This window comes from Dunckerocampus dactyliophorus, chromosome 18 (assembly GCF_027744805.1).
Source record: "Dunckerocampus dactyliophorus isolate RoL2022-P2 chromosome 18, RoL_Ddac_1.1, whole genome shotgun sequence".
Classification (NCBI taxonomy): domain Eukaryota; kingdom Metazoa; phylum Chordata; class Actinopteri; order Syngnathiformes; family Syngnathidae; genus Dunckerocampus; species Dunckerocampus dactyliophorus.
In genome coordinates this window covers 7282713-7387947 of record NC_072836.1, presented here as the reverse complement: position 1 = coordinate 7387947, position 105235 = coordinate 7282713, and the positions used below count along the sequence as shown (strand labels likewise).

Below are 105235 nucleotides of genomic sequence, written 5' to 3'. Positions count from 1 at the left end.
GATATACTATTTTTCACCATTTTTAAAAATTATTCTGTGGTTCCACAATAATGTGCAATAATCTAGCCGCGCTACTGTGGCACACGCAGTTTTGTGTGTCTGTAGCTTTTTGTCCACGCCTCGCTCCTAGAGTTTGTGTCCCCAAGAAGCACTACGTGCATTTTTTACATATACTGTACACTGTAACAACGTAATAGGTGCCCTATACTGTATAATAGACAACAAAGCAACGCTAGCATGAGAGCTACAGTGCTAACATTGCAGTCACATTGTAACAGTAACACCATGCTAGCTTAGCCTATTCACTGATGGAAAAACGGTGTTTACAGCCTCCACTTCTGTAGCAGACTGGTGGATAGTTGGCAGGCCTTAGTTTAAGATGTGTAGCGAAACCTTTTTTTTAAAAAAAAAACAACATTTTTATATACAGTAACTGTCCTTTGAGAAGTGGGCACATCTAGAGCTAGCTATGGGCGTGTTAAAGGTTGTATCAAGGTCGTGAGGAATGACTGATATTTGGCAGAGCTCCAGGGTTTGTTTTAAGACGTGTAGCGAAGCATGATTTTTTTTTTTTTTTTCCCTTGCGATGTCCTGAAAAGCTGCAACTTAAAAAAAAACAAAAACGTTTGAGTGCCTCTTATTTGAAAAGTGGCTCAAACAAGTGAGGGGAGATCGGTTTTTTTTGTTTGTTTGTTTGTTTTTTTTCTACATATGGTGTTCATAAACAGGCTCTAGGGCAACGGTGTCCAAAGTGTGGCTCTGGGGGCCATTTGTGGCCTGCGTCACATTCTAAAACTACAGCTAAACAAGAAAATAGGAAAAGCAGCAGTCATTTTCCAAGAATAAAGCTGAAAATATGAGGAAAGCAAAGACGCAATATGAAAAAAAGAAGAAAAAAAAAAGAAAATAGTAATATGAGGGGAAAAAAATATATTATTAAATTAAAACAATGAATTTAAATTCAAAACAAAATGTATTGAAATTAAAGCTGTCATATTAAAAAAGAAGACATCATTACAAGTGGTTATATTATGAGAAACAAAAGAAAATAAAGTTGCAATTTTTGGGAAATTAGTTGCAAAAAAGTAAATATGAGAAAAAAGTAAAAATATTATGGGAATCAAGTCATAACATTACATGGAAAGGAAAATGTAGATGTTGATATATTTGGAAAATAAACAGAAATGGAAAAACATGCAAAAAAAAGGAGAAAAGTTTAGAGTAATACACAAAGCTGAGGTACAGGCTGTATGTAACTTCTTAGCCTATCTCCATCCATCCATCCATCCATCCATCCATCCATCTATTTTCAATGCAGCTTATCCTCATTAGGGTCGCGGGGGTATGCTGGAGCCTATCCCAGCTGATTTCGGGTGTGAGGTGGGGTACACCCTGAACTGCTCGCCACATGGGTTTGTAAAATGTAAAATATCAAAGTGGCCCATCCATTCTTTAATTTATCAGGCCCTTGATGGAAATAGTTTGGACACCCCTGCTGTAGGGACACACATTACTGTTATAGGGCATCATCATTAAAAAAAGTGGGCCTTTAATACATTTTTATTCTTCCTGTAATATTTGGTCTTTGGTCAAGCTTGTTGTCAGTCTAGTCAGGAGACACCCGATGGACGGCGTGCCAGACGCATTTCATATTCCCGCCCACGCAGTCACCCTGCGACACTGGCTGCTGAATGCTGCCGCCACTCACCAATATAGTGAGGAAGCACTCCCTAGAAACCCAACAATGTTATCGCAAACAAAGCAAAAGTTGTTACTTTGTGCCTGCCGGATGTCATTTCTCTCTCTCGCGCGCTCCCATCTTCTATGCGCTGAATGGCAACGAGCGAAATGGAGTCCTGATGATTTACTGCGCCTTTTAGTGCCTAAAAATGCTAAAAATGTATGCAAGTGGCGTATGTGAGCAAGGCTGTTTATAGCAGGATTAGTCAGAGGGAAACAGCCCACTTCCCCTCAGTGACAAACACTCGATTAAACTGCACAGCACGGAGGGAAGCTACCAGTCTCTGCCTCACATCGCATTTGGACTGTCCTCATGATACATCTGATACACCAGGAGTTCCAATCATATAGCGTTAATTCGCAAACATAAGTCACCTCAAGGAAGGGGTTGTCTGAAAAGGTTACCACAAAAACAGTTGGAATTTTCAACCAATATACCCACATAACACGAGTGGGCATTGTTGTCTAAATAGCCGGCAACACCCGATGCCCATTTTCTTCAGGAAAAAACGTAGGAAATAGAAATGATCAGTTCCAGGGTCAAACTGTGACCACCATGAAGCTTCTATTAACTGTACAGGAAATGTTTTAAGTCATTTTGTTTCACTTTTGCCTGTAGTCAAGCGCATTATGATCTGAGGCTGCATGAGTGCTGCCGGCAGGGGGCGCTGTGGTTGTAGATTGGTCAGAAATATCAAAGTGCTTCCTGTATTTGTCGTCATTTCAGTTTGGAGACTGAACAACCGTCCCTTTTTGGGTATAGAAACGTATAACAGAGCCAAAACTCAGGTTGGGGTGGCCATCTGTCTCGACCGGCCAAATAGAAATTGAAGGGTGTGCAATATGAGAAAAATGCAGGAGTGATTTTTATTTTATTTCTTTTTTGTTTTTACTGGTTAAAAATGTCAAACCACTTAAGGCTTATATTAATTTTTATTTTGTTAATAGTGCAAATTTATTACAATTTTACTTGCGCTACATCACAAACGCATGCTGCCAATCTACACAGCTGCAACGTCATTAGCATTACAGTCGACTCTTCCTCGCTCGTTACCCTGGCTGGCGAGGCACACTCGCAATCGCATGAATTCATTGACTTTTCTTTTGACTTGCCTTTATTACATGCATGAATGTATTGTGGAGTAAGCGAGCACGAGCACGAGCGCACCATGTTTTTGATTTGATGGATTATTTTGTCTTTCAATTCAAGTCCCCCAATAAGTGTCTTTCCAGGACCTCCCATAAAGAACAGCAGAAAAACCATCCATCCATCCATCCATCCATTTTCTATGCCGCTTCTCCTCATTAGGGTCACGGGGGGATGCTGGAACCTATCCCAGCTGACTTCGGGCGCCAGGTGGGGTACACCCTGGACTGATTGCCAGCCAATCACAGGGCACATATAGACAAACAGCCATTCACACTCACATTCATACCTATGGACAGTTTAGAGTCACCAATTAACCTAACATGCATGTTTTTGGAATGTGGGAGGAAACCGGAGTACCCGGAGAAAACCCACACACGCACGGGGGAGAACATGCAAACTCCCGGGGTCTTCTAGGTCTTCCCGATCTCCTGACTGTGACTGTGTGGCCAACATGCTAACCACTAGCCCTCAGTCTCCTGTTGGATAAAACGTCTCCTTACCATAGAAGTCAACAAAGCAGGAGACCCTCTTTCTCCTCCATTCATAGAAACCTCAAACAAGTCTCAGTGTCTTTCCTGAGGCTGTCGTTTCCAGCTCCAGCGTGTAAACACAAAGAGAAGCCAAATCCTTTCACTATGCAATAATCATAAGAAAAACAATATAAGAAAAATATTCTCCTCCAGGTACTTCTTGTCCTCCCCCCCACTTTTCCCTTATAACAGCGTCCTCAATATTAATAGTCTCCACTTGCACTCCTTCCTCTTATTTCCTTGGCTGCCACTTGTCTGGCACACCATCAGCATGCAATTACCTCATATTGTCAAAACACTCTGTGTGTGTGTGTGTGTGCGTGTGCATGTGCGTATGCTTGATATTTTTGGGTGGCTGCCGATGGAATTGAAAGTTGTAGATGTTTATTTTTTTTTCTTCTCTCTCGCAAATTCACGTGTACTTGCTGTCAAAGTACACGAGATGGAGAAGGGATGCAGATTTTCATGCAACGCTTTTATTCCCAAATGATGTCCAAATACTTTTGAGTCCCTGCCAATGGAGGGAAACTCTCAAGGCAGGGGTGTCCACGAGAGCGTGGACAACCAGCCCCCGAGACCAAGGGGAGGCCACACCTCACAAGGTCTGATGGGCACCGGGGTACACACACTGGCGGGCCCAGAGCCGCCCCAGCCAACAGGAAGGAAGCCCACCCACGACCGGGAGTGCCAGCCCCCCACCCCCAGGGAGCAGGGCCACTCCACACACAGCCCCCGACAAGGGACCACTCAGCCCAAGGCTGGAGGAGATACCACCCCGCCGCTCCAACGAGGCCCGGGCGACAGAGGTGGAACACCCAGCCCCTGCCCTCATTAAAAATGAATAATTAAAAATAAATAAATAAAAGCAGGCACACACACCAACACCATGGGTGCTCCCCCGACATCTGGAAGCCGTTTCCAACACCATATAAGCATCTCCATCTCACAATCGCGTCTCCAGTCCGACACGTCCTCGTCCACTACAGCGAGGGGCTTTCAAGGACACTCTGAACATCACAACAACGTCTGCGTGTATGTCTGGTCTAATTAAACAGAAAGACAAAGAAAACCAGTAAGCGGATATTCTTATCACGGACGCACAATTTTAAGTATGCTCAGAAATCCTAGAAAATACATTTATGAAATAACGTGGCGTCTTTGAACACAACCCACCATGGCTCAATGTGTGATTCAAACCTTCTACTATTAAGGAGACTGGTGCCAGGCAAATGCATTTTCAGACGTGTGCTGTCTTTTAGCTTGATTGAACATTTCAGTACATTAATAATATAATTAATACATGCAAATATTTATAAATCCCGTCCTGTCATTTGTCTTTCTCTTCATAAAATGCAGCGCAAAGGGGCATATTTCACACATAATTGCAAATGGTGATTAATTTATTTGAAGTGATTCATTTGATGACAAAATTGTAATTATTTGACAGCCCTAATATATAAATAAATATATATACATGCAACTTTTATAGGCTTAGAAAATGGATGGATGGATGGATATTATATATATATAATTTATTTAGCCTTTTTACAGAATTAAAAAAATATGCATAAACGTCAAAGTAGCCCCTGCCAGGGTGAGGTTGGGGGGGTGGTACGGATAAAAATTCTGGGTTGACGGGGCTGTTAGTGTCTATTCATGTTTGAACAATGCAGTGCTTTGTACAGATAGTATTGTCAATAGTATTTTCATTTGGGGTGGGAGTGAATTCAGAAAATAATTGAGAACCACAGATTTGTGCTAAGCTATCTGAGCTAAACATGAATTTATTTGTGTAACATCGAATAATATATCATTAATAATGAATTAATTTTACTTTTTACAATATATAAACAAGCTGGTGGCCAAAGACGGACCCCCAGGCCGGACTTTGAGCACCCCTGTCTTGAATTACAGCTGAAACACTATTTTTAATTTCAAATCCTTTGTGGTGAAATACTGTATGAGACAAACCGTATGTCCAAATACTTGTGTGCTTTATGTGTCTCATATACCGTAGAACGTCCCACTGTGGACTGAGATGGTGTCCTGTAACAGTGAATAATTTGCAGAGAGAAGGGCAGAGAAAAGAAATAAAAAAAACTGTGGTCACTCAGATGCTGACCCTCCCATCTCCGGTTTCTGGTTTTAGCCTCACGACGCCATTAGCAGGAAGTTTCTGGAAGCTCTGAAATCAAGTTACGGCGTCATCAGAGGTCCCCGAAGTGAAACCCTGCCTCGCCCCGTGAATGCTGCATGACATGCGTATTCCCTCCTCGGGACTCAGTGGTCATCAGACTAGAAGAAGAAGACAGCGGAAGCTCCAAAGTCAAACAGTTATTTTCCAGAACACTCCTCAACCTCCAATTTGTTTGCATTTCATCGCAAACAATGAAAATAGAATTAAACAAACCATGACCATCATAAAACCTTGAACTGTACAGTGGTACCACGCTTTTTGTTATTCATTCTTTCCAGAAGGTCAGACAAAAACCGAAATGTACAAAAACTGAAGCAATTTTTGTTGTAGGAAATAATATACATCCTATTAATCCATTCCAGACACCCAAAAATATTACCAAAAATTACATTTTATAGAATGAATGGAAGTGTGAATGGTTGTTTGTCTGTATGTACCCTGCGATTGGCTGGCGACCAGTCCAGGGTGTACCCCGCCTGTCGCCCGAAGTCAGCTGGGTTAGGCTCCAGCATATCCCCGCGACCCTAATGAGGAGAAGCGGCATAGAAAATGGATGGATGGATGGATAACACCATGAACTATTTGCCCACAAGTTTTACATTTGGAACTGAGTTAACTATGTGTGTGCACATGTGTGCGCGTGTGCTTGCGCATGCGTTAAAATTTCCCAACAATTTCCCAACAATGCGTAACCGCTACACTCCTCCACGCTCTCTCGCTTCCTCCTTCTTGTCATGTGTGATTTTTCCATTCACTTGTTCTGTGCCTTACCAAATGCACTCCTGCCACCTTGTGGCTCGTTTTTATGGCTTAAAATTGCTCTGAAGTGAAATGCATCAGTGGCGAGTTGCGTCATCACCTCTTTTTGCCTCTCGCGCAGAAAAACGTATAAAAGACGTATAAATACGTTATTGTTTATAAAAATTTATAAATACGTCTTTGGTATTGAATGAGGTAATAATGATTTGGAGTGCATGAGAAAGTGGAAAGGAAAACCTAGTGCTCTGTGAACACATGGTCAAGTATATTGAACACCACAGCAGAAACAAAACGGAATGTATTAGCGGTCAGGAGAAAACTGCTGAGCCAGCAATAATAGCGCTGATGAGTTCATTGTAAACAACAGTAGGGCAAGTGTAACACACCCGGGACTTATGGGGGACTGCGATTAATTGAAAAGAGGCGTTCACTGGAGCATTTATTGTACCTCGGAAAGAGATCCAGATGTGTAAAATCTCAGGAATGCTCTCGTCAACACTTGTCCCTCATGTGCACGAGCCCGCCACCAGACTAGCGTGAAGCGTTAATATTTCATGGCTCTCCTCTGGCACACAGCAGATCCATCCATTCCCGACATTCCCAGCATTCCCTCCCCCACTTCTGGCTGGCGTGGTTCCATCATCTGGCTTTCACTTGAACTTGTCAAATCATCCACTTTAAGCTAATTGCGGCGTATTGGAGTCCGCGCCCTTCTTTCTTTAAAACCAAGCTGACACGGATGCATTATTCATGACATCCACAGAAGGTCAGCTGAACTTGCTCAGGACAGCCATGACTCACATGATTGAGAATCCCCTGCACAGATATTATTTATAAAACATTCAGCGGACCACAAACACGGAGGCCTCTTGACATTTCAATTATTCCCCCCAATGTGAGCGCATAAGGCCGGGAAAGCCACGGGATGCTGATAAATCTTCACTCGCTGAAGAGGAACGTTCTTGATGAAGCCTTTCATGACTGGCACAGTCACCTACCATTACCTCTGACAAAATAAAGATTCTATTACCTCCCCTGCGCCTGCTGATCATGTCAACATTTGAACACAAAAGCATGTTTCCCTTCCTTGACGGTCAAGGTTGTTTCAGCAGTCCGAAAGGAAAAAGTCTGCTTTTGTTTCTCTGCCTACCTACAGGCACTCTGAAGAATATTCATTTGGCAGCAAAGACGGACGGGACTTTGGTTTTGCTGTTTTTGTTTCTATTCACCTTTCAAGGACCAAACCTTTTCAACTGAGGGCCACATACTGAAAAATCAAAAGATGCGGGGTCCGCGTTTAAATTTTCTCAACCAACCCATGTAAACCAACCATGATATGCTGAGATGCTGTCTCTGATATTTAAAGGAAAAAACTGCCAGCATCTCAGTTTTGTGTTATTGGTGACAAGCATCATATTTAGTAGGACCAAACTTTTTCTCCTTCCGTTACGCTTTTTAGCTCGTTTTTACATTTTTGTAAAAAATGTAGGTTTGGATTTTTTTTTTTTTCCTCCCTTAATAATAAAAAGTTTCATTTAAAAACTGCATTTTGTGTTCAGTTGTGTTGTCATTGACTAATATTTACGTTTGTTTGATGATCTGAAGGGCCGCACGGTGGTCATGTTGGCCAACACAGTAACAGTCTGGAGATCGGGAAGACCTGGGTTCGATTCTCCCTTGGGCATTTCTGTGTGGAGTTTGCATGTTCTCCCCGTGTGTGTGTGGGTTTTCTCCGGGTACTCCGGTTTCCTCCCACATTCCAAAAACATGCATGTTAGCTTAATTGGCGACTCTAAATTGTCCATAGGTATGAATGTGAGTGTGAATGGTTGTTTGTCTATATGTGCCCTGCGATTGGCTGGCGACCAGTCCAGGGTGTACCCCGTCTGTCGCCCGGGATAGGTGGGATAGGCTCCAGCATGCCCCCGCGACCCTTAAGAGGAGAAGCGGTATAGAAAGTAGATGGATGATGATCTGAAACAGCCATTGATCTGGTCCATTCAATAATTAAAATTATAAATATAATCTGCAATAACTGTTTAGTGTATATATTTGACTTGATAATAATTATTTTAGATTAATGTTCACAATTAATTCATAATGGTCAATGGAATAAATAAAGTTACATTACTTTTTCTAATTATTTCTATTAAAAATCCTTAATTAAATTAAATATTTTAATAAAATTTGTATCATTAACTTAAAATAAAATGAAAACATACATTTAACTCTATGTACTATTACCAGTTTGAAACATCTTAGTCTTGGTGAAAATTCCCTTATATATGCACCATAATTTGTCTTTCCTCCACTAATGAAGCAGTTTTTATTTCCTTCCGATTGCCATCAAAAGAGAAACGGCAGCAGCAGTGTTGTATTGATGCTGCTGCTGGCAATTGGACATGAGCGCAAAATAAAAATAATGATTTAATTTCAACTAAGAGATGGAATGAAAGGGGGTACAATCCCTCAGAGTGTCAGTGGTTAGCTAACGCCATTAATTACAGTGTGGAGGCTGTAATGGACGTCATTACACACGCTGGAACACTCGATTGCTGCTTTTTCGTTTAGTTTTAGGGGTAAACATATTTGTTTATGCTTTTTTACATATTTTTTTTTAAAGAATTTCATCTCCCCACTTGCTTTCTTTCAGGTCACGTCCTTTCATTCCCTTCTGTTTTAATTTGTCCAAAGCAGCGGAAGCACAACAGGAGGACTTGGGCCGTGTGTTGAACTCTTAAAAGGCACCACTGCTCCCTGAATGCATCGTCTGTACTGCTGGCACACTTGAAGGTGGGTGGTCGACGCGCCTCTTTTGGGCGCCGCTTAATTAGTTTGACGGATCTTTGGGGGACTGAGATTTGCTCCACCAATTACACCTGGGGCGTTTTTATTTTTCCCGAAAAGAACGGGATGCTAATTGGAGCGAGGCTGTTATTTCCGAAATTTAAGAAGTCATTGTATAAAACAACTCAATAATGATCTGGAGTGCATGAGAAAGTGGACAGGAAATCATATCTCTCTTTGACCACATGGTCGTTTATGAACAAGTATATTTGCACAACACAGCAGCAAGTGTAACACTCATGAGTTTCACACCAACAGCTGACATTTTAAAGCGCATGCGGACGTCGATAAAGCTGCTAGATGCTGACCACACATGATACTTCAACTGCAGCTACTGCCATCTTGTGGAGTTAATAAAAAAACATCAGCGGGTTGCCTACAGCCACAGTTGTTGAGGCCTGCAAGACCTCGGTGGTTATTTGCTTTTGTAGAGGATGCACAAAAGCACAAAAGGTTAATTGAATAGAGGCGATAACTGCCGCATTTACGGTTCACCAAAGTACTGGCACACGCCCAGGGCCGCCCCTCCCTACATGTAGCACACGCGCTGCAGGGCCCCATGATCTAAGGGGGCGGATGCATCGCTGCTGTGAGACATGGAGCACCACGTCAGCCCGAGGCAGTAGAGAAAAAATACAGGAGACGTGTGACACCGAGCTCGTTGCCGTAGTGATTGACAGCACTTAGCCGAATAACAGCTATAATAATAATACATATACATACACAATGATAGAATGGCACAATTCACCCAATCACCTGTCATTTCCTGTTGGTGTAATGGCACAGCTGCTGCTTTCAAAGGCAGAGGATGTGATTCCAATCCCAGGCTCTGCCAGTTTTTTTTATTTGTTATTTGGCACCAAAAATAATTTATTAAACAATTTGTTTTCCATGTATTTGTACTACTCCAAAATATGCATCTAACTAAATTCAGGTTCAACTCAAATAGTATAAAAATAGCTTTTAATGGGTCAGCTCTTGATTGGCACGCTCCAAAACCACTTCCCAACTGTCCCACTGTTTAAGTATCCCTAAAGTGTCCACCTTTTGACAAGCTAACTAAACCTAACAACGTCTAGACGGCAGCTGCACCTTCACACCTGGGATCAATAATGAATCCGATTTACATAACAACCACCACAAGCCTGACGTGGAATATTTGATGCCAAATCACTTTAAGTGTGGCACAGAGACAGAAGCCCAGGGGCAAACGGGGGGCCAGTAAAAATCCTGCTTGAGCGGGCAAACAGTGAAATAGTGTGTGCAATGTGCAGAATGTGGAGCTTAAATAAGTGAAAGTCGTTGCCTGAGACGGCACCGACGTGAACTCCGGCCTGATTCGTTGACACTGAGCACATTGATTTAGAGATGCTGCAAGGTGTGCTTTCATGTAGCGTGAATGGACAACTGTTCATTTGATCCACTATCGTTATCGTGCAATTGTCAAACTTTCAACTCCACACCACAACAAAAATGATAATTATCATCGTAAACAGAAGCAAGGCACTTATTGATTTTGATAGCTGATACAAGATGAAGGATGAGGCTGCTCATGAGGGCAAAAGACGGGCAAAGGGTGAATCAATAATATACATACATTATTTGTTGTCACTGATCCACATTTTAACATTCTTAACTGCCTTCCAAGTGTAAAAGGAAGTGAACCACTGTACGAATATGATGAAACTATTATAGTCACCCTTGATGAAGCATGTAAGGAAGTGGAGATGCGGGCATCGACTTCATGCAGCACGTTCTATAAACGTTCTTAACTGTCATTCAAGTGTAAAAAGAAGTTAGCGGCTGTAAAATGTAAAAAAATGTTTTTTTTAAATGACTAAACATCATCATCTTTGATGTAGCATGTAAAAAAGTGGAGATGCGGGCGGCAACCTCATGCATCGTGCTATTTAACCGTAATCGTACACAATTATGTAAAATCAAATATTCCAATCGCTGTCTGTAGCGTGTAAGGACGAGGATATGCGGACCTCAACGTCATGGATCACCTTATTGAAACGTCCTAAACGGTCATACAAGTGTAAAAAGAAGTTAACCACTATATTAAAACAATGAAACAAAAAAACATTACGATTACCCTTTGATGTAGCGTGTAAGGAAGTGGAGTTGCGGGCATGATTTAAATGCTGTTAACTGTCATACAAGTGTAAAAAGAAGTTAATGGTGTAATCCTACTCTGCCAGGGAGGAGAGTCTCTTCACCTAAAGACAGCCAACCTTGCGTTGTGTCACTTGAGCCGTGTTGTACTGAGCAGCCAGGACAGCGAGGCATATTTGTAGTTTCAATTCCTGTTGTACGGTTATGAGCACATTTCTCCTATTTGTCACGACTGGTGCCCTTCTTTTGTGTGGCGGCACGACACAAAAAGCAAAACCGCCAGATGGGAGAAGTGATGACAGTTGTTTGCAGCCGCAACGGCCTCGCTTTGTGGCATCATTTGACCATTTGTTTTCTGTGAAGGAAATGCACTGAGAGGGAATAAAACATAAAAAAAAATTAAGAAGTAAATCGACAGTGGATGAGCTGGCAAATCACGGAGGAGAACAAGCAAGCAACCAACCACCATGAAGGCCAGCACACACAGAGAGAGAGAGAGAGAGAGAGAGAGAGAGAGAGAGAGAGAGAGAGGAGGATAAGGAGGAAACCAGCTCCAGCAGTGAGCCGTGAGGATGAGGAGGACATAATGGAGGAGCCACACTGAAGAAGAAGAAGAACCCCCTTTTTGCGTGTGAGGATGCTCCCAACCTGCGAGGAGAGGGAATCTGGGTGGTCAGGAAGACATCTACCAGGAATGTGGCGCTTGGCTGGACACGTCCAATCCTGATGGACTGAGGAGGGACACCCGTAAAAAGTGCATTCATCTCCGTGTCTTCATGGAGGGACCTGGGGAGACTTGTTCGCGGCGCCAGGACGCACGACCATCCGGGGGCTGCAATCACGGCGCCTGTCTGCAATAAGTGAAAGAAAAAGAAGCAATAAACCAATCCGTTCTCCTTCAAGCGACACAATGAAAGAAGACGAGGCGTCAAAGTTCAGGAGAAGCGGCGCCTCCTCCTCGTCGAAATCCTGGACTGCTGAGAACCGAGAACTGCTAGATTAAAAACAAATTGGGATATTTTTTTCGATGCCATATCATGAGCACTGTGATTATGTTCCATGTTATTTAGTCATGGACTTTTTGGGCACGAGACGTCTTGTTTTATGTTTGACACAAGAGCCATATTAGTCCTGCGTTAACTTAAAAAAAAGAGGCTGATTAGTTGTTCTTTTTTTGCACTATGATGGAAGCGCCACCATGCTCCAAGAAGAGCCTGTCCCTCTCCCTGCCGGTCCCCCGCGAAGGACAAGCCACCCTCAAGCCTCCGCAGCACCTCTGGAGGCAACCCCGGACTCCCATCAAGATCAAGCACCGGGGCTACTCCGACACCGACCGGCACCACCACCGGCACATGGAGCGCTCGGACGCCGTGGACACGAGCGACCGGCCCGGGCTGAAGAAGTCGCGGATGTCCTGGCCGTCCTCCTTCCACGGGACCACGCACACGTCCATCGGGAACTGTGTCGGCAATAGACGGTGAGAGAAAGGGCAGAGGAAGAGGGGTGTGCCCGCAAACAGCCCACAAGGCGTATGCGTAAACTGGTAGATGGAGGGAGGGGGAGGAGAGACTGTTTGTTTGAGGCGTGCGTAAAGAACGCAACATTTTGCGCATGGAGGCGGTGTCTTTATTCTATAGTTGGGGGGTGCAGATGCATCATTTTGCATAGACAGTGTCAGGAGTTGCAGCAAAAAAACCCCAACAAACGTTAACAGTATTTTCTTAAGTGATAACTAAGTGCTGCAATGGCACCAAACGTCCACTAGGTTGCAAGAGGCTGCAAGCGGGCCAACAGTCTAATGGAATGTAGCATTCCCCAAAACTGTTACAGATTTGCAAAATCCGACTCGGAAAATAGCAACAAGACCTTCAAAAAAAATGTTTTGTGGGTGTCACATCTTATCACATTGTTATCAGAGTGAATTGTGGGGTATTGAACTTGGAGTGAATTGTTTTGCATTGCATTTGGAGTGACTCGTATTGTATTAGAGTGAATTGTACCGAATTATAAATGTGGGGAAATTTCTCAAATCCAATTTGGAAAAAACTGCAATGGAATCCTATTCCGAGTTTGACATTCTAAGTGCTGTATGTATCAGATGTACAAGATATTGAATCATATTGTATCACATTGTAAAGGGCGTCAATTGTCTTGCATGGAGTGAATCGCAGCATAATTGGAGTGAATCGTACTGTATCGTAATTTAAGTGAGCGGTATTGTATTATATGGCATTGTTATTGGAATGGCTTGTATTGTATAATGTCTTACTTGGAGTGAATCGTGCTGTATCGTAAGCGGAGTGAATCGTATTCTATCTAAGTGGCATCAATCAATTTCCCATTTAATTAGAGTGAATCACATCGCACCTTGATAGGAGTGAATCATATTGTATCGTCTCGTACTTGGAGTGAATTATATTGCATTGTACTAGGAGTGGACCGCATTGTATCGTAATAAGAGTGAATCGTATTTTACTGTATCGTATCATATCATAACGGGAGTGAATTGTATTGCATGGTAATTGGAATGAATTGCATTGTATTTGCATTAGAATTATCAGAATGTGGCAGAAAACGGCAGGTATTACCACCAAAATACAGCAAATATGGACACCTTCTCTGCGTATTTTCACATTACTACCAGAAGAACACCAAAAAATTGATCTGACCTGTACCTGCTGTCATCGGGTTGGGTGAAAGACTCAAGCGTGTGGGCCAATTTCCGTTGACCCAAGCTAGTGGCCATGTTTTTTGTTGACATTTCCATTTGAGTGAAGCTTAATGCCCCTCTATGGAAAAAAAAACATGGCCGACCACCACACTGAGCTGTTTCTTTTGTCGACAAACTAGCTTTTACATGAGCAGATAGTTTGATGCAGTGAAGCACTAATATCCATGCAGAACATGTTGTGTAAATGGTGGTAGGTCATGTAATTGTATGTGACTGCTACATTTCAGTGAACTTCTGGTGGTCGCGTATTTCTAGGAGTCCTGAAATGTCCGACTGTCTGGAATGCAGCGTGACTTGAATTGCTTTGCTTGGCCTCCGACCCCAGACCAATCTGGCCCCGGGTACGGTAAACGCATGTGACAAAGTTACGAGGTGCAGCCGGAGCTGGACTGTCACACAGAAGGTTTGGGCAGGGCATCAAACCTGTCACACGGTGGCTGCTCCCACATGGGATGTGACAGGCAAAAAAAAAAAAGAAAAAGTTCTGCATTAGAGGGAATAAAAGAGTGCCCATTGGAGCCAAACGCCGCTGCAGAAACTATACTATGATCCCCAAACACACACAAATCAAATTACACCATGTGTGTTAATCATGTCCATTAGATTAAAGGCACTTCATCAAGTGTGAGTCATACGGAACAATGCGGTTTTTGATACGATTACTTCAGGCTCACACAACAGCGGCTCCATTTATTGTCTTAATGAGATCCTATGAATGTGAGCGACAGCTGCTTGTTTTTGGCCTGGTAAATAGCACAAGCAGATGCAAACCCATAAAAAATGTCAATAGGGGTGGTACCCTCAAAGGTTCTGCTTTTATACTCTTGACTTTTACACTTTTTGGTCATGGAAAAGGTATAAATATTACATTAGAGCCCAGTAGTTAGCCGTGTGGGATACATTAGTCCATAATGTACATTCAGGGACACAAATAAATCCGCATACGGTAGATTAATGGCACTAGGAGGAGTTTTACAGTAGTTGTGTGATTAGTCTTCTAAATTGTGTGTTGTACCTTCATGCGTTTATGGTCACATGAGATGCTTTTGCAGGTTGTCAGGTGCATGCCAGAGCAACAGGTGGCGCTATAACCCCTGACTGCAAGGCAATCAAGCATGTCAATTTGGAGTGTATCGTATCACATTGTAAACTGAGTGAATTGTATTGCATTGTAATTGGAGGTGGCTTGGGCATCTGGTCAGGATGCCTCCCGGGCGTGTCCCTGGGGAGGTGTTCAGGGCACGTCCGACCGGTAGGAGGCCTCGGGGAAGACCCAGGACACGTTGGAGAGACTTGTCTCTCAAATGGCTTGGGAACGCCTCAGGATCCGCCAGGAGGAGCTGGACGAAGTGGCCGGGGCGAGGGGCTGTCCTGCTTAGGCTGCTATTGGATGATATATTACCTGCAGTGAACCATAATACATTCCACTTTGAGTGAATGCTATCATTATTAGAAGGAACCATATCGCATTACATAGTTGACACACGTCTCCGACATAACAGCGATAATGACTTAATTTTCAAACGCTTTGAGACCCGTTTTCAGGCTGTAAAACCCTTTTTCAGTTTCAGTTGAAAACCATGCAGCTCCTTATTTACTGCCATAAAAATAGCCACTGTCTCAGTTTATGTACTGCCAGAGTGCTCCCTCCCCTGCCTGAAGAGTGATTATTAGCCCCGTAACAACTCCCTAAGAGGGGGCCGGGGGCGTCCCTGTAGGGTCCTGCTTCCTTCCCTCCTGTCCTTGTTTGTTGTTGTCATTTCCCTCCCGATGCCACGGCCGGCGCTGCTGGCAGGCCCTCGGGACAAGAGTGGGATTGAAGGAAAGGACGATTTGTGTCGAAGTCCGCGGGACACGCTCGGAGGCGGTCTAATCTCCAGTCCAGCAGGACGATGACTGCCTGTCCTTCTCCTTATGTAGGCGGCAAACCGTGAGAGGGCAGAGAAAGAGAGAGAGTAATAATTTGATTCCTACAAGCGCACTAAAGCGGTTCTGTTTGTGTGTTTGTGTGGGTGTTTGTGCTACACAAGCGCTGTAGGAATGGAGGATGGGAGATGTGTGTGTGTGTGTTTATATGAGTGGGCTGCTCACAGGTTAGCGTCTGACCCGCAGCTCGTATGCACCGCAACGGGCCTTGTTTTATCTCTCTCTTTTCCATATCGGTGGGAGGCCGGAGGGATTTCCGTCGCATTTGCGTGCTATTCATTCTTTTTTTTCCACATACCAGAATGAGAGCCTCACTCTGCCTCTTCGCTTACGTCCAGATAACGCTCAGAGCCGCATGCCTCATCGCCACGCTTTAGTGGGAGCTTTGTGCATCCGGTTAGCTCCAGGCTAGCTGGATGGCGCGCAGCCTATGGAGAGTGGATCCGTGCGCGTCTGCTCCGATGGCATTCAGCCTACAGGGAACACGGTGTCATGTTTGAGATATGGTGGCAGACAGGCGGGAGGAGGGGATATGACAGTTCCAGCTCTGATTCCGGGAACAGGTTCCTTTGGGCGCCAACACGTCTGTGAAGAGGCGTTTTTATATGAAAAAAATTGACCGCTTAGGTAGGATACATAGCAGGAAAACTACAGTTCTTTTGGCGATTAAGCAAACCAGATAATTGTAAGGATGCACAGGGGCTATTTTGATATTTTTATATACTGCATATATTATTTAATTTTGTAAAAACATTAAAAAAACACTATTTATGTATACTGTATATTTAAAGACTTTTTTGTGTTATTATTAGTTATTAGCATCCACATTCAGCTCACTCAAATTTGACCATTTTGCTGTTTATTTTAGTCTGTACTTATTTACACAATGTCCCGCAGGCCAATAAAAAATGAATCCCTGGCCACAAATGGCCCCTGGACCTCACTTTTGACACCCCACCCCTGATGTAAAACAACTCATTCACACGTTGTAATATGCATGCCAGGCCAGTAGTTGGCAATGTTCCTGTGTCAAAATATATCTACACGTTGAGGTCCACCATTGTTTATGTCAACTAATTCTTAACATGTAATGTCCTCCATTTTTCCCCCCAAACATGACAGTAGCGGTGTTGTTTTTCAAAACTTCCACGCTTTAGTTTTCTGTCAAAACCTTCCACAGGTATACCTACCTGTACATCAGACTTTATCGGGTGCAGTCATTTTTGCCTTTACCCCCAATAATAAAAAATGGGCACTGACCGTGATAAATGAATTTCCACAAAATAGGATTCCGTATTTATAAATGGAATATGTTTGTAGTTAGAGCATAGAACACCTGTTTACGACCCTCTAAATATTATTTTGAACATTATTAGAGCCTTCTAAAGCGCTCCGGCGTGAAAAGAAATAACTTTTGTGGATCTGGTGGAGCATCGCAAACTCGACTCCAATGCAAAATTGGCCATTCGGGATGCAAGGGGTGAGGATTCGAATGCAAACCTGATGAAGTGAAAGTAATTGCTCTTAATTTCGACTTGGGCGGACGACCTGTTTGTCACGAGAAGTGCAAAGACAGTTCAATTGCGTGCTGCAAGTCGGTCAAGACCTCATTTGGAAGTTCACAGGATCAATCAGCTCCTGAAATTGCTGGGTATGAAGCAAGAGAGTTGCCACTTCTGATGAATACGTGGCAAAAGCTGCCGAGGTAAACAAGAATGTTTATTTTTGGGGTTAATTGTTGAAACGACTCCTCGCCTTTGACTCTTGTCTGTGTCAAACAAAATGGCAGCCTGAGTGCCCTCTTTCTCCCACTCTAGGGTACTCATCTTTCTCCTCTTCCCGCCCGCGGCGTCTTTTCTTCGACATTTTTGTCAGCACTTTAGTCAGAGTATGCTAATACAAGCGCATCATTCATCGGATCCCGTGACCGAGGCGCCGCGAGAACTTCCAAAGGAAGAACATGAATGACGACAGGCGAACGAATCTTCCCGCACTTCTGTTGCCATGGTTACCTGTTTTGTGCTCTCAGAGGAGATCTCATTTAGCCCCCCCCAAAAAAGAGAGTGCCTCGGAGGCGCTTGACGGGGTGGGAGACTTAGCGGGACCATTCGTCAAGGTGCGCTGGAGGTGCTTTGTGCGCTTCGTGCATTCTTACAAGTGAGGCTGCTCCCTTCCTCGCCTCACTGGCCAGCTGCCACAATCATTGAGATGAGGGTTACTCTGATCAGAGTTTTATGATGCTGATTCCAATACCGAACATCCATGAGTGAGATCGGCCGATATCAGTACTGATCACATGGATCAACTGGGATCAACAGGGATGTCCAATATTGGCTTTTTTGCTGGTAACTGATATGCCGATAATGTCCAACTCTCAATTTCCTATTCCGTTATCTACCGATACCGATATGGCTAACATCACATATCTCCTGTCATGGAATTAACACATTGTAGTGACCTGCATATTGTTTTAGACATTTTAGGCATTTCCTTTGGAGAATGATAAAGTATCTATTTAACCAGGTATCTATCTATCTACCAAGTGTCCTTCCGTTTCCGGGCCATGAGGGTGCTGTAGCCACCTAGCTATTGCAAAAGAGTTGTTGCTTGTTGTTGAGTTGAGTGGAGAGTCAACTGATTGATGCCACCTACCTTGACTCCTGTCTCGTTGTGAATTGCATCTCCACATTTGATGACCCTCGACGTGGGTAAAAATGTCGACTGACGACATGCCGCTACATGCGAATGAGTTAGCTAACATCGGTGCTATCTGCAGAACACCCACGCCTGTGGTTTGAACATACGACTGTGGGGAATAATATGGTGGGCCGATATTGTCAGACATCCCTAGTAATTATTAAAAAAATAAAATTTTGGGTGTATTATCTCTTTTTTTTGCCTTTATTTGTGTGAACATTTTTTGGAGTCTTCTTCTTCTTCTTTTCCCACAGCTCCTTACGGTGTCGGAGGGGTGCCACTCTTGCAATGGTCCACCAATTTCTTCCACTCTTGTCGGTTGTGTGCCAATTGCTGTGTCTCAGCAAACGTCATCCCGGTCCATTCTTCGATGTTGTTTATCCATCTCTTCCTTGGCCGACCTCTCTTTCCTCTTTCTTCGTCCTCTTTTCTTCGATATTTTCCTACCAACTATTTACTTTTTTAAAATACTTTATGCTTTTTTGTGGTCATTTGTCATTATATAAAGGTATAAAGTGTGAATTCAACCGTTATAATAAAAAACTACTGAGAGTTGTATTCTACGACTCGTCGCTGCAGCTAATTAGCACAAGCGTAGCATTTTTCTTTGGTGATTTATATGTTAATCGACGCTGAGGAGCAAAAGTCTCACCGAGAGCGCATTCAGGGAAACACCCTGACAAATTCCACTCATTTGTGCACTGCAACCATCTGTTGAAGCCGCCGGAGCGCACCCTCGCTCTCTCTCTCGTGTGAATTCCTGCCTGAGCCGCGCTAATTAGCTTCTGGAGGCTGGCGGCGGCGGCGGCGTACCGCGACGGAGCTCAAGCGCATCCCAGAGACCTCAGGTGCAGCTCGTCTGAGATCTATTAGCACCGACGCCAAGCAGGTTGTTTGCTTGACAGGGGGAGGCGTGAAGGAAGCTGGAGGTCAAGGTCCTTTTTTTTTATTTTTTGTTGTCGTCTGCTCTCGGCTCATTGAGTGGCCTCTCGCCTCCTCCTCGACTACCACGCATGAACACTTGGAGCTCAGCTGGTGGCCTTCATGGACGCTCTTGCATCTGTAAATCTTCTAAAAGGCATCCTCCACTCTCTGCATTATGCAGGAAGGAGGCAGTGCTCCACTACATAGCACTCTTTTTGTATTTTATTTTTAATACAGAGCTGACGGTATAATGGTACACGCTGCTGCCGCCCCATCACTCACCCATTGGAGATGTCCAGCGCTGGTCCAAAGCTTAGATAGAAGGGAGGGTTGCATATATATAAGTCGCACTGGACTAATAAGTCGCATTTTGTGGGGGAAATTTATTTTATGAAATCAAAGACCAAAAACAGACATACAACAGACAACAACAGGCTAAATAGGTGTCTGTTAACGTAACATATTAACAGTTAATCAAATAGCTATAGCCTAAACAACATAGCATAACTAGTTTACTTGCAGCTTGTAATCTGCGGAATATGATTTTCTTTTTGGGGGCATTTGTGTTCCGTCTTTCTCAGTTGCCTTTATAAGTTGATTACATTGTGCATTTTCAGTGGTACAGGAGTGATAGGAGTAGCAGATACTGGCACACAAGCCAAGAGCGCCCCCCTCGCGGTTGTCAGTGTGAAAAAAACATACAGTATATAAGTCGCTCCGGAGTACAAGCTGGAGCCGGTGATGAGAGGTGAGATGCTTCTTTTCATCTGTAGTACTTCTACAGTTGATCTAACTTACCTAAGATTTGTCAGATCAAAACACGATCGCTGCATAAGACCACAAAATCTGATATTAGCGTGCACTTCAGAAATTCACTATGTCCTGTATTAACCATCGTATATTTACCGCATCATTGTGAAAGCCACAGGGTTCAAGGCATGTGAAAAAAGGACCGGCTTATAGTGCGGAATTTACTGTATTTTTTGCATTTAGTGCTTTATTGCTGCATTTTCATTTTCATTTAGGTATAAGATGCGACCTACACCAAAACGCTCGTACGGGGCTCGTACAACTTGTAGTTGACAGTGAACCAACAGCGCCTCTGCTGGTCGTAGCCGAGTAGTGCACTCCATTTCAAGATGATCGATCTTCATTGGCAATCAATGGAATGGCAAATGCTAATGTTTTCATTAGCCAGTGGGACCAATTGAAGTCTGCCCGGCAACAAGTGGCCATAGAATGTGTAGGAATGAGAATTCAATCTCCATCGATGCATTTGCTCGATAGTTTTCATTTTCACATTTCAACAGTGAAGGCTACTCAATGACTATTAGTCCTGCTGTAGATTTACTGATTGCGCTTTGTAATGTAATGTAATGTGTCACCAAAGACATTGAATTGATTTGACAAAAGCAGATGATTCTTTGATGTTTGATTGCATGGCTATTATTCAGATTAAGTGGAGCCATTTTCTTACTGAGAGCTGCCATTATTGTCAGAATGCTTGAGGTGTAATGTAGGTCAAAAATAATCACGTTGTTTGGCTGTTGTGTCTTTTCCAAATGTCAGAGAGGTGCGACTGGGCGACAGTCCCAGCGAAAGGGAACAATGGCATCAAAAATTCACAGGCGAAAGCCACCTGTTCCTTCTTGCTTGCGACCCAAGTGTCGTGTTTGCTTTAGCTAATAACACTACCAAACTGTATTACTCCTCACATCCATTACGCTCTTACTCTGTAATGCGACAGAAAAATCTATTGTGCCCGTGGCGGGACTCATGCAGCCAATAACACGACTTGACTGGCTGCTTTTTTTGTCCAGAAGAAAAAGATTCTGTCTGTGATGGCTTCTCTCTTTGTGACCCGCACTTCATTTCAGTGTAAATGACTTGTATTGATTACATCTCTCCTCGCCGTTGGCGTTCCATTGTGCGTCTTGCTTGTTTGCCGGGATTCACCCCGCGGAAGCTTTGTTCTCCGCTCGCAGCGGCATCCCTATCATAAATCCATCAGCCGCCTCAAACTCACACGTCGGGGGTTTTTGTCTCGGAAGTCACTTCTCCAGAACGCCCCCTCGTTGAGCCGCCATGAAAGAAAGGATGAACAAGCAAGCAAAGAGATGATTATTGATTATTTAAAGGCAGACCTTGGCGATTTTGAGAAACTTCTTTCTTTGTGTCGGCAGTCAGCCTCCCTTCAGACAATATAATGTACATTCTCGGACATTCCATACTCACCGGAACATTTATTCTGGAGCATATTTTATGGCGTTTTCTGCTCTCTCGTTTGTAGAATCGAAAGATCTGCCTGGTAACATAACTAAATCTTAGCACAGTGGCATCAAACCTGCTTTCACCGCGGACCACATGAATGTGTAATCGCCTCATGATATTAGAACACATTTGATTATCATCGTTTTCATTCTGTATTGTTTTACCAACAAAGTCACGGTGCTAAGCAGCTTAACAACTTGTATGATTCAGTTTACATTGCGGTTTGACAACCAAAAAATAAGAAACTCCAATAGCATGCAGTAAAATGACCTAACAAATTCATTTAGCAAGATTAAGTATCTATTTGATTTTTTTTATTCATTGAAATATTTTTTTAAACTCAATATAATATAAATATATTTTAAAAGTAAATAATAATAATAAACTTTAAATATACAGTATATAAAAATGAATAAAAAAAATATACTAAAAATAATCAAATAAAATAATTAAAAAATATGTGCCTTTTTGACGGGCATTATTTATGGGCTTTTGTGGGCCGGGCCTTGAAATTGACACCTGTGATGAAAAACAAAGACGAAAATATATTTTTTAAAGTCCACAAAATGCCACCAAACCTCCCATCCATCCATCTTCTATGCCGCTTATCCTCATGAGGGTCACCGGGGTATGCTGGAGCCTATCCCAGAAGACTTTGGGCAAGAGGCGGGCTAACCGCAGGGCACATATAGACAAACAACCATTCACACTCACATTCATACCTATGGACAATTTAGAGTCCCCAATTAACCTAACATGCATGTTTTTGGAATGTGGGAGGAAACCGGAGCACCCAGAGAAAACCCACGCACGCACGGGGAGAACATGCAAACTCCACACAGAAATGCCCAAGCGGAGATTCGAACCCAGGTCTTCTGCATCTTATTGCAGTTCATTGGTTCCATACCCGACTGTGATAAGTGAATGCCAGAAGTATGGTTCCGTATTTATAATTTAAATATATCTGTAGTTAGAGCATTGAAAACCTGTTTACGACCTTCTAAATACAGTTTTTAACATGATTAGAGCCCTCTAGACATGACATAACACATCTATAGTCAGTCACCTCACACTCATATTACCCAATACATCAGGTATTGACCATTTTTATCCTTGAAAATACTTAATGTAGGCAAAAATATGTGACATTTACTTAAATATGCATATTCTTTGACAAACAGAAGGCCGTATTCAATATTCTCCTCCATTGTTGTACTGGAGTTTTGCTAGTGTGTCTTGTTCCGGCTGATGCGTTCAGTGCGGCTAGGATTCCCGAGGTTCTATTTTGACGTGGAAATCCGAGGCAGTGCAGTGGAAAAATTGTCAGAAAAAGCATATTCAAAAGATACAGTAGTTTTCCACAAGATCTGTAAGGACCGGATGTTTAAAAATGGACATCGCCAACTACTGGCCTGGCATGCATATTGCAGTGTTTATTTATTTTTTGCATGCATCTGAGTAAACATTGTTGTCTCTACTTTTCAAACCCTTTTTTACGAGATTGTCGTAGTGGGAATTGGGTAATGGGTGGGTGATGTAGTGTTGGGGCATGGTGGGGGGGTCGATGTGGGACATGTACTCTCGCCAAAGGGATGTCCCGGCGGAAATGTGCTTAGGGCCGCTGTCTGACTGAGGATGCGTTTGATTGACTGAGGCTGACAAACGCGCTGTCAGCTGTGTGTCAGCGCACGCACGGACACACACACACACGCACAGACACGGAGTCAGTCAGTGGAGCAGAAAGAACAAACGGTGTACACCTGTCGTGCAGAGTGTCCTGTCACACTAATGTGAGCTAAGTCGGGGTAGAGCGTACTCATTCAAATAACACAGGATGCCAGATGAAAGGCACAATGCAGGCCACACTGTAGACACTGCACACACACACACACACACACACACACACACATCGTGTGCATCTTTCATCCCAAAATGATTGGCCCTGATTCCTCGCTGGAGTCTTCAGACACTCGGCACAGATGGCGTTGATAGCGGTCCAGTCCAATCAAACACAGCTTTGTCCAAGACATTAGCTCATTTGCTGTCCACAATGGAAATCAAGACTCTTTTTTTTTTTTTTTTATTACTGTTACGCATATCTTTTAATTTGCCACAATGACTTTTTCTTTTTCCCCCATTGTTGGTCCGACTCCCACTGCGATAAAGGACGTGAGTGATTAGAATGCTGTGGAAACACAAGCTTTTTATGATTCAGTTCAGTCCTCATTTTGTCAGGTATGAAAAGAAGAAAGTCAAATGCTGTATGAATACTGGTCACAACATTGGGTACACCTGATTCAATGCAATCCAACACAATAAGGATTTCTCACCCCAATTTTCCATGACGTTCAACTTTGTATTTTTTTTTTAATCCCTAAGAAAACACACATAATAATAATTACTTGCATGTGTTTCAGATTCACATTGTTAAGTAGCCGAGCAGTAGATTAAGATGAAATATCAAAATTGCACAAACAAATAAGGCCACTAACTTAGACATTTCACTTATATGTCTGGATTGAGCTCAAACTGAGAGGAAAACAACAACAGCATGAATAGAAGTGTACACAATGTAGAAAATGCATCTAAAATAAAATTAAACATCAAAATTGTACAAAGTAAATGAGATGAAAATTAGACATTTCACTTATGTATTTGTATTGAGCACACAAACGAGTGCCATTCATTTTTATATACAGTATTTCATACACTTCATAAAAGAACTAAGGCTGCTGATTTAGACATTTCACTTTTGTCTCCATTGAGCACAGACTGAGCAGCGACATCACAACTGCATGAATAAAAGACGATTAAATATCAACGTTTTTCTCCATAAATGAGGCCACTCTATGAGATATTTGCACTTAAGCACAAACTGAGGCAGAAACTTAACTGAATGGATAAAAGTCAATAAGATACAATTTATTTTTCTATATCTTATACTGTGCACTGCATGAATAAATAAGTTCCCAAAATTAGACATTTCACTTGTGCATCTGCACTGAGCACAAGCTAGCAGGAACATGACAACTGCGTATATAAGAATGTATAAAATAAAATGAACTATCAAGACTGTACAACATAAATAAGGCCACAAAATTAGACATTTCACTTATTTCTCTCCGTTGAGCACAGGCTGAGCCAGAAGATAATGACTACATGAATAAAAGTGTATCAAATGTATAAACTGCCTATTAACAAAGGCCCCACGCTTCACTGTCTAACACACACTGACCGGACTCCACAATTCCATTTTCACTTCCTCAAGGTGTCCCAGTGCTTTTATTCCACAGCAGACGGAACACATCTCAAGACATTGCGGCAGATGATGCGCAAATGAGCATGTGGAAACGTGTAGGAGGGGAAATGACGGCGGTACAGGAGGAGTAGGAGGTGGTGGGGGAGCGGCCCGCAGCTTGCAGCTTCATTTCCAGGGAGGTCGGGCTTCCTTGCGCCGTAGCATATGGAAGCTATTGGAGCGTAAAGTGTACATCAACCTTCACTACCCCAAAAAAACACGGCCTCCTGCTCTGTTGACTTTGAGATCCCGCTGTTGAGCAGACGTAGTGAAATGTTGATTTTGTCATTCAGTTATCATAAAAACAACATCAGAGCTGGAATGGATGCTTTCCTTGCGTGTGTAATGCCGCTGTGTCATTTTGCAGCTGCATTCTAACGCAAAGCCGTTGAAAATAGCAAAATGAAGCTTTGATGTTTGCTTCCACGCACTGGGCCTCTTTAATAGGTACACCTGCATCTATGAACCCAACAGCTGTATCAACAAATTCTGCTTTTACAAAGATATTAATGCTAACTTCAGATATTCTGGTGACCTTATTTAGCTGCATAAGGGGCAAAATGTAAGGAACACTCAATACCTGCAGTGTTTTTAATCTTTGTTATCTTGAAAATAACTCCTTCAGGTCTTCCTGTTGTGGCCAGTGAGAGTGCAGCATATGCTGCGTGTGACTACAAGCGTCAAGTTGATGACTATCTTTTTTTTTTCAGTTTATAAAGGCAGGATTTTGGACAGGGTGCTTGAAACTAACGCTTGCAGGTCGCCCCTAATGTTGTGCCCAGTGAGAGTGCAGGATATGCTGCATGTGATTTTAAACATCAGTCAGCGCCTATAGTTTTTTAAAAATCTTTATAAAGGCAGTATTTTGTATAGTGTGCTTAAACCTCGCAGGTGTCCCCATGTTGTGTCCTGTGAGAAATGCTGCATGCGATTGCAAGTGTTAATCAATATCTATAGTTTTTTTTCATCCTTTTAAAGGAAGGATTGAAGAGAGTGCTCTTGAAACTGGCTGTTGCAGGTCTCCCTACTGTCGTGGCAAGTGAGAGTGCAGGATATGCTGCATGTGATTGCAAGCGTAATCCTTGCTAAGGTGCATGCAGGCGTGCCACATTGTGAGTTGTATCGCTGATGCCAGCTGGGACTCAGCAAAGGCTTGCCGCTTCCTGTCAAGGAGAGTAAATGGAAAAACTAGCGTTGTCCACCTGCTTCAAGAAGAGTTCTTCAAAGCAGCTCTGGAAGCGTGTCAAGGAAGCCCGGATCGATGCGAGCAGTACAACCTGTCTGCAGCACAAGCCAGCGCTCACTTGTAGGTCACGCTTGTGTTCACACATCAATGCTCGACATTCACGCTGTCGGAGGGCAGACGGAGGAAAATCACCCGCCCGAGGGTCACTGGAGGCATGTGGAGGCCTTTCCCCGCCTCGTCCTCCTCATCTTCTTCTTCTTCTTCTTCATCTCAGCACTCAGCTGGAGTCTTTCTGTCCAGACTGACAGAATTTTGACACTTTGCTTCCTTGGAAGCAGGAAAAACAAACGTCTTTTATTGTCATAAGTCCAACAAATGAACACCTGATCCGATAAGACAGCAAAGCGTGAAGATCTTTTTGTCTCATTGCAACCAGCTCGTCACATTGTGATCCCTGCCTATTGGTGTTTTTTTATGGTAAAGTAAATAGACAGTGGTTTAATGGCGCTATCCGCAGGGGAAGCATTCTGCTGTGGCTATCAATTTAGCAGCGGGCGCTGTCTCACATGTCAAACCACTCAACATTTTCCAGCAGGAAGATACTTTAGCAAGACGCTGTATATTGTAAGCCTGTAATTGTTTCTTCATGCGTGAAACTAACCTTAAGATATGTTTAATAAACGTGAGGGGGATATTATAGGGTTTGGAGTTTTGAGGACTTTATCGGGGTGCGATGGAGTCTAACCCCCGCAAATATCGTGCATCTACTGTGGCAGTATTTCTTTATTTGTGCATTAATGTGTTCATTATTTATGTTGTTGTTTTTCACCAATAAACAATAGGAACACCCTTGGAAAAAAATATCCATCCATCCTAATAAAAACATTGCAGTCGGATGTATCAGACAGGAAGTTGCACATAAACAAACAAGCCCACGCCGGCGACGAACACAGAACCTCCTTGGTGGAGGTAATTAACTCCCCCAGTCTGAGTTCTCTCTCTGTGTCTCAGTGTGTGCTCGTGCAGTGTAGTGTGCATGAGTGTGCATCCAGGGGCTGATTGTGTGATTACTTGTGGGAAATGAGGGCTTTTGTCGGCGGTGTTGTGAGAGTCCTCTCCAAATCTGTGCAGCGTCTCCTACCGCTTTCATTTTTTTGGAAAAGGTTACCACACACGGAGACACGCTTTCCACGTGAAATATCCGTCCGTATGTGTTGAAATGTTGCTCTTTATGCCTTCCTGATTGCGCCCCGAGGGAGAGAGATGGCGGTCTTTCAAAGCGGGGCGACCTCAGAGCTCCGGCAGGTGTGTCCAAGGGAAGCTGACACCCGCTGCGGAGGTGTGACGATTAGGGAAGCGGCCAGGGATTGAATGCGACGACCGCAGCTCGCTTGTGGTTTTTTTTTTTTTTCTTTTTCCCCTCACTTTTGTCACACCAAATTTGACACACGAGGGCATGCGTGTGATCGGTGGCGTCATTTGCCACTCTTGTGCGGATTGTTGCATAAGCCATCCATGTAGTGTACGTATAGGGGAAGGCCATCCTTTCTCTCTGAGGCTGCTATAAATAGGGCCGGAGGAGCCTTGGGGCGCTCAATGTAATGAGATTAACACAACCAGCCTCACTTCTCACTGTTTTATTGAGCTTAATGTCGCTTTCCAGCTACTCTTTGGCAATACGGTTGTTTATTTTAAAAACACACACACTGAACTGATGCAGTTTAAGTGTGTGTGCTACATGCAGCATGTTGGGCCGAGACATACTGTAGGTTAATTCAGTATTCAGCTCAGATTCCACAAAAAGCTTCCAAAATATACTTTTGAAGAGCGCCGTTGGCAATGGAACAAAGCTATGGACTTAGCTGACTTTACAGTGCTATTTATGATGCTGGCATATACTGTAAATGCTATTACTCACTACAATGTAACACATCCATCCGTCCGCTCATCCATCTCCATATCCTCCACCCTAACAAGAATCCACGCCACATTTAATCCAATCTAATCATCCAAAACGCCGGCTAATAAGCAGCCCTTTGCATCAAATTCGTCATAGGCCGCGCAAATATGGCGGGCGGCGCTATTACTACCTCGTAATTATGCGTGCTCAAATAAACCCAGGCCGCAGCCCAGCGAGGACGCGTTCAAGGTTGATTTGGCAGCGGAAATGGTCCGCTCATTAGCGTCACGCCCATCGAATGTGGTCTCGTGTGTTTGGAGCGGTGTGGGCGGACAAAAGGCGGGGGGGTAAGACGCCTTCTCGTGTGTTTTCTTTACCCGCGTTGCCGTCCTTCATCAAAATATTTTTTGGGGGTGGAGTTGGATGATTTTTTTTGGAATCATGTTTAAAACAGAGATAGATGCTTTTTGTTGGCTAGCTGATGAGACTTTGCCCTTGTTCGCTAACACAAGCTGTACAGTCACATTCATGACATAATTAGCAACATTAGCTGTTAGCATTTACCTGCTCAATATTTGCTCATCCTTTACCTCACAATGGAGCCGGATCCACTTTTTCCCCACAATTGTGTTGCTGTGTTGTCTGTTTCGTCGAGGTGAAAAATAAAACAAAATCTGCTAACATTATCAGACTGTATCATGAGTTAGCAACATTAACTGTTAGCATTTAGCTCATCTGCTCGATATTCGCTCACCATTCATCTCATAATCAAGCATCACCTTGTAGTTGCTAACGTCTGTTTTGACATCGAGGTGAAAAAAACCCCAAACTGGTCACATTATCAGATTGTATCACGAGTTAGCAACATTAACTGTTAGCATTTAGCTCATCTGCTTGATATTCGCTCATCATTTACCTCACGATCAAGTGGGATCCACTTTTCCCCCCACAATGTAGTCGCTAACGTTGCCCGTTTTAACATTGAGGTGAAGAAAGAAAAACTGCTAACATTACCAGATAGTGTCACGTTAGCAACATTAGCTGTTTAGCCTGCTAATTGTCTGTTCCGAGGTAAACGGAAAAAAACGTATTTGACATACTAGCAACATTAGCTATTAGCATTTAGCTTAGTGTCTTATCATTAGCCCCAAATGTACTACATTAAAAAGAACTACACTTTGTTCACAATGCAGTTGATAACAGTTTTTTTAGGCGCTAAAGTGGGAAAAAGAACCTGTTCACACTCGTAAACTCATTTTGATGAATGTCCAGTGTGTGATGTGTTAGCTGCCTGCTAGCTAAGCTCTAAATGATGACGCTGAAGGTAACACCTATTAGCTTTGTGGAGCGATGTCACAAAGTCAAAATTAGGTACATTTTGGTGATTAGGTTCATTTTAGCCACAAAAATACAGCAATGATTAAAAAGCGAACTGCCTCCACAATTGGCTCTTTTATGATTTCCACGTATTAGGTTGAAAGAGAGGCCACAAAGCAAAAAGAAGCTCTTCTGTGGAGGTGTCAAGGGGCTTTGCATTATATATAGTCATTTGCAACATTAAATGATAAAATCCAGATTAAAGCGCCATCAAATGATCTTGTTTTTATGTTCTGCGTGCCGTGAATTAATAGTGGCGTGTAATTACTATCCCCCTTTTTGCAAAATCAAAAGCTTCCCCCTCATCCCTGGAGATGAAATGTAACAATTAGCATAACTGTACTCCATTATTAGCGTACAGTTCCCGTGTGGGGAAAATCCCATTAGTAAGACAACTAACTAACAACGCGGAGATAATGGCCGTTCTAGGTCGTTAGCGAGCAAAAAGGCGGGATCGCTCGGGTGTATTGTCCTCAAACCGCCGCCGTCGCCCTTCGGCGGGCCAGCAAAATGAGCCACGTTTGCCCAATGACTCAGTCTGTCTGACGTATTTTGCTCTTGTGTCACTCACTGCTCAGCCGCCTCAATAGCCTTTTCCTTTTTTTGTTTTGAAAGCAGTAGAATGCTTCTCCACCTCAAAAATGTTCCATAATTCAAACGTGCGTCTTGTGTTTCCACATGGCGTCACCAGACGCTCTGCAGCACGCGGACGCACGCCGTCTGGATGAGTTGGCTGTGCCAAATAAAGCAGGGAGATGTTTAAATCAAGGAATGGAAGTGGTAGGGTTTTTTTTTTCTTTGCTTTGAGTCTACTCATTGCTCGCCTTCTTTTGCCTGTTTTGCTGTTTTTCCACCGCACAGTACCGGCTCGGCTCGGTTCTACTCGCTTTGGTTCAGCTTAGGTTGGTTTTGAGCTTCAAAACTTGGCGAAACAAGTCCGCGCGACACGCCAACAATCAGAAACAACAAGAACGAGGATCTCATATATCCAAGAGGAGACTGAGGGCACCATTGCAACAAACTGCAGAAAACTGTAGTGTCTAGAGCGAGGACAAAGCAATTTGTCATTGAATTATTTATTTATCAAGAAAACTATTTACAAAATAAGCCAACAGCAGCAAAATGGAAAAATGCATGATAGCTCTAAGTGTCTGCTTAAGTTAATTCTTGGCAATACTTGGAAAATAAAAAAAAAAAATGGTAGTGTGCTAATGTCAGCATGATAGCAATGCTAACATGCTAACATTAGCATGCTAACATCTAGCATAATAGTGATTTCTTTACATAAGTGTCTACCTATGAAAATGACTAAAAAGGCTACTATGCTAATGTTAGCATGCTAAAATGCTAACGTTAGCATGCTAAAATGCTAACGTTAGCATGCTGACACATAGCATGGTAAATGCCGTGAATGAGCTGAGCATTTTGCCATGTCGCATTTTTAAGCATTTTGAAATCGGTTGCATTTAGTGTCCCGGAAAAATGGGGATTCTTGAGGAGTGGATAACAGCATGAATGTCCCGACTGGAGTTCATGTTGGAATGAGGCGAATCGGTTGCGAAATGCGGAAGTCGTAGCATTTTTTTAAAAGGCAATCAGTGTTAAGTAAAAGTGGGAATTTTGGGGGAAATGTGGATTTTTGTCCAGTATAAACACAGACGTCCTGAACGTGTTGAACAGTTTGATGAAGTTTGATGAGTTTGATGAATCGGTTGAGAAATGTGCATGTTGAAAGAAATCCGAGGAAAAGCCAAAGTAGCGTTACGAAAAAGTGGGAATTTTGTGAAAATTGGGACTTTTTTCGAATGTGAGAAATGGTCAGTTCATGGGTTTCATGGTGGAGTGGCTTGAATCGGTTGAAATTGCGGAAGTTTGAGAAAGTCCCCATTCATTTTCAATAGGAAAAATTGGGGAATTTGGGGAAATGTAGAAAAGTGGTGGCCCACGTCGACTGGAACATTTTAATGTTGGAATGGTTTGAATCAGTTGAAAATCACTCATAATTACAAGAAGGAAATTTACTAGAAAAAGCAAAAACAGCACAAACTGACGACCGAAGTTCATGCTCATAATCCGCTGTTTCCTTTTTTCCCGGGTATCATAAAGCTGAGATGCAGGCTGTTTTTCTTAAAACATATCAAACTTCTACTGGAAGCATATCGAACATGTGTTGGTTTACAGAATACCCAAGTGGCCCTTGCATCCTTTCATTTTTCACCATGTGGCCCTCGCTGGTAAAAGATTGGACGCCCTGCCCTCCCGCATTCAGTGTGGGGAAGAGGCTGTGATTGGCTCACGTGTGGACTAGTCAGGAAACGTGGGAATCGGCAGTATGTCCAAACACAATGACAAATCCACACACACAAACATGTCCGAATAGCAGTAGCATGCACGTGCACTGTTCCTCCATTAGCCACAGCAGCAACAGATGGCCACACGCCGGAATGCCGACAGTAAACGCCTTACCATCACCGTGATCTTTCGGTGGAGTGCCATCCCCTGCGGGTCGCGCTGTGAACACATTTGCTGTGACACACTTGCTGCACTCTGAAAAACAACACTTAGCATGCACACGCTATGTAAGCAGTCCCTGCCCAAGGCTATGTCTACATAAAAATGGAGATTTGGTTTCGTACTGACCCGAATGTAAGTCTCGGTTGACGTGCACACGTGCTTAGGACGGGGCTCAAACCAGGGTCCGCAGACGGAGAACAGAGCGGCGCTAGCCGATGAGCTAAAAGCCGGTTCCGCATCTGTTACACTCACCCAACTTGATCGCACTCTCATCCGGGTCACGGCACCAATGTGACGGTTGTCACCCCCGCAGTCCCGCCTTGGGATTGCTTGACATGACCGTGTTGTTGTCATTTGCTTTGTGCCTGACTTTAAGGAGCACAAATGGACAGTAGGTAGTTAGGAGTATGGAAATAGATGGGTAGGAGCAGAGCAAAGAGTGACACAAAAGTGGCGGCGAATGAGTCACGCTCGTCTCTTGTCTCTCTCGTTCCGTCCTCATCTTTTCTTCCAGTCTGGATGCAAATAAAAGCCTGCGGAGAGGGAGTAACCATCTTTGAGATAAGGCTAAAAATACCACACATGCATGTCCTCGTGTGGGCTTGTTTGGATGCTGGGTGGAGTCACCACCAGCGCACGTCTTCATTTATTTCACCTCGCTGCCGTAATTGGCTCGCCACTTTCCAGGAAGCGGCGCACGGCGCACTTAAAATGCAGTCCATTAAATTCCAGCGTTCCCCTCGCAAATCTCCATCACCCCCCCCCTCCCCATTAAACATCAAAACCCAGTCGCCCGCAGGTTTGTGTTGCTCGACGACTCGTGACATGAGTGGCGAGAAACCCCAAAGGCTGTCTTTCAATTCTCCGACTTCTATTAGTACGCCTCTATATATATACTTAGCACGGCGACGCTTGCGGGTGGGTACATTCACCATTTGAGGCGTGTTGAGTAGGAATGGGTACCGGAACATCAAAGTTAACGGTAGTAACAAGACTGAAAAACGAAGTGGCTATCAGTGCCTAATTTCGGTGGTCTGTCAGGATTGCTTCCCAGATGTCACCTTCAAGCACTTGCCGCAGGAGGCAAAGTCTGCATGAAGTTAGCACCGAAATGAGGCACCGATACCTCATTTTGGTGCGGTTACTCTCGTCCATGTCTGCTCTGTTGATGTTTCGGTAGCATCCCTTATGTTGAGCGCAACATCATCGTGCCGTACTTCTCAGCTTGAACGCACGTCTGAACCCAAGTGCACGTATTGAGACACAGTCTAAGACTACGGCGAGCGAACACGTCTTGCTTTCTGCTATTTCTCTCGGGACGGCGCCGCGTCCATCCATCTGTTTCGGCAGCGGGGAGGAGGAGGATGATTATTAAACAAAGACCTGCTCATAGTTGGGAATGCCTTCGCTCTCAGTGGCTTCCAGGAATGGTAATGTAAATGTTAGGATGAATGTTAGCAAGCATCCGATGACACATTGAATGCAGACACAAGTCAGTTAAAGGTTAAGCTAGTCGACTGCCACTGTGTTGTCCCGGTGGAACAGCGGCGAGGAAAAGGCGCGACCGATAAAACATCCACTTATTGATCTCACCTTTGTCCTTTGATCTTTGAGCCAAAGAGGAATTGCGGTAATAAGGGTCGATCAATAGGCTAAGGCAAACAATCCTTTGCTGTTTTGGTTAGCTCGTTGGTTCGCATACTGTAAAAAACAGTCGGGTTATTAGCTTTGAGGCTCGCTTGAGAGTTGCGACTCCTGCAGTGCTGAAAAGTGAGTACAGTTGTCCCTCACGACATCGCAGTTCGAACATCGATCCCTCACTCTATCACGGTTTTCAACCACGTTTTATGGTTGGATCGCAGCTACGTCGGCCATAGTTTGACCTTGGGTATAAATAGGGTTCCTGCCCTGCTAAAGCCTAAGTAATAAATAAGATTTTGTTCAAAACCAACAGGGTTCTTGCTCAGGTAAAGAGAGACACCATTGAAAACTAGTGGGTTACGTTCTTGCTTCCATGAATGAAGTTAGTTGTTGGTACTCCCTGAAATTCTTTCATTGTCAACCACTCTTCAAGCATTGAGGTCGTATTTGTCTGCATGACACTTTTCAGGCGTATTCATCAACATTTTGGGCCTTATTGTCTGTCTGAGTAAGAACCCGACTGATATTGAATGATGACTGATTCAATGTGGCTGACGTTGCAAAAGTCTTAGGCAGCTGTTGCTGTTTTACTGACTTCACAGCAGCCTTGTTGACATAGTAAACCAGTAAATAATAGGCCACTCCCAGCGAGCAGGATCACAAAACCCCTCTGACCTTGGGTGAGAATCTGGATAAAGGTGGAGCTTGTGCCAAAACCATCCCCCAGGAAGCACCTCAAACTTCATTTAGCGTAATGTATTCATCAGTACCTTTTAACCCATCTGTCATCACGAGCTGGCAGCCCAGCAGGATCCAAAGGCCACGCTGGCAGCTGCCCTCGGCACCGACACTCGGGTCCAAACTCCGATCCGAGCGCTTAAACGCCAGCAGTTCTTGGCGAGTGGCAGGTGCAGTTTAACGCCTTACCCTCTCAAGGCGACAAACGCAAGCCTCTTGATATAATAAAGGAGTCTGGCGGGCGGTAAGTGACCTTTTCCATCACGCCAACCAAAGTTGGTTACATTGTTGGGGAGTGGAAGTCTGTTGCCCGAAGCTTCTAATGTGACAGCTCGGAGTGGCGGCGACCTCTTGTTCCATTACGTGCCGCAGTATTTCACAGTGATGATCCACTGTCAGGCAAAATGGGGCAGACAAAAGCGTTGCATTTAGATTGAAAACATCAGCGCTAACAGGATTTAATGTCTTTGATAATGGACTCTTCATCTTTGTGATAGATGGTGACAGGGAACCCTTAGCATCAAGATGTCTGCTATCTCTCTGCTCACCTTCCACATAGTACGCCCAGAAACTGCCAACAAACAACAATGCAGGAAGTGGGGGTCCCATATTGGTGGCTGTCAGTCATGGCAGATTTTATCCAAGAAGAGACTGAGGGCACTGCTGCAGCAAAATGGACACTGTGGAGTGTAATGTTGCTGCATCCAGAGCTACGACTGCTGCAATTTTTTTCTCTTAATATGTTGACTTTATTCTTTTAAATAAATTCTTTTAAATTGTAACTTTTACTGTCACAGATGATAGCTTGCTGTATGTGGCATTAATGCAACCAACTGCAGGACTGGAATGGAACAGTATCCACCTGGCATGTCATGATTTTCTACAGTGGAATGAGTCAAACAGCCCAGGTTTTTAGGTCTTGATACAGGTCTGCACTTGGTAGACAAGTACCATTTTTGCTTTGCTTGTAAAGGCACTATTTTGTAGATCTTCCCTGAATTGGATTTTATTAGATAAAGGATTCCCATCCCGAGGTGGAAGATAATATTTCAGGATTTCATTTTTTTAAAAAGTTGGATCTCTGTTGTGGCCGGTGAGCCTTACAAATCAAAAACAAGTATTCCCACTTTGCCCAAGAGAAATGGATAAATATGATTCTTTCTTTCTTTCCTCCCCCCCGCCTCTGTGGCTTTGTAGTGAGCGGCACCCTGGGAGGGCTTTCAGGGAAATTTCCTGCGATGAAAGCATGGTGTGTCTGATGTGGACCACTAAATCCTGCTGGACTTTATCGAGTGCATTAATAGATTAAAAAGAGGCTAGGTGGTCAGTCGTGTCCACGAAGCTCTGATAATCCCTCCCCTCTCTTCCCACATGAAATGAATCAATTTCCTGCAGCATTTAGCAGGTGTCAAACTGGTGGCTGACACCTGTGGTTTGGCACATTCCGGCGAGTGGGGCCCTCTGCGCTCCAGTGGCGATCCCCCGGGGAGGGATAATAATCTGCCTTAATCCTCTGGCTCTGTGAGCGAACCACAGCACAGCTCTGAGATATACAACCATGGTTTGCGGCGTGCAAAGTTGTTTTTCCCTGAGAAAATATCTGTGACTCATCGGCGATACAGTCGTGTGTATCTTCCACTCCTCAACTGCTGTACACAAAAGGGTGAAAATTTGTCCAAACATGCTGTGTTGCTTGTGCTAGTACGGTGTTTTTCTGACAAGTACACCACATGGTGGCGTTGTTATTAAACACCATACGTGAAACTTCTCACTCAGTCCAATCCGCTGTGCTAAACACCCACTTTTGTTATAGAATTTTGCCGAATCATTACGAAATTTGGTCCACACCTTTAGGGGACTGACAAGCACATGCCTGTCAAATTTGAGGAAGATTGGTTGAAAAACATGGCTGCCACCATGCGAAACGTCTTTGCCGAGGACTGTGCAACTAATCGCCACAAACCATCGATCATTTGTCCAATGGTTATAAAACTTTGAGGACATCTGTATCACGTGTATGCTAATATGTCATAAAGTATTGAGCAGCTTTAGACCTACAGGAAGTGAAGTTGTTGAAGCTATAACAGCCTCCACTCTTATGGGAAGACGTTCTACAAGATTTGTTGTCAAAATGTCCTTTAAAGAGTATGTGTGAGGTTTATGATGGGTGTCTTCCATGCCAAACTCATCCAAATGTACCTTTACGGACCTTCTTTGGTGCACGGAGAGAGTAAAGGGCCTTCCCCAAACCATTGGAAGCATGCACCTGGCCTTTTTAAGATCATTTAGAGTCTGGTCCTCGTCTTTATTGGTTAATAAACAGACTGTATGTCAGTTGTTATACGCGCTGGAAGAAAACCTCCATTGTCTTTTTAGAATCAATATAGGGAGCGTGTCTGCAGGCGCTTACCTAAATGCTGTGGTAAAAATAATTATGTTTCTCAATAACGCCAAGATATGAGCATAAAGAGTGTTCAATAAGAAGTTTCTGTTAATCGTTACAGCTTCTGGGAGGATACTGATGATGCTTTTTCCTGCCATTACACAGATGAGTTGATTTAACTGCCCACCAATGCGTCACTAGCCAACTGGCGATGCTTGCCAAATGTGAAGCCCCGCTCTGCTGTCCCATCTTGGACTTCCTTTACCCTGGGTTATTGGCGCTCCAGTGGGTGGGTGTTGCGGAGCTTCTTGCTTCTTGTGCATTGTACTGTAAATGTCGACATTAAAACGAAAGCAGGCGGAAGCGTGCCTCTGTCATTTTCGTTCCTACTTGCGATTGCCCGAGCAGGCACACAAAGGGCAAGCCGAGGCAAGCGGAGATGGCGTGGCCCACTCTGGACGCGTCAGTGGAGATGTGTCAGTTACGGGCACGTCGCCCCCGAGAGCATGCCCCGGCCCGGCGAGTCGCTGCGGAATTAAAGAGCCCTGCGTGCTGGATAGGTCGCTCATAGGATGATTCAGCCACTGTGATTATACAGTACATCCAAGCCAATAGCAGCGACACCCAATCTCTTTACTCCCTCTTCACTGCACTCCCCCACACTGCTTTAGCAATCAGCCAGGTGCTAAATGTCTGGGTGAGGCACGGCTCTTGGGTAGAAGGAGGAGGAGGAGTGGATTGGTTGTTGCACGTGGAAATAAGCATCTGTGCTGGCTTGACAGAAGAGGAAGCGGGGGCAGGAAATAACTGTCATTCTCCGAGGAGACTGGAACTGTGTGCTGTTCAGCGAGAGAGAGAGAGAGTGATAGACTCAGGCAGGTTAATCACCAACTTAGATATCTGAGGAGAATGGTGGGGTGAGTGAAGATTGACTGGAAATGTGTTATTTTAAGTAGCTTAAGGGTACGTTTACATAAGAACGAGCAAATACAGACCTGCAAAAGTGTTGTAATGTGCATGCCAGGCCAGTGGATGGCAATGTCCCTTTGGAAAGACACTACACACAAGCACAACAAAGAAACACACTTGTGTCAGTAGCCAGTGTACAGCTTGTATAGCGGTATAGATTTACTGTCCACTGAGTCAACACACAGCAATTATTGTCTTAACGCCAAGCAGGTGTGTCACCAAACAACACAATTATCTCGCCACAAGTCCATGAAGAGTTGCTAGTTTTGTCACGATTGACAATTTAAGTCACCAAAATGTAGGAGCTAAACTGATGGTGTGCTGATACTTTGATGTCTCAATCAGGACGACAGTGCATGCTATGCCGTTTTGTGTCAAAATCAAGAAGAAAAAGGGAGGAGATCATACTCAACTTCACAATGTCATACGACATGTTTAAATTCATGTTCAGCCTCAATGAACCGCAGCTCTCTAGTGCCGGCAGCACTCATGCAGCCTCAGACCCTTGCGTTGTTATTAATATGCTTGATGCCGGCAAGACATAATTATCTAGACAAAAGTCCATAAAACGTTGCTGGCTTTGTCTCTTTTGACGATTTAAGTCACAAAAATCGAGAGACAAAGACGATGATTGGGTATGTATATAACAGGAAGACAATGCATGGTATGCTGCATGCTGTTTTACCTCATTAAACTCAAGAAGAGAAAGGGAGGGGATCATACTCAATTTCACAACGTCAGAATACATGTTGGAATTCATGTTTGGCCTCAGTGAACTGCAGCTTCGCGTGCCGGCAGCACTCATGCAGCCCTAGATCAGGATGCAATTATCCCGCCAAAGGTTCATAAACAGTTGCTAGTTTTGTCACTATTGATAATTTAAGTTATCAAAATTTATGAACAAAGATGATGACGATTGGATACGTCCATGTGCCAATCAGGAAGACAATGCATGATATGCTGCATGCTGTTTTGCCTCATTGAACTCAAGGGAGGGAGTCATTCACATTCAGCTTCACAATGTCATAGTGCGTGTTGAAATTCATGTTTGGCCTCAATGAACCGCAGCTCCCCAGTGCCGGCATCACCCATGTGGTCCCAGACCATAACGCTGCAACCAACATGCTTGACTGTTGGCAAGACACAGTTATCCAGCCAAAAAGTTGCTAGTTTTGTCTGTATTGACAATTTAAGTCAGGAAAATGTTGGACCAAAGACGATGATGATTGGATACGTCCCAATTAGGAAGATGGTATGCTGCATGCTGTTTGGCCTCAACGAGAAAAAGGGGATCATACTCATCGTCACAATGTCACAATCCATGTCGGAACTCATGTTTGAATTCATGTGGAAGCGCAGCTCACCCAGTGCCAGCGGCACTCATGCAGCCTCAGATCGTGACCCCACCACGCTTGACTGTAGGCAAGACACAATCACCTTGCTACTCACTTGTGTACTCACAGTAAATCTATACTGCCATACAAGCTGTACACTGACTACTCTTAAATATAGCCGTGTTTCATTTCTGTAGTTTTGTTCCTTGAGAAGACATAATGATGAAAATGCCTGCTGTAATGTGAGGGCTACTCACTTTTGTGAGATACTGTATTTGTCTGATGCCATTGGACTCTACCATTCACACCACAGTGATTAAATTGAGAGGTAATGAATGAAGCAAACATAATAGACGTTCAGTGAGAGAGATGGTACAGACGGATTTATACATTTTTTGTTGAGTGTACACCTGCATGACACAGGTATCGGCGGTGCTTAGTTATTAAATTAGCGTCCTCTTTCAGAGAGTCCTTGTGTGCTGAATAAGCCGGGTAAATCGGGCTGTTCTGCTGCGGCACTTCATTTCTCTGCACACATTCATGCCACAAAGAACAGGGGGGCGCGAGGGGGGTGCTTGATTTGTTGTCATTAATACAGCAGCCTTCAAAGGGCTGCAGAGCACCGAGTCAGTGCAGCGATTAGTTTGATTAAACCTCAATGAGAGCAAGAGGGGAGGAGATTTACATACGTCCCACCAGTGGACTGACCTCCGCCCACTTTTCCTTGCCATTGATTATTCATTAGGAATGATGATGAAGAAGCAAGCCACCGCCGCATCAGCGTTTTCCCAAAAGTCTTGCACGGTGTCAGCTGCCCCCCTCTTGCCATCCTCCTGTGCGCAGCCATTAATCAGACCTCTCAGTGAGCCCTTGTTTCAAACGGAAAACATTCAAAAACAGTGTGGTTCCAGCATTTTGGATCCTAGAAACACAAACGTCTGAATATTAGTCTAAAATTCAGCTGTCTTATTGTTTCTGTATGAAAGCTAAAAAATGGAGGATATGGTTAGGTTGGCGTGCATACGGTATCGGACAAACCACTTTGTTATATCTTCTGAAGGGACAATACTATAGAATGACAATTTGGATGTACTTTAGAGTAGTCAGTGTACAGCTTGTATATCAGTATACATTTACTATGCAGTGAAAATGAGTCAACACACAGACATTACTGATCAAATAGCTGGCAACACAAGTGAGTAGCAAGACAATTGTGTCTTCCCTGCGGTCAAGCATGGTGGCGGTAGCGTCATGCTCTGGGGCTGCACGAGTGCTGCTTGTGCTTCATTGAGGGAAAACATGAATTCCAACAGAAACTGGGCCACATGGCAGTTTTCCAACAGTCCCCCCACAGCTATGTAGATAGTAATGGCTGCGGTTTGACATATTTGCAGTGGATAGTGGATCTATAAGAGCTGTACACTGACTACTATAGAGTATACAGTATGTAAACTGACATTGTATAGTATTGTCCTTTGAGAATGCTTGTTCAAATGTTTATGTGCAAGTATGTAAAAACAGAAGTGTTGCATTTTTGCTGAGTGTTGGTTGCTCTGCAGATGCACACAGGAGAAACATGTTTTGCACGTTCCACGTGGGCGATGGCGTTCCTCGGCCACGCACGATGATACAAGGTTTTTACTACAGCCATTACCACAGGCCTGGTCCAGTAGTGAGAGGTAATGTGTGCTTTTCCATCCCAGCAAAAGGCAATTTGTTATCTCCCATAAAGAAGGAGCAGCTCAGCCGGCACAAATCCCCCCCCCAACCCCGCCCGTACGAGGCCTGTGATCACCATGTCGGCAGTTGAAAACACTTCCACGCAGCCTCTTATAGTGAGCTGCCCACAGCCGCCGCTTATCGCCACCCTGCGTCCAGCGTGAGCGTGCTCATGCATGCGCTTTGGAGTGAAAACAAAAGAGTGCAACATGGGGGTGTGTTTTTTTTTTTTGTCCTCCGCGCGCATGAGTCACTTAGCCTGCTTTCACCAGCTATCATCCAGCCGGGGCTCACTATATGACAGACGACGCAATAATTGTCAGCTCCCTGGAAATCACAATAGTAACTGTCATGATGACTGTTGACGTGTTTTTCTACCGAAGTTGTCTCCTCCTTGACTGTTCAAACAGGCGAGGCCTTTTCATAAGACCTCTACTCCCCCCCAGTGCATCACCAAACAAAGTAGCTGCTTTGGAGGGAGAAGGTGGAGGGGAAAAAAAAGGAAGAAAGGCGTCTCCTACTGTATGAAGTGAGGTTTAAGCAGCTTGCAGAGAGCCGGAATGCTGATTTCTTTCTGCTGCTTTTTGTAGACACTCATATTCACAAGTTGTCTCATTCAGGACTTCATCATTTGATAAGAAGACGCACTCTACATTTGAATTGTGTCCCAGCACAACACTTTTCACGCAATTTCAAATGTCAACTCAGAGTTCCAGGAAAAACATCACCACAGGAGTGTAATTGGAAATAACGCTGGAAAGTGTTTTTTTTTCCTCTTTTTCTGTCTATATCCAACCTTTATGGAACATTTTAATATTACACAAGTTTAAAAGGAAGCTAATGGCTTTAATAGAAAAAGCATGATGTGATTCACCTTCAGCATCTCACTTTTTATAACATTCTAATAAGAATAAGTTAAACACTGTAAAAACTAGGGATGCTCAGATCGATCGCCCACCGATGAAAATCGTCCGATTTCAGTGAAATACACAGAAAAAACACCTCTGGCTCGTACTAGGCAGCATGCAGCCTGTAGCGGGCGTCTCCCGCCCACTTTGCTTTCCTTCACAGCGTGCAGGCGTGCCAAAACCAGAACAGTCATGTCTGCCATGTGGGACTGACCTGTCATTTGTGAGAGTGATATACATTTTGCAACCTGCAAAACATGACACAAAAAATATCTCGCCAGGGTAGCTTGACGGAGTACGGTGAGTTTTCGAGGCTCACAATGTGATCATCAGTCAAACTGAAGCTAATGTAGCCAAAATGCTGGACACTCACATCCAAAGTCTCCTTAAAGAAGGCGTCTCATCCTCTGTAAGTTTCACCAATAACATATGTTGTCTTAACAAAGTACCGTAATTACCGGTGTATAAGCCGCTACTTTTTTATTAAACTTTGAACCCTGCAGCTTATACAGTGGTGTGGCAATTTATGGTCATCTCGGGACATCTCCTTTACTTCAGAACTACTACTAATCATTTAAATACTGTGCCGCTCGCGAGTCATTGTGGAACCGGTAGCTCTTTTTTTTGGCAGGAGCCAATCACTAGCTGTAAGGGAAGTCACCACGACAACACATTGGAAACCACAGCAGGTCATTACTCAATATAACAGTCTGACTCACGGTGTCATCTCAGAAACGTTAAAATCATCACACAGCAACTTAACAGTCAAAGGTAGGTAAGACATTTACAAGACAAGTACCAATACGAGTTTAGAATGAAAAACAACAACTATTTTAACTTCTTACCATCATGCATTGCTTCCCAGCAGAGCAGTTCATTGGAAATGGCTGCCAGGGTGCTGCAATGATTCCTTCAGCTGCCTGTGTCCACCAGAGGGTAGGCATGATTGGCTCCCACGCTAAAAAGGGAATCCACTATCAAATAAATTTTGCAGCTTCACTTTATCACGTTTTTTCACAAATATATGAATTAATATATCATGCTTTTTTGGGGGGTTGAATACAGCCTTTAAAATATGCATATTTAAGTAATTTTTTGCCTAAATTAAGCATTTTCAAGCATAATAAAGGCTAAATGAATAAAAATACAGATATAAGGTATTCGCTATAAGGTAGACGCTATTAATACTAGGGGTGGGGGAAATAATCGATTCTTAGATGCATCGCGAGCGGGACACTGCCAATTATTAATCGATTCATAAATGTCAATAATCGATACTGACAGAACAAAAAAATGGAGCAAAAAGACGGAAAGCGGAAGTTCCGCCCGGACAGTTTGTGGTGGTGCACCTAAGCGTAAGATGCTACCAGAATGTCTGAACGTAAACTCCGACCCGCACCTGTTGTATTTAAAGCAAGCGTCTGGAAGCACTTTGGCTTTCACGTACAGTAGTTGAAGGTAAAAATGAGCTGGACAAGAGCCAGACAATATGCAAGCTTCGTCATACAAGCTTAAAATAATTTGGGGACACGACAAATGTGAGAAACCACGTAGCACTTAGTGGCACGCTTTGGAACCCAGATACAATGTCCCATCGCAACTTTATTTCACTGACACTGCAACTGTGAATAAGGGCAGCCTAGTTTTTCTGGTTATTCATAATATACTGACGTCTGCAAGCATTATTCTTGTATGAGAGCCGCTGGTACAGAAATCGATATTTTTTATGAAAGCTGTTTTTTAATGTTGCTATACAGCAAAGATACTATTTTGTCAGAGATTCTATGCTCAGGATTTTAGTTTGAATTCAGTAGTCTATTATTTATTTGTGAATAATGGCAGATGTTTTATGTTGGTTACTCAGAATAGGCTGAAGTTTGTTAATGTTATACATGCTGCTACTGGTGCGCTTTACTTTTCCTGCTGGTTCTGTGCAATGGGAAATATGTTGGTAGATGGAACCTTCCCATTATTAAAAGATAATGGAAGTAAATGTACCTTTTGCATGTTTATTTTAATTGTGGATCATTACAAGTATGCTTTGTTTTAGTAGTACACAGTCAGTAAAAACAAATTATATACCGGAAAAAATTATGCGTGAAAAAACACATCACAAAAAAAGATTAATCGAGATGCATCAATAATTTTTATCATCGCAAGCGTCTGAATTGTAATCGCATCGAATCGTGAGGTGGCCAGAGATTTTCACCCCCAATGAATACTATGTAGTGTGTTGCATTGGTCACTTGGTGTCAGTAATGTTACTGACATACAAACTGCAGACTTGATCGCCGAAAAACAGGCTTTTTGGCAGGTTTGAATTATCTCACAACAATAATCCAAGCCAAGATTAAACTCAAGTCTGAATCACCGACGTCACTTCCTGTCCGCAACCCCACTCAGCTCCCCTAGCGCCGGAACACACTTGCAGCAACACGAGTTTTATTTATGTTTTAAATGGCAAATTTTCTGTGTCTACTATATTGGGTAATACGAGTATAAAGGTAACTATAGGGGTGTTATTTCATGTCTACAGGGCTCTAATAATGTTAAAAACTGTATTTTTGGGGAAATTCACTTATGTTGGTCGGATCTAGAGCCAATTAACCGCGGTAAACAAGGAATCACAGTGTGTCTTTTCTGGGAAGTGCGCAACGACATTATTGACGTTAGGTGCAGAGTGAACACAATGTTAACGTTAATGATAATCAACACGAGCCCGTGTTTGCAACATCTCCGATTGTTCCGCCACCATTCTGAAAAGCGCTGCGTAGCAAGAAATAAAATAAAACAAAATGCATTAGAAAGCGCGACCATGTAAGACTGCCTGACTGCCTTAATGTTCCTATTTTGGATGTCATCAGTGAATTAGTCCTGCTTGACCCGGCCCACCTTGTTGGAAAGGAAGCTATTTCATGGTCTAATTGTTGTAATGCTGGTGGAGATGACGATCAAGGCGGCCAGTGGGTCTGTTCCCATCTTAAAGGCCAAGCAGAGTGTCGCTTTCCAGCGAGGGTGTTGGGTGTCAAAACACACAACATGTTTTGGGCCTTTTTAGTGGAACGTGTAAACATTGGCACGGGTGGGTGGAGGTGGGGGTTGACTCAACCAACCTCCAAACTTTCTCTCTCTTGTGTCTTTCTGGGCCGTCTTCTATCTTGCAAATCCTCATTGCACAAACACGCACACACGCACACACACTGGGTGAGTGTTGTGTTGCCTGTGGTCTGTTACCGATCGGCTTTCCTGTTGCAGTAGAGCTGTGAGCCGTGAGATAAGGACATTGAGAGCTGGTGGGGCCCTGAGGTGGGGAGGTAGCGAAAAGGGGGAGGACAAACAAGAGTCACTGACATACTAATTTGAAGGGCGAGGCGTCGGCTAATTAGGAAAATTAGAGCACTCATCATCATCATTGCCATCAAGCAAGGAAGTAGTGTGGATGAGGTGGAGAAGAGTCTTGGAGAAGACCTTAAAGGACCCTGCATATGCACAGATTAAGAAGACCTGCATAAATCCAGGCAACAAAGTGAGGAAGGATTTGAAGCGTCCATGGCCTGGGGATGAGTGCCAGGATATGCATGCTGATGCACTTTGACTCTGCTGGCATGAAGGCATGTGGGACAAAAGGGAGGGGAGCCTTGTTATTTGAGCCGGTGGCGAGGTCAGGTGGTTCTGGGCCTGCCTGAGCACTCCAAAAGGTGATGATGTAGAAAGCGAGAGTGGGCGGGAGACACTCACACGGAATAAGACAGGACATTTTTGAAGTGAGGTGGTTAGTTTTTCGGGGCGGCGATGACTCAGAGGAAGCTGACGCGACAGCTGACTTTGTGGGACAGTCCCGAGGGTCCTCCTCCTCCTCTTCCTCCGGCGTCCTCGCTGGTATCGCCGGGTTCGCCCGGCGATCAGCCTCGTGGGCACGGAGGCTCCGCGCTGTTCCGGCGCCTGAAACTCAACCGCAGCATCCAGGAGCGCAGGCGCTCATCTCAATGTTACTGCAGGTACGCGGGTCCACATCTCATTAGGCCTTTTAGTGGGTGAGATGATGTCTTACGTTGTCTTTTAGCTTCTAGTGCCACTGCTAGAAATGACACAGATCAAAACATCTAGTATTTTTTCCTGGTTGCCTCACACATTGGTCCACTTGTTGCTAGGTAGAATCCATAGCACAAAATAATTTGTGCCCCATGAGCCAATGAAAACAATGGGATCAGGTGCACTTGAGAGATGAGGGGTGAGTTTATTCAATATATCGGTTTGCAATTGCTTCTCTGTATTAAATATACACTACATTTTTTGGGGGAAAAAAGAGAAACAGTAACTGTTCATGATTTGTATATATTATGATATATAACAATATATATATTTTTTTAATCGTCTAAATAAATGTTTTTAATAAATTAAAAATAAATACTATTGTATAGTTTTCCAGTCATGTTTCCTCATTTTTTCCAATTGTCAATCCAATCAGAAATATGAATATATGAATGAATGAATACAAATATAAACGACATTTTGGAAACTGTAACTGCATGTTTTTTTTAGCCAACATAACGACATATATATATATTTATATATATATATATTTTTTAAATACTATTGTATTGTTTTCCAGTCATGTTTCCTCATTTTTTTCCCCAGTTGTCAATCCCAGCAGAAAAAAAGTAAATAATTAAAATGTAATATGAATGAATTTTGCAGTTGAATCGCTGCTATGTATTCAACGTAAACTACATTTTGGAAAGAAAGAGAAACTGTAACTGTGTGATTTTTCTTAGCCAGTATATTAAAATAAAAACAATCTCTCATATTAAAAAAATATATTTTAATAAATAAAAATATACTATTTTTAAATATACTGTTTTTTCTCATTTTTTCCCCCAATGTCAATCCAATCACAAAAAAGTAAATAACAAAATTAATTAATTAATAAAATAAATACAAAATAAGTTTTGGTAGGGGAAAAAAAAACAGTCTTCTGCATCCATTTTCATAGCCAATAAGAATACATAATTTTGAAAAAAATGAATAAAATATAATATTAAATAAGTATAAATATAAATAACAGGACCAAATATATATTGTAGTGCATTCCAATTTTCCCCATTTGTCCTCAAATGTCAATCCAGTTAGAAAAAAGATATGAATTATAATATAGTCGTATTAAGAATGGAAGTCATAATAATTAGATTTTAAAAATGCCCCAAATATTTTACAAAATTGTAATACATTCCTTTTTTTCCCCCGCCACTATTCTTCAATTGTCAAACGTTGTAAAAGTTGGAATACATTATATTACTGAGTCCAATTGCATCACCTCTAGGAAGAATTTTCAATTGTCTTTGTAATAAGTCAACCTTTGGGCCTAAAGGGATCTCAGGCTGAGTCTTGGTGTAGGCTGTGTTGGCGCAGAGAGGATTGATGCATCTCATTTTGCTCCAGAATACTCTATGACGTGTCAGTAAAGTGTAATTTCAATGGCAGCCTTGTGGCGGTGTTCCAGTCCAACAGCACCCTGCAGCAACAGCAGCATTTTTTTTTTTTATCGCCTTCTCATATATTTTTCCTCACAAATCGTGACGCTTCTCTTGTCACAGCTTATGTTTAAAATGTAAATATTATACTGTAAATATGAACATATCCATCCCTTGTTGTCCTCCCGCAGCTTCGATTCGGAGAATGGCCCCTCACCAGGCCGCAGCCCCATGGATTCGCAGGCGAGTCCTGGGTTGGTGCTCCACCCTTCGTTCCCCCAGAGCCAGCGCAGGGAGTCCTTCCTGTACCGCTCCGACTCAGACTACGACACGTCCCCCAAGACCATGTCACGTAATTCCTCCATCAACAGTGAGGGGTAAGAACCATGGAGCCATGCATTATGCTTACTGGACGTTGGAATTCCCTCTCTGTGTAAACACTGAAGGATGCCTAAGAAAGCAAAGTTATATCACATGTTTAATACAACATGTTGGAAAAGGAGCAGGAAGAAGCAGAGCTAATTGAATCCTTCTACTTCTCCATGTCTCAACATTTACTGACTCCCGTGTTTAAGGTGAATACTCTTGCTTCATACATCACAGCATATCATAGCAATGCCTACCAAACAGTATTTCCTGAAACTGTGACCTACGAATGCCCCGAATAATTTACAATGTATTCATTTATCCATGTGGCATCTGTAAAGCTGACGTTTATAATGGAGTTCAATGAAGTGTGGTTGTATGGAACCTGGAGCGTTACAAAGCATAATAAATCAATAAATCAACAAATGTATTTGAAGAAATACAGTATGGTATGTGAGCAGTGTCGATGGATAGATGAATGGATGGATAGATTCACTTTTTTGAACACTTCCATCCTCAGGCATGCTGAAGACATGATCGTCACCCCTTTCGCTCAGGTATGTTTGCACACAACATAGCAAATGAGTGTAAATGTGGTTGAAAAATAGGTGGCGTGTAAACTGATCCCCTTTCCTCTGCCTCCATCCGTCCCTCAGGTGTTGGCCAGCCTCCGAACTGTAAGAAGCAACTTCACCATCCTCGCCAATGTCACAACCCCCACTAACAAGTCAGTATCATGCTGCCAAACGCCAATGAAACCCCTCCTCACCCCCTTTACTTGCACCCGTCACGACTTGCCTGCTTAGTTTCCACTGTGTGTTTGTGTGTGTGTTTGTGTGTGTGTGTTTTTCTTTGTGTCGCTCAGTTTGCCCCCCCTCGGGGAGGCACTTTTGCCATCACGATTTTTGGCAGCCGTAACATTTCAGTTATTTGATATTCCTCCACATTTATGTCCCTGACTTTTTTTGCTCTAACGAGATGGTCAATAACTGTAAAATTATGCTCCGTTTGTGATGCAGGAGGCCGCGGGCCATTGTTTTGGCAGGCTTTCCGCCGCCACATCAATATGATATATAAAGCAATGCAGCACACAATTATCAGCATCTATAATTATGCGGCGGTTTCCTGAAAGTGCCTCCCTCGCAGCTTAATTATGAAGCAGGCTATTTGAAGCAAGCGCACCTTACTGACTTTGATCAAAAGCATGAATATTTAAAGTGCAGAAACAGAATTTTGAAGCATTTCACCACATGCGCTCCTCCACTGCATATAAATGCTTGGTGGAAATATTTATATCCCATGTGTGAGTAATGCCTTTTGTTGGCTTCCTTGGTGTACGTGTGGCAAAACCCAGCAGGGGGCAGCAGCGTGCGTTTAACTGCTGCTGATGTAATGATGTTTTTGTCCACAGGAGGTCACCCGTGACAAGTCAGCCCACTGTTCCCCAAGCTACCCTCTCTGGTATGTTGTCTTAAAGCACAAAATAATAGTCAGTTATCCATTCATGGCGCTTTATTTTACAAAAAATGCATAGTTTTAGAAGAAATTCGCATTAAAGTAAAGCATTTTAGCCTCATAGCGTAACATTGAGATGCAGTGATTGTCAGTTCAGTATGTGTGTAGTCTTTGCATTGAACTCTGTGCAAACTGTGACATCAATACGTTTACATATTGCTTGTAACTTTCCCAGATGAGACATACCAGCAGATGGCTCGGGAGACTCTGGAGGAGCTGGACTGGTGTCTGGACCAGCTGGAGACCATCCAGACCCACCGCTCCGTCAGCGAGATGGCCTCCAACAAGGTACCATCATACGCGAGACCTTTTTCTCTGGTAACGGGAAGACATTAAGTGATCCACAGAAAATGATCCACAATCCTGTGGGCTAAAAAGTCTCAGGTTTAGACACTTTGGATGAAAATGCCCATAGGAAACAGTAGATCGATAATTAGATAGTAAATAGATCAAATAAAAATAAATAAAAGTAAATAGACTTAATCTGTTCCAGAGTCAAACTTTCACATGATAATACCTTTATTAACTGTACAGGTAGTGTTTTAAGTCACACCATTATTATTTGTTTTAACATTTTTAACAAATGACGAAAAACGTGAATAATGGATGCACCAATAAAAAGCCCAAAAAATGCTCATTTTAAACCAGCTGTTTTGGCTCGTGGCACATTCCAGAAATATAATTGAACACAAAAAATGAAATAAGAAACAACAGCAAAAATGGAGAAAAAAATTTAGTTTTCAGAATTTTCTGAAAAAGCTGTAATTTGACGAGAATAAAGTCAAAATAAGAAGACAAAAAAGAAACAAAAATGAAATAAGAAACAACAGCAAAAACTACATTTTTTTTTCCATTTTTGCTGTTGTTTCTTATTTCATTCTAACGAGAAAAAAGTCGCTATTTTATGAGAATAAACTCATAAAATGCCATTTTATTAGCATAGAGTTGAAATAGTAAAGGCAAAAGATGTTATTTTTTTAAAAGTCATAATATTATGAGAAACAAACAATAAAGATGTCATGTTTGGAAAATTAGGTTGGGGAAAAAATTATAATTCCCGGGAGTAAAGTCAAAATATGGGAATACAGCCATAAAATTACAAACAAAATTTTTGAAGAAAGTTGAAATATTTGAAAAAAAACCCTGCAAAAATAGAAAAAAAGAGCAAAGATTAAAGTTCATACTAATAATAGGCTTTTTCACTTATATCAAAGCTGAGATGCAGTTTTTTTTCTTGACTTACACTGTATATACAGGTATAACTTCGTAACATATCTACATGTGTTGCAAAAAAACAAAATACCAAAGTGGTCCTCGCATCCTTTCATTTTTCAGTATTGGCCCGTTTTAGAAAAGGCTTGGACACACCCTTACCCTAAACCCTCTAATATGCCTCTCGCAGACATATATAGCACTCAGAACGATGAGCAACTTCATGCCTGTTAACTTTCTTTCTGAATTAAGAGCTGCTGTTCATGTGGCGTTGCATTCAAGCGCACTGGTAGCTTGGAGTGTGAGGGAAGAGGCTTTCAGACATCAACTGATTATAGGATGGAAAATGCTGATGTCACTGTGGCTGGCCCTGAGAGGCGGATGATGAAATCCAATTAAAAAAGCAGCCCTATTGCTAATAGTGTTTATGCTACATGAGCCAGCACTCCTGATTCTGAAGGCCTTGGGCAGATTACATTGATATGTCAGCACATAGAAGATGAAATCTGATTGGACAAAAAAATGTAACACACACAAACACTACCTGAAGTAGTGCAGCCAAGAGACACGCGATCAAATGAAGATAATAGACTGTTGGGAATAAATTCATTCCATTTCATGGAACAAATACTAGAATGTATGATGTAAGTGTAGGCCAGTGCTCCCGAAGGCCTCGCCGGCCCCTACTGCACACCACTGGTACTGAGCAGCCACGACAGTGTCGCACTTTCATTTCTTGTTCTGTGGTTATCATCGCATATGTTCCAAGTCGCCACTACCGGTTACCCTCTTGTGTGGTGGCATCGCAGAGAGAAAACAACACAAAGAAGTCCCCCAAAAAACAAAACATGCTTGTTCAGATTCAGAATCAAAATTTTCCCCAATTAAATAATGTCATGGGACACAGTGAGACGACAGGCGGTTGACGGTCTGTGGGTGGCGAGGACATGAGCGAGTAAGGGGGAGTGGTGTCGATGGTCCTGATGCTGATGTCTCTCCGCTGTAACCTTGGTTGCTATCGAACAGCAGCAGGCTCTGCCTCTGCCTTTTTGCCATTGGCTCACCATTCAGACCGCAAGCCATGTGGTCTGGGCGTGAACCAATGGGAGAGCAGGTGAGGCTCTTTTAATAGTGTGCCTTCTTAAAGGGACAGCCACCACCATGCTTGTTCTAGTCCACATTGAGCTTGCTGTGTGTGGCCTTGCACTACAACAATGGCAGCTGTTCCTCTTTTTTATATGCTGCAAGTTGTGTACGTGGAGTCCAAAAAATGTCACCAGGAGGGCGGTGGGGGGGTGTTAAACAGACGCTGTGTGAATATTTAATACAACCGAGCCAACATGGATGGAGACGCACACACGACTAGTCCCACTCAGTCTCTCACTCTCATCCTCACATACACACACACACACACACATTCTCCATGTTCTCGACAGACGTACACACATCGCCTAGCCACACATGCGCACTCTTGCAGCCAGCAAGAAGCCAGCGGGCGCAGGCATGCACGTGCATGCGCGTGCAGCCACACCGCCTGATTAGCTTGCGCGAACCGTCTAGATCATCCCGGGAAGGAGGCAAACGGCGGAGGAGGAGGAGGGGGAGAGGCTGCCCAAAGCGGCAGGATTAGTCTGAGGCATCCTTTCGGGCTGGGAGTGACACGGAGCAGGCCGGCTTGTGGACGGCGGCTGGGGGATCGGCGTGAGACAGCACAGACGGAGGACGGAGGACTGGGCCGGCACCCTCTTGGATCCGTACCGTGGGGGAGGGGCGGTCGACGCAGAGAGAAGGAGCCTGTTTTTCCAGCTACAGGAACTGGCTGGGATCTTTCTGTCCTCTCCTTCTGCCATCCTTTTCATCTCACTGCTGTCATCTGATTCCATCTTCTGTACCCCCCACCCCTCCTCCCCAATGTTCCCGCTGCTCCCTTTGCCTCCATTGTTTGATATCCGGGTTATCTTTGGGTGCTGCTGTCCCAATCCCCTCCATCATTTCCAAAGCCATCTTCTAATTCTCTGATTTTTGTTTACCAATCATCCTCATCCTGCCCGTCTCCGCCACACTGCCCTCCTCTCCCTCCCCAGGCTCGTCTCCGTGCCCTTCAGACGGTCCCTCTCTGTTTACCTCCATCTTCCATCCCTTCGAGCGCCCATCTACCTCCACCCTGCAGTGGATTTGTATCGGCCTGATCACCAAATGGGATGAGATGTAGTCTCCACAGCTGCCGGATCCGGGGGGCTGCTGGGGGGGCGGCCCGCATCTTTAGCTCACAAGTGAGGCTGGACTGGAGCCGTCTCTGGACTGACCGGTGGACTGCTCCGGGGTGCTGCATGTAGTCCAGGATAGTCTGCACCCTTCCCTCACCCCCGCCCCCCCACCCCCCATTCCTTCACCCCCTCCCGGGGCAGCCTTCACTCTGGAGTGCCCCGGCCTCACCCTGACGACGCCCTCATGCCAATGGGGCACCTGCAGTGCCCCCACGCCGCTCCACTACCGCACCTCCTGCCTGTGCCACCGGCCCAAGCCCCCCGTGACCCTCAACATGGGTGTGGTGGAAGCCATTGACCCGACACCGTCTCCCTGCCCCTCACCCGTGCCGGGGGGCTACCGGCTGCCCCGCTCCTCCAGCTACAGCCCCCTGCAGGGGAGGGCAGGGGCAGAGCTGGACCTCGGCGAGGCGGCCGGAGGGGTCCTGGAGGCGGGTGGGACGACAGCGCAGCGCAGGACCCCCCTTGTGGACCTGTTCTGCGAGACCTGCTCCAGGCCCTGGCTCATCGGCTGGTGGGACCAGGTAGGGGCTCGCAGAGGGCAAACAAGGCCTGGAGGCGGCCATCTTGGATTGCTGGGCTCATCAAGTGTCCCAGCTCTGCATGTGTTTGCAACCCCTCTTGTTATTATTCTTTTATGGGGAGGGTCCAGAAATACCTTTATCACAGAGAGGAAAGAGTTTATGTTTATGTTCAAAAATACGTCCATATATGGTAATCGGGGGAATTCCTGTCATGATTGCAGGTACTTCTCATGGTCACATCATGCCTATTTTCAATTTTCTCCCAAATCTGAGCCTCCTGCTACCATCAGTGGCCTCAAAAGAGACTCATAAAGATGTAATTGTCAAGAAAAGACAGTTGTCTCCAGAGATTTTTCCAAGATTCTGACAGATTTGTTCCTGTGTAGAGTTGAGTGCAAGGCCCTGTTTTGCATGGCGGCCCCAAGGGAGAAAAGACAATGGCAGGTGTATGCTGTGTTTGTGTGTCACGTCTGTGCAGCGTTTGCTTCATTAGTCAGTGTCAGAGGAAGTGTTGTTTGTCCTGGCGCTGTGGGAGTTGTTGGTTGGCAGCTATGACTCAGCGTTACAGCATCGGCGAGTGGGGAGAAAAGCGCGACAGAGCAGCCACCGCCAGCCTGAAGTGTGCCAGTAGACTCGGAAGGGGGGACTGTGTGCTTCCCGAGCCTGTCAGAGCATGTATTTGTGACAAGCGAGGGGTGGGTGGTGCAAGAGGCGCGATAACAATGAGTGATGGTAAACAACAATGGCAGGATGGTGTTTTTTCGATGGCGTTTAGGGCAAAGAGGGACGGGGAGGCAGGGGAGGAGGAGAGGAAGGTTGACCTTGATAAAGGTCAGAGACACCTGCCTCCTCCTTTTTGGATTGTCACCCAAGCAGCAGCGGCGGCGGCGGCGGCGGCAACAGCCGCTCTCACATCAAGCTCAAGTGACTGGCGGCGAGGACGGAGTTGCCACAGCAACCGCTCGGGTTGCCTAAGAGATTGTTATGTGTGAGGGATCAGTCAGTGGGACAGCACATTGTGCCTTCGCTTAAATGTTCGGTTGTGCTCGTTCTACCTTAAAAAAAAAAACAAAACAGATTTTTCAAAAACAAAAAAATGCACAAACAGCGCGGTCGAGCAGCACATGAAAACACGGCCCGGCTGTCAAAACGCAATGCATTGCGGTGTCATGAATTATAATTGATTTTCTCACATTTTAGTGATGATCGATGATGATTTCATTGCTCATGTTGACTCAGAATGAAGTCTTCTTATTGGTGCACAATTACAATGGTGTGCATTCACAGGACACTTCATTAGGTACACAATCCAAATAACATCCAATACAAAGAGCTGTATTCATAACTAATTAGAGAATTGTCAGGTAGATATTGATTTCACATGTTTATCATTGTGTTTTGTAGTTAGTTCGCTCATATTTTATATCTCATAAAGACCACACTGTTTGATTGAAGATCTGCTTTGTAAACAAAGTACAGTTGAAACTTCAGTCATATCAATAAAACACAAATATAGCTTTCTGTGTGTCAAAGCAGCGGGAATAGTGATGAAAGTTGGACACCCCTGCACTCAAAAGAAACGCATACTGAAGCACAAAGCTGTTTTTGTTGTTGTTTTCATACAAAATGTGATTTGGTTCATATTCTGGCAAAACAAGCTTGTTTACTTTGGCTTGAAATAAGCCGGGAAAATAAATGTTACAATAATAAGTAACTCTCCACCATTTTAATTTTAGAACAGTAGCTCAGAGAAAAAAAAGGTTGGAGACCCCTTTTTGCAGATGGCTATTATGTCTACATGGCTTGGGTATTTGATCTCTTTGTGCAGGTGTTCCTCATGTTGTGGTCATATATAGCTCAACCTGGGACTCACATTTTGCACTGGTCATTAAGTCTCCACACAGTTTTATTTAATTCATTTGTATTTTTTATTAAGTTATTATTTTTATTATTTTCACACTTTCTTTAAGTCACTTTTATTTGTTGTATTTTTTATTTTTTCATTTTGATTTTTTAAAAATGCTTTTATTTAAGTCAAGCCAAGCAAATGTATTTGTTTTTTAAAATCGCCCCTGTCTTTTTTTTTCCCCGTCGCCCGTCTAGGATATCATCATTGGTTGACTCTGTCGTTCTTTGCTAACTGACACAGTTACGCCACAAGTCTTAAAACCCTTTTTTAGTCCATTCAGTAGTGTTTCTCACCTTTTCTATCAAAATGCTCGCACTTGCATCTTTCTTTGGCTCCATTTTGGGTGATTTTGCAGCCGTGCTCAAAAGAAAAGCAGAGACTTGAGGTGAGAAACACGATTGAATGCAAGAAATAAATTATGACAAAACAGGAAGGTGGTGTCTGTGTTGATCTCGCTGCCATCTCGTGTCTTTGGCAACAACAAAGGTAAAAGTAACCTTACATGTTCATTTATCCCTTTCAATGAATCATTTCTGTGTACAGTATGTGTATTGGGGATGCTCCGATCGATCGGCCACTGATCAATATCGTCAGATTTCCGTAAAAAACATGTGATCGGCAAATGCCGATAAGTGCCTTTCAAAGCCGATCACAAAAAACAATCGGCACGCGGCAACAAACCCTGCATGTGCGCTGTGTCACATAGGTTGGCCAACACCCGTATTGAGCCGACAAGGCACACACTTTGTCCGTGTTGCCTCGAGAATCAACACAAGTCTGTAAAAACCTCAATGGTTTCAGCTTGCCGCAGGCTACACCAACCGATGGCAGCCTGTTTGATCACTCCCTTATCAAAACGATTGCCGTTCGACTTTTTTTGCATCTTTGTTTACACGCTTTGCCGAGCTGTCACTTTTGGTAGCTAGCTAGCTCGCTAGCTAGAGTTAACTGCCTCGCTTCTGGTCTTCGGACTTCAAATGTGACTTTTTACCACAGTGACATTTTGTTTTGAAAACAAACAAGCAATGCAGTTAGTTCGGACCTCGTTTTTTGCCCCACGGGGAAGTGAATATTACATTCATGGGGTACGAGCTAACTTTTTCAAGTGTCGAACAACTTGGCTTTCTTGTTGTCATAATAATAATGTCTTGTTCCCAAAACACTATTTGTGTGTGGTTATTTAATGAACATAAATGCAGTGTGTCCAGCTTTATGGTAATGATACTATCACTACTACACTACAATGATACTATCACTATCACTAAGGGTCTCCTAGCTCGCCAACTGATTTTGAGTAGCTCGCAAAGGGTTTGTTTCAAATAGTACAACAATTGTAATAAAGGTAAAAAATTTGCCAGGTGGTGTCATCTATTCACCTATTTGCCAATAGCGCTCATTATGAATTAATTGAAAAATGTACAGTTAATACCAGTTAGGTACTGGTATTGACCGATCTCACTCATGCATGATCGGTATCTAAATCAGCAGCATAAAACCGGATCGGAGCATCCCTAATGTGTATGCATTTTTTAAAATTGTTTTCTGCATGTAAAACCATAATTGTAAAATTATAAAAAACATGTTTTATGTTAACATTTTTGGCTCTCTGGAACTAATTCATTCATTCATGGGATTTACATTATTTCTTATGGGAAAAACTGATTCGGTTAGAGTATGTTTTGGTTAGAGTCGGACCTTCTGGAATAGATTAATGATGCTAACCAAAGTTCCACTGTATTAGTATTATTCCTGTGACACTAGTCGACCTTGCAGAAAGGAAATAATGGAAATAGTCTGTTCCAGGGTCAACTGGCACCGTTTTTTTCATGAAACCACCATACAGGCAATGTCTTAAGTATCATTCTTACCTGACACACAAGTGTAAAAAGAAGTTAACTGCTGTCATTGTTAGGATGTAATTGCTTTGAAGGTGAGTCAGGCTTCCTTTGGAATGAGTGGGGGGAAAAAGCCAAAGAAAAAACAGAACACACAAGCAGAATGAATCCTTTGATGCTCGCTAAACTGAAGTGTTGTGCAGTAAACTGAGGTCTTGCGTGATGTCGCGCACTCCGGTGGTTTGCTGTTTTGATGTATGTTCTGGGCTAGTTCTGAACTGTGCGACCTCAGGGATAATGGGCCGTAAAAAATAGGGTGGTTTGGATGGAACTGAAGGGTTTTTTTAATCTCTCTTTGGTCATATTTCAGTCTTTGCATCAATCCCTACACGTTTCTGGTTCATGTCATCCCGTCAACTAAACGAAATGTTTGTTCTTCCCTCAGTTCAAGAGGATGCTGAACAGAGAGCTGTCCCATTTGTCAGAGATGAGTCGCTCAGGGAACCAGGTGTCAGAATACATCTCCACTACCTTTCTGGGTAAGACAAACCTGCTTCAACTGCTGGCTTTGACCCACAGCTGACTAATGAGCCATCCCCATACCACTCTACCTACCTACTGACCCTACCAGATAAGCAGAACGAGGTGGAGATCCCATCCCCAACCTTGAGGGAGCGGGAGAAGCCCATGTGTCACATCAGCGGCGTGCGGAAGCTCACGCACAGCTCCAGCCTTTCCAACTCCACCTTGCCTCGCTTTGGCGTCAAGACCGAGCACGAGGACGCGTTAGCTAGAGTGAGTGGACTTGAGAAAAACACGGCTACTGTACAGTATGTAGCATTGCAGTAGCTAATGTGGTGCTTCCTGCCGTGTCCTCAGGAGCTGAATGACTTGAACAAGTGGGGCCTTAATATATTTCGTGTGGCAGAGTTCTCCAACAACCGTCCGCTGAGCTGCATGATGTTTGCCATCTTCCAGGTGAGATTGACTCCTGATATCACCACAAACTGTTGGATGGTTACAATGTGTGTACAAAACGTTTATCGCAGTTAATTGGTTCCAGACCCGACCGTGATAAGTGAATTTCCGCAAAGTATGAATCCTTATTTAGAAATGGAATATTTTTATAATTAGAGCATAGAAAACCTGTTTACGACCTTCAAACTATGTTTTTTAACATTATTAGAGCCCTCTAGACTTGAACTAACATCCCTATAGTCACATTTACACTCGTATGCTTGTGTGTGTTGCTGTAAATGTATTCCCTAAGGGAGCTGAATGGGGCACGGACAGGAAGTGACGTTGGGGGTTCAGAGTTGAATTTTAGCTTGGCGTGGCTTACGGACGCAACATTAGCCTGTGTTTTTATTGTGGATTATTGCGCCTGCTGTGAAATAATTAAGACTTACAATAAAGGCCTGTTGTTCCGGCGATCAAGTCTGGTCCTTGTGTGTCTCACCAAACATTACAGTAACATTACTGACACCTAGTGACCGGTGTAGAATACTACATATCATTCACAGCGTCTTTGAATGCATCTTCTGAATGCCTTATATTTTTAGTTTAGTTCATTTAGCCATTTTTATGCTTGAAAATGGTTAATGTAGACAAAAAAATACATCAAATTTGCTTCAATGTGCCTGTTTTTGGACTAATAATAGGTCGTATTCAACCACGAAACAGCATGATTTATTACTTTAGTCGGACGACTGTAGTGCTATTTTTAATATTTTAATATCTTAGTGTGACTGAGTTACCTCGACGTCTTTGAATTCTGGCTAGCAACAAGCGCCCAACCTAATTTGTGACGCGACCAGAAACAACAATCAGAGCAAAACAGTAAAAACATTTTTTTCTCGTGCTGTTTTATAATGAATGGCAAATTTGATTTGTGTTTCTTGTGTATTTTTTGTCATGATATGCATTTTTCTCATAATATAATAAGGATCTTAAACAGGTGGCAGCATTTGTTGGTGCCAATGCTGTTACGTTTCGCTAACCTTATGTGTGGCCTAAAAGACATCATCAATAAAGTAGTTTTATTAAACATGATACACAAAAAGTAATGAAGACAGTCTAGGAGGCACAGCTAAGGCTAACATAAAACTCACCATGGAAGGTGGAAAGAGAAATGCGACTAGCAGTAAGCCCCAGGTGCACTCACGTCGCTCTCAAACTAAAGTAAATGTGCGCGCTATGGTGCTGAACAGGAAGTAGAAATACAAAACAAAAGCACCACACAGGAAGTGAAAGCAGAACATAGGAAAACTAAACCCAAAAGTCCAACCTGTCATGTGGAACAGGACACATAGCCAGATAACAGCACATGCTAATTTACATAGCGAATGTGAATATTCTCCATTCACCCAGGTCATTGTATTGTCATTGTATTCTCTAGAGCTGTCCTATCTAGTCTGAATGGTGTGTGTCCCACCTAGTCTTTGAGCATGAACTGATGAAGCCTGCTCGGATGAGGGGTGAAACGTCTTCTAAGGCAACCTGAACAGTCCAGTTGCGATCGATTGAATAACTTCCCTAGCATTAGCTCAAGCCTGAAGCTTCCAAACAACAAACGGACTGACGCCGCAAGCTACTAAAGAAGTGCCTTTTGTAAATAAATAACCAAACAACCACCCTGACTGATTTGTGACTGACTGCTCCTACAGGAGCGAGATCTGCTGAAGACCTTTCGGATCCCGGTAGATACGTTCGTCACCTATGTGATGACGCTGGAGGACCATTACCATGCCAACGTGGCCTACCACAACAGCCTCCACGCTGCAGATGTCACTCAGTCCACACACGTACTGCTGTCCACGCCGGCTCTAGATGTAAATGTTCAACTTTAGTGTCACATGATCACTTTATAATGATTCACGCTCATAGTCAACATGTTTCCTAACTACTCTTTTATTTCAGGCTGTGTTCACTGATCTAGAGATTTTGGCCGCGTTGTTTGCTGCTGCCATTCATGATGTGGACCATCCAGGAGTGTCCAACCAGTTCCTCATAAATACCAGTGAGTGGACACCACACACAAACATGAAAAAGAAAGGAAACAATATGATAGCAGCAAACACCATGCAACGTGATGCTGAGCCATTTTTAAATCAGGTTGAAAAGAATTTTTTTTAAGTCACAAAAATCGAGAACAAAATATTCAAGGGTTTTTTGGAGGGGCGGAGAGAAAACAGTTAAAACTTTTGTCGTTCTTCCTTACCATCAGTTCTTTATACACGATGTTATGTCTTTGACAGTACATAATATTAATAGGCTAATAATAAAAATAAATTGGAAAAAACACACAAAAATATTTAAAAAATTGTATTTAATATTTTTATTTATGTTTTAATTTCTTGTAGGGGTGTAACGATTCATTTGAATAACGATTCGATTCGTATCATGATTTGTGGTTGCCGATATGATTCAAGGACGATATTGGTTCATTTAGAACGATACGACCCGAAACGATCCAGGAACTTTAAATCGATTCCGTAACTTTTTAGCCAAAAAGTCAACCAGTGTGACTGTGAAATAAACACCTGGATACTGGACAGTGTAGATTTCCTACATTCCCGTTGTTTTTAGTAAGGGAATAAGGTATAAATTATGGATATAAACAAAGTAAACAACAATTAATGGCAAATGCATTCACATTGTATTTGAATAAGATGCAACCAACACTTTAGGTACAATTAACAGGAGGTTAACCTTTTCTGCTCTCATATTCAATATTCGAGAAGTGCCTGGATGGTCAGCGTTGTGTGACATCCCATGGCGCCTTAGTAGGTGGTTGGAGAGATTTGTCGCGTCACTTGACCTTTATATATCCTACAAACAGCGAGTGACTTATTTAGAACATCTCCCTCTTTGCAAAAGCCAAAGTGTTTCCACACACTGGACTGCAGTGGTGGCTTAATTATTTCTTGCTTGCACAGATTGATGTAGTTGAGTCATAGGAATATAAATCGATACATTGATGTAGTCGATGAATCATTCCCCCCCCCTAATTTCTTGTATTAAAATACATTAAAAAGAAATCATAATCCTAATAATTTTATTAATATAATAATATATTTTAAAATAATAATACGTATTAATATTATGATTGTTATTCTAATAATATTCTAAGAGAAATAATTATTCTAATAATTATTGTTATGATTCTAATGATATAATAATAAAATTATATAATATTAAATCATAATAAAATAGCCAACTATTAATTTTATATTATTATTCTAATGATATAATAATTTTATTAATATAAAAATAAATTTTAAAATAAATATTCGTATTACTATTGTTAATCTAATAATATAAGAACAATTATTATTATAATAATTACTGTTATGATTCTGATAATAAAATAATATAATATAAAACAATCAAATAAAATAGCCAAATATTATTTTTATATTATCATTCTAATAATATAATAATAAAATAATTATACACTACAGTGTAATATAATAATAAGAATAATTATTATTATTATCAATATTATTGAGGACAAGGGATATAGAAAATGGATGGTTGGATCATTATTATGATTGTCGTTATTATGTATTGTGGCTGTATTAAAAGCATGTATCGCCAATTTAAAAATCGAATGTAAAAATGTCAAGAAATTAAAGATGATATAATGAAATACTATCATATAAATGTGTGTTCACTCATTGGCTGGGCAAGTCACATGTTTGTACTGTCAGGGTTGCCAAATATAAAACGTAGACAAAGTTCGGCTCACTGAAATAATTCTTATGCCTGCTGCAGACTCCGAACTTGCCCTGATGTACAACGACGAGTCGGTCCTGGAGAACCACCACCTGGCTGTGGGCTTCAAGCTGCTTCACGAGGACAACTGCGACATCTTTCAGAACCTCAGCAAGAGGCAGAGACAAAGCCTGAGGAAACTGGTCATCGACATGGTGAGTTGTCCCCCTTCAACCACGTTCTAACCCTTAATCCATCACCCTACCACTTTTTCCCCTCAATTACGACTGCAGGTTCTGGCGACAGACATGTCCAAACACATGAGCTTGCTGGCAGACCTCAAGACCATGGTGGAGACCAAGAAGGTGACCAGCTCGGGTGTTCTACTGTTGGACCACTACACGGATCGGATACAGGTGAGATGAGGAAGAAACATCTATCTAAAATGGACACTTCATTAAGTATAGCGGTACCGTCAGATACAATACGATGCGTGGGTTTAGACTACTACAGACAAAATGGATCATATTGAATTTTTTTTAAACACCAAAGAAAACGAGACTGCAGCATCGTTTTTCTGATATCGTTCCCTGAGGTGGCACATTTTTTTTCCTCCCAATTTGAAGTGTGATCCACTCTGTCAACATATTGCGGGGCGAGACTTTTAATGAAAAGGACGAGCTGCTCGTTATTGTCTGCGCTGAGCTGCAAGGTCTGTGACATCTCCAACCTGGAGGCGGCGAGGCAGCCGCGCGGAGACGACGACCCAATTTGACTCGCTCGTCGCACTAGGGCGAGATAACGAGGTAGAGTCTGAATAAGCGACAGTCTTTTTCATCAGTCTCCATGAGAGGAGGTGGATTTTTGACCATCTTGAAAGTAGGTCAGCAGAGGAGCTTTCAAGCGAGGGATTCCAAGCATCCAAGGAGGTCTTGTTCTGGAGTGAGGCTCCATAAGTCAACTCTTATGGTGCATCTATATAGGTCAAGATGATACTGTTATGTAAAAAATAAGAGGAAATATGTCACATAGACACCAGATGGCGTCCTTCAGAAATTAACCGCTGTTACTTACATAAGAAATGTCATTAGTGGGGGTGTGGCAAGATCTCGCCATGAAAACATGATGTGATTTCTCATTTGAAGAAATCAGACTGTGAACTATGGAATCGCGACCTTTCAATCCAACCTACCCCAGTGTTTACAGTGTAGGCGAGTGACATGTGGCTGTTTTTTGGCGTTAACATGTGGCGTTAACAGCTGCTTGTGTGTGAAGTGATAATTTGACATTTGATTAATTTTAATTAAGATTTGTCGAATCAACCCACGTAGATGTTGGGACTCGTCTGCACGCTTAACTCATTCAATACCAAAGACGTAATGATACTTTTTTATAAATCCGAACGCCCCATCCCAAAGATGTATTTATAAATGTTTTACGTTTTTTGCGCGAGAGGCTAAAGGAGATGATGACGCAACTCCCCACTAATGCATGTGGGTGTAGAGTGGTTTTAAGTCATAAAAACGCCCACTAGATGGCAGAAGTGCATTTGATAAGAGCTCATGCACATAGAAAAATCACACATGACAGGAAGGAGGAAGTGGAAGAGCGTGGAGGAGTGTCGTGGTTTGTCTTTTAATTGTTTTGGGGTTGCACGGCAGCTCGTTCTATTTAAACTCCATCATAAATCTCAGCTTTACAGATGCCACGCCAGCTGATGCGTGTTGTGGTAAAGACGTCACATAACGTGATCACTCACATACAGTATCGTAAAGATAATGAGTGGACCGCAGCACTTAAGTGAGGCACAGCGTGTAGTTATTGCAAGTATACTGAACGATGGGGTGGGTGTGTGTGTGTGTGTGTGTGTGTGTGTGTGTGTGCAGGTGCTGAGGAACATGGTGCACTGTGCGGACCTGAGCAACCCCACAAAGCCTCTGGCCGTGTACCGACAGTGGACGGAGAGAATCATGGAGGAGTTCTTCAGGCAAGGAGACAAGGAGAGGGAGCGAGGGATGGAGATCAGCCCCATGTGTGACAAACACACCGCTTCTGTGGAAAAGAGTCAGGTAAAAGAGCTCATCCACATGATATACTGTACGTACTACACATGTGTGGATGTGGCGTGTTTGTGGCCGTTCAAATGAGACAACCACGTTGGGTTAAGGCAATGTCCAAGTGTACACGGGTACTATGAGCACTTCTGTTTTTTAAAGTCTCTACACACACAAACACACTGCTGCTCAATACATAGAACAGGAGTTCAGATTCTCCCATCCCTTTAAAATTAATGTAGAAAAATCCAAAGTTGGAATTAAAAAAAAAAGAAAATTATCTCCAAAACTAAAACTAGTGGAAAATATGTAATAAAGTTGTGTTTTTTTAAAACAGTGTTGAAATGTTATGGCTAAAATTTGAATAATAATAATAGCGGTGGTAACTAATATATTTTGTTAATTACGCTACATTTTTTAGCAGAATTAACGCACACGCATCATGGCAAGCCACGGCTCTCTATCGTGACGACAGACGGCGGCACAGTGTAGCTCCCCACAGAGTCACACAGTGTCTGACGAACTTTCATAACTTTATTCTTACGTGAACACATCAACAGCAGTGCAATTCCAACACCATATATGTATCTCCTACTCCAAACAAACACGTCTCTAGTCTTATCATTGCGACAACACTTCCTTATTGGCACCAGACAGGCCGCGAGATGCGTTCACTGACACTCTGAACGTTACCACAACGTCTTTATTATGCATGTATGGTTGGTCTAAATAAACAGAAATGCAATGAAAATCACTAAGTGGATATTCTTATCACTCACTTTGTAACGCTCAATGTGGAAGTACACTTTGCTGCATTTAAGTGTGCTCGGAAGTTCTCTTCTTCAGGTTTTTTCCTTTGTGTCCTAAACAACCTTTATTGGATCTCGTTGCCGTGTAGGTGGGCTTCATCGACTACATCGTCCATCCTCTGTGGGAGACTTGGGGGGACCTGGTGCATCCCGATGCCCAGGACATCCTGGACACCCTGGAGGACAACAGGGACTGGTACCAGAGCACCATCCCGCAGAGCCCGTCACCTCCTCCCGTGGGCCAGGACAAGGAGCTCAACGCCTGCACGGACAAGTTTCAGTTCGAGCTCACCCTCGACGACGGCTCCCGGGCCGAGCAGGAGGACGAGGGCGACGCCGCGGCGTGCCCCAACCACATGGAGCAGGACCACAGCCGAGGCGAGGAGGGCGGCAAGGAGGATGACGAGGAGGACGTCCTGGCGGAGGAGGAGGAGGAGGAGGAGGAGGAGGACATCATCGAGGAGGAGGACGAGGAAGTGGCCATGGAGGAGGAGGAGCAGGAGGAGGAGCTTAAAGGCGAGGAATCGAAAAAGGAGAGACTTTCTGACACGAGTCCTGTAGAAGAAGAGGAGGATTCTTCTTCACAAGCTGAAGATACATGAGTCGTGCTCATGCCAAACCGAGAACAAACGTGACAGTACTGACCTTTAAATCTATTTTTCAACAACAACAAGAGAAAAAGGGAAGGAGAAGTTCATTACACAGCAACTGTAGACGGTGTAGCAGTCTGGGACGGGAACGCACACGCAAATAAACAACACACGAATGCAGCGGTGCAAAGGTGTGCACTCATGCATGCAGTATATGCAGAATGCTTGCAGTACCACCATCCACCAACACGGGCCGCTGTTCTCCTGCAAACACACACTATGTTTGTATGTGACACAATTGATCAGTTCTTTTCTTTTGGAAAAAGCCATCTCTTAATGGAGTGTTCAGTCAGTATTAGTAATCCATGTTCAGTAGAATCTCAACAGGAACTCGGCAGAAAGCGGGCGACTTTATTTGATTTTTTTCCATTTCTGTCGGAAAAGAAAAATAAGGGACGTGTGGATGCGGAGGGAGGGAGGAGGTAGTGTGGATGCGTGCGACGAAGCGGGGCCTTCCACCCCGCATCCCCTTTACGAGGCTTAGCTAGCTACAGCGGTGCAAGATGGCTCTGTGCCTTTTCTGACTCACCACGCCTCCTTCGGTGGAGCTTGCGGTGAAGCAATGCATTGTGGGACTGGGGAGTTTTGTCTCTATGTGTGCGTGTGCTTTTTGTTTTCTCATATTTGAAGCTTTAGTGGTGCGTGTGTGTGTGTGTGTGTGTCCGTGTCACCGTTTCAAGCTGTTTCTTAGTCTTCCTTTGTTGCTCTTCTGCTGAGGTGGAGACGCAGAGCAGTCGCTAGCACCGCCGCTAATGGACTCTTTTATCGGAATGGTCTTACCTTTCTTTTCTGAAGAATAAGCCATGCGATGCTTGGGTGCATTTTGTTTGCCTATTATTCTAAACAGCTGAATTGTTATGATTATGTTATCAGCCACACCCACTTGCACTGTGCGTCCTCATGCAACGATCACCAAAGTACATGACGAGTGCAGGGTAGCGGGAGGAAGAATGTCAGGAAGTTGGTCGTAATAGATCCTCAAACGTCGTTAATCTCACTTGTGTGTGGTTCGTTTAATCAGAAAATGCAGCAGTAAATCCCCACTATGATGAATGGGAACAAAAAAAGCCCTAAAAATGCCTATTTTTGACGCTCTAAACTATATAATATAGCTCTCAGTTATTAAACACATTTTAAAATCGGTTACACATTAAGAAACAATTACAGGCAAAAGGTATACAGCAGGGGTGTCCAAAGTGTGGCCTGCAGCTTTTTTTTCATTAGCCCGCTGCACTTTCTAGAAACACAATTAAACAAGAAAACAGCAAAAATGGAAAAAAGAGCAAATTAAAGTGAAGATATTAAGAGAAAAAAGTAATTTCACGAGAATAAAGTAATATTATGAAGAAAAATAATGTCATCTTAGGAGCATGGAGTTGAAATATTAAAGAAAAAAAGTGGTTATTTATTTTTTTAAGCCGTAATATCATGAGAAAAAAACCCAAAACAACAAATAAAGTTGTAATTTTTGGAAGATTAAATTGCAGGGAAAAGTTATAATGTCACAAGAATCAAGACAAAATATTGTGGGAATAAAGTCATCATTTCAAGAAGAACATTTTTGGAAAGAAAATAGTTGGAAAATAAATAAAGAAAACAGCAGAAACTATATGAGATAAAGTCGCAATTTTATGAGAACAACATTATGAGGAAAAATATTGAACAATGAAGTTGTAATTTTTGGAAAATTAGGTTTGGGAAAAGGTTATAATATTACAAGAATAAAGTGAAAATAATATGGGAATAAAAATCATAATCATGAAAGGACATTTACGAGAAAACAGTTGAAATATTTGCAAAAAAATTTTCGAAATTAAAGTCAAAACATTAAAAAAAAAAAAGGTGTAATCTGACGAGAAAAAAAGTTGTAATTTTCGGAGAATAAAGTTGTAACATTGGGAGGAAAAATAATGTCATTTCAGTAGCGTAGAGTTGAAATATGAAAGAAAAAAATAGATATTTTTAAGTCCTAATATAGGAACCAAAACAAAGAATGAAGTTGTAATTTTTGGAAAATTAGTTAGTGGGGAAAAACATATAATATTACGGTAAGTCAAATATTACGTATGAGAAGAACATTTATTGAACAGCAGAAAGAGCAAAGACCAAAGTTCATACTAACAATACGCTTTTTCACCAATATCAAAAAGCTGTGATGCAGGTTATTTTATCTTGAAATATAGAACCTCTTAGCATATCTAGAGTACATGGATTGGTTGACAAAATAGCAAAGAGGCCCTTGCATCCTTTCATTTTTCAGTATGTGGACATTGATGGAAAAAGTTTGGACACCCCTACTATACAGTATTGTACTTCCAAAAGGTGCCGTTACCACGTTATCAACCCATCAGGTCTTGTCAGAGCATCTTCCTGCTGGACAATGTTGAGTTAATTGACTTGTGTGACAACACCCTCTGCTGGATTCATAGCTGAAGCACTCTTCCCCCCCGGTAGGCCTGTCACGATAAAAAATGTTGCTGGTCAATAATTGTGCTACAAATTATCGGCGAGATTTGATTTTATCGGCATTTTTTAAGAGCATTTCTTCCTGAATTATATAGCATAACATACGCAGATATGTCTCGCCGCGTCCCTCAGCTCACTGTGATCAGCTTTATCTTTGTTTTATCGTTTGTTGTGAGGGCTGCCAGAGGTCCTGCTGCGGGAGGAGCCGTTTCCTCCCAGGAAAACGTCGACGCAGGGGTGGCGGACTTGTGAAGCTCAAAGCCTCGCTGGCACTTTCTCCCGAGGTGGTGTGGTTCCCATAGAATTTTCAGCGGGATTGTTTTTGCCGCTTTGTCTCTCAGCGCAAGTTGGTCGTGTTCCCCTTTTTCCTCGTCACTACTTCCGAACAAACGCACTCACTTTGTTCATTCTGTTTAAAACCACACTGGGGCTGTTGCATTCGCCTTAGAAACCATGGCTTCTGTGCATTCGTTCATGTTAGCATATGCTTTCTCACAAGGCTAGTTTCTTGCTAGCACCCTGGGTCCGCTCACTAGTAGCCCCGTCTCCACAAAGAGGTTGAATGAAAGGACAGGAGGGTTCACTCTCTCTGTTCATTCCACTATAGAACCAATAGGCACAGACAGATGCAGAGTGAACCCTTTGTCATCCAGCCTGTGTGGTGCAAAGCAGCTTCAACACACACGCATACGTGCACATATCAATTTATCCAGGGCTCATAATTATCGACCTGTGTTTTTTTAACCGTTCGATTAATCGATATATCTATTATCGTGACAGGCCTACCCACTGCTAACAGCGCCATCAAACCACTTTCTGTTTAAGTTACTGTTTAAAAAAATGACTCATTTACAATTTAAAGCAGATAAAAGAAAATGATTCCACATATATGTGGAGGAGCGAATGCTGAACCACTAATGGGCGAGGATCTGCTGTCTTTTTGCCTCAACACAGGGGTGTCCAAAGTGCTGCTCGGCGGTCATTTTACTGGCCCTTGCCATATTCTGAACAAATGAATAAATGCATTATTAATGAGGTATATTATCAGACGTTGTGGTAGTTTGCTTTGTCACCTATGAACACAAGCTATGTTTTGTTCAGATAGCATCTTTAATGCACAAAATGTATCAAAGTGTCCCTTTTTCTGAATGCACCCCTCAGTGGAAATCTTTTGGACACCCCTGCCTTAACGGGATGCTGCTATCCTACTATATTTTCATATTATTATACGTCTGTATTAGTACGCGTTGCATCGGCCCGTTCATTCCAGCTTGGTAAAAAAAATGTGTTTTTAGCTAGATAAGAGTTTTAGCAAGCGTTCACAATGAATCGTTGGCACGCTGGAGTCTGATTGATTGACGAGACTCCATAATAGGACGTCAAATTGTTATAGTTTGGTGTAGTTTTCGCAGGGTAAAATTAAATAAAAGTATGAGCGTGAGCCAGGTTCTGCAGGTCAGCAACCGAGCTCTGGAATAACTGCATCGACGCAACATTCCCGTATGCACCATTGCCTGTTCACTTCAATATTATTATTTTTTTGTATGCGTGTGTGTGCGTGTGCGCGTGTGGCTTCTTCTGGTGATGTCATTGAGCTATTGAGGGGGGAAAAAAAGTTACTATTTAATTGCCATACAAACACAATACTGTAGCAGTTGTTTCTTAATTAATAAGAAGATTATTCAGTGGGTTGATTGCTGCCATTTCTTTAAAAAAAAAAAACCATGATGAGAAAAACCACGGGAAGTGTTTTTCTTTGAACAGTGTGTGTACAGTTTATTTTTATATCATTCCGGTGGCTGGCGTAAAGGGAAAACACACACATACACACACACACAAAAGGAATCACACGTGGATATAGCTGTAAGCATAATCACTTCTGTAAATATTGTAATATTGCATTGATGTAAATGACGAGCATTGAGCACTGCAGGCCACAGCTGTCACCTCTTTGTCATTCTGTTGCCTGCTTTGTCACCACTCTCGTTTGTCGTTCACCTCAAATATACCAGCACTTTATTTCGTCAGGCTCGGAAGCTGTAAAGTAGTGTCTTTTTTTTTTTTTAAGCCTGTGCTGTTGAGGCCTCATTGCAATGTTGTAGTCAACTAAACTTAACCACACTTGATGGTAGTCCACTTGAGATTGCTTGACTCGTGAAGCCCAAAAAGGTGAGCAGGTAACGTCACGCCGGATGTGACGTGTTCAGCGATATATATATATATACACACACACACACACCTGTATATATATATATATATATATATATATATATATATATATATATATATATATATATATATACATATATATATATGTGTGTGTGTCCTTATTTGTCTCTCGCCGCCATTTTCTATCAAGCACTATCACCGCCTCTCGTTTCTTAGTAATCACTAGCCTGCCATCAGGTTAGTTGGATGCATACTGACTCCCTCTAAGAGTGTTTTTTTTAAGCTTTAAAGTCACCTGTGTTCACAAGTGAGGCAAATTATTCAAAGGGTGTGGGGTGGGGGGGTGGGGGTAATTCAAAACAACATGAGATGATTGTAATATTTGTAAATGATCCCTCGCTGTAATGTGTAAAATGTGTCCAGGTTATTTTTTATTATATTATTTTTATGAAATTTTGTTTCCTCTTGAAAGAGCCGCCGAGGTGTCATTTTGTGAATAAATGCATTTAATAAGCAAATATCTATATATAAAAAATATGATAGTATATCAGTATATTTTTTTTTTATTTCACTGTCCGGTACTGTAAAGTGTGTTAGAAATACAATAAAGTACGATTTTTATATTACATAATGCATCTGTATTATATAACATAGTACTTGTTATTATTATGTATTGTCTATATTATTCATGCTGACTACTGAGCTCTGATTTGGCTACACGAGTCGAAATATCACAAAAGCCACACTGTATTGTATTATATACAATATTAGCATGATATATTTGTTGAAAAGACGAATGTTAATAACTTATTTAAGAAGAGTGGTAAAAATTCAAAAGCAAGTAAAGATACAATGCCCTGCACAATTCAAAATTTGACCATTTATAATAATGCACTACATAAATTCAAAATATGCACCTGCGTGTCTGGCATGAGATGGCTGCAGTCTCTCGAGTGACAGAAAATCCCTCTTAGCCAATCGTTGAGCCATTTGCCACATGACAACCAATCACAATCGGTTGACATAGTTCGGCCAATGATATGCTTATATGAAAGAGCGAGGCGGTCATACGCATGCGCACTACGTCACTCCAGAACTGCGGCGCAAGGTCCGGCTCTTATTAGCCATTAGCTTGTCTTGCTCAAGACGCATAAGGAAGTCCGTTAGAGGTACATTAGCACAGCAAGTATTTTTTTCGTAAGCTACGATGCACCTTGAGTTTGTTTTACAAATTATGACAGGTTATTGTTCGTTCCCTGTCAAATGTTGATAGCTCTAGTTAAAAAAGAAAATATTAGCCCTGAGCTCCGCTTGCTTGTTTTAGCTCGCTAATTCATTGCGTGACGCTGCTTAGATTTTCTCCCTAACTCATTAACTCACGAGCCCCTGTCGTTGTGTAATTGATGGTGGTATTGTGTTTTAATTGTACCTTTTACCTGCTAGCAGAGAGTAGTATCCGCATTATAACGATGGGCTGTCGGTGCCTCCTCCCGCTGCTGCTGCTGAGCGTGATAACCGTATCAGCCGTCGAAGTGCAGCGACCTCGCGGTGTCCCTCTTTCAAGTAAGAACTTGATGCAAAGAAACATTTGTACACGTGCACTGCAATGTTGTATTTTACACCACTGTTCAACAGAAAAGCATTTCTACGAGGAGGGCAAACCTTTCACTTGCTTGGATGGCTCCCGCACCATTCCCTTTGACAGGGTGAATGATGACTACTGTGACTGCCAGGATGGGTCTGATGAGCCGGGTTTGTGCATAGCACACTGCAGCTTCCCATGCTAACTAATTGCACAGCCCATATATAAAGCATGACACAATTGCCCTTTTGCAGGAACTCCGTCTTGCCCCAACGGCAGCTTCCATTGCACCAACGCAGGTTATCGCCCGGTCTTCATCCCGTCGTCCCGCATCAATGATGGCATATGCGGTAAGATCTCAAATGGTATTGAAGATGTATGCAGTAGGATTATTGATATTATTATTATTATTATTATTATTATTATTATTATTATTATTATTATTTTTAATCAACATGAATGTGTGTCTTACAGATTGCTGTGACGCAACAGATGAGTACAACAGTGGTGCTATCTGCCAGAACACCTGCAGGTGAGTGGCCACAACATTAGGTACAAAGGTAATAATAATAATAAGGCATAGTCAGTTAGATTTTAGTGAGAGTGGAACAGTGTATTATATTAGTAAGAACTTTTTTTTCTTACGTTACTTTTTTGATGTTTTTTTAAAATGTTATTGTTAAAAAATATTTCAACTTTCTTGTAGTACATTTTTCCTTCGTTATATTATGATTTAATGATCATATTTTGACTTTATTGTAATGTAACTTATTACCCAATTTAATGTTCCAAAATTTACAACTTTTTCTTTGTCATATTATGATTTGATTGTTTTGGGTTTTATGCATTTTTTCCTTTTTATTATGACTTTACTCTCAATATTTTGTCGTTATTCATTCCCCATTTTTGTAGTTTTTTTTGTTGTCTTGTTTAATTGTATTTTTAGTATTAATTTTTTTACTTTATCATAATAAAACTTTTTCCCAACTTAATATTACAGAAATTGCAACTTTTTATTTTCTGCTTCTCCTATTTTGTCTTTTTTGTTCTTTAATTTTTTAGTTTTATGCTTTATTTATGTAAAATTACTGCTTATTTCCAACTTTTGCTGTTTTTTTTTTTAATTACATTTTTTTATTTTTTTTTAAACTTTTTTGTTTAATTGTATTTTTACAAGGTGCTGAGTGCCAATTAAAAAAAAAAAAACAGCAGCGGGCCATAAATAGTCCTCGGGTTGCACTTTGGACACCCCTGCATTGAAGTATCTGGTTCTTTTTTACCAAATACATGTTTTCAGGGGCGCTACAATTGAAATGTGCTCTTGACATGTAGGGAGTTGGGGCGCAAAGAGAGAGAAAGCCTTCAGAAGCTGGCTGAGATCACCAAAGAGGGCTTTGTGCTTAAACAACAACTCATCCAGGAGGCCAAAAGGGGTCTGGAGGAAAAAAAGGTGCAGATCTCATCACATCAGTATCTGGTGTTGCACTTACCGTCATGCAAAACACTTAGCTAAAGCCTCTGTCATTTAGTTAGCACATTGAAAGGTTTATTTAAGAGTGCATATTTGTCCCAATAGTCCAAAATGTTAGAGCTTGAGGCCAGTAAGACACAACTGGAGGTGAAAGTAGAGGCTCTCAGAACTGTAAAGGAAACAGCAGAGGAGCCAGAGAAGGCAGCTAAAGATCTCCACCTAAAGGCCTGGGAAGGTAAGCTGAACTTTTACATTGGTATTTTGGACACCTAATTTTCGGTAGCACTCATTAAAAGGTGTATGTCATTAATCTTGCTGCAGATCAGAAAGCTGCAGTACGCATGGAGAAGGACAAAGCTCAAATGGCTGAGGTGTTTCTTGAACTGGATGGTGACGGCGATGGCTTGTGAGTATCAGCAGCTAGATCATAGTGACTCTTACTGAAGCATGATTGTTTGTTGGTTTCAGTGATGTTTACATGTACATATGTACATGTGTGCTCTTTTGCAGTGTTTCCCTGACGGAGCTTCAGTCCCACAATGAGCTTGACTCAGATTCAGACGGCTCTTTCACCGAAACAGAGGCACAGGTAAAAAGCACTGCCTTTTGCAGTACATATTCTCTCAAACTGACTAGATTGACTAAATCCAAATAATTTGTTGCATGATGTGCAGCAACAAATTCCAATCTATTTCTTTGTTTTGAGAGCCCCCTAGTGGTGGTAACAGTGTACTGATGATGTTATGGTTGTCTGCACTGTGCCAGGCCATGTTGGGAGGTGTGGACAAGGTGGACCCGGCAGCATTTGAGGCCATCTGGAAGGACATTAAAGACAAATATATATCCGAGGTAAGCCGCTTTCACCTTTGTCGGCCTACTCTCTCCGTAAAAGGCTCAAATGGCGTAATGTGGGCCTTTTGTTGGCGGCAGGCCCAAGCACCGCTGGAGGCACTGCACGCCGAGACAAGAGAGCTGGGCTCCGACAGTGACTCTGAACATTACTCTGAGGGTGAAATCCCAGAGGAAGAGGATGATGATCATGATGATGATCATGATGATGATCAGGAGGATGACGAAGAGGAAGATGATGATCCAGATGAAGCGGACTACAATGTACACTTTTGCAGCTTTTGTGCTTAAGCAAGAAAAGTTGATTGTAGTGAGTCACTGTTTGTGTGCTTATCATGCAGAGACCTCCTGCCGTGCAAGAAAAGAAGGATGACGAGGCCGAGGGCATGATGCCGCCCTACGACACAGAAACGCAGAAGCTCATTGATGGTAGGTTTGTGTGACTCAGCGGGCACCTCAGGGATGACTAATCAATCGCATCCAACAACTGCACAGTCGTGAATGCATATGTTTATATCTTTATACTGTGAATGGAACGAAGTGACTTCTTTAAGAGGTGTCCGTATTTTATGTATTCACCCCTCACTATACACTTTATACACTATTCTCTAACAGGCATTAACATTTTCTCACATTTCTCTCTTTTTTAAACACTCTCAAATAGGTTCAAACCTTCGTTTGAATTTTAATGATCAACCTATGGGGTTGGACACAAGAAATTATTAATAGTGACTCATGTATTTCACTACTCTGATTGTGCCTCTTCGTCCTGGCGCCTCTCCGCTGTAGCGTTTTTGGATCCTTGTTAAAACATATTGCTGCAGTCTTTGCAATTTTCCTCCTCATTTTATGTAACAAACTGAAGATTAATTTATTCTGTAATGGCGCCCTATAGCCGCGTAACTTCTACCTTCCCTCAGTGTGTCCAGAAGTTTAACTTTTTGTGTGATGGTTGGCTTCCTCTGCCTTTTGGGTTTCGTCGACATTGTGGGTTTTGTCGGGGCAAAAACTTGCAAACATACAGAGTTCGGAGTCTCTGCAAGCTGATTGCTCACAACTAGATACACGGCAGTGCGGCACAAAGGAGATTGATTGATTGACTGACAATGGTCTGCAGCCAATCAAGACGCAGAAGACAATGGACGGTTTCTCCCTTATCCAATAGGGGCACAGAAGACAATGGGCGGGTTCTCCCTTAGCCATTAAGGACGTAGAACCCAAAGCGCGGGTTCTCCCTTAGCAAGTCAGGTTGCAGAACACAATGCGTGTTCATATGCTGGAAAAAAAAGCACTAATATTGCACAAAAAAAATCTGCGAGGCCACAAAAGGACAACCGTGATGGAGCGAGGTAACACTGTACATACTGTATAAATAATAGGAAGTCCTCTTTTTTTGTGTCTTTTGCTTTTTTTAAAAAAATGTATTTATCCCATCATTAAGCAAGCACTTACTGTTTAAACATTGCGCCTCTCATCTAGGCAAACAAGGTCACAGAAATATTAGACACTGCTCTCACTATGTTTCAGTGCAATGCAGTCGTCCCTCATTTATCGCAGATAATTGGTTCCAGACCGACCGCGGTAAGTGAATTTCCGCAAAGTAGAATTCAATAGTAATAACGGGAATAGTTTCGTAGTTAAGGTATAAACCTGTTTAAGATCTTCTAAGTACAGTTTTTAACATTATTAGAGCCCCCAGACATGAAATAACACCAATATAGTCACCTTTACATTTGTATTACCCAACACATTAGGTATAATTAGAGAAATTAAGACATATTTGACATAAATAAGATGACAGACTCACGTTATCAGTTCCTTGTTTTTTTTTTTTTTTATGGACAGCATACTTCCTGTGGTGGCAAATGTCTCGTCAATGTATTGTAATGGAAGCTTTAAATGACTTTATACTGTTATTACTAGGGATAAGCCGGATATTCATACAGATCATGTTTTTTTGCTGAGTACGAGCATGAAACGAGTACACCTCGTCGTCATCTGTAACCGTGATGAAGGGAAAAAAATCCTCATTGGGTAACTACTTTTGTATTCACTCATCATGCTCTGGGACTGGCCAGTCACACACAGCGACCGCCCCTCCTTCGGCAGACTCCCTACATCCAGAGAGAGGAGTACGCAGTATATTTGACACGACAGAGTTAAACGGCTCGTCTCGTTGGTCACTGCCTCCACTCTGGATGTTTTTTTGGGGGGGGGGTTTCCTCAACTCAACTCAGCTCATATCTAGACAGAGCTGTTAACGGCTCGTGTTGCGTCGTCACTGCTGGTGTTTTTGTTTTTTTTTCCTGTCTGCTTGCTTCTAATTTGGCTGGTGATATAAAGTCAGTTGGAAAACTTTGCTCGTAGTACTGAACACGTTGCTTTTGAGAAAACTACAGTGAACAAGGCTGACAGATTATTTAGTTTAGTTTATTTAGCCATTTTATGTTTGGATGTGTGTAATTTAGGCCACGAGTAAGTACAATTTGCTTAAATATGCATTTTTTCAAATAGGCCGTATTCAGTCATGAAACAGCGATCATTTATTAATTAATGTTTGAAAAACCGCGATAGTGAGGGCGTGATGTTTGAACTCCGATGTAGCGAGGGCTGACTGTATGTTAAAAGTGTCAATCAAAACAGCATTATTGTCTTTTCAAGGCAGAATTTGTGGATGCCGCTTCTCTATTGGATGTCATTATGTGTTGTGGACAAATTAAATGACCTATGTGCAAAGGCCCAGTAATTGAATCCAGTGTGTTTTGCTTCCCAGCCGCTCATAAAGCGAGGGAGGAGTTTGATGTGGCTGAGCGAGCTCTCCGGGAACTGGATGATCAGTTGAAGTAAGTACGTGGAATACGACGGCGCGCCTTTGCCAGTATTGCAGATCTAGCTAAAACTCCCTGCCAACGGTTGTCATCTCCGTAGGAACCTCGAGAAGGAAACTTCCTCTGACTTTGGACCTAATGCCGAGTTTGCCTACCTCTACAGCCAGTGCTATGATTTAACTACGAGCGAGTATGTGACAATGTTTTGCTTTTATTTAGTGAAAGTTCTACTCCTAATGTGTCTTTTTCGCCTGTCCCAGGTACATCTACAGGCTCTGCCCGTTCAATCGAGTATCTCAGAAACCCAAGTATGGTGGATCAGAGACCAGCCTAGGGTAATGCAACAATGCCTCTGAACGCTTCATTCGTTTCTTTGCAACTAATGACAGTGTTGTGTGTAGGACATGGGGTCAGTGGGAAGGTCCCGAGAATAACATCTACAGCGTGATGAAGTACGAGCATGGAATGGGATGCTGGCAAGGCCCCAACAGATCCACCACGGTCGGTCTCCTACTTCCACATCCACAAAAAATAATAAAATAAACCACAAAAGTAAACATGCAACATTTATCTTGCAGGTTAAGTTAAAATGCGGGAAGGAGACAGTCGTAACGTCCACGTCGGAGCCTAGTCGCTGCGAGTACTTGATGGAGTTCACCACCCCTGCTGTCTGCCAGGACCCAAAGAGCCTGGATTCTATGCTGCATGAGCATACGGAACTTTAGAGCCACTCAATTTGTGAGTAATGGTACTTTGCAAGGCCTACCAGTCATTTGAGACACAGTAATGGCTGCACACTTTCATATCTTACTTTAAATTGCTTGTGTAAGCTGAAATATAAATCGTGATGCATGCTGAATTCAAATGAAAATGCAGCAGCAGTTGAAGCATGATAATGTGGCGGTATAGCGTGTCTGCATTTGATTGCGAGGAACACACCATTGTGCCGTTCAGGCTGTCTTCATGAAGGATAGCAGGACAGCAGGAGAGGCAAGGTAATGGCATTTTCCTAAGAGTTCATTACGTTAATAGAGGGACAAGAATTAATGAAATGTGAGAGTTTAACGACGCAATGTCCGACAAATGTTCCTCAATTGGCGCCAACGCTGGCGTGCCGCAATGCGTCATCTGAAGTCTTTTTAAAACTTTTAAAAAGTTGTCTCTGTGGCAAATCTATAGTATTGGATGTATTATTTTGTTTATAAGTGACATGTTTCTGTATTACAACACCATAGCATATGCTCAGTGCAACGTGTTCTCACAGGAATTAGTACACAAGGCAAGCAGTATCTTATGTTCTTATAAATAAAATACAAAGTTTCTGTTCTGCAAAGTTGTTTCCTTGCTGATGATGGCGCTGTTGTTAACGATAATCCTAAATCTAAGTAATATAAACCCTAACAATAACCCACAAAGCAGCTGCATTGTTGGAAAGTGCTTAGTCCTTTGGAAATCAAATCCTACAGAGATTGTACTCCCAGCTAAACAGCTCCAGCATCCAGCAACGAGGATGTCACATCGCCACCATCGTGAACGTGTTTGTGCTCATTTTGCAGGTTGTTCACCAGGGACCATGTCGCCGCGGTAACAGGAAGCTGTGAGCCAGAGGGCACCAGTGTTAAATCGTCATTTCCAATGAGTTAGTCATTTGATTTATAAAATCTGACTCAATTGTAATTTCATTTAACTGGAAATAAATGTCCTGTCCTTTCTTTTGAACATGTCTTGTGTGTGGTCAATTGAAAAGCTTACCCTATGCAATTCAACAGTGATATATAATTCACAGATTTGGGAGCTCTTAAATTAAACTCTTATGAGTTATTTTTGTCATATTTGTCCAAACAAAGGTAACATTAGTTGTACCAGGCATTCAAATATATATTTTTTTCCATGACCGCATGTCAGAAAACCTTTAACACAAGCCAACTTTTTTTTTTTTTTTAATCCTTTTGGACTAATTATCTTGGAGCAACCTTTTTTAAGTCTGATGCTAACCTGTTTATATGTAATATAGAGCCTAGGTTCCCAAAGTGGGGTACGCGTACCGCCAGGGGTGGGCCAATTGTCATCGGGGGTATGTGTTGCACCTAACACAAATATGAAGCAGAAAGAACGAAGGAGAAAGCACATGACGTTCTTCATTGCTCTGTGTGAGTTATATGAACAAGTAAGTTTGATGATTATGTTGTGCATTACGAGTGCTTATTCTTGAAGATTTAATTTCTCTTGGTGTTCCAATCCCCGCGCTGTGAAAACCTGTCAATGTATGTGCATGTCAGGATGACAGAGTGAGGATGCCTCCGAAAATGAAGCTTTGTCGCTGGTTGTATGTATTTTTGTACTTTGGATACTGCTTTATCATGTTTGTTAAACTTTCCCTTTCAATTTGGGATCAAATATGCAGACTCAAATCATGCAAGTGGACAAAAGTGAAGCTCAAGTTCGACCCATTCAAACAGAAGGATCCCAGCAACCGGCTGAAATAAGATATGTAAGACGCATACTTATTTATCAGTGCTCATGTAAAACTTGAGTCAAAATTTGACCATGCACAATACACATTTTTGAACCAGAGTTACTTCCTATAATTACTATGAATTAACCAATTAATCATGTTTAATATTTCAATTTAATGAAATGTAAAAATGGTTTGTTTTTTAAGTGTGCAGCAGTAAGGGGTACGTGGCTTCAAGTCAAATGTCTCAAGATCTAGAGCTTTGTTATTGTTGCCGTAAATATAGAAGCTGGCATCTTGTGAAGACCATAATTGCTAAAGTGACAGTGCTGTATGTTTGCTTGTAGTCAACAAAATGGGGCCACTCATATTTGTATCTTTTATTTTTTTCTGGCATGTAAAGTACAAATAATCAAACAATTCCATGAAAAAGTCTTCAAGCGTCTTCAGCTGAAATCCCAGTAGTAAATATCCTAGACTAAACTGAAAGGTTTTATTTGTATTTTTTCTTTGATCTCTTTGTTGAGTTTTACTCATTGCTCGTTTGGTCATGTCTGGAAGTGTGAGTGTTTTTTGTGTTCCCACTACTTTGATCGATTTTGATTTGTTCTACCATTCCAGGAAAAATGTAAGAAAAACATCACTAAGTATACTGCGTCCCCTCTTCTAAATAAATAGACACAAAATACAGTTGGTTGAGAAACTGAAGGCCCGCTCGCCCCCCACCCACCTTTCATACAAGAAGACCTTCCTGCTTGCATGTCATTGATAAACTGAGCTCTGGACCCGGTTCCCCCACACATTTCAGGCCAAAAAGAAACATTTTTCTTTGCAGAAATTGCTGTCCGATCATTATAAATTCTCTCTAATATCCCTTTTTAGGGAAGACCCATTAAGCATGAGCAGGAAAGCCTCTTGTGAGGGACAACCCCCCTCCCCTTGTTCTGGATGGATACCCAAAGTGGAAGGAGGTGGGGGCGCTGTCCCATGTCTCAGGGGCTCGCCGAGCGGTTGAAAAAAACAAGACTGTGATTAGATTAAATAATTAAAAGATTTTCATTGAACAAGACAAACAGAACACAGGCAGTAAAGGCATAACATCTAGCACACAGCATGTATGTTTATACACTTCAATTAGTTAAATATAGCAGTGCATTCTTTGACTATGGAGAACGTTTCCAAATCGTACTTCTAAAGCTGTTTTTCTATTTGCACCCCCTCCCCTCCCTTTTTTTTTCTTCAAGAAACGAAATGGAGTAACCACAATTTTGGCAAAAACTTAAAAATCTTTTAACCTTGCAAATATAACGAAATAAACCATAAATATACACAAAACATACTTTATACGAGGCAATAATAATAATAATAATCATAATAAATAGTTTTTTAAGTTAACAATAAGTTAAAACTACAAGCTTAAAGTCGCCCAAATAATACAAGTTTGTTGGCGCTATTTTGAATTTTTTCTGTTTAAATTATTTTTATGTTGCAACAAAAGCTACCACAGACTTTTACAAACACAATCGAAACACAGTTTGATTGAAAGAAAAGAATCTAACTAAGTCTAAAATCTGCATACACTGTAAAAAACTGCAACTAATTTGATAATGGAAGGGAAATAACAAAGCGTACCCAATCAATGCAACCAAACATAATCTTGACCCATGTGTGTTCTCTATGGCAACATCAACAACACAAATACACTAATTCAACAAGTGAGTCCTGATATGTCAATGAAATCAATAAATTACAGGAAGGAAGGAAGAAAAAAGATATTTGAAGTTGACATGGGCTAAAAACTGATGATATATTAGACAGTCTTCCTTTCAAGGTCACTGAGGATTGCTCTATTAAGTCAGACAATTTGCATGGTCAGAGCACAAATTAGGGGCTGAGGAGGTCGTTATGGAAATTTACAGATCAGAGCTCTCGTTTGATTTCTCCTAACGAGCCGGCTCGCGTCTGATCTCTTCCCTCGCTGTCTTTTTTTGTCTTTTTCTTTTTTTTGTTCCTTTCGCTCTTCCGCAGACCTTTTCAGTGTGACGTTTAATTTCTTTTTTAAAAAATATATATCATTTGTTCTCAGTCAATATAAAAACAAAGCACATTGCACTTACTGTTCCATAGGAAAGTTTTTTTGTCTTTTTTTTTTTAAATGATTATTGTTGTCGCTCAAGCAGTGTGGTGGTACTGTTTCCTGTTTCTCCTGGGCTCTCATGGGCTATACATGATGGGTGAAGAAGGTCTGTGAGTAGACCGTGTATACGGACGGTCATTGTTGTTGGTGGACTGCTTTCTAACATGGCTCCCACTGGTATGTGGCTGCAAGATTAGCCTTATTAGCGGGAAATGAAGCAGCGACATCGTAAGACTGACTACTTTTAGGGATCGAATCGGTCGTGGGACAAAGCAGATGATATGAATGTTGGGGGAGGTGTCGTGTATCAAATATTGTTCCTTTTGTCGAGAGGTGATGTGATTCATGACTTGTTTCTGATAGGCTTCTTTAGCGTTCGCCATCTGTGTGAAATGTGTGTAAATGGGATTTGCTCGCTGCTGTGATGTTTCAGCATCAGTTTTTTTTTTTTTTTTTTTAATGATATGCGTTCAAAACGTAAGAACTCAAAACACAGAGGGGTCCTTACGCCATCAAAAACGGATGTGTACAGCAATTAATCTGGGGATATTAAAGTTACACTGACTTGCAAAGCAAACTCTTTGGCAGAAAAAATGCAAATCTATCTAAAGGATCGTGCTCAGCAAAAGCCGCATTGTCGCGTCGAATCCCTTTTTTTTCCGCTTGCAAGCAGCGATTCAGTTTGTCAGCTGTGGGCAATGAGATGGTCTCACCGCAGCTTCTCAGAGCAACACTGCGCACAAGTTCAGGACGAGAGATGCAGTCAAAAGCATAGATGCATGAGTCATTGCTACCCCCACCTGTTGAGCTTGACCTATTTGTTTACGTCAGATTCACTTCTTTTTGTCTTCACTGTCAAGTTCGTCACGGGCGAGCGGTTGAAGTTGTTCTGCGATACAGTGTTCCTTTGCCCCCCTTTCCCTAGATCCCCACCAGAACACCGCATGCTCGTTCCCCACCCCTCGCGCTGCAAACATCAGAGGGTTTAAAGTAAAGCCATGCGATGTCCCAATTTTTTTCCCCAAGCTTAAGAATCTGTAAAAATTCAGCACAAGGTCTTGTTCCTTTGTATGTATAAAAATAGATTTATCTCTAATGTAATCCTTTTCAAAGAGCTCGTCCTCTTTGGCTAACACAGCGTCATTTAGAAAAGCAAAAAAAAAAAAAAATGTCTTGAATATAGTTGACCCTATTTAAATCTATTATCATGTGCAGATGTCTTGATAGTGAAAGACGTGAGCCCTCCCCGTGGTAGAGCTTACGTCGGGTCTGTGACAGACACTTCAGATAGACGGGTCTGCCTTCATGTTCCCTTAAGGGAGCCGAGTTGGAGATATTTTGAGAAGCGCGAAACAAATAAACCAAATACCGTTCTCTTGTTTGCAGACGGAAGCACAAATGTGGCACCCATTTGCCGTCTTGATGTTGCGCACTCGTCTTTTTAGTTGCGAGGGCGGGAGTTCAACGCTCCTCGGAAAAGAGGTAAAACTGAGACGCGTTGGGCAAAGCTGGAGGGGCTGGTCGTCTTTTTACATTGCCGGTTGGTTTTGCTTGCGGACGATGTTCGGTCGTTTTTTGGAGGATTTTATCAGGGGACTAGACTGACAAATAATAGCGGCACTCTTTGAAGTTTTCATGCGATGTCGCTCTGCAGACCTAAGTCATTGGTCAGTCTGTTTTGTCAGTAGTCCTGTATCATTCTAACCACATTCCTGGGTCAAATGGAAGCATGCCAGCAAAAACCATCATGTCAGAAAAGCTGGAGGGGACACGTAGTCTTCCTCCTCGAGTGATAGTCCTTTACATTGCCAGGTGTCGATGGTCAGTCGTTTTTTTGAACCTGAATGGACTCGACTGACGAATAATAGCGGCGCTCTTTGAGGTTTTCATGTAATGGCTCTCTGCAGACCTGCGCAGTCATTGGTCAATCTATCTTACCAGTTGTCCTGTATCATCCTGACCACATGGACTTTCTTGGGTGTGGCAGCATTCAAACCGAAGCATGGCAGTAAAAAGCATCAGATCTGAAAAGCTGGAGGGACAGATAGTCTTTGTCCTCAAGGGATATTCTATGTCTTGTTATATGTCGTTGTCATGTGGCGCAATTTTTATCAGGGGGACTAGACTGCCGATTAACAGCGACATTCTTTGACATTTTCATGTGATAGCTCTCTGCAGACCTGTTAAGTCATCTGTCAATCGGCTTTCTAGGGTGTGACAACATTCCAACCAGCAAAAACCGTCACGTCAGACACGCAGCTACTTTTTAGTCATAGTTTTTTCATACCAATTTAAGTCTGACAATTAACAAGCAATGCAAAAACCAGAAGTTCATCAAGATAGTTCCTAAAGTACGCCGTCGCCACCAATCTCCGAGTTCACAGTCTGCTTCTTCTTAATCCAACCCAAGGACAGATTAGTCATATTTGCTCTAGTGGACTTCTGTTTGTGTGATGTTTTTCTGTGAAGTAGTGGTGGGGGGGAAGGTTCTTATGGCCTTCAGACTAGTTTTTGTTCCGGTTCCCGGATTAATGAACTCACCTACTGTGTCACGTTAGGTCAGAGCTAACAAGCTCTCACGGGGGTTGAGAAACTGCCTTTGCCACCTCAATAAAGCACGTCAGGAAACAGTAGTCAAGGTTTTTAGAAAATGCTTACATATTCGGCTATTATTACCACCTTATATATTGAATATATAGTTATATTTTGATAGACGTATATAAGAGAACACTGTTTTTTTCATTTCATTTTCTTTGATCTTAAAAAAAGTCACCGATTTTCAAAATGCCCCAAGTGTAAAAAAAAATAAAATAAAAGTGACTCCATCCTCTCCAAGCAAGAAAACAGGAGGTGATGTAGGGGTAGTTTTGGGGTAAATTGCACATATTCATTTAAAATTTTCGATCGTTATTCTTATTATTTCTTATTATTTTTCTGTTTTGTTCATCAGTTGCCATCATTTGCCTGAATTCAATCAAAGCACATTCTTTGTCACATTCGTTAGACTGTCTCCTAAATAGATCGCTCTTACCCCCCTACCCAACAAAGCAGCTACGCACCCCTTCTAATTCAATCCAGGCAAAGACAGGGAAGGACTAGCATGTCGTGGAAAGAGAACAGGAAAAACTCCACTAGTGTGTTTGTTTGAAACTCTGACTGGTGGATGCTTGCCTATGGATCGGTTTGGTCATGTGTATGTCTGCACATGTGTGTGTGTGTGTGTGTGTTTGTTTGCGATTATATAGTGTGGATTTGTGTGACAAAGCGTCAGAGAGAGACTCAGTCCAGGCCCATAAATAGAGTGATGGCACAGGGAGCTCAGGTATCCCCCCCCGTGCAGGTCAAAGGTGCTGGCGCCAGCAGGGCCCCTCCCTCAGGCCTTGTGCTGCTTGCTGGTCTTGAAGGAAACCTGCAGCACGCGGTCACCCAGGCGGTAGCCGTTAAGGCTCGCGATTGCCATGGCGGCCTCGTCGTAGTTGGTCATGGTGACAAAACCGAAGCCCTTACATTTGTTGGTGGTGAAGTCACGGATGACCTTGACGTTGGTGACGGCGCCGAAAGGCCCGAAAAGCTGCCACAGAACGCTCTCGTCCGCCTCGGGCGACAAGTTGTACACAAAGATGCACCAGCCGGCTCCGGTGGGACCGGTGAGGTTGACGCCGGCGAGGCTGGTCATGCTGTCGATGGTGATGGGTGAGAATCTGGGGAAGAGAGTGGGAGAGCTACCATGGGTGTCATTCTGAAGTTCCACGTAACATTCAGTGCTCTACGCTAGCTTTGGTGGGCGTGTGTCTGGGAGAAGTAATAAGCTAGATAAGGAGTCAGGGGACCCCATCTCCTCTGCCGCACAGTTGTGGCTCCAAACTACCTGCTTTCATACAAAATGACACTGAGCACCCTGAGGACACGTAAGACACCCACACGGTCTGCTTATTGTCTCTGCTGACCAAAGCCGTCTGCAAGAATTCAACACATGAATCACAATGTTCAACTGAAAGCACAGTAGTGAACGAAACACAGAAACCTAGAGAGGGATGAAAAGCAAATTAAAAGTCAAATCATACAAAAACTGGAGCAAACAGACGCAAACGGAATCTGGTATGTCCATGCTGGTGGTGGAAAAAAAGGGGACATTAAAGCAACTGAAACGGACAATGTTAGTTCAGAAATAAAGGAAATTATTGCTATCGAGTTCAAATAAAACAAAAACAAAAAAAAGTTTAAACAAAGCCATGCCAGAATACCCTGCTGTGATAAGGAGGCTACATTGTTGCCGTTTTAACAGTCTGATTTCATAAAGTCAGCAGATGGTATTCCGGGCGCTTTGTTTGAGGTTTTATTTTTAGGCATGGATGCTTTTGAAAGTACACCTTTTTTTTTTTTTTTGGCATTTACCTCTTGACTCCGTAGCTGGCGTTTAGTAAATTGTCGAGTCTGCAATGCAAGAGGGAGAGTGAAGGGGGATGGAGAAGTTAGTTAGGAGATCTACAAGGAAGGGGTGGCCTTTCACTTTTGACATGTGGCTGGGGGCATCCTTCATTGCATGGCAGCTCCACACCAACCAAGCACTAAGGGTGCGTTCACACTTGTCACGTTTGCTTAGGTTAAAAGGAACTCTGGTGTGTTTGCTCTGCTAGGGCGGTTTGTTTGGTGTGACCGCAATCATCCGAACCCTGGTGTGCACCAAACAAGCGAGCGAACTCTGGTGCGGTTCGGTTCGCTTGAGCTCAGATGTGAATGTTACATGGAACTGAGACACGGACCAGTGTTAAAATGACAGCAAAAAGCATGCAGAAATGACACGTGTAGGAGGAAATGCATTGGAAGTGCTTGCTCTCTGTGTGTGACGACGCTCTTTAAAGGTATATTTTAGAAGCTTTTTGTGAAATCTAAGCAGAATATCGAATGAACCTATGTATTGGATTATTTGAGTTAAGTCACACAATATGTCACAAAATGTACTTACTTTATGTTCTTTACTGCGGAGCCTTTGGTCCCATGACAAAAAAACCAGTGTGAACGCTAAGCAAACCGCACCAAAGTGCGCACCAAGACTACCGAACTACAAGTGTGAACGCAGCCTAACTGACTGAATATCATTTATTGGCCTCTGACTAGCTAGCTCACTTTGAATCTAATGACTGAACAACACCCCTACACCATCTTCTCCTTCACTTCAATAACTGTGTGGTTTTCCAAGAATATTATTTTGTAGTGAAAGCAGTATAGGACATACCAATGAAGTGTTAGCAAGATTCCTAGGTTCAGCATGTACAGCAATGATTTATAGTTACTTAGTGTTGTTTTTATGGTAAAAATCTGGTCTCTTACATTGGTTTTGAGCTGCTATTTGGATCTGGTCCCTTTCCAAGAGAAGGGATCACGCTGCAGTTTAAAAGAAAGTCAGAGAAAAAGATATTGTTTTAAGGATAATGCACACGCCAGAATTTTAGTCGACAGATTAGGTTGTTTCCACTTGGTGCATTCTAGACACAGCCAGAGGATTCATGAGCTAAATAGTGTAGTTGAGGGTTGGTAAGAGACTGTTGAGCCATTAATGATATTCCCTTTCATAGTAGAAGCATGACATTTTGACACACCTAGCATTGTTGTCAAATAATTGGAGTAATCTAGCAATTTAGCATTGTCAGACTCATTCATGAATAAACCTTCCAAGTTCCATTAATGGTAAGTTGCCCTTGAAGCAGACAGTTGATGTTAGTGGTGGTCCCCGCGGGCAAGTTCGTCCCAAGTGTCAGTACCTGAATCGCTGCGTCTGGTGGTGCAGGGGCCCCGTGTAGCGGCGGGCGGCCGTCTGATACAGCTGAGTCAGCAAAGCCTGGCCCGTCTTCTGGCTGGGGTTGTTGGCGAACTTGACAGTGATGGGCTCGGCGGCGCCCAGAGGCTTCTGTCCGTTCAGGCCCTTGATGGCCTCCTCCGCTTCGTTTCGCTTGTCAAACCGGATGAAGCCCACTCCCCGTGATATGCCTGCTCCGAATAAGAATAACACGCCAATGTTACTACCTTGGCATCTAGGGCTGCTGGTGATGCCCACCAGTCTGACAAGAGGTTCATCCAGGGAGCTGTGATGTTTGGGAAAGCCAATAAGGCTATACCTGTGACTTGGTCCACTAGAATGCGGGACGTGATGATGCGACCATATTGGGAGAAAAGCTGCTCCATGTCCTTCTGGCTCATGGTCTTGGGGAGTCCACTGACGTAAAGGTTTGCATCACGAATAGACGCCGAGCTCGGTCGGGCGTATGATACCTATAAATCCCCAAAACATTAAATCAGTGGGGCGGCTTTTTTTTATACCAAATTTATAACAAATTCAAGTATAAAGTTCCAAAGGGGGTGTGACTGCATGTATTTAATAGAAACAGGAAGTGTAAACAAATACAGTGCAGTCCAGCCCGTAGCTAGCGGGAGTCATGGCTAGCAGTAGTGCCAAGGAGATGCCATAGCTTGAAAACCCTCTTCTTTCGTTAAATTCTCCTGTCAGGTAACACTTTAGGAGATGAGGAACTGCGCTATGAACTTCATCACTCATGCTAATTGAATTTCCTAAAAATGTTCAAACTGCTATTGTTGCACTTCCCTAAAAAGAACAGTTGTAAAATATTATATCTATACATTTATTATTATTATAACTATATTGTATAATTTGTGTAATATATATTTTTATAATTATTATTTATATAATATATTTATATAAAATTATATAATTTCATAGTTTTTTTAACATTATTTATTATTTGACAGTTTAATTTATTGGAGCATTAAATGTGAGCAGTTTCTTGAGAAAAATCATTAAAACTGTTGGTACAAAAGCTAAGCTTTATCTCCTACTTTACCCAGAATGAAGCCAACCCTGACTGGACAACATCAAACTCCTGACTTCTTATTCCGTTTGGTTCCTCTCTAAGACACACTGCGATGATGGCAGCCAATTGAATCAGTCGGGTACCACTCATCCACAACGTGAGTCCGTTTTATTTTTATACCGCACAACAATAAAGCTTAAGTGTTTGTGTTTTCCTCCTCCATTAGTTCTGGTCGCATCTGTGCTTCTGTCCCTAACAGTCTCTATCCCTTCTGTTGGTCTCCTCTCGTAAGCAGAGGAACATGAAACAATATGTTGTTGTGTGCGAGCACGAAGCAGAGATGGTGGTGAGTGTTGTGTTTGTGTGTGATGGAGAGACAGAGTGCGTGTTGTCTGAGATAGGCTGCCTTCACTGGCCCTGCCTCTTTTCCTTTGTCTCAATCCTCCCGGGTAGGAGCGGGGGGAGCAGCCCTACTGGCAAACAGCGTAAATCATCACATCACAAGACTGCAGCGTCCTTGACAACCCTTTATACACACAGCTCAGGCTCCTCCACATCTATATGATTGGTTGAAATGTCAACATTCACTAGTTTTCAAGTCTGGTATCTTGAATACAGGTGTTCACCAAACACCATGTGTCCATTGTGCAGGAGGGTTGTGCTCCGCAGTGATTAGGGCGTTCTAGAGGGGAGGTGGAGGGACTCTTTACATTAGGGGAGCAGAGGCTGCCCTATAATTAACCCTCTCCTTGCCTCTCCGACAGTACAGATGGTGCCTGAAGCCCATATGGCCTCTAATCCTGTCAGCTCGACCCCCTTACCCCTCTACTGCTGCTGCCGATGCCCCCCCATAGTCCAAGGCCTTCCCCCTCTTATCTATTCATGCCTGCTGCAGAATCAGAGCAAATAGACTGCGGTCCTAGCAAGCTTGTAGGAAATAGAACCGTCACATGTTCAAAGGTACTAAAGTGCAATAGTTCCATGTGTGTATTGTAGTTCCATTGGGTTTAAAGCGGGGGTAGGCAAACTACGGCACATGGACCAAGATCATTTCATCCAAAAACTGTTGTGTTGTATTCCCATTTAACCCCAAAAGCTGTAGTATGTCTTAATTCTTCTTTGATGGACTTACAGTGTTCTATGGGGTGTCTTTTTCATATGACATTTTGTGCCCCCCCCCAAAAAAATGCTTTGGAAGACATGCTACAAAACATGTAAAACAGATACAGCGGTACCTCAGTTTTTGTTATTAATTTGTTCCAAAAGGTTTGACGAAAACCGGAATGTACGAAAACCCAAATATATTAACAAAAAATACATTTTGTAGAGAAAAATAACAAAAAATTATGCAAATTAATAATAAATGATGAATGGATTGAACCTATTCATGATGCGGACTTCCTGTACATCCTGGTGAGCTTGAATTCAATAGTGTTTCTCACCTTCTTTATCATAAAGTGCTGGCACTCGTAACTTTGTTTGGCCCCATGGTGGGTTATTTGGCAGTCGCACTCAATAAAAAATGCACAGACAGTGAATCAGCAATGCATAGTGTGCTTTGGAAGTGAACATATGTATAAGGTATGGATGTGATACGGAGAGGGGGGTAGAATTAAATAAGCTCTGCTTCTTTGTACTCCTTTTCGGACATGTGGAATAACACGAACCATTCAATGTAAACTGCATGCATGTTCGAAATAATAAACCATTAATACTGTTTCGGCACTCAGTTTCACTGAACGATGCAGTACAGGGCAAACGGACTAGTTTGTTACGTACAATATTGTACGAATATTTTCAGAAACCGGAAGGTTGGCGGTTGCCATTGTGTCCCTGGGCAAGACATTTAACCCACCTTGCTTCCAGTGCTGCCCACACCAGTGTATGAATTTGAATTAATGCTTGGTGGTGGTCGGTGAGGCCGTAGGCGCGAATTGGCAGCCAAGTTTCCCGTCAGACTGCCCCGGGGCAGCTGTGACTACAGATGTAGTTAGCCACCACCACTGTGTGACTGAGGAGTGAATGAATAACGTGTTCACTTCATCGTGAAGCGCTTTGGGTGCCTTGAAACGAGCTATATAAATCTAATCCATTATCATTATTCTACAAAAGGCGAGGTTTGACTGTATTGTCAAAGTGTTACAATATTACACAAATGCTCAGTGACTTGTGGACAATTAGCCTGTCCGTTTTGCTTGGTGGCAGCCATGTTTTTCTTGGTTTTCAACCAATCTTGCTCATATTTTTCAGACATGCGCGTGTCAGTCCGCTAAAGGTGTGTATCAAATGTTGTGGTGATCGGCCTAAACGTACTAAAGTTGCAGTGGGTGTTTTGTAGTGCTGTGTGAGAAATCTCACGCCAACCCGAGGCAACACCGTTGGGAGGTTTTGTCAAATTGTCACCCTTTTGTGTGCAGCGGTTCAGGAGTAGATGATCTCATCCTCACGTCCAAATCTACATGTCGTTGCTTGCAGCTGCGGTCATAAGTCAGAATTAACGCCTCATCAGTGGGCAGCTGTTGGACAGTCGCCTGCTCTGCTCTGCAGGAGATTCGATTTCTTTGCGGCACCGCACTTTGTTCCAATCATCTACTTTGCCGGAGAATAAGACAGGATGTGCTCTCCTCCTCTGTATTCCCCTCCCTCCCTCATCTGATTTCGGCACAAAGAAGAGCCCTAATTAGCCCCGATTGGAGGCAGATGGGGGTAGGGGTAACCTGGCTTGACCCCACCCCACCCCACCCTCAGTGCACCACAACCAGGCTTCCCTAATTACATTTCCATCACAATAACCCTTCCGTGCTTTCTGACCTCCGCTTTTCACCCCTTTCTCCCGCTTTCTTTGTTCTCCTCGCCGCTGCCTTCTGCCTTCTCCTCCCCTTCCCTTCTGCCGCGTCTGTCGCACGCCCCCCCCTCCTCCCCTTGACAAAATGGCCACTTCCTCTCTTTTCCACCAAAAAATATGCATTGCGTTCTTCTCACCTTGATTGTTTTAGTCTGCAGTTTGAGACCATTGAGTGTGTTGATGGCCTTGTCCGCATCGTTTGGATCCACGTAGTTGACAAAGCCGTAGCCCAGACTCTGACCTGCAAAAGGGGCAAAAGTTAGTTTAGTGATCCCCGTTTCCAAACGAGCCGTGTGCGCATTCCCTTACCGGTGATCTTGTCCCTGACGAGCTTGCACGACTCGATCTCCCCGATGCTGCCGAACAGACTCTTGAACTCCTCCTGCGTCATGTTCTGAGGCAGGTAGTTGACGATCAGGTTGGTTTTGCTGTCGTCCGTGGCGCCGTTGGTGCTGATGACTGGGCCATTGGGCAGGCTGGTTCCGCTCGGACCGTTGGACACCTGGGTTTCCATGGTGCTGATTATCTGCTGAGGGAGACGGCGGCGTCAGGTTGGCATGGGCGGCGGTCGACAGATAAAATGACAGGCCTGCCCTCTTTGTCCTTGTCAGGGAAAGGTCAGGAATCAGCATTGCTAAAATGGAGATGGATGCTTGAGCTGATTTAATATCCCCCCCCCATCCCCATCCTTCCATCCCCCTCCTCTCTTCCTCTGCCTCTGGTCCTGCAGATGTCACAGTCCCTTTTTCCTTTCTCCTCCCATCCCCCTCTTGTCTTGCAGGGTCAAAGACCATTACATCACTGCACACCACAGTACAGCAAGAATTGACACTAAATAAACTATATTTACTTCTTTTTTTTTGTCCTTGCAGGTGGTGTAACAGTGTGAGGGGTTCACGGCGCGCCACTGTGCCTCACCGTGTTGCTTAATTTGTTCCATGGGGGATTCTCAAGTAACAGCTGTGTGGTCAGAAACTTCCTCTGCTCCACTTTTTTCATCTCCTCTTCCCTTTTTCCTTCGCTGGCTTGTCTTTGTCTCGTTATTTCACCGGCTGCAGGAAGGCAACGTTACAATCCAGAATGGAAGTCATTCTCGAGGCGCAGTATGGCCTCAAATTTCACCCTACTTTATAGCAACAACCAAAACTCTCTTACATTGGGAATTGTGTTGGTTAAATATGAACTCACTTATTGTTCTGTATTATTTCACATGTAATTACCTAACAGTAAAAAGTCCTAAAATTCTTGTATTATTACGGCAAATCCACATATGATGACCACATATGCTCCCTTCCTTTGTGCATGATCATACATCTTCGTACCATTGCTTCCCTCTTCCCCAGCTTCTATGAATAGCTGCGCCTAACCTGCCTCTTCCCCTCGTCTCTGCAACCTGCAGTCTTCCTCCCAGCCTCACCTCCCCTCAGGTTGCCCGGGCAACAGCTCCTCAAAGACTGCATTGTGTCTAATGGCTCTGCATGGCTTTCTTTCGTTTTTTTTTTCTATCCTCTTAACTCTTTCAAGCTCTCCGTGTGCCTCCCGCCAGCTTCTTATTACTGCAAATATTATCAGACCTTTGCTATACTTCATGTTGCTGTAGCTGCGGTCCAAAGCACAAAAGGAGGACGCGGCGACAGTTTGGCGGTCATAAAAATAAAATACTTCAGTCAATCTGTCACGTCGAGACTCTGATGCCCACCGAACGTCATCGTCGTGGTGCTTCCGTTAATTATAAAAGACACGCTTATGCGTCGTTATGTGATGAGACACGGCCTACTAACAGGAGTATGAGCAACTGCGTGTGTCCCAAATATGACAAAAGCATTTTAAGCAAAGGGGGGGAGCATATTTGGTGGTAAAATTATATAATTCACATCAAATCATTGTAGAGGATTATTTCATCTGTAAAGTGTCAAAAATCCCAGCAACGTGAAGGATGAGGCTTTTAAATGCATGAATAATCCAAAAATAAGAATATAAATATCCTAGCATCCACCATGACACCTCCCCTGTTAGCTGTCTAATAAGTGATCACTTATAAACTCTCTTTTAAGATAGTTAATGAATTCAATTTGTTATGCTATGTGGCCCACACTGCCTGCCTGCCTCTCTTTTTTTTTCTTCTATTTTGGGGTTCTGCGAGATCTCCCTTAATATTTAATCTACCGCATCAGCTACATCGCCTACACATGGGCCCAGACTCGCACGCAAACACGAGGCCAGCCTCTCCTCCAGCACACCAAGCCAGACTCGCACGCAAACGAGAGCCCTCATGCCTCGTTCTTTCGCTGCCAAACTCACATGCGTCCTACACTCGTTTAATATAACAATAAAATTGATAAAAAAGCAGCAGAGAGAGGCACTGCGTGGTTATGTACATGCAGACTTGTCTTTTTTTGTTGCTCTCCTTTGCTTTTTCCTTTGAGTGCATGTAAACAGCCCTGCCAATTCACTTCTGCTCCAAATGCAGTGCAGCACTGCAGGCTATGTGATGTACACTCACTGTAAGTCATCACACGTTATGGGCACTGTGTGAAACTGCATGGAAGTGAGAGGACTAAATCAAAAGGGACACCTAAAAAAAAAAAAATCTGAAATTACACCATTAATATTTTTTCTTTAAATGCTTAGATTCTAACTGTGCGTTTGCATGAAATTATTCCATGAAAAACAAATAGCTTTTGGGGAAATTTCATAAAATGTGTGCGGTAAATTTTGTTTGTGATATAATACCTTCACTTTTAATGTAATATAATAATAATTTATAATAATAAGTATGTGCAGATATATTTACAATTTTTTTCTCCAAATTTGATCATAAAAGTGCAAGAATTTGACCTTGAAAGTGCAATAACGACACAATAGAGTCTCCCCTCTTCATAGAAACACAACCTGCTCTCCTCTCAATGTCCACATTATTATAGCAAACACTCCCTTCTTGCCCTCCACTCTTTGTTTTTAAACCCTGCTAGGCCGTCAAGTGTAAATGAGCCATCTAAATAACACAGATTACGGGATTATCCCAAACAAAGGGCATTAGGCACACTCTCCGCAGTTTAAGGGATTATGGTGGCAGCTGTATTTAAAAAAAAAAAAAAAACAGAAAGAAAAAGGAGAAATGGCGACAGAAGTCACACAGATCATCTTTAAAAAAAATAAAAAATAAATAAAGAAACTGGCAGCAGTAAAATAACAAGATGTGTCCGAGCGCTGGCCAGCGTTCTGAAAAACAGGGAGTGGCCATTTCCCAACCTCTTCTCCCAACCTCCTCCCTTGCACTGTTCCTCTATTTTTTTTAATTAAATTGAAGTAAAAATCTATAAATCTAGCCAATCTAACCCCTCCTTCCTCATTCACACACCTCGTTCCAAGCTCTGCAGGCATTCATGGAGCGTGGCGTGTCTTTTTGCTGAATAAACGTATTGACAGGCCCCAAACAAAAGAGCCACCCGTTCCTCCTCTTCTCCCTCTTGCACGGGGCTATGGCAGCACTATGAATATTAATGCGCACAGTGGCGCTTTGTGCGTGTGCACGGCGCCCGGGACAATGACTCTTACAGTCAAACGGATGCAAGTAAAAAAAAACAAAATCAGATTTAGACATTTAACCGTTGCTGTCTTATAATTGGACCATAATCAGCATATTACATAACATAATTGCACTTTCTGTCCGTACTCCTCACCACATGGAGATATAAGAATGAACACACATTTTAAAATACCCAATAATATATGCATTCAAGTGTTTGTTTGTCGGTTAAAGGCTGCAAAGGCTGGTTTACGGCCACGGTGGCCTCAGCTCGTCCTTGTCCTTGGAATTGTGTAAGAGCCTCGGGAAGGTTGTCTGACTCAACGCTTTTTTTTTTTTATTCGCCTGCCACTGCGGTACCGGCATTGGAGGAGGGCTGCGGCCCATGCGTGTGTAAAGAGCAGGGAGGGGGGACAGGGGTGTGTGAGGGGTTGGGGGGGTCAGGGGGGCGCTGTAGTGCACACAATGTCTGTCCAGGTTTGCAGGTAAATGCACAGCAAACGGTGAATTCTATTCTAGTTAGCATTTTATTAGCACCTACTATTATTTTTAATAATTAGCACTATACTTCACAATAGTTCTATCATTTACAATAAAAAATATTTATTTGTGTTTATTTTTAAATTGTTTGATAATATCCTGGCCTCCGTGCAGTGGAGTGTAGAGAGGAGCATGTCAGCAGGCCGTGCAGGGCTTAAAGGCCCCTAGTGTCCATCTGAGACACGCCCAAAAGAAGCGGCGGCCATGAGCCAATTTACCGTCCCCACCCTCCTTCTGCATCTCTCCATTTTATCACCAAGCATGGCCGCCCCGTGTTGGAGATGCATGTGCATCCTGCCGCGCTTGCGTCGTTATTTGAATTAATTTTTAAAGGCAAAAGAAAGCAAAGATGTGTAATGTCCCTCCTCCCCTTCACGGAGTGACTCGACCTTTTTTTTTTTTCTTCTCCTCGCTGGATGGAGCAGCCTCCGAGGGAGACATCGTGTGTTTTGTCTCCAGCATCCTCGCGATGCATGAAGCAGGCGGCGAAGACAACCAACCCCCCTTCTTCTTTTCCTCCCTTCCCTTGTCTCACACATGAACTCTATTCATGTCACGGAATTCCAGAATGTAAAGATCGATGGATGCGACACATCTAAAATGGAAGCATCCCTCGCTATGACACCACAGAAATAATTGTATTTTTTTAATGCAGCACATCAATCCCAAGCGTTGTTCTCCTTATTTATCGTAAAGCTGTGTTTACACTAAAAAGCTGCGAGATGGCCGCATCACGTGCGACACAATGGGGCCCGAGAGACCCAACACGCAGTCCCAGCATCCCCAGCCAGTGTATAGAGAAATAAAAGAGAGGTCATACGTACAGTAACCATTCTTGACGTACACTGGAAAGGAAAACTAGGTCCCTCTTCTGCGCGTTGATCTCGAATGCTTCAACCAAGCTCCGGCGCTGTCGTCGCACCCCTTTTTTTGGGAGTTCCAAAATGAAAATGAAAAAAAAAAAAGATAAAAAATAACAAGCTGGGCCTTTAAGCGGGGTCTCAGCCTGCTGGAGATTGTATAGGGGTCCCTCTATAGGATGAAAATGAGGAAGGAAAGAGAAGGGGGCTTTCTGCAGGACGATGGAGGAGGAAGAGCTCTCCGTCCAAACGGCGTGGGCGACGGCGGAGGGCGGTAATGAGAGAGGAAAAAAATAGTAGAGAGAGAGAAGCAGTGATCCTCAAGCAGGGTGTGTCCAAGGATGGGAGGAGGAGGAGGAGGAGAAGGAGGGGTGGTCTTCTGGTTGGTCTGCTGCTTTGCTTTTTTTTTCCTTTTCTTTTTTGTTGTGTTGAGCGTGCATGCGATTCCCTGCTCAAGTCTCCTTCTGCGCCTCTGCTGCAATCTTCTTCTTTTATGCGCGCTCCTGGCGGCTGCTGATTGGCTAATTGTGCAGGGAGGGTACTACACGGCGGCCATTGCAATGCGCTCCTCGCCCATTATCCCCTTCAGGAGAGAGATCAGCACCCCTCCCTTCCCCTCTCCTCCTCCTCCTCCTCCTCATCCCTGCCCTTCCATCACTCCCTGCTTCTCAATGCCCTTCCTTTCTTCCTGCCCCCCCACCCCCCAACCCCCTACCTCTTCACACACACACACACACACACTGAATAGGACTCCACCTGCACTGGCGGAACAGATGGGTGCAGCACTTGTCCCTTTCCTCACCCCCCCACTTTCTCCATTACTGCATTTTCCATTTAAAGCAAATACTATTTTTGTTAAAGAGCACAGAACATGTGTTGATGTGTGAATGCAACCTAAATCAAAAGCCTGGAGCTGTTAGCAAGAGATGTGACGTGCAAGGCAGATGGCCGCATTTCGGGGGTAGGGGGGCGGTCAGGTGCAGACGTAGGAATAACAAATTCGAAAACCCCTCCTGTCTCAAAATTCATCCATGAGAGAGCTCTCGTGATTGTGTGTGTGTGTGTTTACTTAACGACATCCCAGCATGGCCTTCCTGAGGAGTTCTGGTGGCGATCCGCCCACCTCTCGGAGCGGCCCCGGCTAAGCGTGCTCAGTGAGACATGCTGTTTGGGCTCATCTATAATGCATCCTCCTGCCCCGAGACATCATGTGTGACAAATGACCTATTTCTGGGCAGACCCCCATAGGGCTCTGACCTGGGGGGAGTGGTGCTTAGGAGTGCGTAAATCAGTGGATGTTTGTTTTGTTGTTGTTGTTTTTGAACTTCCGCCAAGGAGGTTGTGGTATTCTCGCCCCTTCATGGTTTGGTAATTAGCAAAAGACTACTGACTACGCTACAGTGAATATGTCGAGTATGTCGACGCCCCTTGGACTGGCGACATAAGCGGTTGCCGACATAACTGAAACTGAAAGCCACTGCTTGCGCATTTATTTCTGACTTTGGCCAGAGCCACACGGCAGTTGTTTTTTTTACATCATTTTCTTCTATTTGTTGTTCCATTATTATTTTGGATTTTTCTGTTTTTATGATATTTTATACTCTTATCTAAAATAGGTTTCGCAGTAATTTTGCCGTATGTTATGACTAGAATGACAATAAAGCTTTTGCACATGCGCAATCCTTCTTCCAGTGGCTAAAAATGCCATGGTAGAATCCAGGTTAACACTGCCATGCTTTTATTTTGAAGCTGTTTTGCATTGAACAGGAAGTCGCAATGTCGTTATGTCGCTGTCGTTTCACGCTGCTTAGTCATATCGATGAAGTTAACAATACTACAACACATAAACTGGCCGGTTTTTCATAGAAATTACCCATTGGGTCTCAAGTTTTAGGGAGACAAAAACGGTTGACCGTGTATGTCGACGTCAACTCAAACGGAGCTTTTTAAAAAACACGGTGGACTTGAGTTGTTTGACACAAGTTGTCGACATAAATGGGGACATCTTAAGCGGGTTCCACTGCACTTCTGTTACGTCTTGCACGGGTCAGGGGGAAAAGCCTTTCATTGGGAATCCAGTTATACATTTTTTTTACATTTTCAATGATTTCACACTGAATAATAGATGAATCTTAGCGACAAAATGATGGCATACGCAAGGGGTGTGTATCTCACAACAGGATTATTAGGCCTTGAGGTACAGTACATGGCTGTCCTGTAAATGCAATTTGTGGCGCCCCCTGTGGGTTGTGGTCAAAATGCTGTGGAAGACATGCGAGCATACATGTAATACAGATGTCCTTAAAGTTTTATCATCATGAGACAAATGGACAATGACTTATGGACAATTAATTGCGAAATGCCGCCCCCGTTTTGTTTGATGGTGGCCATGTTTTTCAACTAATTGTACTTGTATTTTACACACATGGGCTTGTCAGACCGCTAAAGGCGTGTACCAAATTTCATGATGATACGGCCAAACACCCTAAAGCTACAATGGGTGTTTTTGTAGAACACATTGAGTTGTAGGAGAAATTTCAAGTCAGTCCAATTTATGAGGTTTTAATAACAAACCACAAACCGTGATGTATTTGTCAGAAAAATAATAGCACAGGCAACACAGTAAGGGTGCAAGTTTTGACAATTTTTTCACCCTTTAAATTTCAGTTCAACTCAGTTCAATTTTATTTATAACGCGCCAAATCACACGAAAAGTTATCTCAAGGCACATAACACACGAAGCAGGTGCATGACCCTTTTGTGTGCAGTGGTTCCTGGAGAAGATAGGGTGGTCAAATTTTGTCACATGACTTTGTGCTCTTCTTTTTTGGAAGTCTGATTTGTGGGCTAGCACAATTAGGTGGAAACTATAAAACTGCTTTCCATGAGAACGCATGGAGGACCCAAGAAGAATCTATTCAATCTTGGTGCAGTGCCAGGACAGGTTATGACAGGTTGCAGTTTAACATTTTAATTTGTTTGGCAATGAAAAATGACATTTTTTCCCATATTTAGGCAAGGAGGGGGGGTCTCTATGTGCATCGAAATTAGGATTGTTGGGCCTTGGCAGAGGTCTGTACTTTGTGGCATTCAAGCAGTCATTTCTTAGTACCAGTAGGCTAAAACTACAGTATCATGAACCTTTGTGGACTCATAGGGACATGAGACATACAATATTAATTACTTGAGGCGAATACAGATAAAAATTCTAGAATTTTCTGTCAAATTTGTAGATTTTCTTCAATTTCCTTATTTCTAAGCGTTATTTGTGCAGAGTTTTTTTTTTTTTTTGGAATTGGACAAAAACTACATGCTGATTTTTGTGGACAGGTGGGACATTGGTGAAGGAAGAGCCCATCAAATTTTGTGTAACTCGTCTGGTCCACCCCGGGCTCAAACCAGGATGCGCCGAATGATAGTGGAGCTAGCCATATAGAACTAAAAGCTGCCCAGCTGCACTAGCTGTCATGCGTTATGCTTGCTTTTATATATATATATATATACACGTATACCATAATTATGAACCTTTAACTAAATGTGGGGATCCAGCATTTTCTTTGCAATTCTTTATGCTAACATTGCAAGATTGGTAGAATTTTTCCAAGATTTTCCTTTGTTTCCCAGTAAATAATGCACGGATCTTAGTAAGAAAATGAGGGCTAATGTAGGAGGTGTGTATTTATGAAAGACTCTAACTTGGTGCTGGTCCAAATTAGGATTATTCAGGCCTCTTCTGTGTGTCATTCCAGCTGGTGTTGTGTTGTTGTGAGCTCAATGGCGCCAGGAGTTGGTGTCTTGTGTGTGCTGACGGGTGATGCGAGGCCTCCTTCTCGCTAAGCCCCACTCCCCCGATGCGACCTTGAGGAGTCCTCAGATGTCTGGCTGTGAGGAATGATGCTGCAAAAGGAGGAAGCTGGCCGCGTGCCTGCTATGGATCTGTTAAACACATCGTGTTTGTCCATGTAGGAAACGCGAGACACTCATTTCCTCCCACTTGTGTTGTTATATATCCCACCTTGCAGTCGCTGTCGCCGTCCTGTAGCTTTGCTTGCAAACCCGGGCCTGGCCTGGTGGTTTACATAATTGCCTTACATAAGTAGCAAGCTCAGCTCTGAGCTTGGATGATATTAGCGGCGATGAATATTGCATGAGGAGAGCACTCGTTAATAAGAGGATGGAGATGGAGCCCCGCTGTCAGTCTGTCTTAACCCCGCCCCCACAGTCCTGCTAAGCAGTGACTCAACTCAAGCCTGGGATGCGTCGGAGCCTTTTGAGTCACTTTGTCGGAGGCAGCGTGCGCTTGTTTTGCGGCGCTGCGTGTCAGAGGAGAGAAGACGAGCTTCTGTCATTAGGTGCTTGTGTTTTTTTTGCCGTCTTTGTTGTCGCAATAAAAGCGGCCCTTGTAGCACAAAGGCGCCCGGGTCCATCAACTGACAGCAGCCCCACTTACAGTTCACACTCCATGTTAATAAATGGGCCTAGCTGTGGCCCCCTCGTTAGAGCACCGCTTAGCAGCTCGGCAGCTGAAGCCTTCAGGAGGGCATTTGAAGCATCGATTGTACACCCCTGAATTGCAGGATCAAGCAGTGGCTTTTTTGTTGTTGTTTTTCTACTTGGTATTGTCTTATTGTTGGAGGGCTCCTTTGCCTCAGGTGATTAGGAGATTGGAATAATGCGGAATGCTACGTAGTGCCAATGGGATGCATCCTGTTTTGACATTGTTTTAGTCAAGTAAAAATATATAAATTTAAAGTGTGGGCATATTCTGTAGTGGGCATACTTGCACGGTGTCTTGGGATTGCTATGATATGCTATTTAGTAGAAATGGTTCATTTTCGGGGCGTATTTAGGCTCAACTACATCATATGTAAGCATAGGCACACAATTTCTTAGGCAATTGCAATTTCTAGAGTCTTCGCAACATTTATTACTGCTTAAAATGATGTTTTTTTAACTAACCCCCAATATGCTAGTTACTTATAGCTACTACCATGTATTATTTCAAATATATGTATCATAATAATAATAATGTATGTTGCTGTACGTTGCCATTGACCCTGACTGGTATTCGAACCCTGGTCCCCTGCTGTGCCATCCAGCTGCTTACAAAACAATCAAACACTATATATACTGTACACTGTATATAACTGCCAGGTCACTACAATACCATTACAGTGGAATCTCGGTTAGTGTCATTAGTTGGTTCCAGAAGGGCCGACTCTAACCAAAACAGATGCTAACTGTGTCAATATTTCCCTGGAGAAGTAATGGAAATCCAATTTATCCTTTCCAGAAAGCCAAAAATGTTAACATAACATGTTTTTTATAGTTTTACATGCAGAACACAATTTAAAATGCATATAAATATAGATATACATGATGAGTGAATGGGATAAATGAACATTTAAGGTTACCTTTACCTTCATTGAAAACCTGATTCTGCATGTGACTGTTCCCAAAGACATGATGTAGCAGCGAGACACCACATGGACACCACCTTCCTGTTTTGCCATGAGTTATTTCTTGAATTCATGTTTCTCATCTCACTGACCCAAAATGGAGCCAAAGAAAGTTGCAAGTGCCAGCATTTTGATGAAGAAGGCGAGAAAGATGATTTAATTCAAGAACTAACTCACGACAAAACATGAAGATGGTGTCCGTGTGGTGTCTCGCTGCCATATCATGTCTTTGGGAACAGTCAGGTATTTAATGAAGGTAAACGTAAACCATCCATCCGTTTTCTATGCCGCTTATCCTGATTAGGGTCGCGGGGGTATGCTGGATCCTATCCCAGCTGACTTTGGGCGAGAGGCGGGATACATGTGGACAAACAACCATTCACACTCCCATTCATACAATGGACATATGGACAATTTAGAGTCTCCAATTAACCTAACATGCATGTTTTTGCAATGTGGGAGGAAACCGGAGTACCCGGAGAAAACCCACGCACGCAACACGCAAACTCCACACAGAGATGCCCAAGCGGAGATTAGATCTTCCCGATTTCCTGACTGTGTGTGGCCAACATGCTAACCACTCGACCACCGTGTTCATTAAAATGTTAATTTAGCCGTTCCATTTGTCGTTTAGATTCATTTGTTTTGTGTTAACATTTTGAGAGTCAACCGCAGATGACATCGTATACAGGCGACGTAGCTGACTTCCAGTTGCCATTATGTTTAGCTAGCTAATAGGACGCTAACAACTGGAGAGTGCACTGTATTATATTTAATAATATTTAATAATACACTGTATTATTAAAGCAAGATACCCATTTAACCCTTCATTTTCAAGTACGTAGTCACCAATAGGCCTAACTTTGATTTCTTCTAGCAACGTAAAGTATTAGTTACTGACTTCCACCGGTGATTGGCAGTGCTTGTAAATTGGTGCTCAGCCCAATGTATGTAGGGTGTGTATGTAGGGTTCAGACTACGACAACCCTCTACACTACATCAACTTCAGAACCAACATTTACCTGAAAACATCACAAAAACATAAAACTTCAATATTATACATCTACTCATCAGAGATGTCAATGTCTCCTCCTCAGTCTGCCATTGTGGGTGTACCTTGGCTTGTCAAACAGTTTTGACCAATCAGAGGGCGGAAAAATGCTGACGTTATTGTAGGCAAAGCTGAAATCTGAGCGTCTAAGCAACATGGGCCAGCACTCCTGATTCTGAAGGCCCTGGGTAGAGTAGATTGACATTGCAACACATACAAAAAAATGTAAGCTTTGAAACCAAGAGACACACTATGAAATGAAGATAATAGACTGTTGGGAATAAATTAATGCAATTTCATAGAAAAAATACTGGAATTGAAGTTCTAAATATAGGTCAGTGCTTCTGATAGTGTTTAGGCCAGCAGAGAAGGCCATGTTGGCTGTGACCGCCCGCCACTGATGTATATAAGGGGGAAGGGCATGATGATTCAGCCTCCGGTCTGCCTCACTCACCAAAGCTTGGCTCTTGGCGCTTCATGAGCACCAGCAGTGAGGTGGCCATCGCTCTTTTAGGAGACTTCCAAGAATTATTATTTTTTTAATATCACTCTTTTTATTGATGATGGCAACGTTTATGTATCATTTGGCAATGTTCTTATGCATGGCCTCCCCGGTGGGCTCACCTTGCACTTTCCTTCCATCTCCTCCTCCAAATCTTCCTCTGGGCTGGATGTGTCTGCCTGTGTTGTCTCTGGGCTATTATTAGAGTAGACAGGCTGGTGGGAGGAAGTCTCTGAAGTAGACGCTCCTGTCATCTTTTTATTTATGGATTACGGTCTGCTTTTCCCCGTGCCTCCTTAATTCTCTGCGTTATTTCACTTTGCATTTTGTTAGGATGCTTACACTGCAGAGCAGGATGTATCCAGGCCGTGGCGGGCTTTAATCAAACTCGTATTAGATTAAAAGTCTGACTGGGTATCTGGAGAGACCTTAAATACACGAAGCTCTCAGACATTCCCTTTGTTTTCCTTCTCCCGACGCTTGTCCCTCCATTCCACGTGACACAAAACCAAGGCCCATGTTGCCACGTCGTTATTAGCGTCCCAAACTACTTAAAATACTTTTCCATGACATAAATAATGCACCCTTGTTTCTTATGCATGCTAAACTTTTTGGTTCTTGTAAAATTTGACTTTTTTTTTTTGTAACATTACAACTTTTTCCCTTTTCTGTTAGATTTTCTTGGAAAAAAATCTTTTCTTTTTGTCATTTTTTTTTGTCATATTACGTTTTTACGTCTATTCTTCGAAATGGTACAATTTTACTACACATTTTTCAACGTAATAACGTGACTTTATTGATAAGATTATGACATTTGTCTTGTAATATTATGGTACTTTTTTCATAACATTATGACTTTATTCTTGTAATTTTCTGTAATATTCTGACTATTATTATAAAATGTTCTGCCAAACTGTGCTTCCAGTCATGAGGCGCATCCAAATAAGGGGGGGGTCTTGGATACCCACGTCATTGTTATAGCTCCGAAACATTATTTAACTGTGAAATAGATAAACAACAGGGTTCTTCTCCCTCAAACGTCAAACGTGTCTTGTTTGCTTCTCAATAGTCCACAACACTGTTCACATAAAATCGTTTTTTTTTCTGGAACATTGCGACTTTCTCTTCATTTTCGCAGTATTTTGCTCATATTCTCGTAACTATTTTCGTAATATGAATGATGATGTTTTATTTTAAAGTCTGACATCGCTCGTAGGGATGTCCGATAATATCGGACGATGTGTGCAGGATGCACCACAGTTTGTTCACATCAAGTGCAAGCCCACCTCCTCTGCGCTTTCCACAGGCTCTCGTGTCTCCGTCCACTCTGACTGTGCTAAAGTCTGCCAGCTCCCCATGTTAGCATCTGGGACGCTAGCTGTTAGCCATGTTTCAGTGATGCCAATAAGCCGCACTCCCTGAAGGTCTTGACGTTCTTTGTCAGCTTGTCGTTCTTGTGCCGTAGTGAACTCACGTTTCCCATGATAATAGAAGGTACCGATGGCTAGAATGTCCACTTCCTTCCTAGCCGCTGAGCTTTTATCTTAGCCCAGGCTCTGATGCCTACCGATGTGGGACCTCACTCTCACGGCACGTAAAAATGTGCTTGAATAAACAAGTCTTGAAGTGGACGAGTCCATATCCATAGGATAGAATGTATTACTTAAAAGATGATAATAGTAGGCGAACAAACAGAGCTGCTTGAAAGATAGATAGATAGATAGATAGATAGATAGATAGATAGATAGATAGATAGATAGATAGATAGATAGATAGATAGATAGATAGATAGATAGACAGACAGATAGATACGTAGATAGATACGTAGATAGATAGATATGTAGATAGATACGTAGATAGATAGATAGATAGATAGATAGATAGATAGATAGTTACGTAGATAGCAATATATAGAGATAGATAAAGCCAGATAGATAGAAATTCACGTTTCCAGTAGCTCTGCAAAAGTGTCCTAATAAACGTAATCACAAAAAAAAGAATGTTGTATGTTTTTATTTGCATAATCTTACATTTTTTTCTCATAATATTCGGACTTTACTGTATTCTTGCAACTTTAGAACTTTTTCTCATAATATTACAATGCTATTCTTGAAATGTCACAAATGTTCTTTATTTTCATAACGGTAGACTTTTTCCGATAATTGCGACTATTGTCGGAATGTAATTACTTTATTCTAAAAAAACAAAAAAAAAATCCTCAATAACAACATAACAACATAACAATAACAACATATGTAGCCATGGCCTGAAGCATTGTGAGCGCTAGCCGGCTAGTAGCTAGCCAGTGTGGTATGGCCAGGTGTCACTACGCAAGTAACGTAGTTCTTCGACTTAACAATGTCGCTGTAGCTTGGTTAATATGCAGGTCACATTATATGTAAATGGAGCATTGTTGGCTTTTTTTTGGAGACTTTTTAAGACGACTTTATAGGCGGAATAGGTGTATCCCATTAAGTACA

The 105235-nt window shown here is 42.8% G+C and overlaps 3 protein-coding genes across 28 annotated transcripts; 2 read left to right on the top strand and 1 right to left on the bottom strand.

The window, feature by feature from the left end:
• Positions 1–9061: 9061 nt before the first annotated feature.
• Positions 9062–70457, top strand: pde4a (phosphodiesterase 4A, cAMP-specific). 6 transcript variants are annotated; one of them, XM_054758897.1, is made up of 15 exons: positions 9062–9169; positions 47520–47705; positions 48215–48251; positions 48351–48421; positions 49106–49155; positions 49385–49497; positions 57402–57495; positions 57588–57751; positions 57836–57934; positions 59623–59787; positions 59876–59975; positions 61733–61887; positions 61966–62088; positions 63559–63741; positions 64625–70456. In XM_054758897.1, the coding sequence occupies exons 2-15, from the start codon at positions 47560–47562 to the stop codon at positions 65135–65137; spliced, it is 2013 nt and encodes a 670-aa protein (XP_054614872.1). In that variant the 5' UTR covers positions 9062–9169; positions 47520–47559; the 3' UTR covers positions 65138–70456. The 6 variants fall into 6 exon arrangements, with proteins under 6 accessions (XP_054614872.1, XP_054614870.1, XP_054614871.1 ...); XM_054758895.1 differs by lacking the exon at positions 9062–9169 and adding an exon at positions 11559–12818 and having other exon boundaries at positions 64625–70457; XM_054758896.1 differs by lacking the exon at positions 9062–9169 and adding an exon at positions 45557–45855 and having other exon boundaries at positions 64625–70457.
• A 430-nt stretch (positions 70458–70887) lies between these two features.
• Positions 70888–79129, top strand: prkcsh (protein kinase C substrate 80K-H). Of its 3 annotated transcripts, none has more exons than XM_054758431.1 (18): positions 70888–70989; positions 71264–71383; positions 71456–71572; positions 71657–71752; positions 71877–71934; positions 72735–72852; positions 72979–73108; positions 73195–73279; positions 73384–73462; positions 73639–73722; positions 73804–73986; positions 74064–74151; positions 76496–76565; positions 76651–76740; positions 76811–76885; positions 76952–77051; positions 77129–77288; positions 78107–79129. In XM_054758431.1, the coding sequence occupies exons 2-17, from the start codon at positions 71290–71292 to the stop codon at positions 77273–77275; spliced, it is 1614 nt and encodes a 537-aa protein (XP_054614406.1). In that variant the 5' UTR covers positions 70888–70989; positions 71264–71289; the 3' UTR covers positions 77276–77288; positions 78107–79129. The 3 variants fall into 3 exon arrangements, with proteins under 3 accessions (XP_054614406.1, XP_054614407.1, XP_054614405.1); XM_054758432.1 differs by having other exon boundaries at positions 70924–70989; positions 71267–71383; XM_054758430.1 differs by lacking the exon at positions 70888–70989 and having other exon boundaries at positions 71008–71383.
• Positions 79130–79370: 241 nt separating this feature from the next.
• Positions 79371–96259, bottom strand: elavl3 (ELAV like neuron-specific RNA binding protein 3). Of its 19 annotated transcripts, none has more exons than XM_054758433.1 (8): positions 95708–96259; positions 91124–91343; positions 90952–91055; positions 87259–87412; positions 86905–87139; positions 86474–86527; positions 85538–85576; positions 79371–84864 (listed from the first exon to the last, which is right to left on the bottom strand). In XM_054758433.1, the coding sequence occupies exons 1-8, from the start codon at positions 95714–95716 to the stop codon at positions 84516–84518; spliced, it is 1164 nt and encodes a 387-aa protein (XP_054614408.1). In that variant the 5' UTR covers positions 95717–96259; the 3' UTR covers positions 79371–84515. The 19 variants fall into 19 exon arrangements, with proteins under 19 accessions (XP_054614408.1, XP_054614412.1, XP_054614410.1 ...); XM_054758437.1 differs by having other exon boundaries at positions 79371–84843; positions 95708–96256; XM_054758435.1 differs by having other exon boundaries at positions 86905–87133; positions 95708–96244.
• Positions 96260–105235: the final 8976 nt, after the last annotated feature.

Coding starts and splice junctions, on each gene's coding strand:
- pde4a (XM_054758895.1), top strand. CDS start 12,523: ATGATGGAAGCGCCACCATGCTCCAAGAAGAGCCTGTCCCTCTCCCTG. Junction 12,819..47,519: donor AACTGTGTCGGCAATAGACG/GTGAGAGAAAGG, acceptor GTCCTCCCGCAG/CTTCGATTCGGAGAATGGCC. Junction 59,976..61,732: donor CCAGTTCCTCATAAATACCA/GTGAGTGGACAC, acceptor TGCCTGCTGCAG/ACTCCGAACTTGCCCTGATG.
- prkcsh (XM_054758430.1), top strand. CDS start 71,224: ATGGTGGTATTGTGTTTTAATTGTACCTTTTACCTGCTAGCAGAGAGT. Junction 73,109..73,194: donor CCACCTAAAGGCCTGGGAAG/GTAAGCTGAACT, acceptor ATCTTGCTGCAG/ATCAGAAAGCTGCAGTACGC. Junction 73,280..73,383: donor GATGGTGACGGCGATGGCTT/GTGAGTATCAGC, acceptor GCTCTTTTGCAG/TGTTTCCCTGACGGAGCTTC.
- elavl3 (XM_054758433.1), bottom strand. Junction 87,140..87,258: donor TCTAGTGGACCAAGTCACAG/GTATAGCCTTAT, acceptor TGTTATTCTTAT/TCGGAGCAGGCATATCACGG. Junction 86,528..86,904: donor CACCAGACGCAGCGATTCAG/GTACTGACACTT, acceptor TTTAAACTGCAG/CGTGATCCCTTCTCTTGGAA.